The following is a 144179-nucleotide window of genomic DNA, read 5'->3' as shown; positions in this document are numbered from 1 at the left end:
AAGCTGCCTTCTGGAGGCAGAAAGAAATGTAGAATCACATGAGCAATGGAGAAGAAAAATAGATGGTTTATTGCCTATACAACAAAACCGTTGAGCTTATAGGGACAATAAAAGTACCAAGAACAGACTGAGATGGCTGCTGCTTTCTTGAACAATATTGTCTGGGGCTCAGCCCTTATAGAACATTTTTATAATGTTTGCTTACATTGCCTTTCGCACCTCCAGTCTTACACTGTTAAATCTAGAATAATAAATGTTTTGTTTTAAAATCCCTTTCTCCAGATACTTTTATAACTTTGAAACTTATAAAACCAGTCAGTTTTGGTTTTATGCTTCTTAGAAAACCCTTGTTTTGAGAATTTATACATTCAATGAGTAAAAAGGCGCAAGGCTCTATGGAATATATACTGATGAGTTCTACATCAGCAGAACCCCCCAGATTTTACACAGAGGTTGCAAATTTGCATCTCACAGTCATCTTTTGTTTGCTCCAGATTTTTAAGAATACTAAAACTTCAGATTTTACATAATCATCTGGATTTCTGGCTTCACTTGAAAAAATGATTGGCACCACTGGGCTTGCAGTACCAAATGGAAAATGCTCTAGCTGAATGTGCTGCCTTTTATAAACTAGACACAGGCATTCCAGTGCGCCATAGATGCCACTATTCTGCCAACCCCAGAGTCTCAAAACACAGAGCCATTCTTGGCTGTGCTCTATCACTCTTCATACTCATTCAGCAAGTCAGGTTCTCTACAATATTCTTTGCTTCAATTTCCTTCTCTTAATTCTAACTTCAAGAATGATTTCAAGACTTCATTACCTCCTGATGACAATTATAACAATAACAGTTAACATATGTTGAGCAACACTCACTGTGTTAAGCATTTTACATGGACCATCTCTTTTAATCCTCACAACAGCCCTTAGAGATGAATTCTATCATAATCCTCATTATATAGTAGAGAATTGTGAGACCCTAGAAGCTTAACACATCTGCCCAAGATCTCAAATCCTGAAAGTGCTGGAATCTCACTCTGGACACTGAATTTCTGACCGTACAAATCACAGTCTAGGGAGTTTCAAGCTTAGGCACAGGGAGCTTTGGCTCTGGTGCTTTGCAGCCTTTCCAAAGGGGTAGAAAGGAACAGGATGCTTTAAGGACATCATTTCTCCTTCCAGATGCTCAACGTCCATAAATACTTTTTCATGCACCATATTTACCTGCTAACTCAACTGAGGTCTCAGAGCCCGTTTCAGTATGACCCTTCTCTCTCTGCTTATCTCTCACCCATACTGAATCTTACTAGAGTGCATTGGCCAGTGTGTGAAACACTGTAGGCAGTAGATTAAAAAAAATTTTAAGTACTGGTGTAAGTTTTAGAAAAAGTAAATAGCTTTATCAGTTGGGTAACAAATGCTTTGGAGTTTCAATTGAATTTCAAGTTCCACTTCAACCTGGGATGCAGCAAGCTGGAGTGCCACTGTGAACCTAACAGCACCCTAATAATTTGGTTTGTTTCTTTTTTTTGTTTATGGTTTTTGTTTTGCTATTATTGAGAGGTGAAGCCAGCTGGGCTTCTGAGTCAGGTGGGGACTTGGAGAACTTTTCTGTCTAGCTAAAGGATTGTAAATGCACCAGTCAGCGCTGTGGGTCTAGCTAAAGGTTTGTAAACACACCAATCAGCACTCTGTAAAAATGCACCAATCAGTGCTCTGTGTCTAGCTAAAGGTTTGTAAACACACCAATCAGCACTCTGTAAAAACAGACCAATCAGCACTCTGCAAAATGGACCAATCAGCAGTCTGTAAAATGGACCGATCAGTGCTCTGTAAAATGGACCAATCAGTAGGATGTGGGTGGGGCAAAATAAGCGAATAAAGACTGGCCAGCTGAGCCAGCACTGGCAATCCTTTCGGGTCTCCTTCCACCTTGTGGAAAGTTTGTTTTTTCGCTCTTTGCAGTAAATCTTGCTGCTGCTCACTCTTTGGGTCCACACTACCTTTATGAGCTGTAACACCACGAATGTCTGCAGCTTCACTCCCGAAGCCAGCGAGACCCCGAGCCCACCAGGAGGAACAAACAACTCTGGACGTGCCACCTTAAAGGGCTGTAACACTCACTGTGAAGGTCTGCGGCTTTACTCCTGAAGTCAGCGAAACCACGAACCCACCGGAAGGAAGAAACTCTGGACACATCTGAACATCTGAAGGAACAAACTCCGGACACACCATCTTTAAGAACTGTAACACTCACCACGAGGGTCCACAGCTTCATTCTTGAAGTCAGCGAGACCAAGAACCCACTGGAAGGAACCAAATCTGGACACATTATACTATATATATGTAATATTGTATATATATTATTATACATTATGCTAGCTATTATATTATTACCTTCAATGTACCATAGACTTCAAATTCTTTGTTGCCTTGTGCTTAGGGTAGGGGTTGAGTTGTAAGAGGGTTTTTCCTCAGTGTTCCTGCTTCCTGCTGTGCTGTCAGCCATCTCTGTTAGCCAGTATTACCAGGCTCCCCCTCCACCAGCTGCAGCCTGCCGTTTTTACCGTTGTTTCTTGGGGTAGGGCAGGAGAGAGACTGTTTTCCTGGTCCAGACTTTGTCCTTGGCAAGTACCTGGAACTTAGAGAGAGCCTTTCCAGAGTTCCTGCTCCTCCTTCCTCTGGCAACCACACTCTGCCTTGTATCCATGGTTGGTCTTGGGTGGGAGTTGCCTGCTCTACTTACGATGGTAGCAGATTTCTGCTTGATATCAGCATATATCCTGGGTTCAAGACAGCTTCCTGCCCGTTCCCAAGGGGTAGAGGTCTTATTCTTCCACCTCCTCCCTTTGCAGCAGTAGATTTTTTCTCACTTCCTGGGGAAGGAGAACAATACCTGCCCTTCCTCCATTGATGTAAGGCTCTTGCTTAAGGCCAGGGCTTTATGCCCATCCCCTAGCTGCTGCCAATTACTTCCTTCATGCCTGCACCAAATAGGAGTACCCTCTCAATCTTCTGGTCTTCTCTGAGTGTTTCTCATAAATACCAGTGGAGGATCATAGGGAAGAGCTCATGGGTGATTGTGACATCCTCTTTTTTGGTGACCCCAGCTATTCCGAATTAGCACACTAGCTCACATTTGGCCTTTAACGATTCATTTTTATTCTTGCAAGATTCTTCTTTCCTTTTTCTATTGCTCTCCTCTTTTTCCTGTGCTCTGCCAGATGAAATCGTTTGTGTATTTCATCTCTCCCTGAAGGGGCTTGTTCCTCTTTAGAATTCCGGCCATTTGGTCTTCTTGCTACTTGAGCTTTATGATGTATTTGGGAAAGTTACACTTTTGTATGTTATCTGGAAGTTTTTTCTCATTGTTAGGGTGGAAGCAGTGTTTTTGAAGTTTACTACAGTTTATGTAGAAACAGAAATCTTTATTGACCTTTTAAAATATAACTCTACGGGACGCATATTTTACATATAATTCATCCATTTCAAATGTACAAGTGAAGCTTCTTACAAACTGCACGCATTCACCAACCAGCCCTAGAATCCCTGCCTTAGTAAAACATTGTAACTGAAAGGAGTGTCAGAACCCTCAAGTACACATTCGAACATGGGAAATGGTTGGTAAATATTAGCCCAAAAGCAGGAAGTCTATTCTGGAGGCTATTTTGTGAGTCAAAAAAGGCAATTGGTTTCATCACCCTACCAGGCCTTGGACTCCTATGATCATTTCCTCCTACTACCTGTTTCCCCCACCTCCAGTCTTCTTCCAGCTCAACCTACTTTATATTTCATAAGGGTGTATTACCATCTTCATAAGTTAGAAAATTTTCATCATCTCAAGATGATTTTTACCTAGTTGCCCAGGCAACCACTGATGGGCTTTCTGTCTCTATAGCTTTGCCTTTTCTGGCAATTTCAATCAAGTGGAATCACAACATGTGGTCTCTTGTGTCTGGTTTCTTTCACTGAGCATAATAGTTGTGAGGTCCTTCCATAAGCTAACATGTACTAGTAGTTCATTCCTTTTCATTGCTGAATATTACTTCATTGTGTTCATATGCCACATTGTGTCTATCCATTCACCAGTTAAAACATATTAGATTTTCTCTAATTTTTTGCTACTAAGAATAATGCTTCTAAGAACATGTATGTGCAAGTCTTTGTGTGGTTCATTAGTATTACCATGCCCTATGATTTAGGTCCATGGAAAACTAAAATGACCCAAACAAGGCAGGATTAATGGTCCAGACTCTTCAAAAGTAAAGGTTTGGGTCACCCCACCAGTTAAAAAAAAAAAAATGACAAGCTGAGGTGCTTGCTGAAGGCAAAAGGAATATGGAATGGTAGTGGAGGATAAATATCAGTTATAACCATGTGACCAGTTACATAAACAAGAACTGTAATTGTCATGAGTATTTCCTTCTTATTTTTGTATAAAAATATATTTGTATTGTGTGTATAAAAAAGCAAATATTTTTGTTTTCTTTCCTCTTATCCCCTTATCATATAACATAAGATGTATTGACTTCATATCATAGTATTTAAGTACTGTTCACTTTATATTATATCATTTTGACTACGGTATACAAGTTATAAGATATCAAGTATTTAAGTTATGGAATATCAAGAAGAGTAAACATCACTCAAGGACTTTATCTCCTTTTCTAGAGAAGAAGTTAGTAAGTTTTCAGTTGTATGCAGGATAGTTTTATCATATATTAGGTGGAATTACGACCTTGTCATTGTCTTCATTTGGAGATTAAGTATGACTTAAGGAGATGCATATGGCTGCTAACTTGACAAGGGTAGACTTATGATGATTAATTTTATGTATCAACTTGACTGGGTCATGAGGTATACATATTTGATAATCATTACTCTGGGTGTTTCTATGAGAGTGTTTTTTGGTAGATTAACGTTTAAATTAGTAGACTGAGTAAAGCAAATTGTCCTCCCCAATGTACGTGAGCCTCATCCAATTTGTGAAAGCCTGAATAGAACAAAAGTCTGACCCTCCGCTGAGTAAGAGAGAATTCTTCCTGTCTGAATGCCTTCACACTGAGATATGTGTTTTTGTCTTGTTTTCAGAGTAGAACCAAAACATTGGCTCTTCCTGGACCTTCAACCTACCAGCTTTTGAACTGAACCTACACCATTGGCTCTCCTGGTTCTTATGCCTTCACATTCAGACTGGCAATTAGCCCCCATCTTAAGGTAATCTCGGGGCCCCTCCCTGAATCACTTCACTAGCACAAACTCAGATGTGCTCAAAAAGGGCTCATTATAAATAGCCAAAGATACTCCTATCATTAGGAAATTCTAAGGTGTCAGGAACGAGGAGCAAAGACCCAATATATGTTTTATATACCACAGGGAATATTAACAAAACTAAAATCTAGTTCTTAAAAAACGTTAAGTCGGCCGGGCACAGTGGCTCATGCCTGTAATCCCAGAACTTTGGGAGGCCAAGGCAGGTGGATCACGAGGTCAGGAGTTTAAGACGAGACTGGGCAAGATGGTGAAACCTCGTCTCTACTAAAATTACAAAAATTAGCCATGCACAGTATCAGGCACCTGTAATCCTAGCTACTCGGAAGGCTGAGGCAGGAGAATCGCTTGAACCCAGGGGGAGACGTTGCAGTGAGCCCAGATCATGCCACTGCACTCCAGCCTGGGTGACAGAGTGAGATTCTGTCTCAAAAAAAAAAAAAAAAAATTAAGTCTCCCAAATACTGATTGAGAGAAAGAGACAAAATACAGAATGAGAATAAATAACCATATATAATCCAGAAGCAGAAAGAGAGAATATTAAGAAATTTATTAAACAGCAAATGTAAAACCTAGTAGTGATACATTTCCAAAAAATAGAGAATGCCAAAATTGTCTTAAGAAAAAACAGGAAACTTACATAGTTAGTGAGCATTAAGGAAATAAAACATGGTAAAGACTTTGTCCTCCTTTAAATAAGCACTCAATTTAGATGGTTTTACAAGTGACAGCTATCAAATTTTTATGGAAGAACTCATTCTATTTTATATAAGTTGTTCTAGAAAGTAAAGGGAACACCCAAAATTCATTTTATAAAACTTTATACCAAAGCTGATAAACACAGTACAATAAAAAAAAATTACAGGCACATTTAACTTAGGAACATAAACTCAAAATCTTAAGTGAGACATTACTTACCCAAATCTATGAATGTAGAAGGTGAATAATATAATAGTGATAAATACCCATTCAGGTAATGAGAATCAGTGTAATTAGTGGTTTTATTTAATATTACCATTTCAACTTATGAGGGCTCATGTTTGTTTACACGGTTCATTCTGGATTTAGGGCACACTGCAAGCAGGTGTGCTTTAGGAGATGAGGCCCAATCATGGGTCACCTTTGAAGGTGTGCCGTCAGTGTCTCTTCTCCTTTCAGGACACTTGTGCTGGTTTACAGCACTGATAATCTCCGACCTCATGCTTCTTATTTGTCAAACTTCTAGTGAGTATAATATCATTTGCCTTGCTTCTATCAAGTTCCTTTGCTCTGTTTTTTGTTTTTTGGATAAACATTGAGAATCACATATGGTCCTGCTTTGTAACCATAGTCTTAAGCCTAAAGTGTATACTAGCTTAAAAAGAAAACTCTTTAATGAGAAAAGACAAAACTTATTATACTGTGTAATTAATAAAGAGAAACTATCTTGGCAGGTTGTGTCCTCAAAATGATTTTTAATTATTGAGGTAACTGGGTCTATTTTAATGGTATTTGGTGGTGTTCTAGTAAAAATACTTGTTATTTTGATGTTGAGAATATGTAACGTATTTTCCTATTGAAATGAATACCAACTATATTTGACTTATGATAACTCACTTTTATAATTCAGGTTTTTTTAAAAAATTACATTGCTTTAATAAAGTTAAGTGATCTTAACCTCATGATGAAATGAGATTCAACTCAAGAATACAAGAATGTTTTCATAACAGAAAAATTTATAAATGTAATTCACTGAAATACCACCTAGGGACTTAAGGATAAAAATTAACACTTATTTTAATAGATGCAGAAAAGAACTTGATTAAGTTATTTATATTTATTTGTAATATAAATATAAATAATATTTATGAAAAATATTGTTGAAAAACTAGAAGTAGAATAGATCCCTTATATTTTTAAAAAGGTATCTGCTGAAATTCCATAGCAGTGATTGCGCTTAACAGAGAAACTTTAGACATAGTTAGTTTAAGATATAGAAATGACAAAGATACCACTATTACCTCAGACTAGCACTTAAAAATGAGAAAACATATTAAGAAATAAAAGAAGTTGAAGGGAAGTCACAAGTTGTCATTATTTGCAGACCATATCATATCTGCATTTAACCTAGTAAAATCAAGAGATTTTTCTCTGAAGTACAAACCAATAGATATAAATACTGAGTCAAAGGCTGTATACATATTTAATTTTACTAGATGTTGCCAAAATGTTCTCCCAAAATGACTCTCATAGCAGAAGGATAGAAGAGCCCATTACACCAAATACTTACCAATAAATTATAATTTTTATACTCTCAAATTTGGCCTATCTAATGAATATGACATCTGTCACTGTGATTTGAATTTTCACTTATGTTATAATTAGTAACATTGAACATTTTCACATATACGTATTAGTCATTCAAATATCACTTTATATGAGTTGTTTATTCATGTCTTTTCTTCATTTTTCTATTGGGTTTTCTTTCCCTTTACTTTGGAGGAGTTCTTTGCTAACTTTGGACACAAATACATTGTTCATTTTATTAATTGGACATAGCTTATGCCTTGCATTTTTACTTGTTTTAGGGTATCTTTTATTGCACTGAAATTCAAAAATTTAATATAGTTAAATTTATCAACATTTTCTTCTATCATTTATGTTTTTGTTTTTTGTCTTTCAGAAATCCTTTTATTCTCCAGAAAATACATCCTTTTTACATTTTCTCCTGAAATTTTAAAGTTCGCCTGTTCACATTCAGATTAATCTACCTGGAATTTGCAGAGGCATGCATGATGTGGTATAGGGAATCTTTTGGGGATTGGGTTTTTTAATTTTTATTTATTTATTTTTGAGATGGAGTCTCACTCTGTCACCCAGGCTGGAGTGCAGTGGCATGATCTCAGCTCACTGCAGCTTCTGCCTCTCGGATTCAAGTGATTCTCCTGCCTCAGCCTCTATGTAGCTGAGATTATAAGTGCACGCCATCACACCCAGCTAATTTTTGTATTTTTAGTAAAGATGGGTTTCACCATGTTGGCCAGGCTGGTTTTGAACTCCTGACCTCAAGGAATCTGCCTGCCTCAGACTCCCAAAGTGCTGGGATGACAGGCATAAAACACTATGCCGACCCTGTGTTTTTTTAATAGTGTGAATAATCATTTATTGTTTATCCTTTTTCATCAACATGTCATAACAATTTCTGTTATTTATCAAGCTTTTTTAATAGATTGAGTTCTGCGCTTTAATTCTATCTTAGTGATCAATTTGTTTTTAGCTATGCAAATGCTACACTGTCTTAATTACAGTTTTTTTTTTAATTGATATCTGGCAGGGTGGGCTCCATTATTTTCATCCTCTGCAGATTTAGGTATGTATGTTTGGCCCTTTGCTCTTCCATATAACATTTAGAATCAGCTTATAGAGATTTGATAAAATTTGGGGGGAATTACCATCTTTATGATATTAGAACTTCCAGTTCATAAACATAACATAATATTCCATTTATTCATGCCTTCTTTCACGTCCTTCAATATTGTAATGTCCATAAAAATATTTTATATCTTATTTTAATTTTAGATGTTTTACATGCAGTAGCAAATAGGATATTTTTCTATTACATTTTTAATAAGTTATTATTACTGCTTAGAAATGCAATTGATAAAATTCAACACTCTTTTATGCTAAAAATTCTCAATAAACTAGGTATTGATGGAATATATCTCAAAATAATAAGAGCAATTTATGACAAACCCACAGCCAATATCATACTGAATGGGCAAAAGCTGGAAACATTCCCTTTGAAAACCGGCACAAGAAAAGGATGCCCTCTCTTACCACTCCTATTCAACATAGTATTGGAAGTTCTGGCCAGGGGAATCAGGCAAGAGAAAGAAATAAAGGGTATTCGAACAGGAAGAGAGGAAGTCATATTGTCTCTGTTTGCAGATGCCATGACTGTATATTTAGAAAACCCCATCATCTCAGCCCAAAATCTCCTTAAGCTAATAAGCAACTTCAGCAAAGTCTCAGGATACAAAATCAATGTGCAAAAATCACAAGCATTCTTATACACCAATAATAGAGAGCCAAAACATTAGTGAACTCCCATTCACAATTCCTACAAAGAGAATAAAATGCCTAGCAATACAACTTACAAGGGATGTGAAGGACCCCTTCAAGGAGAACTACAAATCACTGCCCAAGGAAATAAGAGAGGACACAAAAAAATGGAAAAACACTCCATGCTCATGAATAGGAAGAATTAATGTCATGAAAACGGCCATTCTGCCCAAAGTAATTTATAGATTCACTGCTATCCCCATCAAGCTACCATAGACTTTCTTCACAGAATTATTTTTTAAAAAACTACTTCAAGTTTCATATGGTACCAAAAAGAGCCCATATAGCCAAGACAATCCTAAGCAAAAAGAACAAAGCTGGAGGCATCATGCTACCTGACTTTAAACTATACTACAAGGCTACAGTAATGAAAATGGCATGGAACTGGTATCCAAAACAGATATATAGACCAATGGAACAGAACACAGGCTTCAGAAATAACGCCACACATCTACAACCATCTGATCTTTAACAAACCTGACAAAAACAAGCAATGGGGAAAGGATTCCCTATTTAATACATGGTGTTGGGAAAACTGGCTAGCTATATACAGAAAACTGAAACTGGACCCCTTCCTTACACCTTATACAAAGAGTAACTCAAGATGGATTAAAGACTTAAACATAAGACCTAAAGCTATAAAAACACTAGAAGAAAACCTAGGCAATACCATTCAGGACATAGGCATGGGCAAAGACTTCATGACTAAAACACCAAAAGCAGTGGCAACAAAAGCCAAAATTGACAAATGGGATCTTATTAAACTAAAGAGCTTCTGCACAGCAAAAGAAACTATCATCAGAGTGAACAGGCAACCTACAGAATGGGAGAAAATTTTTGCAATCTATCTATCTGACAAAGGGCTAATATCCAGAATCTACAAAGAACTTAAATTTACAAGAAAAAAACAAACAACCCCATCAAAAGGTGGGCAAAGGATATGAATGGACACGTCTCAAAAGAAGACATTTATGCAGCCAACAAACATATGAAAAAAATGCTCATCATCACTGGTCATTAGAGCAATGCAAATCAACACCACAATGAGAAACTATCTCATGCCAATTAGAATGGCAATCATTAAAATGTCAGGAAACAACTGATGCTGGAGAGCATGTGGAGAAGTAGGAATGATTTTACACTGTTGGTGGGAGTGTAAATTAATTCAACCATTGTGGAAGACAGTGTGGTGATTCCTCAAGGGTCTAGAACTAGAAATGCCATTTGACCCAGCAAGCCCATTACTGGGTATATACCCAAAGGAATATAAATCATTCTACTATAAAGACACATGCACACGTATGTATATTGCAGTACTATTCACAAGAGCAAAGACTTGGAACCAACCCAAATGTCCACCAATAATAGACTGGATAAAGAAAATGTGGCACATATGCACCATGGAATACTATGCAGCCATAAAAAGGATGAGTTCATGTCCTTTGCAGGGACATAGATGAAGCTGGAAACCATGATTCTCAGCAAGCTAACACAAACCAAATACTGCATGTTCTCACTCATAAGTGGGAGTTGAACAATGAGAACACATGGACACAGTGAGGGGAACATCACACACCAGGGCCTGTTGGGGGCTGGGGGGAGTGCAGAGGGATAGCATTAAGAGAAATACCTACTGTAGATGATGGGATGATGGGTGCAGCAAACCACCATGGTACATCTATATCTATGTAAAAAACCTGCACGTTCTGCACATGTGGAGAACTACAAACCACTGCTCATGGTCAAGTATTTTATAAACAGTATCCCTCAATTGGGAATTATCTGGTGTTTTTCTCATTGTTAGACTGGGTTTTCCGGATTGGCAGAGAAGCACCACAGAAGTAAAATGCCATTTTCATCACATCATATCAAGGGTACACATTACAATTTTCACTGCTAGTGTTGATCTTGATCATCTAGCTGAGGTAGTGTTTGCCAGGCTTTTCCACTTTGGAAGTTACTCTTTCTCCTTTTCCATGCTGTATTCTTTGGAAAGAAATAACTATGCAGAGAATAATTACTTTTTTATTTGGGTTTTTTAAATTTCTCTTCTCATCAATTGTGTTGTTATATACCACAAAAATATGTCCTCTGTGTCAAACTTTGCAAATGTGTTGGCATAAATTTATTCTAGTGTTATTTCATGAGAACACCAGTTCAGATGTGCATCCTGTTTTACTCCCCAAAGAATCTTTAAAAAATCTTCCTGGTATCGGATGTGATATTCCCTTTTTTATTTTGAAAATTAATTGTTTCTGTGTTTTCCCCTTGATCAAATTTACTGGAAAGTTGCCCACTTTCAGTGTGCTCTAAGAGTTAGCTTTTTATTCTGTTGATCATCTCTATTGTTTCTTTGTTTTACCTCCTATTAGTATCTTTTCTATTTGTGATTTCCTGACTTCTGCTTTTTCCAGGTTTACTGTGCTAGTCTCTTCCTATTCTTGACTTGGACACTTAGCACATTTAGTCTTAATTTTCACTGCTATTTAATAGCTTCATGTACAGTTACATATTTCCCTCTCAATATAATTTGGTGGCATTCCCTAATGTTTGATATAAAGTACTTTCATTGTTATTCATTGTCAAATATTTTGCAATTTCTTTGCAATTTACATTTAAATGATGAATTTGAAAGTTGCTGAGATTTCCTTTGTGACTCAGTATGTGGTCTATTTTTGGTTTTCACATGTGCTTGAAAATAACGTATTTCTTCTCTACTTTTCATTGGATTTTTTACCCTACCTTTCTGGAATTCTTAAAATATAGATAGTGATATTATTATTTCTTTCCTCCATATTTTTAAACTTGTCTTTCATATTTTCTCAACTCTATATTCCTTCTTGATGATTTCTGGGAGAGTTCTTCAGCCTCACCTTCCAGCTCACTAATCTGATTTTTGTATACATTCTACTCATGCACCAGACTACTATTTATTTCAGTTATTATACTTTTCAGAGCAAGAATCTTCAAATGGTTCTTCTTTCTGATGTTTTGTTTCTGTTTTGCATTTTACATATTTGTACCTTATCATTCTCCAGTGATGTTGATTACACTTAATTCTAATTCTTGTTCTATGTGTTCTACTGCCTTTTTCCTTTTGCACAGAAAAACAAATAACAGAGAAAACAGGAAACCTACAAAATGAGAGAAAATATTTGTAACCTACACATTTGACAAAGGACTAATATCCAGAATCTACACGGACCTCAAACAAATTAGGAAGAAAACATAAATAGTTCTATTATAAAGTGGGTAAATTACATGGACAGACATTTTTCAAAAGAAGACATACAAACACCAACAAACATATAAAAAATACTCAGTATCACTAATCATCAGGGAAATGGAAATTAAAAGCATAATGAGATACCACCTTACCCCAGTCAGAATGGCCATTATTAAAAGTAAAAAAACAATAGATGTTGGTGAGGATGTGGTGAAAAGGGAACACTTATACATTCTGGGTGGGAGTGTAAATTAGTACAACCTCTGTATAAATAGTATGGAGGTTTCTTAAAGAACTAAAAGTAGATCTACTATTGAATTCAGCAATCCCACTAATTGGTGTCTACCCAAAGAAAAAGAAGTCACATCAAAAGACATCTGCATATGAAACTGTATTTCAGCACAATTCACAACTGACCAACACATGAGAGGATAAACAAACAGTAGCATATATATGCTATATTTATATATAGATATAATATAAATATATAATATATGAATATATATAAATTTAAAATGGAAAAATAATGTATTATATATTATATGTTTCATATATTACATAATTTATATATAAATTATATTTTAAAATAAATAATTTAAAAATAAATTATATATAACATATAAATTATTATATAAACATAATATTAATATAAAATATATGTTATACAACATACAGTATATATTATATGTTATATAATTATATATAATAAAATAATATATGACATTGTATTTATAATTATACTATGCTATATTATTATATTTTATATATAATATTTTAATTAAATTGTAATTATATTTTATATAACAAATTATATTATTATATTATTACATTATAATATTATATAATATAATATCTTATATATAAAATAATATATACTATTATATTATATTGTATTTCATATAATATATAATTATATTGTTATATACTATAGAATATATTATAGAATACATATATTACACATACAATATAATTAAATTATATATAATATATATGTTATATACTATATTATATAGTACATCATATAAAATATAATATATAAAATAATAATTATATATAATACAAAGCAATAATATCCAATAATAATATAATTACATAATATATTATAATTATACAACATAATATATTACATATTATTATACATAATATATATTTTATATATAATATACCATATATTATATATAATATACTATATATTTATATATAATAAAATATAATCATATAAACTATATAAGATATAATATATAATATATAAAATAATATATAAAAACATAAAATAACAATTATATAAAATATATAATATATAAAATAGGTAAAATATATATTATAAAAATATATACAAAATATAATAATATCATTATATATTAAATTATATAACATAATATTCTATAATATTATATAATACAATAATATAATATATTATACACTATAATATATTATATTTAATAATATATAATTATTATATATTACATATTATATTTATATTTATATTATATAATTATTATATATTTATATTATATTTTATAAATTATATATTACATTATACATAATAAATATGATATATAATATATAATATAATAATATATATTATATATCATATAATAAATAATATTTTATTTGTAATAAAATAATAAATTATAATATATATTTTATAATATATAATTTATACATTACATTTCGATATATAAATTATGTATTACAATATAATAATCTTATACATAATTACTATATATTCTATAAGTATTATATATTATACATAAAGTATCATTATTATTTATCAAGTAATACTAGTTGTTACCTATGAGGCAATACCTATTATCCACCGGATAACAGTGGTCACCTATAGGGCAATACTTATTATCCACCAGGTAACAGGGGTCACACATGAGGCAATACTTACTATCCACCGAGTAACAGTGGTCACCTAGGAGGCAATACTTATTATCCACCGCATAAGAGTGATTACCCACGAGACAATACTTATTATCCACTGGGTAATAGTATTTACCCAAGAGGTAATACTTATTATCCAGCAGGTAACAGCATTTACCCATGAGGCAATACTTATCATCCAGCGGGTAACAGTGGTTACCCATGAGGCAATACTTATTATCCAGTGGGTAACAGTGGTTACCCACAAGACAATACTTATTAGCCAGTGGGTAACACTGGTTACCCATGATGCAATACTTATTATCCAGCGGGTAACAGTGGTTACCCATGAGGCAAAACTGATTAAACAGTGCCTACATACAAGGCAATACTTATCATACAGCGGGTAACACTGCTTCCCCATGAGGCAATACTTATTACCCACCGGGAAACAGTGGTTACCCACGAGGCAACACTTATAATCCAGCAGGTAACAGTGGTTACACACGAGGCAATACTTATTTTCCAGTGGGTAACAGTGGTTACCAACGAGGGAACACTTATTATCCACGTGGTAACAGTGGTTACCCACGAGGGAATACTTATTATCCAATGGGTAACAGTGGTTACCAACGAGGCAAAACTTATTATCCAGCAGGTAATGGTGGTTACCCACAAGGCAATACTTATTATCCACTGGGTAACAGTGGATACCTATAAGGCAATACTTATTATCCACCGGGTAACAGTTGTTACCCAGGAGGCAATATTTATTATCCATCGGGTAGAAGTGGTTACCCATCAGGCAATACTTATTACCCACCAGGTAACAGTGATTACCCACGAGGCAATACTTATTACCCACCAGGTTACAGTGGTTACCCGCCAGGCAAGACTTATTACCCACCGGCTAACAGTGGTTACCCATTAGGAAATATTTATTATCCACCAGGTAACTGTGGTTACCCATGAGGCAATACTTTTTATCCAACGGGTACCAGTGGTTACCCATGAGACAAAACTTATTATCCAATGGGTAGCAGTGGTTACCCACGAGGCAATGCTTGTTATCCACCAGGTAACAGTGGTTACCTATGAGACAATACTTATTATCCACCGGGTAACAGTGATTACCCACGAGTCAATATTTATTATCCACCACGTAACATTGGTTACCCCCGAGACAATACTTATTATCCACCAGATAACAGTGGTTACCCATTTGGCAATACTTATTACCCACAGGGTAACAGTGGTTACCCACTAGGCTTTACTTATTACCCACTGGGTAACACTGGTTACCCACAGGGCAATATGTATTACCCTCCGCTAACAGTGGTTACCCATGAGACAATACTTATGCACTTTGTGACTGTGGTTTCCTTTGAGGCAATACTTATTACCCACCGGGTAACAGTCGTTACCCACGAGGCAATACTTATTACCCACAGGGTAACAGTGTTTACCCACGAGGCAATACTTGTACCCACTAGGTAACAGTGGTTACCCATTAGGCAATACTCATTATCCACCGGGTAACAGTGGTTAGCCACTAGGCATTACTTATTACCCACTGGGTAACACCCATTACCCATGAGGCAATACTTATTACCCACCTGGTAACAGTTGTTACCCAAGAGGCAATACTTACTATCCTCCGAGTAACAGTGGTTACCCAAGAGGCAATACTTATTACCCAGTGGGTAACAGCAGTTACCCACTAGGCATTTCTTATTACCAACTGGGTAACAGTGGTTACTCATGGGGCAATACGTTTTACCCTCCACTAACAGTGTTTACCCACGATGCAATACTTATTACATACCAGTTTACAGTAGTTTCCGATGAGGCAATACTTATTACCCACTGGGTAACAATCGTTACTCATGAGGCCATACTTATTACTCACCGGGTAACAGTGGTTATCAACGAGGAAATACTTATACCCACCAGGTAACACTGGTTACCCACAAGGCAATACTGATTATCCACTGGGAAATAGTGGTTACCCACAAGGCAATACTTGTTATCCAGGGGGTTACAGTGGTTACCCACGTGGCAATACTTATTATCCAGCCAGTAACCGTGGTTATCCGTGAGGCAATACTTATTATTCAGCAGGTAACTGTGGTTACCCATGAGGAAATACTTATTATCCAGCGGGTAACACTGGTTACCCAGGAGGCAATAGTTATTATCCAGCATGTAACAGTGGTTATCCATGAGGTAATACCTATTATTCACCAGGTAACCATGGTTACCCACGAGGCAATACTTATTATCCAATGGGAAACAGTGGTTACACACAAGGCAATACTTATTATCCAGTGGGTAACAGTGGTTACCCACGAGGCAATACTTATTATCCAGGGGGTAACAGTGGTTACCCACGAGGCAATAATCAGTATCCAGTGGGTAACAGTGGTTACCCACGAGGCAATACTTATCCAGCAGGTAACACTGGTTACCCAGGAAGCAATACTTATTATGCAGCAGGTAACAGTGGTTATCCATGAGGCAATACTTATTATCCACGGGGAAGCAGTGGTTACCCACGTGGCAATACTTATTATCCACCGGGTAGTAGTGGTTACCCATGAGACAATTCTTATTATCCACCAGGTAACAGTGGTTTCCCACGAGGCAATACATATTATCCAGTGGGTAACAGTGCTAACCCATGAGGCAATAGTTATTATCCACCGTGTAACTGTGGTTACCCATGAGGCAATAGTTATTATCCACTGAGTAACTGTGGTTACCCATGAGGCAATACTTATTATCCAGTGGGTAGCAGTGGTTACTCATGAGGCAATACTTATTATCCACCAGGTAACAGCAGTTACCCAAGAGACAATACTTATTATCAACTGGGTAACAGTTGTTTCCCAGGAGGCAATACTTATTACCCACTGGGTAACAGCGGTTACCCATGAGGCATTACTTATTACCCAATGGTTAACAGTGGTTACCAATGGGGCAATATGTATTACCCTCCGGTAGCAGTGTTTACCCACGAGGCCATATTTATTACCACTTGGTAACGGTGGTTAACAACGAGTCAAAACTTATTACCCATTGGGTAACAGTCGTTACCCATGATGCAATACTTATTACCACCGGGTAACAGTGGTTACCCACGAGGCAATACTTGTACCCACCAGGTAACACTGGTTACTGACGGGGCAATGCTTATTATCCACCGGGTAACATTTTTTCCCAATGAGGCAATACTTATTATCCTCTGGGTAATAGTGGTTACCCATGAGGGAATACTTATTACCCAGTGGGTAACAGTGGTTACCCACGAGGCATTTCTTATTACCCAGTAGGTAACCATGGTTACCCATGGGGCAATACGTATTACCCTCCACTGACAGTGGTTTCCCATGATGCAATACTTATTACGTACTGGTTTACAGTAGTTTCCTATGAGGCAATACTTATTACCCACCAGGTAACAGTTGTTACCTACGAGGCAATACTTATTACCCACTGGGTAACAGTGGTTACCCATGAGGCAATACTTATACCCACCAGGTAACACTGGTTACCAACGAGGCAATACTTATTTGCCACTGGGTAACAGTGGTTTCCCACGAGGCAATACTTATTATCCACTGGATAACAGTGGTTACCCACGAGGCAATAGTTATTATCCAGGGGGTTATAGTGGTTACCAATGAGGCAATACTTATTATCCAACAAGTAACTGTGGTTACCCATGAGGCAATACTTATCCAGCAAGTAACACTGGTTACCCAGGAGGCAACAGTTATTATCCTGCTGGTAACTGTGGTTATCCATGAGGCAATACCTATTATTCACCAGGTAACCATGGTTACCCACGAGGCAATACTTATCATCCACTGGGTAATAGTGGTTACCCACGAGGCAATACTTATTACATGCTGGATAACAGTGGTTACCCACAAGGCAATACTTGTACCCACCAGGTAACACTGGTTACCGATGGGGCAATGCTTATTATCCACCGGGTAACAGTTGTTACCCATGAGGCAATACTTATTATCCTCCGGGTAACAGTGGTTACCCATGAGGCAGTACTTATTACCCAGAGGATAACAGTGATTACCCACTAGGCATTTCTTATTACCCAGTGGGTAACAGTGGTTACCCACGGGGCAATACGTATTAACCTCCGCTAACAGTGGTTACCCACGACGCAATACTTATTACGTACCAGTTTACAGTGGTTTCCTATGAGGCAATACTTATTACCCACCGGGTAACAGTCGTTACCCACGAGGCAATACTTATATCCACCAGGTAACACTGGTTACCAATGAGGTAATACTTATTAGCCACCGGGTAACAGTGGTTAACCACAAGGCAATACTTATTATCAACTGGGTAACAGTGGTTACCCACAAGGCAATAGTTATTATCCAGGGGGTTACAGTGGTTACCTATGAGTCAATACTTATTATCCAGCAAGTAACTGTGGTTACTTATGAGTCAATACTTATTATCCAGCTGGTAACACTGGTTACCCAGGAGGCAATAGTTATTATCCAGTGGGTAACTGTGGTTATCCATGAGGCAATACCTATTATTCACCAAGTAACCGTGGTTACCCATGAGGCAATACTTATTATCCAATGGGTAACAGTGGTTACCCACAAGGCAATACTTATCCACTGGGTAACAGTGGTTACCCATGAGGCAATACTTATTATCCAGGTGTAACACTGGTTACCCAGGAGGCAATACTTATTATCCAGTGGGTAGCAGTTGTTATCCATGAGGCAATACTGATTATCCACTGGGTAACAGTGGTCACCCACAAGTCAATACTTATTATCCACCAGGTAACAGTGGTTACCCAAGAGGCAATACTTATTATCTACCGGGTAACAGTGGTTACCCACAAGGCAATACTTATTATCCACCAGGTAACAGTGGTTATCCATGAGGCAATACTTATTATCTACCGGGTAACAGTGGTTACCCACAAGGCAATACTTATTATCCACCAGGTAACAGTGGTTACCCACGAGGCAATACTTATTATCCACCAGGCATCAGTTGTTACCTATTAGTAAATACTTATTATACACCAGGTAACAGTTGTTACCTATAAGGCAATACTCATTATCCACCAGGTAACAGTCATTACTTACAAGGCAATACTGATTCTCCACCAGGTAATCGTTGTTACCTATGAGGGAATACTTATTATGCACCAGGTAACAGTCATTACCCACGAGGCATTACTTCTTATCCACCAGGTAACAGTTGTTACATGCAAGGCAATTCTTATTATCTACCAGGTAACAGTCATTACCTATGAGGCAATACTTATTATCCACCAGGTAACAGTCGTTATGTATGAGGCAATACTGATTATCCACCAGGTAAGAGTAGTTACCTAGGAGACGAGGCAATACTTATTATCCACCAGGTAATAGGAGTTACCTATGAGACGAGGCAATAATTATTATCCACTAGATAATAATAGTTACCTATGAGATCAGACAATAATTATTATCCACTAGGTAACAGTAGTTACCTATGAATCAATAATTATTGTATATGATTCTGTATTTTATATGATAGAATTATTATATATGATTCTGTAATTATATTTGAGATAATTATATATGATTCTGTTATCATATATGAGATAACTATTACATATGATTCTGTAATTATATATTATATAATTATTATATATGATTCTGTAATTACATGAGATAATTATTATATATGATTCTGTAATTATATATCAGATAATTATTATATGATTCTGTAATTATATATGATTCTGTAATTATAGTGAGATAATTATGTTTCTGTAATTATATGATATAATTATTATATATGATTCTGTAATTATATATGAGATATTTATATGATTCTTTAATTATATAAGAGATAATTATTATATATGATCCTGTAATTACGAGATAATTATTATATATGATTCTGTAATTATTATGTATGAGATTATATGATTCTGTAATTATTATATATGAGATTATTATATACATATCTATAATTTATATATGAGATTATTATATATGAATCTATAATTTATATATGAGATAATTATATATGATATAATCTATAATTTGTATATAATTATATGTGGTATAATCTATAATTTATATATGGGTTAATATACAATATATAATATATAATTTATATATTATATAATTTATATATTATATAATATATATTATATAATTTATATATTATATAATATATATTATATAATTTATATATTATATATTATATATTATATATTATATATTATATAATTTATATATTATATATAATATATTATATATTACAATTACAGCTATTCATATATGTTTAATAATAAATATATATGTAATATAATATTACATTATATATAATGTATAATATAATATATAATGTAATATATTACATATATTATTGTATATTATATATAATACATAAATTATTTAATATGTCTAATTATATTATATATAATTATAATATATAATTTATAATTTATATTATATATAATAAATATTTAATTATTTATATAAATTGTATATTATATATCATATAAATATATATATAAATTTAAAAAGAACAAAATAGCATCTTTTGCAGCAATATGGATGGAACTGGAGGGTATTATCCTAAGTGACATAACTCAGGAATGAAAACCAAATACCACATATTCTCACTTATAAGTGGGATTTAAGCTATGAATACACAAAAACATACAGAGTAGTATAATGGACTTTGAAGTCTCAGAAAGAGGGAGCGTGGGAAGGGAAATGGGATGAAAAATTACTTATTGGGTAAAATGTATGCTATTTGAGTCACAGGTACACCAAAACTCCAGACTTCACTATTATACAATTCATCCACCTAACCAAAAATCACTTGTGCCCCTAAAGTTATTTAAATAAAAATAAGTAAATAGCAAAACAAAAAACAACAGTGTGACATTGATAGAATAAAACATGTGCAGATGGCAACTTGAAATGTTCAAGTGGCAACATCAATCTTTTCGAAATGATGGACTATTTGGCAAATTATTTGGTATATGATATGTGGAGACTGAATCATTTCATGGAGAACTATACTATATTTTCCCATTTGAGAAGGTTTTTAATTCTTTTTACTTTTAATACATTTTTGAATTATAGAAAAGTTTCAAAATAGTATAGAGGATTCTCATATATCCTTCAGCCAACATCAGTAAATAACATCTTGCATAATAATCATCAAATGTTCAGAATTAAGAAATTAACATTGGTACACTAGTAACTATCAATGAAATTACAGACTTTTTTTGGATTTTACTAGTTTTTCCATTAATGTCCTTCTTCTATTTCAGGACCCAATCCAGGATCTCAAATTCCATTTAGTCATCATGTCTCCTTAGCTGGGGACAGTTGCTTAGTCTTACATGGTTTTTCATGATTGTGACACTTCTGAAAAATATTAGTTATTTTGTAGAATGTCACTCAATTTTTTTCTGTCCAAAATTTTCTCATAATTAGATTGAAGTTATACACTGTTGTCAAGAATACCGTAGATGTGATGTGCCCTTCTCAGTACAGCATTTGTGTCTTATTATTAGAAATGATTAACTATTTGGCAGATTATTTGGTAAATGAAGGAATGAGGAAACTGGGTCATTTCATATATAACTATTTTTGTTTCAATTTGAGAAGACTTTTAATTGTTTTGACTTTTAATTGAGTTTTTGAATTATAGGAAAGGCTGGCAGATTATTGCCAACCAAGATATGTCTTATTACTGGTTATGTCAACCCTTCATCACTTGGGTAAGCAGATATTCATTGATTTTCTCCACTCTAATGTTACTATTTTTAACTTTGAAATTATAAATATATTGGTGGAAATAAACTCTTGTTTTTCTTCAAACTTTTCCTCACTGATTTTAGTATTCATTAGCAGATATTGAGTACAGCAATTATTACTGAAGAATTCTAATGCTCACTTTGTATTTCCTTCACTTTTGCCATATTTGTTAGTTGGAATTCTTCTGTGAGGAACAGCTGTTTATTCTACCCCATTTATTTATGCTATTATTTACTTTTATAGATATGAACTCATAGATTTTTTTAATTCTATGGTTTATATTCTGATATGGTTTGGATCTGTGTCCCTGCCCAAATTTCATGTTGAATTGTAATCCCCAGTGTTGGAACTGGGGCCTGGTAGGATGTAATTGGATCACGGGGGCAGAGTTCTTATAAATGGTTTAGCACCATCCCCCAATGGTACTGTATAGTGAGTGAGTTCTCACAAGACCTTGTTGTTTAAAAGTGTGTAGCCCCTCCCGCAAACTCATGATCCTGCTCTGGCCATGTAAGACACCTGCTCCCACTTTGCTTTCTGCCACGAGTAAAAGCTCCCTGAGACCTTCCCAGAAGCAGAAGCTACCATGCTCCCTGTACAGCCTGTGGAACCATAAGCCAATTAAATCTCTTTTCTTTTTAAATTACCCAGTCTCAAATATTTTTATAGCAGTGTGAGAACAGACTAATACAGACAATTAGTACTGGGGAGTGGAGCACTGCCATAAATATACCTGAAAATGTCAAAGCAACTTTAACTGGGTAACAGGAAGAGGGTGGAGGGCCCAGAAGAAGACAAGAATATAAGAGAAACTTTGGAACTTCCTAGAGACTTGTTAAATTGTTGCCACCAAAATACTGGTAGTGATATGGACAATGAAGTCCAGTCTGAGGAAGTCTCAGATGGAGATAAGGAACTTATTGGGATTGGAGTAAAGGTCAGTTTTGCTATGCTTTAGTGAAGAACTTGGAGGCACTGTACCCCTGTCCGAGGGATCTGTAGAACTTTGACCTTGAAAGTGATGATTTAGGGTATCTGGGGGAAGAAATTTCTAAGCAGCAAAGTGTTCAAGAAGCAGCCTGGCTGCTTTAACAACCTATGCTCATATGCATGAGCAAAAAAAAAGATGTAAAACTGGAACTTATACTAAAAAGGAAGCAAAATATAAAAGTTTGGAAAATTTGCAGCCTGGCCATATGGTAGAAAGAAATGGCCATTTTCAGGGGAAGAATTCAGGAAGGCTGCAGAAATTTGCATAAGTAAAAACGAGCCAAATGCAAAAAAAGTGCAAGCCATAAGCCTTGGTGCTTGCACAGGGTGTTAAGCCTGCAGGTGGAGACAATGGGGAGAAGGCCTCAAAGGCATTTGAGAGAACTTTGTGGAATCCTCTCCCATCACAGACCTGCAGGCCTAGAAGGGAAGATTGGTTTTGTGAGCCAGGCCCGGGGCCCTGTCACCCTGCACAGCCTCAAGACACTGGTCCCTGCATCCCAGCTGCTCCAGCTCCAGCCATGGCTCACAGAGGCCCAGGTACAGCTCAAGCCATTGCTTTAGAGAGTGCAAGCCATAAGCCTTGGTGGCTTCCACAGGGCGTTAAGCCTGCAGGTGCACAGAGTGCAAGAGTTGAGGCTTGAGAGACTCTACTTAGATTTCAGAGGATGTATGGAAAAGCCTGGATGTCCAGGCAGAAGTCTGCTGCAGGAGTGGAACCCTCTAGATAACCTCTATCAGGGCAGTGTGGAGGGGAAATGTGGGGCTGGAGCCCACACACAGAGTCCCCACTGGGGCACTGCCTAGTGAAGCTGTGAGAAAAGGGCCACCATCCTCCAGACCCCAGAATGGTAGATACACTCGCAGCTTTCACTCTTCACCTGGAAAAACCAAAAGCACTCAACATCAGCCCTTGAGAGCAGCTGCAGGGACTGAACCCTGCAAAGCCACAGGGGCAGAGCTTCCCAGGTCCTTGGGAGCCTACTCCTTGCATTAGTGTGCCCTGGATGTGAGACATGGGGTCAAAGGAGATTATTTTGGAGCTCTGAAGTTTAGTGACTGCTCTTCTGGGTTTTGAACTTGCATGAAGCCTGTGGCTGCTTTCTTTCTGCCAATTTTTCCCTTTCAGAATGTAAATATTTACCCAATGCCTATAGTCCCATTGTATCTTGGAAGTAACTAACTTGATTTTGATTTTACAGGCTCATAGGTGGAAGGGACTTACCTTGTCTCAAATGAGACTTTGGACTTTGGACTTTTGAGTTAATGCTGAAATTCACTAAGACTTTGGGGGACTGTTGAGAAGGCATGATTGTATTTTGAAATGTGAAAACAATGATTGTATTTTGAAATGTGAGTGTAGATTAATATATATTCCAAAACAATTGTTATTTATTTTGTGGCTCAAATTGTTGCAACTTTGGTCATCAGGAGCTCTTTCAGGTTAGCTTCTAGGCCATTTTGACATGTTCCTCCATTTTTTAAAAGGCATTTCCTAGCACCCCAAGATGCTCCAGGCTCATCTCATATCCCCTGACAAAGTGATGGAATCAACCAGCCACTTCTCCAAGAAACTCTGGCTGCCTTTACTGGAGAATTAAGAAACCAAGGTCTAGGCACTAGGTGTCATTGCTTCTAGGGCTTCTCCATGGATAGAGCTTGAAAATATACGTCTGTGTGCATGAACCCATGTATACATAAAAATGCATATTTACCCATCAAAAAACTCTGAGGGCATACTCATAATTCTAATTCCAATTGAATATCACAAAGTTAATTTTAATATACCCATTACATGTTCTTGTTTATAGTTTCTTTCTCCAAAAATATTTTCTATCTGATTCTTTATAGAAAAAGTTTGTCCACCCCTGGTTAATATCATTCAGATTTCAGATCACTGTTCATATATTTGAATTTAAGAATATATTGACAGAAGTTTTCTATGTTCCACTTCTTTTTCTCCTTCTTTTCCTTCTGTTGGGCAAATCAAACATTTTTTATTATTTCATTTAATCTTCATTGTTGATTTATTATGTATACCACTTTTTAAAATAAATATTTAGTTTAATTAGATCCCATTTGTCAATTTGGCTTTTGTTGCCATTGCTTTTGGTGTTTTAGACATGAAGTCCTTGCCCACGCCTATCTCCTGAATGGTATTGCCTAGGTTTTCTTCTAGGGTTTTTATGGTTTTAGGTCTAACATGTAAGTCTTAAATCCATCTTGACCAGACACCGCATGTTCTCACTCATAGGTGGGAATTGAACAATGAGAACTCATGGACACAGGAAGGGGAACATCACACTCCGGGGACTGTTGTGGGGTGGGGGGAGGGGGGAGGGACAGCATTAGGAGATATACCCAATGCTAAATGACGAGTTAATGGGTGCAGCAAACCAACATGGCACATGGATACATATGTAACAAACCTTCACATTGTGCACATGTACCCTAAAACCTAAAGTATAATAATTTAAAAAAAAGAAAACCAAGAAAAAAATATTTAGTGATTATCATACGGTTACAATATTTTTCTTAATCAGAGTCTACCTTCAAGTAATATTATCCCAATTCACACATGGTATAAAGACTTCAAGATAGTTTTTCCAACTTCCTACTTTTCATTCTTTGTGCTTATGCTGTTATACATATACACTATAAACACACAGTGTTAGAGATCAAAATGACAGGAATCTTAGATTCAGCCCTGTTTCAAAGCTCATCAGATGACTTGCACAAATCATTCAAACTTTCCTTTGTGCTCTTGGTTCTTTAAGTCAAGCATATCTATTATGGCTACCTCATAAAAAGATTCCAGGTTAACATTAGATTTCAAAATCTATGTGACCAAACCAAATTAAAATCTATAAATCTATATGTCTCAGAGTAGACTGTGAACTTGGGTGGTTGCTGGCATCAGTCCTCTAAGAAGCAGCCAAAACAAACCCACTGCAAATACTTTTTTCTCATTACAGGCTCCTCAGTGAAAAATTTAACAATCCTAGACCCAGTTTTATAAGGTTATAACAGCTTTTCCAAAGGTCATCATGTAAAGACATAAAGAAGTACTGTTAAGGAGAATTTGGTAGAACAGGATCAAAGAGGTTGGGAAAATTTCAAGATCTGAAACAAGAAGACCAGTTGTGAAACTGGTCTTGATTCCATCTTTTTAAAAACATAAGACTAGAAAGATTGATGGGCATGCTTAAATATATTTACCCTCCTGTGTAGGGCAGCAGTAACGAACCCATGGAGGGAGCCACAGGGCCAGCAGCTACTGCTTCCTGTGGGCACTGGTGCAGCTGTCTGGGTGCCTGCTCTTTCCAGCACTGTTTTCATCAGATCAAGAATACAAATCCCAGATGGATTCAAACCCATGACTATAAGCTATCACTCTGTTAGTCTCAGATGCAATTAATACTATTGTCTTCCCTATGTTATATTTGAGGTTCTTTTAGTTCAATTCAGCAAATTGTATTGAAACCTACTATGTATGAGATAATATGCACTTGAATCCTGCCAACTGGGTCTTGATGATAACGCTCAGATGGAAACTAGAAAGTTTGACTTTCCATTGATGATTACTCTCAATCATTCAAACTTCTGGCTCTTTTTCTCATCAGTTATTTATTGTAACTATAATATTTATCAAATTGTATTAACTAAATACAATTATTTATCAAACACTCTTTTTCTCATCAGTTATTTATTATAACTAGAATTAGACTCATAAAACTTCAGGAATTTGAAATCATATAACCTACTATGCAGAGCACTTCATTTCTCCTTCCTACCTCTGCTTGAGCTAATAACTACAGTTTGTGATCCAGGCCCCTCCTTAAGGTGGAGCTGACGTGGCTGACACTTCTGTCTTAGCTGAAACAAGCAGAATCCATGCTAAAGGTAAACAAACTGCAACTTATATCTGCAATTTATTTTGGTGTAGAGGAGAGGTATGCCAGTAGCACAGTGGTGGCTTCAGAAGAAATCCTCAACACCTAGCTCACCAGAGAGTCTATGTATGGGATTGAACAATCTGTAAACTAAAGGTAAGAAAATATTTGTAAAATTGGGAAGGTGAGGGAAAAGTGTAACATTTATTTTGGGTGCAGAAACGTCTAATGCCCATGTATAAACTGGGGATCTGGGGTGAAAGGTGCATCTAGGGGAGGGTAAATTTTGAGGGATGGAAAGTTTTAGAAAGGCAGCATTCAAGCAATCTGATGTTAAAGTTTAAAGTTCCAAGTTAAAAGAGAACTTGGAATTCCGGTGCAAAGAGAAATGTTAAGATGAATCATAGAAAAATATTGATAAGGCCTGAAATTTTTTAAGTAAGAAATGTTTTAAAATAATTCTTTTCAAGCTTGAGGGGTGCTAGAAAGCCTGCTAAAACAGAAAAGGAGGACATATTAACAGATTGGCATTAATGAAACAGAAAAACTAATTTACATTCAACAGGCACTGTGATGATGTGGTTCTCAGTGTCAATATTTGCTGGAGTATTTTGTGTCTGCCCTTGAGTTTGAGGGGATAGAACAGGGAACCTGATAGTTAGGTGACAAATAGTCTGGAGACTTCATCTAGACATGAGCAAGCTTGCATCCTTCAGGCCCTTAGCTGCCCAATTTCTTAAAGTTCACAGTGGGCTCCATGAAATATCTGTTCTGTAGAATGTACAAGTACAAGCAGATAGCTAAAAGAGAGCACCTGGGAGATAATAAGTACAGCTGCGGGGTGAAGGTTTACTTCTAGGAGTTATTTATCTGAGGCTAGAAAGTAATCATGAGCCAAAAAAATTTCAAATGTTTCCCATATTTGTTTGCTTTTCTGTTTTGTTGTATGTTTTTGTGCTTGTTTTTGTATTGTCTCTTGTAGGATGAAAAACTGTATGAAAATAAGTATGATAAATTATAAGTCGCTATTGGCACTGTTGTTTATATTAGCCTCCTGGATCACTTTTACAGTTTTCCAGAACTCCACAAAGGTAGGAAATGCTTTATTTATGTGGTTTACAAAAGCTTATTTTTGCTTATTACCTCATCTGTTCTAGGAAAGGCTAAACTACAAGACTTGTAGATTATAGGAAGGGAGTTTCAATAGCTAGATACCAAACAACATGCCTGATAATCATTAAGCAATATGTGAGAGGATAAATACTGTGTGTGTGTGTTCACACACACACATTCTTCCTTTGTCACATATAAATGCATTGCACCTATCTTCTTCAATGCTTAGCTCATCTTTTTACTTTCTTTAAGGGAACATCTGAAGAACAGAATATCTATATTTTTGGTTTTCATTTGTTTTTAATTTTTAATTTTTGTGGGTACAAAGTAGGTGTATGTATTTATGGGGTAGACGAGCTATTTTGATACAAGCATACAATACATAGTAATCACATCAGGGTAAATGGGGTATTCATTGCCTCAAGAATTCATCCTTTCTTGTGATACAAAACAATACAATTATACTCTTTTAGCTATTTTTTAAATGTAAAATAAATTATTGGTGATTGTAGTTACCCTGTTATACTATCAAATACTAGATCTTATTCATTCTGTCTAATCATATTTTTGTACTCATTAACTAACCCGACTTCTCCTCCATGCCCCCGCCACCCTTCCCAGACTCTGGTAGCCAGCATTCTACTCTCTATCTCCATGAGTTCAATTGTTTTAATTATTAACTTCCACAAATAAAAAAGAACATGCAAAGTTTGTCTTCTGTGCCTAGTTATTTCACTTAACATAATGACCTTCAGTTTCATCCATGTTGTTGCAAATGACAGAATCTTGTTCTTTTTATAACTGAATACTACTCCGTTGTGTATATGTACCATATTTTCTTTATGTATTTGTCTGTTGATGGACACTTAGGTTGCTTACAAATCTTGGCTATTGTAATCAGTGCTGCAATAAACATGGGAGTGCAGATAGCTCTTGGATATGCTGATTTCCTTTCTTTTGGGTATATACCTAGCAGTGGGATTGCTGGATCATATGGTAGCCTATTTTTATTTTTTGAGAAACCTCCAAACTGTTCTCTATAGTAGTTGTACTAATTACATTCCCACCAACAGTGTACAAGGGTTCCCTTTTCTCCACATCCTCACTAGCATATGTTACTACCTGTCTTTTGGATAAAAGCCATTTTAACAAAAGTGAGATTATATTACATTGTAGTTTTGATTTGTGTGTCTCTGATGATCAGTGATGTTGAGCACCTTTTCATATACTTGTTTGCCATTTGTATAACTTCCAGTAAGTGTCTATTCAGGTCTTTTGCCCATTTTTTAATTGGATTATTAAATATTTTTGCTATAGAGTTGGTTGAGTTCCTTGTATACTCTGGATAGTAATCCCTTGTCAGATAGATAGTTTGCAAATATTTTCTCCCATTCTGTAGGTTAACTCTTCACTCACTTGATTGCTTTCTTTGCTGTGAAGAAGTTTTTAGTTTTATATAATCCCATTTGTCTATCTTTGCTTTTGCTCTCTGTGTGTTTGAGGTCTTATCCAAAAATCCTCTGGCTAAATCAGTGTCCTGAACAGTATTCCGTATGTTTTCCTCTAGTATTTTCATACTTTGGGTCATGCATATCAGTCTCTAATTCATTTTGTAACTGAGTTTTGTATATGGTGAGAGAAAATGGTCTAATTTCATTCTTTTGCATATGGATATTCAGTTTCTCCAGCACCATCTATTTTAAATACTTTTGTTCCCCCACTGTATGTTCTTGATGACTTTGTCAAAAATCCAGATGGCTGTAAATGTGGATTCATTTCTGTGTTCTCTATTCTGTTCCATTGGTGTATGTGACTATTTTTATGCCAGTACAATGCTGTTTACTATAACTTTGTAGTATATTTTGAAGTCAGGTAATATAATGCCTTCAGCTTTGTTCTTTTTGCTCAGAATTGCTTTGGCTATTCTGGATCTTCTTAGTTTCCATAGAGATTTTAGAATTATTTTTCAATTTTGATGAAGAATATTATTGGTATTTTGATAGGGTTTGCCTTGAATTTGTAGATTGCTTTTAGTAGTCTGAACATTTTAACATTTATTCTTCTAACCCATTAACATGGAATATCTTTCTATTTTGTGTGTGTGTGTGTGTGTGTGTGTGTATGTGTGTGTTCTCCAATTTCTTGCATCAATGTTTTGTAGTTTTCATTGTAGAGATCTTTCACCTCTTTAGATCAATTTATTCCTAGGGTTTTTTGTAGCTACTGTAAATGAAATTGCTTTCTTGATTTTTATCAGGTTGTTTGATATTGGTGTTTAGAAATGTTACTGATCTTTATATGTTGATTTTGTACCCTGCAACTTTATTAAGTTTTTAAAATCAGTTCTGACAGTTTTTCATTGAAGTTTATGGAGTTTTCTAAATATAAGTTTATGTGGTCTGCAAACAGGGACAATTTAATTTCCTTCTTTCCAATTTGTATGCCCTTTATTTATTTCTCTGACTTAATTGCGCTGGCTAGGAATTCCAATACTATGTTGAATAAAACTGGTAAAAGTGGCCAACACTATCTTGTTCCAGATCTCAGAAGGCTTTCGACTTTTCCACATTGAATGTGATGTTAGCTGTGGATTTGTTATACATGGTTTTTATTGTTTTGAGGTACATTTCTTCCATACCTAATTTGTTGAGATATTTTTATCTGAAGCAAAGTTGAATGTTATCAAATGTCTTTTCTATTGAGATGATTATATGATTTTTGTAAAATGAGAAGGGTCCACCTGACAAATGGACTTTCAAAAAATTAGAGACATAATATACCCTGGTCAATATCTCAGATAATCCTTGCATCAAGGGCTGTCAGTCCAGACCTCTCCCGTTCACCCACAGATTTGTAGGCCACTACTTTTAGCAAACATCATACAGGGGTCTGGAATTCCATGAGGGGGCATGGAATTTATTGTTTTGAGGTACATTTGGTGAAGGATATTAAGGACTTTCCATTGGCTGGAGGCTGGAAAGTGGAGCTTGCCATATTCTGACTGTAGTCATCCTGAGGGCTGGAAAGTATACCCTCGAGAAATGGCCCATTCTATTTCTGCAGGGGAGTACTGAGGCTTAATTTCTTTTATGAAGCATTCCCAGGTTAGAGGGACTTCAAGTTGATGCCATGAGGCTTTCTTGCTGCTGACTTGGCTGCCTGATCTGCTAACTTGTTTCCTTCAGCTATTTCATTTGTTCCCTTCTGATGTCCCTTACAATGCATTATTGCTACCTCTCATGGAAGGAAAACTGAGGATAATAACCTGTTAATTTCCTGGTGGTAATTTATAGTAGATTCATTAGTGGTAAGAAAGTGTCTTTCCTTCCGAATGGCAGCATGAACATGGAGAACTAAGAAAGCATACTTGGAGTCAATGTAAATGTTAGCTGCCTTTCCCTTGCTTAACTCAAGTGCTCTTGTAAGAGCTATCAGTTCAGCTAGTTGAGCACTTGTGCCTGGATAGAGAGGTGCACTTTCAATAACATCATTCAGAGTGACTACTGGATATTCTGCCTTATGGACTTCTTGCTCTACAAAGGAACTGCCGTCTGTGAAGATGGTCCAGTCTGGATTTTCTAGAGGAGTTTCCCTGAGACCCTCCCTAGCTTCATAGATCTGTACCACAGCTTGCTCACAGTCATGTTCAGGTTCCCCAGTTTTCTTGGGGAGTAAAGTGGCTGGGTTTTGGCAAGAACAAATTTTTAACCAAACTGCTGACCTCTCTAACAGCAGAGCCTGATATTTAAGGAGCCAACTGACTGTTAGCCAAAGGTTCCCCATAAAAGACAGCAATCCTGCTACATTGTGTGGGGCATAAACAGTTAAGCCATTTCCCAGGGTTAATTTGGTGACCTCCAGTACCAGTAGGGCCAACATGGAAATTGCTCAGAGGCATGCTGGCCATCCTTTACCCACAAATCAAGTTTCTTACTCAGGTAGCCCACTAGTTGTTGAGCTGGTCCTCAGGCCTGAACTAAAATTCCCATGCCCATTCCTTTCCTTTCTGATACATAAAGATTGAGGGCCCTCCCCACAGGAGGGCTGAGGGCTGGTACCTTAAGTAAGGCTTGCTTTAGCTGGCTAAAGGCCTTTTGAGCTTTAGGTTTCCAGGTTAGGAGATGAGTTTTATCCACTTGAGTTTCTTTTATGAAGTGATATAGAAGATGATCTATCTCACCATACCCAGGTATCCATAGCCTGCAAAATCCTGTAATGCCCCCAAATCCTGCCAGTTGCTTGAGGATTTTAGGGAGGGGGAAGGAGGAAATGGGCTTAATTATTTCTTCCCCTAATGCTCTGGTCCTTTCAGAAGCACTAAACCAAGGTACTTTACAAAGGTTTTGCAAAGCTGGGCCTTAGATTTTGAAATCTTATATGCTCTGTCAGCTAAGAAATTAAGAAGAGTTTCAGTGCCTTCCCAAGAGGTTTCCTCAGTTGAGGCACAGATCAGTATATCATCCACATATTGCAAGACCTTGACCTGAGGATGGGAAAACTCAGAGAGGTCCTTTGACAATGCCTGTCCAAATAAATGAGGGATTATCTCAAAATCCCTGAGGCAGCACCATCCGTTTTAACTGGGCAGTTTGGCCAGAAGGATTCTCCAAAGGCAAACAGGTATTGAGAGTCAGGATGTAACAGTATGCAGAAAAAGGCATCCTTTAAATCTAGGACTGTAAACCATTTAGTTCCCTCAGGTATTTGGATTAGCAAGGTATAGGGATTAGGTACTACCAGATGGATTGAGACTATGGCCTCATTAATGACTCTCCATTCTGCATTGGGTTTTTGTGCTCCTAACATTGGGGTGTTGTAGGGACTGTTACAGGGTTTAAGGAGGCCCTCCATCTTCAGGTTATTAATAATGGCTTCTAGCCCTTTCTTAACCTCTGGCTTTAGGGGATATTGTCTCCGATTAGGAAAAAAGTGGGATTATTAGGATAGATCCAGACTGGCATAGTGGTTACAATTCAACCTATTCTTCCTTGAGTTGCCCAGACTTCTGCATTGATATTAGCTTCCACTAGAGGAGAAAAAGAGTTTTTCCTGGGGCAATAAGTATGCTGGCCCACATGCAAGCTAGAATGTCTCTACCTAATAAAGGAGTGGGACTTTCAGGCACGATTTAAAAGGCACATGTAAATAATATGCCCCCCCCAACTGCAACTAAGGGGTTGAGAAAAACATATCAGATTAGAGTTTTTATGAGATACCCCTCACCCCTCATGCTATGGGAAAAGGGGAGGCCTCGATTATAGAGGAGAAAAGAGAGGCTGGCTTTGGTGTCCAGAAGGAGGTCCACCTTCCTTCCTTCAGTTTCCAGAATTACCTGGGCCTCCTGTGCTGTAATGGCAATTTGAGCCACTGGAGCCAGAGCTTGAGCACCAGGACCCATCAGTCCTACTGGACCATCTTTGAGACTGGTTCTGAACCTGTTGACCTCCATCTCTGGGGGCAGTCTGATCACCAGTGGTCCCCGCCACAGGCTAGAGAGGGTCAAGGTGGCTTCTTATTGCTTCCTGGGCATCCTTTTTAAAGTGCTCTGACTTCCTACATCGATAGCAACTCGCAGATGCACCTCAGGGATCCCAGACTTTGCAAGCCTGCAAAGCAGCTACCAGAGCCTCAGTCCTTCTCTTGTGTTTCCTCTCTTTTTCCTGGGTCTCCTCCTGGTCCCTACTATAAAAGACTAAGGTGGCCACCCTCAGGAGGTTCTCCAAAATACTACCTGGCCCTATAGCCTACTTCTGTAGTTTCCTTCTAATATTGGGAGCTGCCTGTGTAATAAACTTGTCATTTAGGATGAGCTGTCCCTCACGTGAATCAGGGAACAAGAAGGTGTGTTTTATTAGACCTTCTTTCAGCTTTCCCATAAAGGCTGTGGGATTCTTATCTGGATTTTGGTCTACCATGGACAGTTTAGAGTAGTTAAGAGGTTTGGCCCTAGTTCTTCATACGCCCCCCGCCCCCATACACACATTAAAAAGTGCTTCCTTTTCTATTCATCTGTGATGTCATTGGGATTGCAAAAAAGGTTGTCAAGAGGTAGTGCCTCTCTTTGTATTGAGAATGACGGTTCCCCTATTTCTTCATTTTCCCTATTTTCTTTTTTCCCTTTTGGCCTACTATAGGAGACATATTGCTCATCTTTGAATTTCTCTCCTGCCTGCAGAGCTGGCTGTTTTTCAGCTGCAGTTAGGGTTTGGCTTAGGAGCAGCATAACATCCCTCCATGAAAGGTTAAACACCTGAGTTAAATTTTGGAAAGCTTTTATATACTTATCAGGGTCACCAGAAAATTGGCGTAAGTCACCCTTTATTTGCCTAAGATCCTGCAATAAGAAGGGAACCCTAGTGACATCACCTCCGCTGAGCATTTCCTGTAAGGGTAAGAGTGAAGCTGGGGGAGTGGGGAGTTTTGGAGATGGTGGAACTGAAGGACCTGATGGCACAGCTGGAGGGGGCCCCAGAGAGGGAGGACAAGAACGGCCTGGACACTCAATAGCTGCCTCAGATACTTCCCTGGAGGTTGCTTCTCTAGTTTTGGGGAATCATTCCCTTTGGGCCCTCCTGATATGACTGCTGAAAGAGCTAAGCTTATTGTGCAATGCTTGCAAAGTTCTGGGTTGTCTCACAGGGCAAAGAAAGCCTGTACATGAGAGACTTCTGACCATTTGCCATCCCATCTACAGAAAACATCTAATTGTTGGATAGTATTAAAATCAAGGCTCCCCTCTGCAGGCCAGGCTGGTTCAAGGTGGTAAGAAGGCCACACCCTTGTGCAAAAGAAAATTAGCCACTTTTTCTTCAGTCTCAGGGTCAAAGGAATCCCAGTGCTTCAGAAAGCACTCCAGAGGAGTGCAGACCAAAGATAGTCTGTTATTCATCTTGAAGGAGAAGCAAGAAAAAAGATGTCCCTTTAGTCACCTTCATTTCCTTTGGAAAGGCCTAGGGTGGAGGGGAAGACAGTGGGGGCAACCCCCAACTGTTTTCCCTCCTTGGCTTCCTGAGCCCTGGCATCTTTTAAGGTGCCATCCATTGATGCAAGCATAACCCTCAGCAATGAAACCAGAGGAACCAATTGATTGGGATCAGTCATGCTCACCCATGTGACTCTAGTCCTCTGCTGTGATTTCCCTTTGACTTTCTAGACTTGTGTGATCTGCATGACTCCCCAACAGATGGATCTTGAGAGAGACTTCGTTACAGTTACATTTGGGCAATGCCCTTTAATGGAGAGAGAATGCAGGTTTGAGCTGTATAATTTGCTATAATGGCCTGTACTAAAGTATTCATTCTTAGGCAGTGGCTCTGGTTAACTTCTGGAATTAAATTCCCCTTACTATTTAAGTACCATTTTAATTGGAGGCAGAATAGGTGCCTTAAAAGAATGTAGGAACCAAATGGTGGTTTTCCTGCTGATGGGACTAAAATGTGGTTTTGGAGGACCTTTTTCTCCTCATTGTTGAAGGCAGAGTTTTCTTGTTCACAGAAGGAGCATAAAGCCTGGTCTCTTGTAGAGGGGCACAAAAAGTGAGAATTAGGAAGCTAAGAGTGTTTCGGCAAAGGGCCAACAACGTGCCTCACGGAATAGGGTTCCTATTCCACTAGGTGGTGCTGTTGACCTTGAAATACCATGTGCTCTCCAGACCAAGGGTAAAGAGAGAGATGTTCACAGGGGGTGTGGGGAGGAAAGGAGGCCCTCTGTGCCTAGAAAATCACAAAAACAGCAATCCCATGAGCTATATTCCCAGGTATTATGGCATTTCCTGATCTTGCCTAACAGAATTACTTCACTGAACTGTAAAAATTTTCAAAGCATTGCATACAGACAGTGGATACTAGACATGGAAGTTGCATACAGGAAAGGAGAAAATTTGCAATAGAAAAAGCTTGGAGATCCTGTTGCCATCATCCATCAGGCTGTTGGAGGCTGGAATTAGTCCAGAAGCCTTCAGGTAACACCAGGGTGTCTCCCTGGCCAGGAACCTTCAGTGCCTCTCAACCTCTTCCAGCCCCACATGACAGCGAGGCTCTCTGTAAAAGGAAAGCAATTAGAAAGCCAACATTCCCAGCTCCCTGAGGACACGCAGGGGGGGGGCGGCGGGGGCAGGGTGGATTAGCTAAATTCTCCCTGGCAAGCCTGTCCCCTGAGTCTTGTAAGGCTGGTAGCCACGCTAACTTTTTAAAGGGCTGATTGGGGGCCCAGTATTTGGTTTGATTTTTAAATGGAGAGCAGAAGGCCTTGAAATAAAAAGAAGGAGTTGGGGTGTACTCCTATACTCACCCTTCTGAGGAATCTTCCTCAGATCCCAGGTGGGCCCCCATAATGAAATGGCATTTTTCATCTGGGATAATACCCGAGGTTCATTGTCTCTCTCCAAGGAAACCAAGGACATGGACATACAAGGAGTGAGTTTAAGAGCAGAAGTTTAATAGGCAAAAGAAAGAGAAAAGCTCTCTTCTGTAGAGAGAGGGGTCTTAAGTGAGTTTTTTGATCCACAGTGAAGTGCAGGAGATTTTATAGATGAGCTTGAGGAGGTAGTGTCTGATTTACATAGGGCAAGAAAGAGTGGTCAGACCAGGTGTAACATTTGCATAGCACACAAAGAACTGGTTAGGACTCGGTGTGCCATTTGCATAGCACGCGAAGAAGCTGGCTGTCCCACTCTAATCTTTCATTATGCAGATGGGTTCTCTACCTGGCCAGCTCCATGTTGCCTGCTTTTTTACTGTACACATGGTGACAAAGAAAAGGGAAGATGGAGCCTCCATGTTGAACATGGCTGGCCCTCAGGTAGCCCTTTTCTATTGACACAGCTGCCAGCATTCACCCATGCAAGCTTTCAGCTTCCTTGTCTATGTTTGCAGCTTGATTTTTCAGGCTGCTCTTTGCTAGGAAAGAAATTATTTGGGGGCTCCTTTTTGTTAAAAAGGGAAGCCTTGCCAAGGATTTATTTACCCTCACTGTCTATATAAATAATTTCTTTCTAGCTCCTGTTTCATTTCCTTTATATATTTAGGTGTTCTAAATGTTGAATGTATATATATATATATATATATATATATATATATATATATATATACACATACATACATACACACACACATATTTATTTTCTCGTGATAAATTGATCCCTTTATTATTACATAATGACCTTGTTTTTCTCTTTTTATAGTTTTTGACTTAAATCCAATTTATCTGATATAAGTATAGTGACTCCTGCTCTCTTTTGGTTTTCATTTGCATAGAATATCTTTTTCCATTACTTCACTTTCAGTCTATGTGTGTCCTTAAAGCTGAAGTGAATCATTTGCAGAAGGATAGAGTTGGGTCCTGTTTTTTTATAATCTATTCAACCATTCTGTCTTTGGGATAGGGAGTATTGAAATATACCACTTTATTACAGAGTCTCACAAAAATAAAAATAGTACCTCAAAACTCCCCCAATTCTGCAGATGGAGGATGGCAGGAGACTAGACTACCATCCTCCACCTGCAGAACTGGGGGAAGACAGATGGCAGGTAGTGTGAGTTTTTTGGCTCACTTGAGGCCAGTGAGAAGGTATGAGAATGGAACCAATCTAAAAATGGCTGATGTTACTTTAGGAGCTGAAAAGAACAGGGCATCCTTGAAGACCCAGACACCCCTTTTAGAAGGGGCAATAAAGCCACTTTTCCAAAGCTACTAAGCAGGCACTTGGCATTTCAGGATTTTGTCTTCTGTTTGCACGAAAGTATTCCTTTCACCCAGACCTGGTACCTTTTATGCTTCTGAGTTAAGACCTGCAGAGGGATGGGTGGCAAGGCATTTCCTAGAAGAGATCATCCAGAACAGCTGCCCTGGGCTCAGGGTCTTGATTTCTGTCTAGTCTCTGGAACTATTTATATTTAATAAATTTTATATGAATACCTGGAGAAACAGAAGACATAAAATCTGAGGGTTTGGGAGAGAAAGATTGGGGACTAGGCAGGAAGGCAAAGTTGGGGAGGTTACCTCAGGCCAGCTTGACCTGCTCCTTGACCACTTTGGCTCCTGGCTTCTCCTCCTTCATTTTTCTTCCTTCTGTGACTTCTTTCTTCATCTCTGAGTCCCTCTTTTTCATCCTGTTTTAACCCTCTTGGCTTTTTTGAAGATGGGAGAGATCTTGCAGCTGCCCTCTCCCTCCTCATCAGAGCCAAAGAACTCTTCCTTATAGGTAATTCATCTGTCAGAGAAACTGATGGAGATGAGCTTGTCAGGGTCTTCTTCATCTCATTGCCACCCTCTCGAGGGACGGCATCCTCAGGAATCACCTGCATTTGGACTGCAGGTGGATGGCGCTGCATTACTAGGTTCTCAAACAGCCATTGTTTAATCTTCTCCAGGTACTCATTAGTGTTCTGGTTAGTCATATTGGAAGGACTGATGTAGGGTTTGAAATATGGTCCAAAGTATTCAAAGTAATCATTGTATGAAGGCTCATTAGGGATCTCCATATCCAGAGCCACAGCTATTTCTTATTTTCAGGGCACTGAGCAACATTATAAATGGTGTAACCACCTTCTGCCATTAATAACATAGGCAGGTTGATGCTCTTGACAGATTCCACAAACTTGGCATGCCCTTTGATGATCAGATTAAAACAACCTAAGTGACCCCTATACAAGGCATCTGAGCCATGCTGTAAGATCACCACACTAGACAGGAACATCTCTATTACTCTGGACATGGCCAGTTTGAAAATGGCCTCATAGGACTCATCATCAATCCCATCTAGAAGCAGATAGTTAATAGCATAATATCTGCCTTTGCCAGCCCCAATAACCCATAAGTCCCCATTTCCTGGGAAGTACTCTCCATATTTATGAAAGGACACAGTCCTGACCTAGCCTGTAATATAGAAGACCTCTTCCATGCCATCATCATGGTGAAGATCAATGTCAACATACGACATCCTCTGGTGATACTTTAGCAATTCCAAGGTGGCCCAGATTGTATCATTAACATAACAGACGCCAAATGCCTTGAACTTCTTTGCATGGTGCAGGCCTCCAGCCCAATTCACAGCAATGTCCATCTGCTGCTCATTAAGTTTCACAGCACTTGCCACAGAGCCACCAGTAAACAACTGACAGACGTCAAACAGGCCATCAAATGCTGGACAGTCCTCACTAACACTGAATCTCTGCATCTGCTTGCTGTGCTCAGACATGTGATCTCAACAGATGGAGCACAATAATTTAATGTAGTCATCACTGTGGTACTTGGTCAACTCCTCAGCATTGGCTGTGTGTGGGTGATGGGTTTCCATTTTTCAGTAGAAACCATAGTTGAGCAGCAAATTATGAGTCATGCAGATTCAGTGAGGCTTCCGTGGGTGGGCTTGTCCATAATAGTAATTTCCAACATCCCTATCGTAGTAGTAACAGACTTTCCTCCTGGTGCCCTGCCTTTGTGCCATCTTGCTCACTTCCTGTCCCTCTGTCCCTCCTGTCAGTCTCCATTCTATGCCTTTTTATTGGAGAATTTAAATAATATTGATAATAGTATGTAAATCAATATTCAAAATCATAATAAGTAAAAATGACTAGGAACAGGTTAATTTCATAGCATGTTACACTTCCTGTCATTTCAGCTCAGGTATGCTCTAAATTTATCCATCTCATGTCACATTTGCTGTCATTTCAGCTTTGGTCTGCTCTAAACTTATCCATCTCCCTCCATTACTGGAACAACTCCACAAAGTCCTTATTCCCTAAAACACCACTGGTATCATTAAAGCCACTAACAGAGACTGAACTCAGAATAAAGGAAATCATAGAGAAACTAGACCAGCAGATCCCACCCAGACCTTTCACCCATGTGAACACCACCACCAGCGCCACACACAGCACAGTCACCATCCTCAACCCTCGAGATATGTACTGCAGGGGAGACCAGCTGCACATCCTGCTGGAGGTGAGGGACCATTTGGGACGCAGGAAGCAATATGGCGGGGATTTCCTGAGGGCCAGGATGTCCTCCCCAGCGTTGATGGCAGGTGCTTCAGGAAAGGTGACTGACTTCAACAACGGCACCTACCTGGTCAGCTTCACTCTGTTCTGGGAGGGCCAGGTTTCTCTGTCTGTGCTGCTCATCCACCCCAGTGAAGGGGTGTCAGCTCTCTGGAGTGCAAGGAACCAAGGCTATGACAGGGTGATCTTCATTGGCCAGTTTGTCAATGGCACTTCCCAAGTCTACTCTGAATGTGGCCTGATCCTAAACACAAATGCTGAATTGTGCCAGTACCTGGACAACAGAGACCAAGAAGCCTTCTACTGTGTGAGGCCTCAACATATGCCCTGTGCTGCACTCACTCACGTGTATTCTAAGAACAAGAAAGTTTCTTATCTTAGCAAACAAGAAAAGAGCCTCTTTGAAAGGTAAAAATAATTACTTCTTGAGACTACCTGTGCAAATACTGTGATTTGGCCTACATACTGATCCAAAGAAAAGTCCTGTGAGTGTATCAAGTTTGGGTGTCTTTAGTAAGAGCCTTTGGGGAAAGGACCTGTGAATTCATTTAGAGACAGTGCCCATTCTCTAGTAATCCACAAACTTTTTGAATATTTAATTCTTATCACTGAGATAAAAATATATACAGAATAAAAACTAAAAGAAAATGAGAAATGCACATGTGTGTATGTGTGTGTGCTCTAATACATTATTTCTGCATCTCAATAAATTCTCTTGCATACCTTCTGCGTAACTGTATCCCATAGCCTAATAGGCAAACAAATGGAAATTTACTAAATGGCCTGAAAGTGTAGGCATAATAATTGACTTATCTCAAAGAAATAACTGAGGCACTGGATAATCTAGTTTCTGTATGTTTCCTGATTTGAGGCCACCTACAGATTAATTTCTGTATTTGTGTCTTTAAGGTCAAATGTGGGTGTAGAGATTATGGAAAAATTCAATACAATTAGTGTCTCCAAATGCAACAGTAAGTACTCCTGTGTTTGGTGGGTGATGCCTAGTTCTAGACCCATTTAAAGGGTTTCTTCTTTCTACTGGATTTGTTCACTGTTTCAGTCCTATCAGCACTCTGTCATCTGGCTTATCTAAGGTTGGCCAAGACACCAGTTACCTAGGTGAGTGAATAATTCAATCACTGGGATATCATAAGCCTATTTTAGTAACTGTAACTCTCATCATCAGTCTATTTGTCAGTCAGTGAATTCCCTGCCCATTTTATACAACAACCTTTAAACATTAACTCTTTCCCAATTCTATACCCAGTTCTTTACCTCACCACAACACCCCTCTTCATACCACTCCCATCACCTCTTCCCATATCACCATTAGCCCATCACCATCTAGAGGATTCCAACCTGCCATCTGGGTGTCAATTTATTATAACCCCTCCCTCTTGATCTTTGCCATCTTTCAAACAATTGTTAGCATACAAAATAGGACTTCCACACTTATATTTACTAATTTCTCTCCAATTTCTTTGAATCAAGATAGCCTAGGAAATTCCTATCTAAAACGATTCAAGGCAAGAGCTTTTATGTCTCTGCAAGTTCAGCATTAAAACCTTGCTAATCACAAAAAAAAGAAAAAAAGCCTTGCTAATCACTAATAAACCTATCTACACTGAAGTGTAAATATGTACCTAGATGTAGAAATGTTATTTTTCACCACACATACATGAGTACACTCATCCCAGTTATTAAAATATTAAACTACTTCTCTCAGTTGATTAATAAGCAAACCTGCCACAGGCTCCTCACCATTGTGGCTACCTCAACCCATGGATTCCCAGACTCTTCCAAACCAGTGACTGAGGGGTTAATCCCTGGCCCATCTTGGACCTCCAAGACACTCTCCAGCCTATAGCCATATTCATTTGGATGGGCCAGTTCCCAAGCCAAACTAGTTGTTAATATTTTTTATATCACCTTTATTTAACTCAAAGGATTTATATTTTGATGGTGGCATTTAAGACACAGTGTGACAAACTTAGGGGTAAAGTGAGCTAAAATGATAGGATAATTGAGCTTCCATTCCTATGCAAGAATTGATTACTTTCACAGAAAAGCTGGAAAATACTTAAATTTTCCTACAGAAAGCCATTTTTTCTGGGAAGAAACATATACTCTTATAACGAACATTAATGAACATTATTTAGGAAATTCACATCAGAGAAAAATTTTTTTAAAAAAAACATCTGTTCCATTAAGAGAATACTTCAATAATACATTTTCCACCATTACCACCACCTTACCCCCTTTTAGGATACTTAGAGGATAGAAGGCTCTTAATACATTCTGATGGGTAATTTGATGTTTTGGAAGATCCTATCTCATTTGATTCTTTGGCAGAAGAAACAGTTGCAATGAAAGAGAAATGCAAGCTTGGAATGACATCCACAATCCCCAGTGGGCATGTCTGGAGAAACACATGGAATCCTGTCTCCTGTAGTTTGGCTACAGTCAAAATGAAGGAATGCCTGAGAGGAAAACTCATATATCTAATGGGAGATTCCACGATTCGCCAGTGGATGGAATACTTCAAAGCCAGTATCGACAGTATGCCTCAGTCTAAGCTATAATTCTTACCCCTTTCAGAAACTTCTTTTCCATTTCAAAGGGGAGAAGGGAATATGGGAAATTCCTCTTTTTTTCATATTCTTCAATCATGATCTCAAACTTAGAAGGAAAGTTGATCCAATAAAAGTGGGAAAATTGGTAGGGCCTTAGTTCTAAGAAAAATTCTCAACAGAAGGGAGAGCTTTAAATTGTGATCTCTGATAAATGACTAAACTCCTAGGGAAACCTCAATTACCTCATCTACAAAATTCAGGATCTAGTAACAGCCTTTAGCATCACATTCTATAACAGTGATTCTCTTGGGTCATATAAAGGACTGAGTTATGGAGTTACCTACCCTCTTCAACTCATCTTTTAATTTGTCATAGAAAAACAACTGTTGTACATTGTGTTAAAAGTTAAATTCTATGGCCAGAGTGTGATTTGGAAAAGAAAACTGAAGTAAGTTGGAAGCAGAGTAAAGAAAATAGCTCTGCCATTTTCTTCCAACTCACCCTACAGCATCTCTGTTTTCCAGCCTCACTGGGTTAAGTCTTCAAATGTAGCCCTTTTCTTCTAAGACAATCCCATGTTACAAAGCATCAATAATCCTCCTCTGAACATTTTCCTCAAAAGTTCTAACTACAAAGCAGTTAGCCCTGATGTTCTGATAAAAGTCTAATTAATATGATGAACATGGAAGAACTTCATTTTATTCTATTCATGTGTCAATTAAATATACATGAGAGGATCCTTGAAGTGAATGGATAGATCAGTCCAAATAAATGCTTTGTATATCGTAAGGGTCCCAAAAATGACTAGTAATAATTATTATTATAGATATGGCACTTAATATTATCCCATGCATATGTGAAGGAAACACAGAAGCACAGAATATAATTTCAGTCTACAGGGAATTTGAACAGTGGCTGGGGAAATAGGGTTTACTCGTTTTTTATGTAAAGACCATCAATTAGTACCTTTCTCTATCCTCAAATGAGCTTAGTCTACAATCAACAAAAAGTACAAAAATAATATCTACAAAACTGACCACATAATCCTCCAAGGAAGTTACCTCACTACCTTTCCATCCCTACTGCATTAGATTCCACATGATTCTATAAGGTGGCATGCACATAATCTTTCACATCTACATAACACTTTTTTAAATTTTTAAGTTTTTCATTTCAATAGGTTTTTGGGGAACCAGTGGTGTTTGGTTACATGGATAAGTTCTTTAGTGGTGATTTCTGAGATTTTGTTGTACCCATCACCGAAGCAGTGTACACTGCCCAGTGCATCATCTTTTTTTTTTTCTATACTTTAGGTTTTAGGGTACAGGTGCACAATGTGCAGGTTTGTTACATATGTATCCAAGTGCCATATTGTTTTGCTGCACCCATTAACTCGTCATTTAGCATTAGGTATATCTCCTAATGCTGTCCCTCCCCCCTTCCCCCACCCCACAACAGTCCCCGGAGTGTGATGTTCCCCTTCCTGTGTCCATGAGTTCTCATTGTTCAATTCCCGCCTATGAGTGAGAACATGCGATATTTGGCTTTTTGTCCTTGCGATAGTTTACTGAGAATCACGATTTCCAGTTTCATCCATGTCCCTACAAAGGACATGAACTCATCATTTTTTATGGCTGCATAGTATTCCACGGTGTATATCTGCCACATTTTCTTAATCCAGTCTATCGTTGTTGGACATTTGGGTTGGTTCCAAGTCTTTGCTACTGTGAATAGTGCCGCAATAAACATACGTGTGCATGTGTCTTTATAGCAGCATGATTTATAGTCCTTTGGGTATATACCCAGTAATGGGATGGCTGGGTCAAATGGTATTTCTAGTTCTAGATCCCTGAGGTATCGCCACACTGACTTCCACAATGGTTGAACTACTTTACAGTCCCACCAACAGTGTAAAAGTGTTCCTATTTCTCCACATCCTCTCCAGCACCTGTTGTTTCCTGACTTTTTAATGATGGCCATTCTAACTGATGTGAGATGGTATCTCACTGTGGTTTTGATTTGCATTTATCGGATGGCCAGTGATGATGAGCATTTTTTCATGTGTTTTTTGGCTGCATAAATGTCTTCTTTTGAGAAGTGTCTGTTCATATCCTTCGCCCACTTTTTGATGGGGTTGTTTTTTTCTTGTAAATTTGTTTGAGTTCATTGTAGATTCTGAATATTAGCCCTTTGTCAGATTAGTAGGTTGCAAAAATGTTCTCCCATTCTGTAGGTTGCCTGTTCACTCTGATGGTAGTTTCTTTTGCTGTGCAGAAGCTCTTGAGTTTAATTAGATCCCATTTGTCAATTTTGGCTTTTGTTGCCATTGCTTTTGGTGTTTTAGACATGAAATCCTTGCCCACGCCTATGTCATGAATGGTATTGCCTAGGTTTTCTTGTAGGATTTTAATGGTTTTAAGTCTAACATTTAAGTCTTTAATCCATCTTGAATTAATTTTTGTATAAAGTGTAAGGAAGGGATCCAGTTTCAGCTTTCTACATATGGCTAGCCAGTTTTCCCAGCACCATTGATTAAATAGGGAATCCTTTCCCCATTTCTTGTTTTTGTCAGGTTTGTCAAAGATCAGATGGTTGTAGATATGCAGCATCATTTCTGAGGGCTCTGTTCTGTTCCATTGATCTATGTCTCTGTTGTGGTACCAGTACCATGCTGTTTTGGTTACTGTAGCCTTGTAGTATAGTTTGAAGTCAGGTAGCGTGATGCCTCCAGCTTTGTTCTTTTGGCTTAGGATTGACTTGGCGATGCGGGCTCTTTTTTGGTTCCATATGAACTTTAAAGTAGTTTTTTCCAATTCTGTAAAGAAAGTCATTGGTAGCTTGATGGGGATGGCACTGAATCTGTAAATTACCTTGGGCAGTATGGCCATTCTCACGATATTGATTCTTCCAACCCATGAGCATGGAATATTCTTCCATTTGTTTGTATTCTCTTTGATTTCATTGAGCAGTGATTTGTAGCTCTCCTTGAAGAGGTCCTTCACATCCCTTGTAAGTTGGATTCCTAGGTATTTTATTCTCTTTGAAGCAATTCTGAATGGGAGTTCACTCATGATTTGGCTCTCTGTTTGTCTGTGATTGGTGTACAAGAAATGCTTGTGATTTTTGTGCATTGATTTTGTATCCTGAGACTTTGCTGAAGTTGCTAATCAGCTTAAGCAGATTTTGGGCTGAGACAATGGGGTTCTCTAGATATACAATCATGTCATCTGCAAACAGGGACAATTTGACTTCCTCTTTTCCTAATTGAATACCCTTTATTTCCTTCTCCTGCCTGATTGCTCTGGCCAGAACTTCCAGCACTATGTTGAATAGGAGTGGTAAGAGATGGCATCCCTGTCTTGTGCCAGTTTTCAAAGGGAATGCTTCCAGTTTTTGCCCATTCAGTATGATATTGGCTGTGGGGTTGTCATAGATAGCTCTTATTATTTTGAGATACGTCCCATCAATACCTAATTTATTCAGAGTTTTTAGCATGAAGCGTTGTTGAATTTTGTCAAAGGCCTTTTCTGCATCTATTGAGATAATCATGTGGTTTTTGTCTTTGGTTCTGTTTATATGCTGGATTACATTTATTGATTTGCGTATGTTGAACCAGCCTTGCATCCCAGGGATGAAGCCCACTTGATCATGGTGGATAAGCTTTTTGATGTGCTGCTGGATTCGGTTTGCCAGTATTTTATTGAGGATTTTTGCATCAATGTTCATCAAGGATATTGGTCTGAAATTCTCTTTTTTGGTTATGTCTCTGCCAGGCTTTGTTATCAGGATGATGCTGGCTTCATAAAATGTGTTAGGGAGGATTCCCTCTTTTTCTATTGATTGGAATAGTTTCAGAAGGAATGGTACCAGTTCCTCCTTGTACCTCTGGTAGAATTCAGCTGTGAATCCATCAGGTCCTGGACTCTTTTTGGTTGGTAAGCTATTGATTATTGCCACAATTTCAGAGCCTGTTATAGGTCTATTCAGAGATTCAGCTTCTTCCTGGTTTAGTCTTGGGAGGGTGTATTTGTCGAGGAATTTATCCATTTCTTCTAGATTTTCTAGTTTATTTGCATAGAGTTGTTTGCAGTATTCTCTGATGGTAGTTTGTATTTCTGTGGGATCGGTGGTAATATCCCCCTTTTCGTTTTTATTCCATCTATTTGATTCTTCTCTTTTCTTCTTTATTAGTCTTGCTAGCGGTCTATCAATTTTGTTGATCTTTTCAAAAAACCAGCTCCTGGATTCATTGATTTTTTGAAGGGTTTTTTGTGTCTCTATTTCCTTCAGTTCTGCTCTGATTTTAGTTATTTCTAGCCTTCTGCTAGCTTTGGAATGTGTTTGCTCTTGCTTTTCTAGTTCTTTTAATTGTGATGTTAGGGTGTCAATTTTGGATCTTTCCTGCTTTCTCTAGTGGGCTTTTAGTGCTATAAATTTCCCTCTACACATTGCTTTGCATGTGTCCCAGAGATTCTGGTATGTTGTGTCTTTGTTGTCGTTGGTTTCAAAGAACATCTTTATTTCTGCCTTCATTTCATTATGTACCCAATAGTCATTCAGGAGCAGGTTGTTCAGTTTCCATGTAGTTGAGCAGTTTTGAGTGAGTTTCTTAATCCTGTGTTCTAGTTTGATTGCACTGTGGTCTGAGAGACAGTTTGTTATAATTTCTGTTCTTTTACATTTGCTGAGGAGAGCTTTACTTCCAACTATGTGGTCAATTTTGGAATAGGTGTGGTGTGGTACTGAAAAAAATGTATATTCTGTTGATTTGAGGTGGAGAGTTCTGTAGATGTCTATTAGGTCCACTTTGTGCAGAGCTGAGTTGAATTCCTGGATATCCTTGTTAACTTTCTGTCTCGTTGATCTGTCTAATGTTGACAGTGGGGTGTTGAAATCTCCCATTATTATTGTGTGGGAGTTTAAGTCCCTTTGTAGGTCACTCAGGACTTGCTTTATGAATCTGGGTGCTCCTGTGTTGGGTGCATATATATTTAGGATAGTTAGCTCTTCTTGTTGAATTGATCCCTTTACCATTATGTAATGGCCTTCTTTGTCTCGTTTGATCTTTGTTGGTTTAAAGTCTATTTTATCAGAGACTAGGATTGCAACCTCTGCCTTTTTTTGTTTTCCATCTGCTTGATAGATCTTCCTCCATCCCTTTATTTTGAGTCTATGTGTGTCTCTGCATGTCAGATGGGTTTCCTGAATACAGCACACTGATGGGTCTTGACTCCTTATCCAGTTTGCCAGTCTGTGTCTTTTAATTGGAGCATTTAGCCCATTTACATTTAAAGTTAATATTGTTATGTGGGAATCTGATCCTGTCATTATGATTTTAGTTGGTGATTTTGCTTGTTAGTTGATGCAGTTTCTTCCTAGCCTCAATGGTCTTTAAAATTTGGCATGTTTTTGCAGTGGCTGGTACCAGTTGTTCCTTTCCATGTTTAGTGCTTCCTTCAGGAGCTCTTTTAGGGCAGGCCTGGTGGTGACAAAATCACTCAGCGTTTGCTTGTCTGTAAAGTATTTTATTTCTCCTTCACTTATGAAGCTTAGTTTGGCTGGATATGAAATTCTGGGTTGAAAATTCTTTTCTTTAAGAATGTTGAATATCGGCCCCCACTCTCTTCTGGCTTGTAGAGTTTCTGCCAAGAGATCAGCTGTTAGTCTGATGGGCTTCCCTTTGTGGGTAACCCGACCTTTCTCTCTGGCTGCCCTTAACATTTTTTCCTTCATTTCAACTTTGGTGAATCTGACAATTATGTGTCTTGGAGTTGCTCTTCTCAAGGAGTATCTTTGTGGCATTCTCTGTATTTTCTGAATCTGAATGTTGGCCTGCCTTGCTAGATTGGGGAAGTTCTCCTGGATAATATCTTGCAGAGTGTTTTCCAACTTGGTTCCATTCTCCCCGTCATTTTCAGGTACACCAATCAGACATAGGTTTGGTCTTTTCACATAGTCCCAAATTTCTTGGAGGCTTTGTTCATTTCTTTTTATTCTTTTTTCTCTAAACTTCCCTTCTCACTTCATTTCATTCATTTCATCTTCCATCAGCGATACTCTTTCTTCCAGTTGATCGCTTCGGCTACTGAGGCTTCTGCAATCTTCACGTAGTTCTTGATACTTGGCTTTCAGCTCCATCAGCTCCTTTAAGCCCTTCTTTGCATTGGTTATTCTAGTTATCCATTCATCTAATTTTTTTTAAAGTTTTTAACTTCTTTGCTATTGTTTTGAATTTCCTCCCATAGCTTGGAGTAGTTTGATTGTCTGAAGCCTTCTTCTGTCAATTCGTCAAAGTCATTCTCAGTCCAGCTTTGTTCCATTGCTGGTGAGGAACTGCATTCCTTTGGAGGTGGAGAGGTGCTCTGTTTTTTAGAGTTTCCAGTTTTTCTGCTCTGTTTTTTCCCCATCTTTGTGGTTTTATCTACTTTTGGTCTTTGATGATGGTGATATACCGATGGGTTTTTGGTGTGGATGTCCTTTCTGTTTGTTAGTTTTCCTTCTTCCAGACAGGACCCTCAGCTGCAGGTCTGTTGGAGTTTGCTAGAGGTCCACTCCAGACCCTGTTTGGCTGGGTGTCAGCAGCGGTGGCTGCAGAACAGCAGATTCTCATGAGACCACAAATTCAGCTGTCTGATAGTTCCTCTGGAAGTTTTGTCTCAGAGGAGTACCCGGCCAAGTGAGGTGTCAGTCTGTCCCTACTGGGGGGTGCCTCCCAGTTAGGCTGCTCAGGGGTCAGGGACGCACTTTAGGAGGCAGTCTGTCCATTCTGACATCTCCAGCTGCGTGCTGGCAGAACCACTACTCTCTTTAAAGCTGTCAGTCAGACAGGGACATTTAAGTCTGCAGAGGTTCCTGCTGACTTTTTGTTTGTCTGTGCCCTGCCCCCAGAGGTGGAGCCTACAGAGGCAGGCAGGCCTCCTTGAGCTGTCGTGGGCTCCACCCAGTTCGAGCTTCCTGGCTGCTTTGTTTACCTAAGCAAGCCTGGGCAATGGCGGGCGCCCCTCCCCCAGCCTTGCTGCCACCTTGCAGCTTGATCTCAGACTGCTGTGCTAGCAATCAGCGAGACTCCGTGGGCATAGGACCCTCTGAGCCAGGTGTGGGAAACAATCTCCTGGTGTGCCGTTTTCCAGGCCCGTTGGAAAAGTGCAGTATTAGGGTGGGAATGACCCGATATTCCAGGTGCCATCTGTTACCCCTTTCTTTGACTAGGAAAGGGAACTCCCTGACCCCTTGCACTTCCCGAGTGAGGCAATGCCTCGCCCTGCTTCGGCTCATGCACAGTGCGCTGCGCCAACTGTCCTGCACCCACTGTTTGGCACTCCCTAGTGAGATGAAACCGGTACCTCAAACAGAAATGCAGAAATCACCCGTCTTCTGTGTCACTCATGCTGGGAGCTGTAGACCGGAGCTGTTCCTATTCGGCCATCTTGGCTCCACCCCCCAATGTATCGTCTTTTATCCCTCACCAACGCTGACCTTTTCCTCAGGGTCCCCAAAGTCCACTGTATCATTCTTAAGGCTTTGTGTCCTCATAGCTTAGTTCCCACATATGAGTGAGAACATACAAGGTTTGGTTTTCCATTCCTGAGTTACTTCACTTAGAATAATAGCCTCCCATTCCATCCAGGTTGCTGCAAATGCCATTCTTTCATTCCTTTTCATAGCTGTGTAGTATTCCATCGTGTGTGTGTATAACATTTTATATATGTGTGTGTGTATATATATATATATATAACACATATATATTTATATATAACATTATATATATAACTTTTATATGTATGTGTAGATATACAAACAACTTCTTTATCCACTCATTGATTAATGGTCATTTGGGCTGGTTCCATATTTTTGCAATTGCAAATTGTGCTGCTAGAAACATGTGTGTACAAGTATTTTTTTTCGTATAATGACTTTTCTTCCTCTGGGTAGATACCAAGAAGTGGGATTGCTGGATCAAATGGTAGATCTACTTTTAGTTATTTAAGGAATCTCCACATTGTTTTTCTTAGTGGTTGCTCTAGTTTACATTCCCACCAACAGTGTAAAAGTGCTCCCTTTTTACTGCATCCACACCAACATTATTGATTTTTTTGAATATGGCCTTTCTTACAGGACTGAGGTGGTATCACACTGTGGTTTTGATTTGCATTTCCCTGATAGTGATATTGAGCATTTTTCCATATGTTTGTTCGGCATCTGTATATCTTCTTTTGAGAATTGTCTATTCACGTCTGTAGCCCACTTTTTGATGGGACTGTTTTTTTTCTTGGTGATTTCTTTGAGTTCTTTGTAGATTCTGGATATAAGTCCTTTGTTGACTGTATAAATTGTGAAGATTTTCTCCCACTCTGTGAGTTGTCTGTTAACTTTGCTGATTATATCTTTAGCTATGCAGAAGTTTTTAGTTTAATTAAGTCCCATCCATTTATCTTTGTTTTTGTTGCATTTGCTTTTGGGTTCTTGGTCATGACGTTTTTGCCTAAGCCAAAGTCTAGAAGAGTAATAAATATTGTGAAAATGACTGTGCTGTCAAAAGCAATCTACAAATTCAATGCAATTTTCTTCAAAATACCACCAGCATTCTTCACAGAACTAGAAAAAACAATTCTAATATTCATAAGGAACCAAAAAAGAGCCTGCATAGCCAAAGTAAGACTAAGCAAAAAGAACGAATCTGGAGGCATCACTTTCACCTGACTTCAAACTATACTATAAGGCCATAGTCACTGAAACAGCAGTGACTAATGTTTTCTAATGTTATCTTCTAGAATCTTCACGGCTTCAGGTCTTAGATTTAAGTCTTTGATCCATCTGGGGTTGATTTTTGTATAAGGTAAGAGATGAGGATCCACTTTCATTCTTCTATATATGGCTTGCCAATTATCCCAGCACCATTTGCTGAACAGGGTGTTCTTCTCCCACTTTATGTTTTTGTTTGCTTTGTCAAAGATCAGTTGGCTGTAAGTATTGGGCTTTATTTCTGGGTTCTGTATTCTGTTCGATTGGTCTGTGTGCCTATTTTTATGCCAGTACAATGCTGTTTCAGTGACTATGGCCTTATAGTATAGTTTGAAGTCAGGTGAATGTGATGCCTCCAGATTCGTTCTTTTTGCTTAGTCTTACTTTGGCTATGTGGGCTCTTTTTTGGTTCCTTATGAATTTTAGAATTGTTTTTTCTAGTTCTGTGAAGAATGATGGTGGTATTTTGAAGAAAATTGTATTGAATTTGTAGATTGCTTTTGACAGTACAGTCATTTTCACAATATTTATTCTACCCATCCATGAGCATGTGATGTGTTTCCATTTATTCATGTCATCTATAATTTCTTTGGGTGGTGTTTTGTAGTTTTCCTTGTAGAGGTCTTTCGCATCCTTGGCTAGGTATTCCTAAGGTTTTTATTTTACTTTATTTTATTTTACAGCTATTGTGAAAGTAGTTCTTGATTTGATTCTCAGCTTGATTGCTGTTGGTGTATAGCAGAGCTACTGATTTGTGTGTATTAATTTTGTATCCTAAAACTTTGCTAAATTCAGTTACCAGTTCTGGGAGCTTTTTGGTTAAGTCTTTAGGGTTTTCTAGGTATGCTATCATATTATGAGCAACAGCAACAGTTTGACTTCCTGTTTACCAATTTGGATGTCCTTTATTTCTTCCTTTTGTCCGATTGCTCTAGCTAGGACTTCCAGTACTACGTTGAAGATAGGTGGTGACAATGGGCATTCTTGTCTTGTTCCAGTTCTCAGAGGGAATGCTTTCAACTTTTTCCCATTCAGTATTATGTTGGCTAGGGGTTTGTTGTAGATGGCTTCTATTACCTTAAGGTATGTCACTTCTATGTTGATTTTGCTGAGGGTTTTAATCCTAACGGATGCTGGATTTTCTCAAATGCTTTTTCTGTGTCTACTGAGATGATCATGTGATTTTTGTTTTTAATTCTGTTTATATGGTGTATCACATTTATTGACTTACGTATGTTAAACCATCCCTGCATCCCTGGTATGAAACCCACTTGATCATGGTGGATTATCTTTTTTGATAAGCATGTGATGTTGGATTTGGTTAGCCAGTATTTTGATGAGGATTTTAGCATCTATGTTCTTCAGGGATGTTACTGGTCTGTAGTTTTCTTTTTTGTTGTGTCCTTCCCTGGCTGACGTATTAGGATGATACTGGCTTTATAGAATTATTTAGGGAGGATTCCCTCTTTCTCTGTCTTTTGGAATAGTGTGAATAGGATTTGTATCAATTTTTCTTTGAATGTCTGACAGAAATCAGCTGTGAATCTATCCTAAATTTTTTGTGTTGGCAGTTTTTTAATTATCATTTCAATCTCACTGTTTGTTACTGGTCTGTTCAGAGATTCTATATCTTCCTTGTTTAATCTAATAGGGCTGTACATTTCCAGGAATTAATCCCCTCTAGGTTTTCTAGTTTATGTGCTTAAAGGTGTTCATAGTAGCCTTGAATAATCTTTCATATTTCTGTGGTATCAGTTGTAATATCTCCCGTTTTATTTCTAATTGAGCTTATTTGGATCTTCTCTCTTCTTAGTTAATCTTGCTAATGGTTTATCCATTTTATTTATCTTTTCAAAGAACCAGCTTTTTGTTTCATTTATTTTTGTATTACTTTTGTTTCAGTTTCATTTACTTCTGCTCTGATCTTCATTATTTCTTTTTTTCTGCCAGGTTTGGGTTTGGATTATTCTTGTTTCTCCAGTTCCATGAGGTATGACATTAGTTTATCTATTTGTGCTCTCTCAGACTTTTTGATGTAGGCATTTAAGTCTATGAACTTTCCTCTTAACATCACTTTTGCTGTATCCCAGAGGTTTTGATAGTTTGTATCACTATTATGATTCAGTTCAAAGAATTTTTTTATTTCCATCTTGATTTTATTGTTGACTCAATGATCATTCAAGAGCAGGTTATTTAATTTCCATGTATTTGCATGGTTTTGAGGGTTCCTTTTGGAGCTGATTTCCAATTTTATTCCACTGTGGTCTGAGAGAGTACTTGATATAATTTTGATTTTCTTAAATTTACTGAGACTTGTTTTGTGGCCTATCATATGCTCTACCTTGGAGAATGTTCCATGTGCTGACGAATAGAATGTATATTCTTCACTTGTTGGGTAGAATGTTCTGTAAATATCTGTTAAGTTCATTTGTTGTAGGGTATAGTTTAAATCCATTATTTCTTTGTTGACTTTCTGTCTTGATGACCAGTCTAGTGCTGTCAGTGGAGTCTTAAAGTTCCCCACTATTGCTGTATTGCCATCTCTCTCATTTTTTTGGTCTACTAGTAACTTTTGTAAATTTGGGAGCTCCAGTGTTAGATGCATATATATTTAGAATTGTGGTATTTTCCTGTTGAATTAGTTATTTTATCATTATATAATGTCCTCCTTTGTCTTTTTAAACTGCTGTTGCTTTAAGGTTTGTTTTGTCTGATATAAGAATTGCTACTCCTGCTTGCTTTTGGTGCCCATTTGCATGGAATATCTTTTTCCACCCCTTTACCTTAAGTTTATGTGAGTTCTTATATGTTATTAATAGGTGACTTTCCTGAAGACAGCAGAAACTTGGCTGTTGAATTCTTCCTATTCTTCTATTCTGTATGTTTTAAGTAGAGCATTCAGGTCATTTACATTCAATATTAGTATTGAGATATAAGATGCTATTCTATTCATTGTGCTACTTGTTGCCTAAATACCTTGTTTTTCTTTTCATTGCGTTATTTCATGTAGGTCCTTTGAGAATTATGCTTTAAGGAGGTTCTATTTTGGTGTGTTTTGATAACTTGCTTCAAGATTTAGAGCTCCTTTTAGTAGTTATTGTAATGCTTGCTGGTAGTGGCAAATTCTGTCAGCATTTGTCTGGAAAAGACTATCTTTTCTTCATTTATGAAGCTTAGTTTTGCTGGATACAAAATTCTTGACAGGTAATTTTTTTGTTTAAGGAGGCTAAAATAGAACCCCAATCCCTTCTAGCTTGTAGGGTTTCTGCTGAGAAATCAGCTGTTAATCTGATAAGTTTTCTTTTATAGGTTACCTGATGCCTTTGCCTCACAGCTCTTAAGATTTTTTCCTTCATCTTGACTTTAGATAATCCAATTACTATGTGCCTAGGCAATGATCTTTCAGTGATGAATTTCCCAGGTGTTCTTTGAGCTTCTTAGATTTGGATGTCTAGATCTCTAGCAAGGCCAGGGAAATATTCCTCAATTAGTCCCTCAAATATGTTTTCCAGACTTAAATTTCTCTTCTTCCTTGGGAATACCAATTATTTTTAGGTTTGGGCATTTAGCATAGTCCCAAACTTCTTGGTGGCTTTGTTCATTTTTTAAAATCCTTTTTGTCTTTGATGGATTGGGTTAATTCTAAAGCCTTGTCTTCTAGCTCTGAGGTTCTTTTTTCTGCTTGTTCAGTTCTATTGCTGAGACTTTCCAGTGCATTTTGCATTTCTCTAAGTGCATCCTTGATTTCCAGAAGTTGTGATTTTTATTTATACTATCTATTTCACTGAAGAATTTTCCTTTCATATTCTGTATCATGTTTTTAATTTAAGTTGGACTTCACCTTTCTCTGGTACCTCCTTGATTAGCTTAATAATCAACCTTCTAAATTATTTTTCCTACAATTCATAGATTTATTCTTGGTTTAGATCCGTTGTCGGTGAACTGGTATGGTCTTTTGCGGGAGTTAAACAATCTTGTTTTGTCATATTACCAGAATTGGTTTTTAGGTTTCTTCTCATTTTTGTAGACATGTCAGAGGGAAGATCTGGGATTCAAGGGCTGCTATTCAGATTCTTTTGTCCCACAGGGTGCTCCCTTGATGTGGTTTAATCCCCCTTCCCCTAGGAATGGGGCTTCCTGAGAGCCAAACTGTAGTGATTGTTTTTGCTCTTCTGAGTCTCGCTACCCAGTGGAGCTACTGGGCTCTGGGCTGGTACTGGAGAGTGTCTGCAAAGAATCCTGTGATGTGACCCATCTTCAGGTCTTGCAGCCTTGAATACCAGCCCCTGCTCCACTGGAGTTAGCAGGGGAGTGAAGTGGACTCTGTGAGGGTCTTTGGTTGTGTTTTTGTTTAGTGTGCTGGTTGGCCTCCAGCCAGCAGGTGGCACTTTCAAGAGCACATCAGCTGCTGTCCTATAGGCAGGATGCAAACTTGCCCTAGGGACACAGTTTTTCAGCATCTCAGAGAGCCTGCAGTGGTGATCATGTTCCTTCAAAGGGTCTATGGATTCTTCTGACTTTCCTGGTATGTTCCTGTGGCAGTTCTTGGAGCAGAAGTTCATGGTGTGAGTCTCCACACGCTGCTCTGTTTGTCCGAGTGAGAGCTGCAAGCTAGTCCTGCCTCCTATCCACCATCTTAATCTAAGAAGCTACATAACACTTTTGACGTTCAAATAATTTTCAAAAACATCCCCTCATCTAAACCTATAATAAATTAGACATGATTAGCTTATTTAATTATACCGATCAAATCTCTTCTATCTTTATATCTACTCAATCTTGGTAACTATATCCTCCTTTTATTTTGGGATTGCATATTTGTTATCAGCGCTGAAGTCAGTAGATCTGCACGAATCTGGAAAATTGCAACACCAGCTTGCTGTGGATTTGGATAGGAACATCAACATCCAGTGGCAAAAACATTCTTATCCCTTGATAGCATCAATGACCTATTCAGTCAAAGAGATGGAGTACCTCACTCGGGCCATTGACAGAACCGGAGGAGAAAAAAATACTGTCATTGTTATTTCCCTGGGCCAGCATTTCAGGCCCTTTCCCATTGATGTTTTTATCCGAAGGGCCCTCAATGTCCACAAAGCCATTCAGCATCTTCTTCTGAGAAGCCCAGACACTGTGGTTATCATCAAAACAGAAAACATTAGGGAGATGTACAATGATGCAGAAAGATTTAGTGACTTTCATGGTTACATTCAATATCTCATCATAAAGGACATTTTCCAGGATCTCCGTGTGAGTATCATTGATGCCTGGGATATAACAATTGCATATGGCACAAATAATGTACACCCACCTCAACATGTAGTCGGAAATCAGATTAATATATTGTTAAACTATATTTGTTAAATAACACAAAAGTCTGAAATTCATTCACTTAAGTAAAAAAATTTATTGACTGTCTACTAGCAGGCCAGATGCTATGTTTGGCTCTGAATTCCCAACTAGCAAGAGCAGAGAATCTACAATATGGCTGATCCATAAGCCACCAATTCAGCTAAATGAGATGTTTCTAATCTGGGCTTGCACTTAAAAATAAATCTAAAAATACTCATGTAAACAGCCTACCCTTCATGATCAGAGCCATACCACTCTTCACCAATGGGAAGTCAAGATACCTATGGGTAAAAGTTCTCTCTGATGCATGAAAATTCAGAGTGATAAAGTAATTTTAAAGTAATTTTAAAATAAATATTTGGAGAAAGCAGTCCTGTTTGTTTATTTCTACCACTAAAGACAAGCTCTAGATGAATTTCCAAGTCAGAAGAGAAGTCTTGTGAGGCAATTCTCCCATAGTCACAGAGAGAATTCTAAGCAAGGACATGTGGGTCCTGAAAACCTCTAAATTTTCTCTCTCTGTAGGAACTCCTGATACTAGCCTCTAATCTGATTCTATAGTATTTTTCATCCAGGTTTATAGGATAACACAGGTAAAAGCATGGGCCACTAGAATTCAGGAAGTTTGTCTTTAGTCTTGTTGCTGTTGATCATTTTAAGACTTTGGAGGGTTGGGTGCAGTGGCTCACACCTGTAATCCTAGCACTTTGTGTTGCAAGACAATCAAAGACTGGAGAGACCAGGAAAGATTCAGGAGAGTTTACTAAATTAAGGTGATCACTGGCTCAGCTGGACATAGGTCCAGAAAGTCTGAGCCCCGAACAAAGGGCTTTTCCTACTTTTAAACATCTTAAGGCGGGAACCATGTGAGGCAGGAAGCGAGTCACAGAAGCAAGAAACAAATACAGCATTACAACATTTCTTACATCTTGAGAGAAACAGGTCTTACAACCTAAACTTATCAGTCTTGTGACCCTGCAGCCCTGCAGGAAGGTAAGCAGGAACTCTCTGGGCCTGTAATAAACTTTGAGGAATGTGGAGTTGGGGAGTATAGATAAGGTCCACTGTCCACAGAGAGAAGACAGGCTGTTAATATTCCCTTTTAACTTGAGTGTGGGGGTGAGGGGTCACAATTTGCAGCAGCTTTAAGAGAATTTTAAAATATCTATTACTACTACTATTAGGTTATAGTTGATTTCGTTAATTCCTTCTTCATTTGGAGGCTGATGTGGAAGGGTCACTTGAGTCCAGGGGTTTGACGCTGCAGTGACACACCACTACACTACAGCCAGAGTGACAGCGCAAGACCTAGCCTCAAACAACAACAACAACAAAAGACTGGATAAGTAACTTCAGCTCTCTGGGCCTCATGTGCTACTTTGGGCACTACCTTGAGGGGCAGGAGTCAGGAGAGGTGCCCCATGGGGCAGAGTACCAGTTCCGATACCACTGCTTCAGCCAGAATATCAGTCATTCTTACCCATATGTATATGGAATCCTGGGTGAGCTTTTTGTTTGAAAAAATTCCATGGCTTAAAACATGTTTGTGAGCCACTATTGTCTGAAAGCTATTAAGTAGATAATCAATAACAATGGTTCCTATAATCTACACATGTAGGTTAACATTTTAATCACTCTCATTTGCATTTTAATAGGCCTTCCCAAGACTTGATCAAAAAAGAGTGTTGGATATGAGAATTTCAGTTGAATAGAGCAATGTGACTATTGTCAAGCAGTTTGGTACCATATTCTTCCTGCATTTTGTACCCTTCATCATGCCCCAGATACCACCAGGCCCCTGACCCAATAGTACGAATGGCAAGACTACCTGCATCTGGAAAAAAAAATTACAATAGGGCACCTTAAATATGTTTATCCAGTTTTTTGGGGATGGCAGGAGATAATACATTTTCTATTTATTTGCCAATAATCACAGTTCATAGTTCAATGCCCCATATATACGCAGGTGGTCAACATTTTTTTTTAAATCCCTACCATGTGCCAGGAACTATTCTAGTCTTTAGGTATATAGTCATCAAAAAGACAAATCATATTTCTGCCATCGAAGATTTTATATTCTAATAAAGGAAAAAGATAATAAACAAAACAGACATAAAATGATTCCATAATTCATGATAAAGTCATATGAACAAAGCATATCACATCAGTGATAGGGTAATGGCATAGTGGTGATGGAGGTGACTAGGTATTTAGAAAAGCATCTCAGAAGAGAAGCACTGAAAGTGGGATAAAAAAGATAAAAAGGAGGCAGCCATGAGACAAAACGGAGGAAGACAGAGGCTTGAGAAGTTAGAGAAACAAGCAGCAGCTAGATCTTATGTGGCCTTATTACATGTGGCCTTATTACCTATGGCAAGGAGTTTAAATTTTATCCTAATTATAATGGGTGGGTAGTTGAGGGAGGAAGGAAGGGAGAGGGAAAATAAGAAAGAGGGAATGAAAGAGAGTAAGAGAGTGAAGAAGAGAGGGGGAAATAAAGGGAGGGGGGAGCAGTACCTTAACTCAAGCATCACCATGGACTACTATAGCTGCTAAGGTAAGAATGAATAAGGGTTGTGAGGCTCCAGGAATGGTAGAACAGCATCTGCTTTCTTCTATTAATAGAGTGACTTTCCACTACCCCTCTCTACTTGAAGTAAGGATGGATAAAAGGCATTGAAGATCTTGCCAAAGGGGCAGAATATTTAAAGGGAACACAGAGCACTATAATTTTAGCACAGAAACTAAAATTTGAATGTGACCCAGAGATTTTTTTTAAGAAAAGAAAAAGAAGATATATGTTTGTAATATGTGAACTCTAAGAGGGAATGTAAGCTCAGATAGAAAGACACATTCAGAATGATAATTCTCAGAAGTTAGCACTTCCTAGGGGCAATCCATGAAGGCTTAATGGTTCTTCTGAAAACCAAATCAATATACACACAGAGTTAGCTGTGGCAATGTCTGTGTGATGTTTCATATGTTTATTTCCTGTCTGAGATGATTGGCCAGTATGTATGTATATGTATATATTATATATATATATATATAGCAAGTATAAGTTGTTCTTCCAATAGAGGGAAAAAGTAAAAATGACTGACATATAGCCCTTGGAGCTGAATGGATTCTTAAACATTTTGGAAAAATACTCCACAAAGAAAAAAACTTGTAAAAATGTCCAAGGGAAACTAACAAGAGGCAAGCATATTAAAGAATATACTGAAAAGAAACTGACAAGGTGAGGTATTTTTTTCAAGAGAGGGTATTTAAAAAAAAATAAAAAGTGTATTCTAAGTACCAGTTTGTGCTGAATCCTTGCAATTATAATCTTTCTCATCATTGTAACTAACCGTCTGGGTCCAATGAGGAGGTAGAAACCACCCAGTGGGCCAAACGGGGAAAGTTTGATATAAAGAATTACTAAACTATGATAAATGAGTGACTATAAGATAAAAGGAATCTCTATGTGGTATGCCTAAGGCTGAGGGATGGCGTCCAAAAAAAACTTGGAAGAAGGTCCCTCCCCACGGCTGTGGTTCAGCCTTATTGGAAAATGTATAGTCCATTTCACTGGAAAGCAGAGATCATTGGTTTTCCCAGGCTAGAGCTGGTCTGCAGTTGCTGGACAAGCAGAAGGGAATCCTCTGTAGTCCAGGCAGGGTTCAGGCAACCAGGAACCAGGGGTGTGGACAAGTGGGTGAGGGCCCAGGACAAAGATGAGCTGTGCAGGGGGCCTGCATGGGGAATGGAGTGCCCATGCAAGCAGTAGGCCTTCACAGACAGGGAGTGCTGGGGTGCTGTAGCTAATGTGGAAGGCCAGGAAAGGTTATCACCAGGCCAGGATGAGGCTGCAAGTTTGGCAAAAGATTGCTTATTCTGGGAACATGGCTGGGGAAGAGCCCCACTGGATGTCCCCATACCAAAAACACTAGCCTACTGCACAGCCACCAGAAACAGCAGGAGAGTTCCTTCTTTCTGCAATGCCCCTCCAAAGCCCTCTGCTGAGAAAGCTTAGCAATGTGCTCACTATACAGGAGGGTGCTTAAGGCAATTCTGTCCATGATTGAAGAGAATGTATACAAGGGCAAATTTGGAGTCAAGAGGTAATAAATCAATAACTGCCACAGTCATCAACCCAATCCTTTCAACTGGGTCATTTCTTTAGGAAATAAATAGACTACTCTATAATAGTTTGTATCTTAAAAAAGAAAACATAAATTTAAATACATATATATGTGTGTATATAGAATATAAATATTCTCCATATGTGTGCAAATATTCTATACATACAGAGAGAGAGAGAGAGAGAGAGATCCCTTAATATATGTTTCTCTTGAGGTATGGTCACATATCTTCTCCCCTTTTCATAAAACCTTCTTGAAAACATATATTTTTTTGTCCTTGCTACCTCCTTTTCTGTTACAACACATTCCAGTTGGTCTTATGTTCTAAATCGCTCCTGCCAAGGGTACTAATGGCCTTTGTGTTGTTAAATCCAATGGCTACTTCTTTGTCTTCATCCAACTCAGCCTCTCAGTAGTGTTTGACCCAATTGACTGTGCCTTCTTTATTCACTCACTCACTCACTTTCCTTCGTTTCTGTGCCACAAATTTCTCTGTGTTTTCCTCCTGCTTCCTTGGTCACTCCTTCCCATTTTCCTTTGCCAATCCCCACTCAGCTGCTTGGCCTCTAAAGTTGGAGAACCCTGGGGTTCATTCCTATGCATCTACTTTGCTCTATCTATATGCTAATTTGGGGTGATACCCACTACCTGGCTTAAACACCACCGATGATTTCCATAACTTCCAGTTATTCGTCTCCAGCTCTGATTTCTCCACTGTGCTTAGGGCTTGCATATCTAATTGCCTACTTAATTTCCCATTTACCTGTCTAGGAGACATCTCAAACTCGATATGATCAAAGTAGAATTCTTGATTTATATTCCAAAATGCATTTGTCCCTAGTTTTCTCCAGTTCAGAAATGTTTCTAAGATTCACACAGGTAGCCATAAATTGTCCTTGATTCATCTACTTCTCTTATTCCTCTCAAAGTTCTGCCATTTTTTTTTTTACAATATATGTGGAGAATCTTTCCCCTCTTCTCTATCTCCATTGCTACCATCTTAGTCTAAACAGTATCACCTCTTTCCTGGACTCAGGCAATGACTGATCTTTTGCTCATAATCTTGAAACTTCTACAACCCATTCTTCACCCAGTAGCCAGACTGAGCTTTTTAAACTGTAAATGAGATCCATTTGACATCCCTGGATAAAACCCTGTAATGGCTTCCAAACTCCTTTCCATGATCCATAATGATGAGTCTTTCCTGTCATTCCAATCTCAGATAAGTTTTCCTGACCACACAATGTAAAACTAGATCACTCCAACTTCCTATTACTCTTAATTACTTCCCTGTTTCCTTTTCATAAGTGTATGTATCACTATCCAAAATAATCTCATTAATTTAGTTGTATATATTATTTTTACCTGTTCTACTCACAGTAAACTCTAGGTTCTCTAACAGTAAGGACCATGTATTTGTTCACTAGGTGCCTTGTTCACAGCACCAGGAACTATGTCTAGCATATGTTAAAGATTCAGTCTATACCTGTTAAATAAAATACAATGATTCATTTTACATTTGCCAGGGAGTAAGTGGAATGTAACAGCAACCTATTTAAACAGATGGTTTTGTGTAAAAAGGGCATGGCCTACAATGAAGACATATTCTCTGTTAGGAGAATATATCCAAAGTATGACAGAGAGGCCCCAAAATTCATCAAGCCTGCAAAAGCCCATGTGAAGTATATCACAAATATTTTTGATGTTCTGACTCAAAAATGAAGAATTTAAGGACAAATTATGTTTTTCAGTATTTTCCACTGATGGCTCAAGCTTTAAAATAGGAGAATCCTGACATCTGTTATTTGCTGTACTGTTTCTGTTGCCAGGAAAGACTTGCTCTTCTGGAATGTAGACAATGATATCAATATAAATGGTTCCTGGAAAAGGCTTAGCGTGCTTGGAAAAACAAAGATGAATAAGATTTTTTCGTGCCTGGAAAGTACTCATTATCCAACTAGGGAGATAATCTTTTATAGAGTATAGAAATAACTTACAAGTAAAACAAGAGGTCTTCTGGAATAGCTCAAACTCCTATATCCCACAATAAATTAGGCTCTAAAAGTGGCCCTTTAATGGATTTCCCATTTCCAGAATTAGGTAAAGATCATATGAAACATATTCTTGCATTCAACCCATTGTCCTGGCTGTTCCTTTTTTATGGAAAGAATATCCCTCTTGGCTTTCTCCAACCAATGAGATTTCAGTCACCCTTCAAGTCGCAGATCCCAGGTGGGATCTGGGTCAGTCAAGTCCCAGGTGGTGTAGGCATACTCGAACACCCCCTCTCTGTGCACTCCTGCACTATTTTCATATGGTTATTCTGTATTGTGGTAGAAAGTTATTTATGTGTCTGCATTTAGACACATATAACACTACAATTAAATCATACATTTCATGAGGGCAGGGAATATATCTTACTCATATATAAATAATCCCCAAACTTTACTTTTTTAGGATGATTATTTTTGATTAATGGTGATTTATGAGATTTTGGTGCATTGATCACCTGAGCAGTGTACACTGTACCCAATCTGTAATCTTTTATCCCTCACCTCGCTACCAACCTTTCCCCCAAGTCCCCAAAGTTCACTGGATCATTTTTTATGCCTTTATGTCCTCATAGCTTAGCTCCCACTTATGAGTGAGAACATATGATATATTTGGTTTTCCATTCCTGAGTTACTTCATTTAGAATAATAGGCTTTGACTCTATCCAGGTTGCTGTGAATGCCATTATTTCCTTCCTTTTTATGGCTGAGTAGTATTCCATGGTATATATATATATATACCACATTTTCTTTATCCACTCATTGATTGATGGGCATTTGGGCTGGTTCCATATTTTTGCAATTGCTAATTGTGCTTCCATAAACGTGTGTACCAGCGTCTTTTTTCATATAATGACTTCTTTTCCTCTGGGTAGATACCCAGTAGTGGTAGATCTATTTTTAGTTCTTTAAGGAATCTCCATACTGTTTTCCACAATGATTGTACTAGTTTACATTCCCACCAGCAGTGTAAAAGTGTTCCCTTTTCACTACATCCACACCAACATCTATTATTTTTTTATTTTTTAAATTATGGCCATTCTTTCAGGGGTAAGGTGGTTTGCACTGTGGTTTCGATTTGTATTTCCCTGATAATTAGTGATGTTGAGCATTTTTCAATATGTTTGTTGGCCATTTCTAAATCTTCTTTTGAGAATTTTCTATTCATGTCCTTAGCCCACTTTTTGATAAGACTGTTTGTTTTTTTCTTGCCGATTTGTTTGAGTTCCTTGTAGATTCTGGATATTAGTCCTTTGCCGGATGCATAGTTAGTGAAAATTTTCTCCCACTCTGTGGGTTGTCTGTTAACTCTGCTGATTATTTCCTTTGCTGTGCAGAAGCTTTTTAGTAGTTAATTAAAATAATCCCAAACTTTAGAGATAAGCATCCACACGTGGGATCCCAGTTATTTTCAAGTTTGCAACTGCAGGCATGTAATAAATGACTGGAAGTAAATAAGAAAATGAATGAGTCAATAAGTAAGTTCCCTATATGATCCATAAGAGGAGAAAGTAAAATTTCAGAAGAGCTTCCTGAGAGATAAAAAAAGAGATGAGGGATTAGTGACAGAAAATATGACTTACCCTCATATTTGCCCTCATCTTTATTGCCTCTTGTACTGAAAATCTCTTGTTTAATTGTGACTAATATTCCTACTTCCAGAAAGAAAGCCCCTCTTTTCCTGGAGAACTGTACCTTCTCCACTTTTTCGCATGCTACTGAGACTCTCAATCATGTGATTTTTGCCTATTTTTGGTGCCTACTGGTTCATCACAACACTCTTCCCCCAAATCCTTCATAAGTGATTGGTACTAGCACAGTTGATTAGAGTTGTTGGGGTTTTTCTGCGACTTAATATAAATTCTGAAAAGAAATGGGTCTCTCTCATTCTGAGATCTTGAACACCAACGACCATGTATGGCTTAAGCATGTTAGGACTATCTTGCTGCATTATCTTGAGAGCAAGCATCTCTAAGAAAATAGGACAGGAGAGCCTACAGGCTTAGAGAGAAGTTTGATTACATTGTTTGAACCACAGATCGAGTCTTATCTGAAGCTAGATTAATTCCTAAGACTTCCCACTCATATGAGTCATTAAGTATACTTTTTCCTTTAGCTTGTGTGATTGGATACAACAACTGAAAGAGATAATTTACTTCTGTAAAGTCAACTTGACTCTGGATAGTAATAAATAAGAGAGATTACAGATGCAGTTGTGAAAGTTGTTACAGAGTCTAGGAAATGTTGGATATCAAACAGAACTTGTTGGATATCCTGATGAGAAATATGTAAAATGATAGTATTTCTATCTTTTCCTGTGATTCCTACTGAAATCAGTAAAGGTGGACACAGAGTTTGACAGAGACAGCCATGAGGTATGACCTCTCCACATATCATATGGAAGCACTGAGAATGTGTGCAAGGGTTGGGAAGACAGACCAGTGCTGTGCATAATCCCCAAGGGGGAAGAAGAGAGCATGGACTCTCAGAAGACTGGATATTGGCACTCAGCACCAGGAAATATTTCTAACCACTCTCCCAGAAGAAAATGCAATAAATAAACCCAACATTTACAGGGAGGCTAGCAGAAAATTTCAAATGCAAAGATGAACACATAACCAAAAATTACCAATCATTTGAAAGAGACTAATACTTGAAAGAGAGGCAAAAAGCACAATAATCAGAAGAAAATGACATGCCAAGAAAACAAAGTTAAAAGGACAGTTGATACAAGAATTTAGAATAAGTGTGTTTAATTACCAGAGTGATGTGACAGGATATTGCAGCCATACTTAGAGTTAACTAGATATTTGTTAAATTTAAAATATGACACGTGAAATAAAGAAAAAATTGAAGGACACACTAAAGATCAAAATGAAAACAATAAACTGGAGAGATAAAATGTTAACTCAAGAATTCTTGCAGAATACAGAATAAAAGGAAAGTGTGATCAAAATTATGAAAGAAAAGTTAACAGATATTAGATCTCAGGTCTAATGGGCCATTAAAAGTGCCAAACATGATGAAGATAAACAGATCTGCATAAAATTTCATAATACCAAGGATGAAGAGAAAAACGCTACAAAGATCCACAATTATACTAACTTTGACGTCAGACATTTCATAAATGACATTGGATGCATGAAGAGAATGAAACAGTATCCTCAAGGCTAAGAAGAAAAATATTTTTCACCTAACCCTATAGCAAGTAAATTTATCATCTAGGAAGAAAAAATATATACTCAGTCTAATATTGGTCCCCTCTGAAAGGGCTACCAAAGACTTTACAAGATAAGAAACAAATTGAGTAGTGAGGAGTAGGTTTTAGAAACAATATTGGTTAAAGAAACCAAGGTAACAAACAATATTGCCTAATGGTGAGTGAGGCAATATGTCGATATGAACTGTTGACACATACAATAACTTGGATGGACATCATGGACATTACGCTGAGTGGGAGAAAAAAGCCAATCTCAAAATTTACTCCCATGCATAAATAGTAGTAGCTGGGGTGGTGATAGTAGTAGTTGCTAATTATTTAGTGCTTGAACTAAGTGCCAGAAACTGTTTTTAAATGTTGTACATGTATTAATTCATTTAATCCTATGAGTACTTAGCACGGTACTAATAATACTTGTGATCTTCAAAACTGAATCTTACAAATTGGCACAGGGTCTGGGCATCCAGGCTTAGAAAGAGAGATGAAGTTAGATTTATGTTTCAGAGCTGAAGTAACAGTCACATGACAAATATGAAGGTTCCAGAGGGAAGGGTATGAGGCATGAGAGAAAGGTCTCCAATATGTAGTCAGTAAAATATTATTCAGCACTAAAGAAATAAGCTATCAAGCCACAAAAAGACGGAGAAACTTAAATCCATATCACTAAGAGAAAAGCCAATCTGGGACAGCTACACACTGTATGATTTCAACTATATGACATTCTTTCAAGTCAAAACCATGGAGACAGTAAGAAAACCAGTGGTGACCAGGGGTTAGAGGGGAAAGAAGGATTAATAGGCCTAATTATTCATATACATCCATATATTCCCTTTCATGTTACAGGCATTTGGCACAGCAGAAGTTACAGCAACATTTACTGTATTGGTGAATTAAATAATGTTTATGATAATGAAGAGTTAATGAACTATATCCCCTTTCCCTAACTCAGAGCAAATAATCCTTCCCCATTTATTAGATATCCTTTTCAAACTGATAAAAGATCCAGCTGGGAAAAGTGGCTCATGCCTGTAAGCCCAGCACTTTGGGTGGCTGAGGAAGACAGATCACTTGAGCCCAGGAGTTCAAGACCAGCCTGGGCAACATGGTAAGACCCCATCTCTACAAAATATAAATTAAAAATATTAGCCAGGTGTGGCAGCATGCACCTGTAGCCCCTAGGCCCAAGGCAGAAGGATGGCTTGGGCCCAGGAGCTCGAGGTTGCAGTGAGCTTTGATCACGCCACTGCACTCCAGCCTGAGCAACAGAGCAAAACCTTGTCCAAAAAAAAAATAATAATTCTCAATCACCCACCAGTTCTCTGCATGGTGTCCGCTGACAATTTGTTCTCTTGTTTGGAGTTGTTGTGAGACTTCAGATTTTCTGAGGAAAGCCTATCCATAGAGTCACTTGAGGTATTTTTACACTATGACTTCAAGGACCACAGCAGTTTCAGAACTAAGAGGTTTTCCATTCCCAAGGGTCACCAGTAACAGAGAGAGAAGGAATCTCAAAGAATACCGGAGAAACACCCAGTTAAAAGAGGCTGTGGAATTATCTAATCGTCATTTAATTGTACTACTCTTTATTGCCTCTTCAAATCTACACCCCAAGATAAGCCAATTTACAAGGAAAACAGACTGATGAAAATAAATGTGTTCAAAGACAAGAAACAAAAAAGTTTTACACAGCCACAAGAGCCAGTTAAGAACTCACAGGTACTTTTCCAGCCACCCAGATAGAAGAGATCATTAAAACAGGTGAGTAAGCAAAACTATGGAGACTGCCTTTCTCTATCTCTAATCTTGCCAGTGGTCAGTGAAGGGCAGAGAAGAACAAAGCAAAAGAAATTAGAAAGACTGTGTCTGCTGAGGGGTTCTCTCAAGTCAGAGAAAGAGAAGAAAAGAGAGAAAGCTCAGAAGAAAGTGCGGGAAACAAAAAAAAACTGATAGTGAGAGCCTCTCTTACTGACAAGGATAGGCTGGTTTTGATGGTGAGGCAGCATCAAGATAAAATATTTCTCTAATAACCAACCAGCAAAAGTCCCCAGTGCTTTGTGGGAAGCAAGCATGGATATAGTCACTCAACCTAACATCTAGTTGGAGAGAGGAAGAAGGACATCAAAAATACCTGTTTACAGCTGATATTTTTTTGCCTTGTTTTATGTATGACATTGTTTGAGTGGAAAATGTATGAATATGTCACAGGAATTCAAAATATGGGGGAGATCATTGTGGTCTAGAGTTATGCTGGGAAGTTTCCTGTAGAGATTGCCCCTGAGCTGGGGATTCACTGACTATATATAGAGTCTAGATTGGTGCAGGGGCAGGCCATCCCAGGTGGGCAGCAGGATGAGTCATAAACAAAGCCAGAAAAGCAGGAAGAATTCTTTTTTAATTTTTTCTTTGAATATGTGTGTATCCATGTATTGTGCTTTGTATGTATATTTTTAATTTACATAAAAATGTGATAAAGATTTATAATGTTTATTTCTTTCTTCACTTAGAGCTGTTTTTAAGAGCTCTTCATGTTACAGGTAAATCTAGTGAGTTGCATCTAACTGTTGGATAGTGTCCCACAATACACATCCACTACATGTTTCTTAACCATTTCATAGTAATACATATTAAAGTCTATTCAATTCCCTACAGCTACACCTATACATATAATCAACTGAAAACAAACTTTGTATGTGATTCTTTATGGACCTGACTGACAAGTCCTCTGTGATGTATCCAGATTGAATTGCTTGGACATAGGGCATAGATAAACACAAACTAACAAAAATATTGCCATTCTGCTTTCAAAACGATCATGTTAATTTGTACTCTTACACAGCACAACAGAGTTATGTATAAAGATCCAATCTATATTGTGACCTAGTTCACCTTAAGTCCGTAACAGGAGGATTGTTTAGCTTTAGAAAATATACTAATGTAATATATCACATTTAAACATAAAAGTTTAAAAATTCATATAATTACCTCAATGAATCAGAAAAGGCCTTTGTCAATAACTCAACTTCCGTTAGTAATAGAAACACTTCACAAACTCATTCTTAAAAGAGAACTTCCTCAATCTATTAGGCATTAAGAGAAGCAAATATCATAAATCCAGCATCATATATTTAATCACACATAGTAAAATGTTGAAACTAACAACGAAAACAAGGCAAAGGTATCCAGTATGGCCACTTCTAATCATCTTTGTTCTCTATGTGTGCCTATTAAAAGCACTATTAAAATAAAGCACTTGAATTTCTACATATCAGCCACAGACATTTGTTTGGAAAATGAAATAAAAATAGAAACATACAGAATGTGCATATATATGGATATATAGATATACACACACACATAAACACATATACATAGATGTGTGCATAGTTTATATTTATAATTATAAACACAATTTATGTTTCCCAAAATAGTAGACTTGCTTATAGTCTCCTTTTGAGAGCAGCTGGAAAAGCTGGAGAATGTTATATTTGATCTGTGAAGCATCAGAGAGCAACTGGGGCAGTGAGGGGTTGAGAGATCTAGATTCTAGAGAGAAAGCAAGAGAGGAACAAAGGGCAGTTAGGGAAATAGAAGGAAAATGAGGTAACATATTCAAAGTGCTGATGCTCTTAACCACCAAAAACAAAAATAAATAAATAACACTTGTCAATCTAGAATTGTACAGCCAGCAAAAGTAACCCTCAAAATGAAAGCAAAATAAGATTTTTTAAAATGTAACCTTGAGAATTTGTCACTAGAAGATGTCTTACAGAATATTAAAGATAGTTCTTAAAGCAGAAGATAAATTCTCCCAAATGACAGTAGAGAATGGCAAAGAAGAATGAAAAAGAAGGAAACTAAATGCACAAATCTAAATGAACAAGGATTTTATATATATATATAATATATATATTATTATATATACATATATTGTGGTGTTTTAAATATTCCTAGAGTTAAACCAGTCAGTGGTGAGTGCCTATAGTCCCAGCTACATGGGAAGCTAAGGTAGGAGGATCACTTGAGCCCAGGAGTTCCAGTCCAACCTAGGCAGCATATTTCTCTTCCATCTCTAAAAAAAATAAATAGTTCTAGAACTAAAATGCCTGACTATAGCAAGAAAATGTGAAAGAGTTAAATGTAAATGGAGTATAGTTTTCTAAGGTCCCTCATTTCCTAATAATTAGTAAAAGTACCAATTTATATTAGACTTCATTAAGTCAAAGATGCATATTGAAATTTCCAAAATAGAGTAGAAATTATTAAAGTAGTTTGTATAACAAGCTAAATGAGAATGGAAATAGAGTAATTTTAGAATTTTTGATTAATACACAAGAAGTCAAAAAGGGGGCTGGGCACGGTAGCTCACGCCTGTAATCCCAGAATTTTGGGAGGCCGAGGCACGCAGATTACTTGAGGTCAGGAGTTCGAGACCAGCCTGGCCAACATGGTGAAACCCCGTCTCTACTAAAACTACAAAAAATTGGCCAGGTGTGGTAGCTCACGCCTGTAATCCTAGCTACTCAGGAGGCTGAGGCACTATAATTGCTTGAACCCGGGAGACAGAGGTTGCAGTGAGCCAAGATACTGCCACCGCACTCCAACTTGGGCAACAGAGTGAGACTCTGACTCAAAAAAAAAAAAAAAAAAGTCAAAAAGGGAGAAAATGGAATAGAAATACAGAAGGTAGGACAAATAAAAACCAAATAGTAAGATAAAATTACATAGACATATCAATGATAATATGAAATATAAATGGACTAGGAAATTCCAGCTGCAAAAAATGGCAGAGTGGCTTAGATGAGACTAATATTTCTCATAGAACAGTATTAAACACTGGAAAAAAATATATTTTAAAAAATGATATGAAAGCACTAGAAAAAGACCAAAAACTGGCAGAAACTGGAGGAAATTTGACACTTAAAAGCAGGGAATCATGCTGTGTGGGAGCCAGCTTTAAGGGCTCTTATCCTGACAATATACCTCAGTGTGTATTGTGCAAAGCAACTTGAATTCAAGCAGAAAACTGCAGACTTGCAGCCTGGAGATGTCATCGGATGGAGTTCAAGGCAATTGACCAGGGAAATTCCAGGAGAAAGGGCTTAGAAGAAAAAGCCCCAAAATCTACTCTCAAATCTTTGACTGATCCCTGAGCTCTGTGTACCCAAGGGAGACTCCACAAAGTGTAGCACAGAACAGCTGGATGAGTAGAGATTTAATCTGTTGCTCACTGAAGGAGGAAACAAAGTTTGTAGGTTTTGGGTTCCAGGAAAAGGGAGGAGCATGGTATAAAAAGCCCAGGCTTTTCAAGACCCACCTTAAAGTAAATAAAACCAACTCTCCATAAATTCAAACTGTTCAAACTGAGAGGTAAAAACTGTTTTCACGAATTGGAAAACTCAATATTGTTACTAGAGCAATTCTCCCCAAATTAAGAGCAATAAATTCCAGTAGGCTTTTTGTAGATTTGTCAAAAGTTAAACATTTACTTACCATATGGCCCTGTTATTCCACCCTTGGGTATTTACCAAAAAGAAATTAAAACATTTGTCCATATAGAGAACCATACATTAATATTCAGAGCAGCTCTATTCACAATAGCCCCAATCTTGAAACTACCCAAATATTTATCGAATGAGGAATAGATATTATGAGATATTGCTCAATAATGAAAAGGAACAAACTACTGATAAATGCAACATCGATGAATCTTCAAAAACATAATCCTGTCCCAGAAGACAGACATCAAAGAATACGTTCTACATTATTCTATTTATGTGAAACTCTAGAAAAACAAATCTCATCTGTAGTGCCAAAAACTAAATCTGTGATTATCCAGGGCCAGAAACAAGTTAGGCATGGGCAGTGGGGCATTCACAGGAGGAGGACAAAATTGACAAGGAAATGGAACTTTGGGGTGGTGGTAATATTCTACTTACTGATTGTGGTGGGTACACAGGTGTCTACATTTGCCAACATTCATAAAACAGTGCACTTAAAACGCATGTATTCTTGGCCGGGCGTGGTGGCTTACGCCTGTAATCCCAACACTTTGGGAGGCCAAGGCGGATGGATCACAAGGTCAGGAAATCGAGACCATCCTGGCCAACATGGTGAGACTCCGTCTCTACTAAAATATAAAAAATTAGCCGGACATGGTGGCACATACCTGTTGTAGTCCCAGCTACTCAGGAGGCTGAGGCAGGGGAATCGCTTGAACCCAGGAGGTGGAGGTTGCAGTGAGCCGCGATCTTACCACTGTACTCCAGCCTGGGCAACAGAGCAAGACTCCATCTCAAAAAAAAAAAAAATTCATGTATTCTTATTGAATGTAAATTATACCTCAGTAACAGTGTAAAAACAAAGCTGAAACAATTCCCAGTTAATGCCCCAGCAATACCTATACCAGACAGCAACAGTAATGACAAAAAAAAGAACCACAAATTGAAGAGATACTTAATAGGTAGATGTAGACAGGCTGGACTGCCATGAAAATAAAAAAGACTCCCAAAATGCAATGACTTAAACAAAAAAACAAGATAGGATTTTTATGTTTCGTGTAACTATCTAGTTAGGGTGTATACCTTGAGGTCATCCAGGAAGGCAGACATCAAGCTCTGCTATCCCGTCAGTGGTCTTAGTCTAGGGTTGGCAGGTCCACAAATGGGCCCATGCACAGAATTTAGGAGGCCTGTGAACCTGAATAGGAAAAAAATTACATCTTTATTTTCACTAGCTTCTAAATAAAGTTTAGCAATCTCTTCAATTATGAATTATGACAACAAATGACGGTAGTATTAGCAATGCCTGTGGCTTAGCAACTTGAAGTCACAGATAATTTTCATATCACAGTACTGTTAAAAAAAATCTTGAAATATCACTCATAATTATTATTGCTTTGAAATTACTGTAAATATAAGACCTGGCTGCTAAATTTTGTTACTGAGTGTGTTAATTTAAAAAATGCTATATGACTATATAACAAATTAGGTTATTTAAAATGTTGATAACTGTACCTCAGTATAATTGGCTTTTGTTATAAGTCTATACATTTTATTTTATGTATTTGGAAAAGAGGTCATAGGACTGACTATCAAAGGGCCCATGTCACAAAGAATGTTCAAGAACCTCCTGTTCTGGGATATTGTCATCACTTCTGTGGTCTAAGCTAGGCTGCTGCCCCTTCTCGTTTACACGAGTAGGAAGAGGAAAGAGAACCTGGAGGAGGTATGGCACACATGGCCTCTGCTTACATATCAGAGAACTCAGTGTCCTGGCCAGAGTCAAATACAACAGAGGCCAGGAAAGGCTGTGTATCTCGGCTAACATATGTCCAGCTACAAGTTTCTATTACAGCTGATGAAAGAGACAACTAGCGGACTCCATACATTGATTCAATCCTGTCTGAGGATGACCATATAAAAGCATGAGGAGAGGAGACAAGTGAGTCAGACAGTGGCCAAGTTTCTGATTTGGGATACCATTCACAAAGATGGGAAGAAGAAAAAGTAGAAGACACTTGGAAGAAGAAAAAACATTGCAGTTGGACAAGTTGACTTTGAGATTCCTATGAGCAGGGGTATACTGACAAACCTGCTCTCCCAGAAAACAAAAACAAAAATCCTGTTTACAGCCTTTGATGATTTCCACAATCCAAATGTACTCATCATGGCCTATTTCAAGCTACCAAGATGCTGTCACTGAATGAGCAGTTGGAAAGAAATGTGCATGAATAGGCTTTCATAAGCCAGCAAAGGCTGGGTTCAGCTCACCTCTACCAGTGAGGATTTCCAAGTGGAGACATCTTAAAGACACTGGGATATGCAGAGCTCAAGCTAAGGAGTAGAATCTAGGTGAGACATTGATTTCGGAATAAATGAGATTATCTGGCCGTAGGATTCTAAGAAGAAGTCTGATTTGCAGTTACTTATGGCTTAGACAAATGTGATCTTGATTAAGAGTTCCAAGTAGAAAATAGATGCAAAAATAAGCATGGTATAGAGGACGGGGTTAATAAATTTCCAAAACTCTACCATCAGTAAAATGCCTTCTGACAAAGAAGCTCTCTGGCCACTCTCAAAGGAGCCAACTCTAACCAAAGTTGGTAGTGCATCAGTGGAAACGTCAGACCAGGGATATGAACCACAGAACTGCTTGGTTGTCAGGACTGGGATCTTGTGACATATCAGCAATCCAAGATAGGTAGATTCAGCCTGAGGTGATTCTCCTCTCGAATGAGGGACTCTCCAAGGGAATCTCCTCTAGAATGTCCATCAGTCTAATGAAGGCACATTCACATAAGGATATACAACAGTATAGCACATATTATTACAAAGGTACGCATACGAGACTATAAGAGCACAAAGGAATAAATTATCAATGAAAACGATTGAGGAAAGAACAGTTGGCATTAAAGCTCAAACCCAAACAATGAAAAGGAATTTTCCAAGTTTACCAGGAAGCATGGTGGAGATTGAGCAGTGTTGGTGCAGTGAGGGAGGAGGTAATAAGAATTTCAGGCAGCACAGCTTGGGCAAAGACTCAGGAGCTTAGAATAACAAGGTTTCTTCAGAGATCAACAAGAATTTGGTATTTCTACTACTGTATTCTAATCCAACATAAATGTTTATTTCATTCATTTTGCTGCTTCTCCTTATTTTCAGTGCATTCTGTGCTACCTGACACCTATTGGGTAAGTACCCAGTATTTTACAGAATAAGTTTAAAGATCTATGAAAAGGAGATTGAGAATCTAAGATTTATAAAAGTGCAATAGCAATCATACTTTTCTTTCAGGGCTGCTGAAACATATCCATACGCACTACTTTCTAGGCAAGGAAAAATGAATCAGATGAGACATTATAACTCATACTTTACAAAATTCACTTAAAAGTCAGAAAACCTGGATCAGTCTTGTGGGCAGGAGGGGTCAGAGTAGCCCCTTGACTGATTTTTTTTTCTTTGCCCTATTGGACATGCTTTTTGTACATTCTGAGAAAATATGAAATTTCAGTGGATAGAAGCTGAAGTTTGTCTAAAAATCGGGATTCTGTTTTGAAATTATTTATTCAACAAATATTGTGCTTGTCAGGCACCATGCTAGGCACTGGACATACAATGCTGCGATAGACATTATTCCAATTCTTCAGAAATTGACAGTCTTTTGGAAATTAAAAAGTAAACAATCTATTGCAATATAGTGTGTGACACAAATTAGAGCTGCCCCTTGTCTTCTCTTCTGCATTCATTCATTTGGTCTCAACACTCAACACCTCTACAAGTTCTCCCACACCACGCTTCAGTAATCGGGAAGTCATAGATCAATCAGAAGGTAGTGATTCAATATGAGTTGCAACTGTGTACTACATCTTGTTTAAAATAATTACATCTTGGACTTCCCAAAGGTTAACCAGCTCTAAACTGATCCTTTGTTCTCTCGCTTCCATTTTGCCTGTGAAGTATCTAATTTTGCTCTGCGCATCCAGATTCAAAACATAGAACTTTTTGGATTCCACAAAATGAATCCACTCGCACAAAAGCTTTCACACAATTGAGACTTCACTGAGGATTTGGTAAGAGACAAAGAGGCAAGGCTGTACATTTTTGTTTCCTAAAATAAGCTACTTAAATCATATAATTTTATTTCTGTTCTCCATGACAGTGCTAACACGGGCATGGTATGGAGGAGCTTCTTTCTCTCTCTCTCCATCTCTCTCCATCTCTCTCCCTCATCGTCTCTTTCCATCTCCTTTTTCCCCTTCCTCACGCAGTGCCCAGCCTTGTTGGATCATCTCTCCTTTATTACACAGAGTAATTCATTCCTGAAGGAGTTTCTATTTCCAAATTTCAGACTTGGCATTCAACAAAACAAAAACTACCCATCCCACTTCCCTGCCCAGTTAACAGGACTGGCTTTCTTTAAAGGCATTTTACAGATTATGTTTTGTAATACGAGCATATTCCGGTGGTTCCATCCACTATCCCTAGTCTTCCCCCAAAAGACATGCTGATGAATTAATTTTTCTGCTTTTCATCGTAATTGCTATGTCTCGTAACTAAGAAAATACACAGTGAAACCCCGTCTCTACTAAAAATACAAAAAAAAAATTAGCCAGGTATGGTGGCGGGCACCTGTAGTCCCAGCTACTCGGAGAGGCTGAGGCAGGAGAATGGCGTGAACCCAGGAGGCGGAGCTTGCAGTGAGCCGAGATTGCACCACTGCACTCCAGCCTGGGCGACAGAGCAAGACTCCGTCTCAAAAAAAAAAAAAAAAAAAAAAAAAAAAAGAAAAGAAAGAAAATACAGAAGGCATTAAGAGAACCTATAAAGTAACTTTGACTTCCATTTCAGGGTCCTGGAAGGAGGAAGCAACAATCCTAAGTGAAACCTGGACAAAAAGTATCCAATAGGTAGACAAAGGGATTGGGGGTATGAGTTGTTAGTTAGGAGAGGGAAAGAAGAGAGTGACTCACAAAAGGAGAACAAAATTTTGGAGGCAAATTACAAGTTATAAATAAAATAATGAGTGAGTACAGAGAGATTCACTTCTCACGACTCCTCTCTTGTGTCATCTCTCCTAGGACATTTGCCATGTCCTCAAATACGATGCTTCAAAAAATGCTGCTGATCTTGATCTCTTTTTTAGTAGTAACCTGGATGATTTTTATAATTTCTCAAAACTTCACAAAGGTAGGAGCAAATCACCTTTGACGCAGATCACACAGTAAGCCCTCACCTGTGCGACCTGCCTCAAGTCAGTTCCACTCCATTAGTCCTGCCCCTCCTCCCCCACTTCAACTCTGCCCTATCTTCTCCCCTCTACCTAACTTCTTAGAGGCATTGTGGACACCAACAACCTCTATTTCCTCATTTCCCATTCATCCTCAGTCCATTCTAATTAGGATTTGACCTTGCACATGCTCCCAAGATGGCCCTTGTTAAGGCTACCAACTTCCTCATCAGTAAATAACTTATTTAAACACTCAATCTGGCCATGTAAATCCAGCTTGTCATTTTATCTTTTTATTGTGTCTATGATTTCCTTTTCCATGCAAAAGTTATTTTTTTAGCAGTACTGTTTCCCTTATAACATGTTTCTGGGTGTTAAGTCATAGTTAGAAAGTTTTTCCCACTCAAAGATTATACAGGTATTCATCCATGTTTTATTTTTTTACTTGTATAGTTACATTGTCTATAAATATCTGATCCACTTGGAATTTATGCTGTTGAAAGGTATAAAATATCAATCTCATTTAACTTTTTCCATATGACTCTCCAATTATCCTAATCCTCTTATTAAAAATTCCATTCTATATCCTCACTGATTTTGAGTGCGGCCTCCATAGCATACTAAATTTGTATATATAATGAGGTCTATTTCTGATTTTCAGTTCTGTTACATTGTCTTTTTATTCATGCATCAATACCGTTCTACTTTAATTATAAAGATTTTTACAAGTAAGTTTTAGTATCTAGTAGAGCTAATCCTACCCACACCCAACACTTTTGGCTTTTCTGTTCCCCATATGTTTTGTAACTATTCTCTCTCATTTATCCTTTCAGGTGAACTTTCTAAGTGGCCTTTCTGGCCCAGAAGATATTTAGGACATTGTTATTGTGATTTTATTAAATATCTAAGTTAACCTTGGAAGACTAAACAACATCCTTATGATGTTAAGTTTTTCTGCCCAAGGACATGGTTCCCTTTACATTTGTTCAATTTTGTTTTCTTCAGTAGTGTTTTGTGAGTTTTCCTCATATAAATCTTGGACACTTATGCTAAATGTACACTTAAGTATTTTATTATCATTTTGCTGCCATATATTGGATTGTCCCTTCCATTTTAGCTTCTCTCTGCTTTTTGTCTGTATACCCAAAAGTTATTTTTATATATTAATTTTATTTTTTATTTATTTATTTTTTATTTTTATTTTTTTTTTTTTTTATTATTATACTTTAGGGTTTTAGGGTACATGTGCACAATGTGCAGGTTTGTTACATATGTATCCATGTGCCATGTTGATTTCCTGCACCCATTAACTCGTCATTTAGCATTAGGTGTATCTCCTAATGCTGTCCCTCCCCCCTCCCCCCACCCCACAACAGTCCCTATTTTACTAAATTCTTTTATTATTTGTAGTCATTTCTCCATTGATACTTTGGGGTTTTTCAGATAAATAACAATTGCATCTGAAAATAAAGATTATTTTTATTTCCTTTTCAATTCCAATGTCTCGAATTGCTTTCTCTTCTCTAACTGCATTAGCTAACACCTCCATCCCAATGTTGAATGTAATGAGATAGTAGGCATCCTTGTCTTGTTCCTGATTTTGGTGACAAAGCCTTTAGTGTTTCCCTTAAGTAAAATGCAAGCTTTTGAGTTAAAGTATATATGTTATGTGTAGAGGAAATCTATTAATTTCTTTTTGTTGTGTTTTTCAACATGAATCAGTACTAATTTTGTCAAAGTCCTTTTGTGCATTTATGAAGATAATCATGTAATTCTTCACAATAGCTGTATTAATGTGATGAATTACATTAAAAATGGAACAAAATGTGTATTCTTGGAATAAAACTCTGAATTATGATGTATTATTTTTGTCTAATGTTCATTTGGATTGCTTGCCAATATTTTATTTAAGATGTATATCTCAATATTCATAAATCTAAAGTTCTTGGTACAATATCAGGTTTTGTAAAATACATTACACTTATTTCATAAGAATCGATTTGGAAGCTTTTTGTTTTTATTTGTTTCTAGTGCTCTGAACTTATTTAAGTAATATTGGTATTGACTGATCTTCAAAGTTTGGTAGAATTCCACCAGCCTGGCTTGGTGCATTCAGTAGCAGTGCTCTGCTACTTTTTTCACTATTCTCTATTTTTTTAATGTCACTCAGGTCAATTTTGATAGGTTGTATTTTCTGAGTTATCCATTTTATCTAGATTCTCATATGTATTTGCTTAAAATTGTGAAAATCATCTTGTGACTTTTAAACTTTTCCTCCTTTTCAGATTTTCCCCCAAAGATGTCTAATTTTGCATGTTTGTGTTTTCTTCCTTTTGAATTGATTAGATTCACTAGTGGCTTGTCTATTTCTTTTATTTTTTATTTTTTCAAAATAAAACCCAGGTTTTTGTTTCTTCTACTATTTTTCTGTATTTTAATGCATTACTTTTGCTTTTACCTTCCTATCAGTTCCTACCTTTTGCTTTCTTTTGATTTACTCTGTTTTCCTTTTTCTAACTTTTTAACTGGGTGTTTAATTCATTTAGTTTTATCTCCTCAATTACATACGTACTTAATGCTATAAACTTGACTGATAATTCTTTTAGCTGTATCTCACAGATTCTAACATAATTTGCATTAATCATAGTTACTTTCACAATACCCAACTGATTTTATTTGATATTTTTCTTTGAGTCACGAGTTGTTTAGAAACATTTTTAACTTCAGAGTGGAATGGTATTTGGGGTTTTTATTTTATAAATTTCTGTTAAATACCTGCATTATAAGAATGCTGCCTTTATTATTATTTCTACCAATTAGCATTTATTGAGGTTTTCTTCATGACGTAAGATATAGAGAATATTTGTAAAGGTTTCAGATGTTCCTCTAAAGTTATATTCTCTATTATTAGAATTCAGAGTTCAATATATATCTACATGATCTGTCTTTACTGTTATTAGTTCTTTTATAGCCTCACTAACTTTGTTCAATTGGTATGCCATAAATAAGTCACATATTAGATGTGGCTATCCTTAAAGTGAATTTCTCTAGATATTCTTGAATCTCTTACATTTTCTGCTTTAAGCATGTATCTCTGTACTCAGTGCATAAATATTCATTGCTTGTGTTTTAATTATCCTTTTGCATATATGGTGTCCTGCTTCATCTCTTAATACTTTTTTGGTGATGAATGTTACTTTATCAGATACCAAGATTTCCTTTCCCTTTTTTTTAACGTGGTATTTAATTGTTCAATCTCTGATTTTCTTAAGATTTAATAAACTTTTTACTTTGGGATAGCTTTGGGTGTACAGAAAAATTGTAAGAATATTGCAGGAAGTTCTTCTATACCTTGTACCCAATATCCTCCATTTCAACATTATTGTAGCATAATTTGCCACAACCAATAAAACCATACTGATACTTATAATTTGAAGTCCATACGTTATTCAGATTTCCTTAATTTCTACCTAATATGCTTTTTCTCCTCCACAATCCCATCCAGGGTGCCACGTTACATCATTTCTTTTCCTTTTCGAGACAGTCTTGCTCTGACACCCAGGCTGGAGTGCAGTAGTGCCATCAAGGCTCACTGCAACCTCTGCCTCCCAGGTTCAAGTGATCCTCCTGCCTCAGCCTCCCAAGTAGCTGGGATTACAGACATGCACCAGCACACCCAGCTAATTTTTATATTTTTGGGGAGAGATGGGGTTTCACCATGTTGGCCAGGCTGGTCTCAAACTCCTAACCTCAAGTGATCCACCTGCCTCAGCCTCCCAAAGTGCTGGGATTACAGGCATGAGCCACCACACCCAGCCAACATTACATTTCATTGTCACTTCTCTTTAGACTTTCCTTGTTTTTGATGACATTGACAGTTTTAAGGAACAGTGGTCTGGTATTTTGTAGACTGTCCCTCCATGTTAGTCTGTTATTTTTCTCATGGTTAAACAGAATTCATGGGTTTAGAGAAGGAAGATCACAGAGCTAAGTGGTATTCCACTCATCACATCACATCAAGGATGCATGCTGTCAATATGACATCACTGATGATGTTAATCTTGATCACCTGGCTGAGCTGATATTCATCAGGTTTCTCCACAGTACGATTACTCTTCCTTCTGCCCCACCCTGCTCTTTACTGTACTCTTTCGAAAGAGGTCACTAGGTCAATTCCACACTTAAGGATTGGGCAGTTCTGTTCTAGCTCCTTGAGTGGGGAGAATCTGCATACATTATCTGGAATTCTTCTGTACAAGAGATTTGTCTATTATCCCTCACATATTTGTTTATTCAATCATTCATTTACATCAGTGTGAATTCATAGACATTTATTTCATACTTTGGGACATAATCCAACAGTACATTATTTTGTTACTCAAATTGTTCTACTTTGGCCATTGAGAGCTCTTCCCACTGGTTCCTGTGTTCCTTTGTTTGTTTGCTTCTTTTGAGCATTTCTTGCTTTCCTACACTACAAGATGCTTTAGGCTCATCTTGTATATTCCCTCCCCCAGCCCTAGAATCAGCCATTTATCCAAGGAGCCCTGATTCCTTTTATTGGAGAATGGTATTGGAAACAAAGATCTAGACACTGGCTCTGTTTGTTACTATTGGGGTGTCTTTGCTTCTAGGCCCTCTCAGAAGACAGCACTCAGAAATATTGGCCAGGCATGGTGCCCCATGCCTGTAATCCTAGCACTTTGGAAAGGTGAGATGGGAGGATCATTTGAGGCCAGGAATTCGAGACCAGTCTGGTCAACATAGCAAGACCCCATCTCTAAAAAAAAAAAAAGAAAAATAAAAAAAATATATGTATGATACTAGCCAGTAATACATGCATATCTATAATTATACATAAAATCTCCGTTTCAATCTATATTAAGCTAAACATGGGCTCATAATGATATTTCTCTCATCTATCACTACATGGTTCACACACTAGCCTTCACCTACCACATCAATCATGAGGAATCTGGCTCCCACCATCTGTCATCTATTTATTTACTTATTTGTTCACCTCCCAGCATACACATACAATGGTTTCAGAATTGTTAACTGAGAGCACAGGGCTTATATGCAGTTCTTTTTGTCTTTCTTTTTTTTTTTTTATTTTATTATTATACTTTAGGTTTTAGGGTACATGTGCACAATGTGCAGGTTTGTTACATATGTATCCATGTGCCGTGCTGGTTTGCTGCACCCATTAACTTGTCATTTAGCATTAGGTATATCTCCTAATGCTGTTTCTCCCTCCTCCCCCCACCCCACAACAGCCCCCGGAGTGTGATGTTGGTTCCCCTTCCTGTGTCCATGAGTTCTCATTGTTCAATTCCCACCTACGAGTGAGAACATGTGGTGTTTGGTTTTTTGTCCTTGCGATAGTTTACTGAGAATGATGGTTTCCAGTTTCATCCATGTCCCTACAAAGGACATGAACTCATCATTTTTTATGACTGCATAGTATTCCATGGTGTATATGTGCCACATTTTCTTAATCCAGTCTATCGTTGTTGGACATTTGGGTTGGTTCCAAGTCTTTGCTATTGTGAATAGTGCCACAATAAACATACGTGTGCATGTGTCTTTATGGCAGCATGATTTATAGTCCTTTGGGTATATACCCAGTAACGGGATGGCTGGGTCAAATGGTATTTCTAGTTCTAGATCCCTGAGGAATCGCCACACTGACTTCCACAATGGTTGAACTACTTTACAGTCCCACCAACAGTGTAAAAGTGTTGCTATTTCTCCACATCCTCTCCAGCACCTGTTGTTTCCTGACTTTTTAATGATGGCCATTCTAACTGGGGTGAGATGGTATCTCACTGTGGTTTTGATTTGCATTTCTCTGATGGCCAGTGATGATGAGCATTTTTGCACGTGTTTTTTGGCTGCATAAATGTCTTCTTTTGAGAAGTGTCTGTTCATGTCCTTTGCCCACTTTTTGATGGGGTTGTTTTTTTCTTGTAAATTTGTTTGAGTTCATTTTAGATTCTGGATATTAGCCCTTTGTCAGATGAGTAAGTTGCAAAAATTTTCTCCGATTCTGTAGGTTGCCTGTTCACTCTGATGGTAGTTTCTTTTGCTGTGCAGAAGCTCTTTAGTTTAATTAGATCCCATTTGTCAATTTTGGCTTTTGTTGCCATTGCTTTTGGTGTTTTAGACATGAAGTCCTTGCCCACGCCTATATCCTGAATGGTATTGCCTAGGTTTTCTTCTAGGGTTTTTATGGTTTTAGGTCTAATATGTAAGTCTTTAATCCATCTTGAATTAATTTTTGTATAAGGTGTAAGGAAGGGATCCAGTTTCAGCTTTCTACATATGGCTAGCCAGTTTTCCCAGCACCATTTATTAAATAGGGAATCCTTTCCCCATTGCTTGTTTTTGTCAGGTTTGTCAAAGATCAGATAGTTGTAGATATGCAGCATTATTTCTGAGGGCTCTGTTCTGTTCCATTGATCTATGTCTCTGTTGTGGTAGCAGTACCATGCTGTTTTTTTTTTTTTATTATTATACTTTAGGTTTTAGGGTACATGTGCACAATGTGCAGGTTTGTTACATATGTATCCACGTGCCTGTGTTGATTTCCTGCACCCATTAACTCGTCATTTAGCATTAGGTAGCCTTGTAGTATAGTTTGAAGTCAGGTAGCGTGATGCCTCCAGCTTTGTTCTTTTGGCTTAGGATTGACTTGGCGATGCGGGCTCTTTTTTGGTTCTATATGAACTTTAAAGTAGTTTTTTCCAATTCTGTGAAGAAAGTCATTGGTAGCTTGATGGGGATGGCATTGAATCTATAAATTACCTTGGGCAGTATGGCCATTTTCACGATATTGATTCTTCCTACCCATGAGCATGGAATGTTCTTCCATTTGTTTGTATCCTCTTTGATTTCATTGAGCAGTGGTTTGTAGTTCTCTTTGAAGAGGTCCTTCACATCCCTTGTAAGTTGGATTCCTAGATATTTTATTCTCTTTGAAGCAATTGTGAATGGGAGTTCACTCATGGTTTGGCTCTCTGTTTGTCTGTGATTGGTGTACAAGAATGCTTGTGATTTTTGTACATTGATTTTGTATCCTGAGACTTTGCTGAAGTTGCTAATCAGCTTAAGGAGATTTTGGGCTGAGACAATGGGGTTTTCTAGATATACAATCATGTCATCTGCAAACAGGGACAATCTGACTTCCTCTTTTCTAATTGAATACCCTTTATTTCCTTCTCCTGCCTGATTGTCCTGACCAGAGCTTCCAGCACTATGTTGAATAGGAGTGGGGAGAGAGGGCATCCCTGTCTTGTGCCAGTTTTCAGAGGGAATGCTTCCAGTGTTTGCCCATTCAGTATGATATTGGCTGTGGGTTTGTCATAGATAGCTCTTATTATTTTGAGATACGTCCCATCAATACCTAATTTATTGAGAGTTTTTAGCATGAAGGATTGTTGAATTTTGTCAAAGGCCTTTTCTGCATCTATTGAGATAATCATGTGGTTTTTGTCTCTGGTTCTGTTTATATGCTGGATTACATTTATTGATTTTCATATGTTGAACCAGCCTTGCATCCCAGGGATGAAGCCCACTTGATCATGGTGGATAAGCTTTTTGATGTGCTGCTGGATTCGGTTTGCCAGTATTTTATTGAGGATTTTTGCATCAATGTTCATCAAGGATATTGGTCTGAAATTCTCTTTTTTGGTTATGTTTCTGCCAGGCTTTGGTATCAGGACGATGCTGGCCTCGTAAAATGTGTTAGGGAGGATTCCCTCTTTTCTTATCAATTGGAATAGTTTTAGAAGGAATGGTACCAGTTCCTCCTTGTACCTCTGGTAGAATTCAGCTGTGAATCCATCAGGTCCTGGACTCTTTTTGGTTGGTAAGCTATTGATTATTGCCACAATTTCAGAACCTGTTATTGGTCTATTCAGAGATTCAACTTCTTCCTGGTTTAGTCTTGGGAGGGTGCATTTGTCGAGGAATTTATCCATTTCTTCTAGATTTTCTAGTTTATTTGCATAGAGGTGTTTGTAGTATTCTCTGATGGTAGATTGTATTTCTGTGAGATCGGTGGTGATATCCCCTTTTTCGTTTTTTATTGCATCTATTTGATTCTTCTCTCTTTTCTTCTTTATTTGTCTTGCTAGCGGTCTATCAATTTTGTTGATCTTTTCAAAAAACCAGCTCCTTGATTCATTAATTTTTTGAAGGGTTTTTTGTGTCTCTATTTCCTTCCGTTCTGCTCTGATTTTAGTTATTTCTAGCCTTCTGCTAGCTTTTGAATGTGTTTGCTCTTGCTTTCTAGTTCTTTTAATTGTGACCTTACAGACTGTATTAATTTCCAAAGCAGCTTAGGTCAGCACTTTTCTCCAGCAAGGTTATGTCATACATTTGTAAAACAGTTAAATTTATAATACAGTGAAAACACTGTGTTCTACCCTTTAGTCCCTCAATATCCTAATTGATTTTTTTATTTTGCATACATTAAGATTCACTCAGCCAGGCGCAGTGGCTCATGCCTGTAATCCCAGCACTTTGGGAGGCCGAGGCGGGTGGATCACAAAGTCAAGCTATTGAGACCATCCTGGCCAACATGGTGAAATTCCATCTCTATTAAAAAAATACAAAAATTAGCTGGGCATGGTGGTGTGCCCCTGTAGTCCCAGCTACTTGGGAGGCTGAGGCAGGAAAATCACTTGAACCCAGAAGGCAGAGGTTACAGTGAGCCGAGATCACGCCACTGCACCTCCAGCCTGGCGACAGAGCAAGGCTCTGTCACAAAAAAAAAAAAAAAAAAAAAGATTCACTCTTTGTGCTTTAAGATTCAATGAGCTTTTACAGTTTCATGTATACACAACAGTATCATGCACAGTAATTTCACTGACCTAAAAAGTCCCCCTCTGCTTCACCTATTCAACTCTTTCCCCTCCCCAAATCTCTGGCAACCATTGATTGGTTTTTGATCTGTATAGAACTATCTTTTTCCAGAATGTCATAGTAACGCAATCATACAGTGCATAGCCTTTTCAGATGGGCTTCTTTCTCTTAACATTAGGCATTTAAGATTCACCTATGTTGTTGCATGGATTGATAGCTCATTTTTCTTATTGCTAAATATTGTCCCACTGTATCAATGTACTACAATTTGTTTATCTATATCCACCTACTGAAGATCTCTTGGTTACTTCCAGTTTTGGGCAACTATGATCAAAGCTGCTATAAACATGCATGTGCAGGTATTTGTGTGGACATAAGCATTCAAATCAACTGGATATGTATACAGGAGAAAAACTGCTATATTGAATGGTAAGACTATGTTTAGCTTTATAAGATATTATCAAAGTGTCTTTCAAAGTAGCTGTGCCATTTTGGATTCCCACCAGCAATGAGTGAGAATCCTACTGCTCTACATTCTCACCAGCAACTGGTATTGTCAGGGTTTGTTTTTTTTTTTAATTTTAGCCATTCTAATTGATATGTATTAGTATTTCATTGCTGTTTTGTTTCCCTGACAAATAAAATTGAGTGTCTTTTTTACATATTTGGTTGTAATGTGTGTATCTTCTTTGATGAGGTGTCCATTCAGATCTTTTGCACATTTTAAAATTGTTTTCTCTTATTATTGAGTTTTGAGAGTTCTTTGTATATTCTAGATGAAGTCCTTTACCAGAGAAGTGTTTTGAAAATATATTCTCATACTCTACGGCTTATCTCTGCATCCTCTTAACAGTGTCTTTCACAGGGCAGAAGCTTTAATTTTTAATAAAATCTAACATCAGTTTTTCTTTCATGGATTGTGCTTTTTATATTATTTCTAAAACTTCATCAATAGCTCAAGTTCACACAGATTTTCCTGTGTGTTTTCTTCCAGAAATTTTAGATTTTATATTTAGGTCTGTGATCCATTTAGAGTTAACTTTTCTGTCAATTGTGAGGTCTGTGTCTAGGCTCATTTTTTTATGTATGAATGTCTAATTGTTCCAGCACTATTTGTTGAAAAGACTCATTTTTCCATCAAACTGCCTTTGTGCCTATGTCAAAAATCAGTTGACATATTTATTTATTGGCTCTCTATTATGTTCCCTTGATTAATGTGTTCATTCCTTCACCAATACTGCATTGTCTTGATAACAGCAGCTTTGTTGTAAGCCTTGAAGTGGGACAATGAGATTCTTCCAATTTTTTTCTTCTTTCTCAGAATTGGGTTAGTTATTTTGGTTCCTTTAACTTTCCACATAAAATTTCAGTCAGTTTGTTGATTGCTACAAAAAAACTGCTGGGATTTTTATTGAAATGGTATTGAATCAATAAATCAAGTTGGGAAGAACTGACATCTTAACAATGTTTAGTCTGTCCAATCCATGAACATGGAATATCTCTCCATTTATTTAGATTTTTTAAAATTTCTTCCATTAATGTTTCATAGCTTTCTATATACAGATCCTGTGTATATTTTGTTAGATTTATACTTAAGTACTTCACTTTTTTGGTGCTATTGTAAATGGTTTTCTTTTTTGTAATTTCAAATTCCAATTGTTCACTGCTAGTATATAGGAAAACAATTAAATTTTGTATATTGACCTTGTTTCCTGAAACCTTGTTATATTTACTTAGTAGTTCCAAGAATTTTCTACAGATTCTTTGGATAGATTCTACATAGAGAGTCATGTAATTTGTTAATAAAAACAGCTTTACTTTTTCCTTTCCAATATGTATGTCTCTTATTTTTCCTTCTTGTTTTATTGCACTAGCTAGGACTTCCACTACATTGTTGAATAGGAGTGGTGAAAGAGGACATTCTTGACTGGTCCCAATCTTGGGGAAGTGTTTAATCTCTCACTGTTAAGTACCATTCTTCTTTTTTAAAAAATCTTTCTGAATCTGTGTTGTAAGTATGTCTCTTATGTAAGCCACAGTGTTGGATTTGGCTTTGTTAACCAATCTGAGAAGACTTTTTTTTTTTGAAACCGGGTCTCACTCTGTACCCCAGGCTGGAGTGCAGTGGCACAAACATGGCTCCCTGGGCTCAAGTCATCTTCCTGCCTCAGCCTCCTGAGTGGCTGGGGCTACAGACACACACCACCACATCTGGCTAATATATAATATACACAATTATATATAATTAGAGTCTTGCTCTGTTGCCCGGGCTGGAGTGCATGGAATGCAATGGCGCAATCCTGGCTCACTGCAACCTCTGCCTCCCAGGTTCAAGCAATTCTCCTGCCTCAGCCTCCCGAGTAGCTGGGATTACAGCTGCCCGCCACCATGCCCAACTAATTTTTGTATTTTTAGTAAAGACACAGTTTCACCATGTTGGCCAGGCTGGTCTCAAACTCCTGACTTCAAGTGATCCGCCTGCCTCAGCCTCCCAAAGTGAGTTCTTTATGTATTTTGTAGAGACAGAGTCTTGCCTTATTGCCCAGGCTGGTCTCAAACTCCTGGCCTCAAGTGATCCTCCTGCCTCAACCTCCCAAAGTGCTGGGATTATAGGCATAAGCCACTGTACCTGACCTGAAAATATACTTTAATTGGTGAGATGAGCTAATTTATATTTATTGATGTGGTAAATATGTTTGGTGTCAGTATGACACATTGTTTTATGTTATAATCATATATATTCATATCTTTATAGGGTCTAGTTTATTTGCTTGATTTTTTACTGTTATTTAATGAAGTTTATATTTTTGTTCTAATGATTATGTTTATTTTAATCCATTTATATAACCCTTCTTTACTTTTTGTTAATGACTATTGCTTCCCTCTAATGAGCAATACTGAAAGTAAGTATAAACCTCTTTTGCCCCAACTCTCCCTTTTCCTCAACATCTGATTTGAAGTAATGTCCTTTTACTTCAGTTAATAACTATAAGGCAAACGACAAGCTAATTCTACTTTTCATAGCTCTCCCCACTCCCCCACCAATTTTTTATAGTTGTACTGTATCTACACTGTTAGAGCACACAACCATTGCATACTATTCTCTATTCCTTGTAAGCATAATTTAGACTTATTTCTGTAAATAAATATATGATTCATCCTTACCATAAATCCTCATATCAAATTTTTCAATTATGTTGGTTGTTTAATGTTCATGCTGTTTAGTAGATTCCTTAGGAACGATCTGGGCAAAATAGTCCCTGAATTCTAATGTTTTCATTAGAACTTGCCTGTGACTCTTATAATTAAAGGTCAGTTTGTCTTCTTATAAAATTTCTGGCTCACATTTTCTTTCCTTGATTTTCTTAAATATTTTACTCTACTAAATTTTGACAAAATATTGATGTTAAAAAGTGAAGAAAATAGAATTTAAGACATAAATAAGGATAAAGTGAGATGCTACATAAGGAACAATTTACAAAGAAGATATAATAATCATAAATGTGAATGGCCCTAGCAAAAAATCTCAACATACAAAAGTGGGAACAGTCAGAATTACAAGCTAAAATTGATATAGCCACAGCCATAGTGGGAATTTTTATTATGCCTCTTTCAGAAACTTATAAATCAAAAAGACCTTAACTTAGTAAATGGAGATAAGGTCTAAACACAATTGATAAACATAAACTTGATCTAACAGACAAACATTGAGAAGCAGGGAGGCAGTTTAGCATAGTGAATTAAGAGATATATTTTTATCTCAGATATTGTTTGGATCTTTTGTAAAATTCGTTTGGTTCTTTCTGAGGACTAAGGTCTGATTTTTTTTATCTTGCTCAAATTCTTCTGTTAATCTCAGGTCTTTATACAAACTCAACCAATTGTCAACCAGAAAATGATTAAATTTACCTATAGCCTGGAAGCACCATCCTCCCCACTTCAAATCGTCTTGCCTTTATGGAACAAACCAATGCATTTTTCAAATGTATTCGATTGATGTCTCATGCCTCCCCAAAATGTATATAACCAAGCTGAACCCCAACCACCTTGGGCACATGTTCTCAGGACCTCTTGACGGCTGTGTCATGTGCCATGGTTGCTCATATTTGGCTCAGAATAAATCTCTTCAAATATTTTACAGAGTTTGACTCTTTTCATCGACATTTCTAAGTATTTCTCCATCCTTGCTGAGATTTCTTATCTTTCCATTCATTGCAACATATTTTCTTTTACCTCATTGAGCATAGTTATAATAGCTGTTTCAAAGTCCTTGTCTGATCAGGCCAACATCTATGTTATCTCAGGGTTGGCTTCCATTAATTGTCTTATCTTTTGCAAAGGACTGCCTTTTTCTGGTTCCTCCTATGCTGAGTAATTTTGAATAGTGACTGTTATGTTGCGGAAGCCACGGATTCCGTTTTACTCCTCAGAATAGTGTCAATGTTTTTGCTGTGGCAGGCAATCGATTAACTTGGTTCAACTCAAACTGCAAACTGACCCAGTCTGTGGTTATAAGTAACTCACATCTCAGTTGAGTTCTGACTAGCTGCAGATTGCTTTGTGTCTGCCCCATAGGTGTGCCTCAGAGGTCAGCTAGAGATCTAAGCAAAGTTCATACTCAGAAATTGGGGCATGACCTTCTCTGTCTCTGTTCTGGGATTTCCCCCTCCTTCCAGTGACTGTGTTGCTGCAGACTCTGTTCTCAGGTTGTTCAAGCCAAAAAAAAAAAAATGATGGCTTTCTATTGTGTTTTAGCTACTCTGTTAGTGGACTGTCCTCAGGCTAACACATCAAAAACAGGAAACTTACCTCCTCTTCATGGCACCTTCTTCCAAGTTTCATCTTCCCACCAAAACTTGCCTGCTTTTGTTTACTGTCTTTAGCCTTCAGGTACTTGTTTTTGGCATTTCGTTCAGAGTTGAACATTGCTATCTGAAAGAGAGTCACAAGTTACTTGGTCATATTGAAACAGAACTCTTTTGTTACACTTAAAAAAAATTATTTCCCACCCACACTCTCCTTCCTCTTTTCCCATACGCACCCATTCCATACTAGTTATTTCTCAGAGTGTTTCAATTCTTATTCAATACATGTATTTATGTATATATGTGGACTAGGAAGATACATAGTTACGAGTTAGTGTTTGTATTTATTTTAATTTACATACTTTCTTAATTTTTTCACTCAAAATTGCTTTTTGAAATCTAATCATGTTGCTATATGTAAATGTAGTTCATGATGTCTGAGAACTGCATGTATTTCAATCTATGAATATACAAAGTTTAACTTATCCAGTCTCCTAAACAAATTGGATTTATCGGCCGGGCATGGTGGCTCACACCTGTAATCCTAGCACTTTGGGAGGCCGAGGCAGGCAGATCACTTGAGGTCAGGAGTTTGAAGCCAGCCTGGCCAACATGGTGAAACCCCATCTCTACTAAAAATACAAAAAATTAGTCGGGCATGATGGCAGGCATCTGTAATCCCAGCTATTGAGGAGGCTGAGGCAGGAGAATCACTTTGGAGATCTTATTTAAGAAATACTTCCTGATGTGAGGTCATAAGGAAATTATAAATTTCTTTACATTGAACTTTTAGTTACAATATTCGTAACTAGGTCTTTAATTCATTTGGACCTTTAGTACATAGTGTGTGACAGGAATCTTTGGGCTTTTTTCAATATAGTGAAACCATTTTCTTGATACAATTTACTAAATATAATTTTCTGATTTCTGATGTTACCTTTAACCTATAATAAACTTCAAGCCTGCTTCTAAGGTATCTACTTCTTTTGATTGGTTTATTTGATTGATATTGCACTTTACAATTCTATTTTATTTCAATAATTTACACTAGGGCTAGTACTTTTTAAATAGTTCCTATTTATAGATGATTATATTCCCTAAAATTTTAGAATTAGTTAATCAGATTCTATCTCCCACCTTAAGAATTTAATTAGAAATACAGAAAATTTTTAAATTTTTTTGAGAGAGAAATAACAACTTTATCATATTAAGCCTTACTACATTTCAAAGTGCTACATCTTTCCATTCATTCAGACCTTTAAAAAATATCCTTAAAAGAGTTTTCAAAATACCTCCATTAAGGACAGAGCTTCTTCAATTGTATTTTCTTTTTTTTTACTATTACTATTACACTTTAAGTTTTATGGTACATGTACACAACCTGCAGGTTTGTTACATATGAATACATGTGCCATGTTGGTGTGCTGCACCCATTAACTCGTCATTTAGCATTAGGTATATCTCCTAATACTATCCCTCCCTCCTACCCCCACCCCACAACAGTCCTGGTGTGTGATGTTCCCCTTCCTGTGTCCATGTGTTCTCATTGTTCAATTCCCACCTATGAGTGAGAACATGCGGTGTTTGGTTTTTTGTCCTTGCGATAGTTTGCTGAGAATGATGGTTTCCAGCTTCATCCATGTCCCTATAAAGTACATGAACTCATCATTTTTTATGGCTGCATAGTATTCCATGGTGTATATGTGCCACATTTTCTTAATTCAGTCTATTATTGTTGGACATTTGGGTAGGTTCCAAGTCTTTGCTATTGTGAATAGTGCCGCAATAAACATACGTGTACATGTGTCTTTATAGCAGCATGATTTATAATCCTTTGGGTATATACCCAGTAATGGGATGGCTGGGTCAAATGGTATTTCTAGTTCTAGATCCCTGAGGAATTGCCACACCGACTTCCACAATGGTTGAACTAGTTTACAGTCTCACCAACAGTGTAAAAGTGTTCCTATTTCTCCACATCCTCTCCAGCACCTGTTGTTTCTTGACTTTTTAATGATCGCCATTCTAACTGATGTGAGATGGTATCTCATTGTGGTTTTGATTTGCATTTCTCTGATGGCCAGTGATGATGAGCATTTTTCATGTGTTTTTTGACTGCATAAATGTCTTCTTTTGAGAAGACAATGACTTTTGACTTGGTGATGAGGGCTCTTTTTTGGTTCCATATGAACTTTAAAGTAGTTTTTTTCCAAATCTGTGAAGAAAGTCATTGGTAGCTTCATGGGATGGCATTGAATCTATAAATTACCTTGGGCAGTATGGCCATTTTCACGATATTGATTCTTTCTACCCAAGAGCATGGAATGTTCTTCCATTTGATTGTGTCCTCTTTTATTTCATTGAGCAGTGGTTTGTAGTTCTCCTTGAAGAGGTCCTTCACGTCCCTTGTAAGTTGGATTCCTAGGTATTTTATTCTCTCTGAAGCAATTGTGAATGGGAGTTCACTCAAGATTTGGCTCTCTTATTGTCTGTTATTGGTGTATAAGAATGCTTGTGATTTTTGCACATTGATTTTGTATCCTGAGACTTTGCTGAAGTTGCTTATCAGCTTAAGGAGATTTTGGGCTGAGACGATGGGGTTTTCTAGATATACAATCATGTCATCTGCAAACAGGGACAATTTGACTTCCTCTTTTCCTAATTGAATGCCCTTTATTCCCTTCTCCTGCCTGATTGCCCTGGCCAGAAATTCCAACACTATGTTGAATAGGAGTGGTGAGAGAGGGCATCCCTGTTTTGTGCCAGTTTTCAAAGGGAATGCTTCCAGTTTTTGCCCATTCGGTATGATATTGGCTGTGGGTTTGTCATAGATAGCTCTTATTATTTTGAGATACGTCCCATCAATATCTAATTTGTTGAGAGTTTTTAGCATGAAGGGTTGTTGAATTTTGTCAAAGGCCTTTTCTGCATCTATTGAGATAATCATGTGGTTTCTGTCTTTGGTTCTGTTTATATGCTGGATTACATTTATTGATTTTCATATGTTGAACCAGTCTTGCATCCCAGGGATGAAGCCCACTTGATTATGGTGGATAAGCTTTTTGATGTGTTGCTGGATTCGGTTTGCCAGTATTTTATTGAGGATTTTTGCATCAATGTTCATCAAGGATATTGGTCTAAAATTCTTTTTTTGTTGTGTCTCTGCCAGGCTTTGGTATTAGGATGATGCTGGCCTCATAAAATGAGTTAGGGAGGATTCCCTTTTTCTATTCATTGGAATAGTTTCAGAAGGAATGGTACCAGTTCCTCCTTGTACCTCTGGTAGAATTCAGCTGTGAATCCATCTGGTCCTGGACTTTTTTGGGTTGGTAATCTATTAATTATTGCCTCAATTTCAGAGCCTGTTATTGGTCTATTCAGAGATTCAACGTCTTCCTGGTTTAGTCTTGGGAGAGTGTATGTGTCAAGGACTTTATCCACTTCTTCTAGATTTTCTAGTTTATTTGCATAGAGGTGTTTATGGTATTCTCTGATGGTAGTTTGTATTTCTGTGGGATCGGTGGTGATAGCCCCTTTTTCATTTTTTCTTGCATCTATTTGATTCTTCTCTCTTTTCTTCTTTATTAGTCTGGCTAGCAGTCTATCAATTTTGTTGATCTTTCCAAAAAACCAGCTCCTGGATTCATTGATTTTTTGAAGGGTTTTTTGTGTCTCTATTTCCTTCAGTTCTGCTTTGATCTTAGTTATTTCTTGCCTTCTGCTAGCTTTTGAATGTGTTTGCTCTTGCTTTTCTAGTTCTTTTAATTCTGATGTTAGCGTGTCAATTTTAGATCTTTCTTGCTTTCTCTTGTGGGCATTTAGTGCTATAAATTTCCCTCTACACACTGCTATGAATGTGTCCCAGAAATTCTGGTATGTTGTGTCTTTGTTCTCATTGGTTTCAAAGAACATCTTTATTTCTGCCTTCATTTCGTTATGTACCCAGTAGTCATTCAGGAGCACGTTGTTCAGTTTCCATGTAGTTGAGCGGTTTTGAGTGAGTTTCTTAATCCTGAGTTCTAGTTTGATTGCACTGTGGTCTGAGAGACAGTTTGTTATAATTTCTGTTCTTTTACATTTTCTGAGGAGTGCTTTACTTCCAACTATGTGGTCAGTTTTGGAATAGGTGTGGTGTGGTGCTGAAAAAAATGTATATTCTGTTGATTTGGGGTGGAGAATTCCGTAGATATCTATTAGGTCTGCTTGGTGCAGAGCTGATTCAATTCCTGGATATCCTTATTAACTTTCTGTCTTGTTGATCTGTCTAATGTTGACAGTGGGGTGTTAAAGTCTCCCATTATTATTGTGTGGGAGTCTAAGTCTCTTTGTAGGTCACTAAGGACTTGCTTTATGAATCTGGGTGCTCCTGTGTTGGGTGCATATATATTTAGGATAGTTAGCTCTTCTTGTTGAATTGATCCCTTTACCATTATGTAATGGCCTTCTTTGTCTCTTTTCATCTTTGTTGATTTAAAGTTTGTTTTATCCGAGACTATGATTGCAACTGCTGCCTTTTTTTGTTTTCCATTTGCTTGATAGATCTTCCTCCATCCCTTTATTTTAAGCCTATGTGTGTCTCTGCACGTGAGATGGGTTTCCTGAATACAGCACACTGATGGGTCTTGACTCTTTTTCCAATTTGCCAGTCTGTGCCTTTTAATTGGAGCATTTAGTCCATTTACATTTAAGGTTAGTATTATTATGTGTGAATTTGATCCTGTCATTATGATGTTAGCTGGTTATTTTGCTCGTTAGTTGATGTAGTTTCTTCCTAGCCTCGATGGTCTTTACAATTTGGCATGTTTTTGCAGGGGCTGGTACCGGTTGTTCCTTTCCATGTTTAGTGTTTCCTTCAGGAGCTCTTTTAGGGCAGGCCTGGTAGTGACAAAATCTCTCAGCATTTGCTTGTCTGTAAAGTATTTTATTTCTCCTTCACTTATGAACCTTAGTTTGGCTGGATATGAAATTCTGGGTTGAAAATTCTTTTCTTTAAGAATGTTGAATATTGGCCCCCACTCTCTTCTGGCTTGTAGAGTTTCTGCTGAGACATCTGCTGTTAGTTTGATGGGCTTCCCTTTGTGGGTAACCCGGCCTTTCTCTCTGGCTGCCGTTAACATTTTTTCCTTCATTTCAACTTTGGTGAATCTGATAATTATGTGTCTTGGAGTTGCTCTTCTCGAGGCTTATCTTTGTGGCATTCTCTGTATTTCCTGAATTTGAATGTTGGCCTGCCTTGCTAGATTGGTGAAGTTCTCCTGGATAATATCCTGCAGAGTGTTTTCCAACTTGGTTCCATTCTCCCCGTCACTTTAAGGTACACCAATTAGACGTAGATTTGGTCTTTTCACATAGTCCCATATTTCTTGGAGGTTTTGTTCGTTTCTTTTTATTCTTTTTTCTCTAAACTTCTCTTCATGCTTCATTTCATTCGTTTCATCTTCCATCGCTGATACCCTTTCTTCCAGTTGATCGCATTGGTTACTGAGGCTTGTGCATTCGTCACACAGCTCTCGTGCTGTGGTTTTCAGCTCCATCAGGTCCTTTAAGGACTTCTCTGCATTGATTATTCTAGTTATCCATTCATCTAATTTTTTTTCAGTTGTTAACTTCTTTGCCATTGGTTTGAACTTCCTCCTTTAGCTCGGAGTAGTTTGAACGTCTGAAGCCTTCCTCTCTCAACTCGTCAAAGTCATTCTCCATCTAGCTTTGTTCCATTGCTGGTGAGGAGCTGCGTTCCTTTGGAGGAGGAGAGGCGCTCTGATTTTTAGAGTTTCCGGTTTTTCTGCTCTGTTTTTTCCCCATCTTTGTGGTTTTATCTACCTTTGGTCTTCGATGATGGTGATGTACAGATAGGTTTTGGGTATGGATGTCCTTTCTGTTTGTTAGTTTTCCTTCTAACAGTCAGGACCCTCAGCTGCAGGTCTGTTGGAGTTTACTGGAGGTAAACTCCAGACGCTGTTTGCCTGGGTATCAGCAGCAGTGGCTGCAGAACGGCGGATATTGGTGAACCGCAAATGCTGCTGCCTGATCGTTCCTCTGGAAGTTTTGTCTCAGAGGAGTACCTGGCCCTGTGAGGTGTCAGTCTGCCTCTACTGGGGGCTGCCTCCCAGTTAGGCTACTTGGGGGTCAGGGACCCACTTGAGGAGGCAGTCTGCCCATTCTCAGATCTCAAGCTGCATGCTGGGAGAACCACTATTGTCTTCAAAGCTGTCAGACAGGGACATTTAAGTCTGCAGAGGTTATTGCTGTCTTTTGTTTGTCTGTGCCCTGCCCCCAGAGGTGGAGCCTAGAGAGGCAGGCAGGCCTCCTTGAGCTGTGGTGGGCTCCACCCAGTTCGAGCTTCCCAGCCGCTTTGTTTACCTACTCAAGCCTGAGCAATGGCAGGCACCCCTCCCCCAGCCTCGCTGCTGCCTTGCAGTTTGATCTCAGACTGCTGTGCTAGCAATGAGTGACGGTCCGTGGGCATAGGATCCTCCGAGCCAGGTGCCGGATACAATCTCCTGGTGTGCTGTTTGTGAAGCCTGTTGGAAAAGTGCAGTATTAGGGTGGGAGTGACCTGATTTTCCAGATGCCATCTGACACCGCTTTCTCTGACTAGGAAAGGAAATTCCCTCACCCCTTGCACTTCCTGGGTGAGGCGATGCCTTGCTCTGCTTTGGCTCCCGCATGGTGCACTGCACCCACTGTCCTGCACCCACTGTCTGGCACTCCCCTGTGAGATGAACACAGTACCTCAGTTGTAAATGCAGAAATCACCCGTCTTCTGCGTCACTCACACTGGGAACTGTAGACTGGAGCTCTTCCTATTCGGCCATCTTGGCTCCACCGGTCTCAATTGTATTTTCTATAATTTAAATGCTTTTGAGTTTGTGAGTTTGTTTTGTATTCGGCTCCTTGCTCTCTTAATACTAATAATTTGCTAACTCTGGTTTCTTTGTAGACAGTCACAACACCTACAAAAAATAAAGAAAAGAAGGGGAAAAAATGTCTGTTTCTCCCCCATCATTCTCATACCTTGGATTTTTGTTTGTTTGTTTTATTTTATTGTTCAGGACTACTAACATTATGTTGAACATTAATTCAGTTAATGGTGGCTAACATCCTTGTCCCCTTGACTTTTGAAATGTTTAAGGTTTCCTATTACTGAATTGTAATGCTAAGTAAATGTTGAAATACATGAAATCCTTTTATTGCAACTGCAATCCAATCAGATAAGTCTGAGAGCAGTGAAAATCATGAGATTTTGTCTTTAATCCATTAATATATAAATTATACTACAAGATTTTTCACTCTAGAACCATTTTTACAACCCTGAATTCACCCATAATCAACCATGACAAATGCACACACACCTGTATATATTTATCTAATCTACCTATATACTTTTACATCTATATGCATATATGCACATACACACAGAGAGAAAGAATTTAAAAGTCATCTCCATGAATAAAATGGGCCTGTACTTTTCTTGTATCATACTTACCTAGTTTTAGTATAAAATATATACCATTCTCATAAAATTAATTGGTTTTTCCTTGTTATATAAGTTAGGGATGTCTGTACTCACCAATAAAAGCATCTCAGCCTGTGACTTGTGGAGGTGGGAAAAATAGAAAAAGGTTTATCATCATGATGATTATATTCTTATTCTTACTGTTATATATTACATGATTATTTTCTATTCTATTTTTATATTGTATTTTTATCTATTTTATAATGTAAGTTTTTTATATTTGCCAGATATATATTGTCCAGAGAACCAAAAGGTTCTTTTGGGGGAATTTCATTTATTTGCATCTCTATTTCTTGGTTGTCATTGCCAATGATTTGTCTCTTGGCTTTGCCAAGGTTTTTTCAAAACTTCAACTTGGGTTCTGTTCATCTTTTTTAAATGATATCTCATTGTCTTGTTTCTCCTCTCCTTTGGCTTACTCTGCCACTTTGTTACCAATCACAAGGGTTTTATTGCCTGATGCTGGGGTGCAGTGCAGCCAGGCCTGAATTTTTTTCAAAACTTTATATGTGTTCTAAAGTGTGAGAGGGATTGACAACTACTGGTCTATAATCATTCTTCTCAAATCTATCTGATCCTAAGATTGCTTTCGAGGCTTTTGGCAAACATACTCCTGGACAACATAATGTAGTGATTATGACTCAGTTGATCTAGACTGAAGCCTAAGAGTGCATATTTTTAAAAAAACTTGTCAGGTGTATCTGACTACCAGGAAGATTGGAAAATCACTGAATTTGAGCACTTATAAAATACCGTATAGTGCCAAAAGCGTAAGTGACCTCTGAGGTTGTAGTGATTTCTAAGGTAGAAGTTAAGAGAGGTTTAGGTGGTTTGGGGGAATTCGGGGGATACTCAGCAATCCAGGAAGTGGAGAAAGTATTAGTAAAGAGCAAGAGCTGAAAGACAGGAAGGTCAGCTCCTAAAAATAAAAGAAGTCTTATCAAGACATCAAAAGCAAGGAAGAGAGTAGCAAGAACTAGAGTTAAAAATAGGCCACAGAAAAGGCCATATTACAAATGGACTTTTACCCAAGAAATTCAAGAAGCCATTGAAGGGGGTTAAGTAGGGAGATGACAAAAACAGAGTTTTGCTTTAAAAACGACTGGTTTAGCTACAGAAGAGGAAATTAAATGGAGAGAAAGCAGGACTGTCTTCCTTGAAGCCTGAAGACTGTCATCATCCTTGAGGTGGCCACTATAATCCAGGAGATAAATGATGGTGGCTTGAACTATGATACAGTTGGAGAGAAAAAGACTACTAAGCATGACTAAAAGGTACAGATGTTACTGGATGTAAGGCATATATGAAAAGAAAGAGTAAACTTATCATCACCAGTTTATTGCTCATAATTATTCTCTGAGCTATATATTTTAGATTGAATATATCTACAACTGTTCAGACATTCTCTAAAATATTGAGGTAAAAGTGTAAATGTTTACATTTTATACAAAATTGTCACAATTTAAATAATATTGATAATAATATATAATAATATTATCATCATATCTCATTTCCTTATTTCTCTTCTCTTTTGGTTTATTCTGCCACTTTGTTACCAAATATTCAATTTGGTAATAAATTTAATTCAATTATACAAATATTCACTGTAAACAAATATTCAAATGCATAATAAGTAAAAATGACTAGACAGGTTAATTTCATAGTATATCACAATCCTTGTCATTTCAGCTTTGGTCTGCTCTAAACTTATCCATCTCCGTCCATTACTGGAACAACTCCGCAAAGTCCTTATTCCCTAAAACATCACTGATACCATTAAAGCCACTAACAGAGACTGAACTCAGAATAAAGGAAATCATAGAGAAACTAGATCAGCAGATCCCACCCAGGCCTTTCACCCACGTGAACACCACCACCAGCGCCACACACAGCACAGCCACCATCCTCAACCCTCGAGATATGTACTGCAGGGGGGATCAGCTGGACATCCTGCTGGAGGTGAGGGACCACTTGGGACGCAGGAAGCAATATGGCGGGGATTTCCTGAGGGCCAGGATGTCCTCCCCAGCGCTGATGGCAGGTGCTTCAGGAAAGGTGACTGACTTCAACAACGGCACCTACCTGGTCAGCTTCACTCTGTTCTGGGAGGGCCAGATCTCCCTGTCTCTGCTGCTCATCCACCCCAGTGAAGGGGCGTCAGCTCTCTGGAGGGCAAGGAACCAAGGCTATAATAAAATTATTTTCAAAGGCAAATTTGTTAATGGTACCTCTCATGTCTTCACTGAATGTGGCCTGACCCTAAACTCAAGTGCTGAACTCTGTGAATATCTGGATGACAGAGACCAAGAAGCCTTCTATTGTATGAAGCCTCAACACATGCCCTGTGAGGCTCTGACCTACATGACCACCCGGAATAGAGAGGTATCTTATCTTACAGACAAGGAAAACAGCCTTTTCCACAGGTGAGTATACTTTTCATGTAAACTGAGAAGTGTCCCCTGAGAAGTGTACCAGTCAGAGCTACATTGCCCATTGCAACAATGAGCATGACTCAGAGGCCTCCTCTACTCAAGGTAAAACATGTGGTGTCTTCATGGGGCCTCTACTTACCACTCTAGGCCAAAGTTTGCATTTTCACTATATTGTCCCATTCAGTCATGTGTTTTGCTATAACTGTTCTTCTAGGTGTTCATAGATGTTCCACTGAAAAAAGGATTCCTTGATAAGTGTATGATAACATCTATGCTCCTTCACCTCCCATATCGCATTTTGTTGACTTTGCCCCTTAAATATCTTGGCATTGATCCATTTCTCCCCATGCACAGTGCTGCTATTCAAGTTCAGACCATCATCATCTCATCTAGATTACCCGTACCAGCTTCCCAACTGGTCTCTCTCCCGGCAGTCATACCCTCTCTAATCCATTCTCTACACTGAGTGATATTTCTAAAAAGCCAATTCCTACTGGTTTTCTCCAGTTGATCCCATGATCAGATATTCCTCAATATATACCTCTCAGGGTGGAGGAGTCCTTCTTACTCCTCATGTTGTGACCTAGTGATTCCTGCAAACCCCTAGTTCAACAGGCCTCCACAAACCAGGGTGGAAGCATGTTTCCTCTATCAATCATGGCTGTGGCAATGCCATGCTTTTCTCCTCCAACTCACAGAGGCTCCCTTCCTGGCTTCCCTGTTATCCACTAACCTGAAAACCACTTTGTTGATTAGAATAAACCATCAAGGTCACTTCATGGGCCACTTTGAGGATTTGCAAAGGGTAACTATCTGTTATCACAAATCCCAGAACTGTGAGCCAAGGCCTAAGACATCTATCAGTTCCAGAGACTTTTGCTCATTTGCTAACTTTCCATAAGTCTCAGAGGGTGAGTCCATTTCCTTTTCTCTTTCAATTCTGCCAGTACCCTTTTATTTCCCCCATGAAGATTTATTTTTCCTCAGCTTGGCGATAGAGTAGAATGCTAGGTTCACAGCAATCCCTTTCTAGCAGTTTTCAAAGTCAAGTTTAGAGTCTTTTTTCCATAAGCTTTCAAAAAAAATATGCTAAGAGTAGGCACCAAACATAACAAAATAACATGTATTCCAGAATCTTACCTCATTATCCAAGTTTTGGTCCCTGGCTCCCTTCTGAAAAGTAAAAGCACAGTTAAGTTTCTGTTCCCTCCCTTTTATCTCTGATGGTACATCTCATCAAATCTCTTCCTACCCATCAACCATCCTTATGCCTAAATCCTAGTAAGGATGAAAACATGCTGATCCTTTCTCTTCTCAGGATGGCACCTGGAGAGACATCCATAGCAGGGAATCACGTACCACTTATAACTGTTATATTTGGCACCTGGTTCCCCATTCTCCCCTTAATCCCTTTCTTCCTTTCTCCACTTACATGGCCATATATAGAGGTTTGAAACAAAGTGTGAGTAAGAGCTTTCAAGCAGGAAGAGTCATCTTTCATCAGTTGGAAGAAAGAAATGTAAGGTACATTTATTACACATCAGATTCAACACTACTTTCTGCCAGCCACTTTGATAGATATTAAGGATACAGCAGTGGACCAGACACACACATTACCTTCCTTCATAAAGCTTATGATCTTCAGAAAGCAAGTTTGTCAGAAAAGTCAAAGGTAATCATAGCAGGAAATGTGGATTAAAATAAAGCAGAGGCCCTCTGATAAAAGGTCTACCTGCCATCCAAAAAGGCTGGATTCCTTGGGTACATGATGGGGAGACAATAAAGGGATGTAAGCAGTAGTGCAGTTGGATTTGCAATGAGAAAGGGTGCTCTGGCAGTAGGATTGAAAAATTTAGGTGGGATAAAACTGAGACTTGCAAGACCAATTAGAGGCTCACAGTAATCCAAGGAAACTATTCTGCAAACTTGAATAGGAGATGTGGAAGCAGAAAGAGAAAACTTGTAAATTTGATAAATATTTTGAATCTAAAATTCCAGGACACACAGATTACATGTGGCAGATCGGTAGAGCTGCTTTGGACTTCAGGTGCTCTCAGCAGGGTAGAAAGTCTTCCAAAATCCTCACTCATTTACAATACCCAATATATCTAAAATTTACAACAATAATAATAGCTTCCAGTTATAGAAAATTAAAAATTTTCCTTCACTCACAAGCAGATGATTCACCTGTGTTACGTGGGCAGAGAGCAGGCTAATTTATTGTTCTATTTTTTTTTTTGAAGGTCCAAAGTGGGAGTTGAAATGATGAAGGATCATAAACAGATTGATGTCACTAATTGTAACAGTAAGTTGGCTCCGTCCTGAGTTAGGTGATGCTCAGAGGAAACTTTATCAGCATTAACCTAAGTAATTGTAGTTCTCCTGGAGCACAATTCCTAGCAGATGTCTATGATGTCAATCATGCTGGACTTTCAAGGGAGAAATTAACTCAAGGAAATGATTTCAAAATGTTTATAGGAGATTACATCTTGACATATCCAAAAGGAGAAAGTATTAGTATCCTACATTCGTGTTTAAACCTGAGAGTTCATCTCCTAGAGTCTAAGGCACTGTGCACATGTCTTTGAAGGATGGATATCTACAGCTTCAGAGTAGGAACACTTTCGGTTTTGGTTTCCTAACCCTCTGTTGGCATAACCCCCTAACATTTAGTTGATGCAATTACCAATTTTATATGGAGCTTTCATCTGATTATATGTTTTAAAGACAAACACAAAGCCATGTTACTTGTGAAAGAATACTTATACTACCTTAGCTTTAAAACAACTTTTTATAAAGTCTATCTTAGTTTACCGATAACATCCATCATGATACTTACTTCAACTCATAATAATTTATTGCCGCCATTTATTAATTTATTCTGCAAATGTTTACTTATTTTTCCTCACATCATACGAGTAATGTGCTGATGTCATAACAAGGTTTAAAGGAGGCACATCTCACACATGAGCATGAAAACCCAATCATCATGCTTCTGTACTACAAAAGGATCAGCAAACATTTACTGAGCACTGAATAGATATCAGGCATTATGGACAAATGGAGAAAAATAAATGCTCAGCTTGCAATGTGAAAGACATTCAACCTACAAACTCTATGTAGACAGTAAAGAGGCAAAAGAGCTTATATTAAAGTTGGTATTTGACTGAGTCCTGAAGGATATGTGTAGTCAGAGAATGAAGAAGAGAAACCTCATAAAGATCATGGGTAGTGTTGCTGGATTTAAGCAAATAATAATACAGAGAATCAAATGAATATGAGTAATTTATAATTGCCTGTCATATATACATTGAGAAAAGGGGAAAATATTGCATGGGCCATACTTACACTAAAAAATTATTCCTTGTTAGAAGTAATACAAATTTAATATGGTGTCCTGTATTTTTTATCTAACTCTTTTTATCTGATAATTCCAGTCATGAGCAAAGTCATCATGGACTTGTTCAATAGGCCAATGGGGTGAGCATATTGTGGAATGTAGCAGAGGATAAGGATAAGCCTAGAAAGAGAGGAAGAACCTAATCATGAAGGTTCTCAAGTGCCATGCTGAGGATTTCAGTGATTATTCAGTAGATTTGAAAGCCACAGAAACCAACTGAGGAAGACAGTGGTATGATCCACTTTGTGCTTTAAAATGCAAATTCACAATTTAACAAAATGCATGATCTGCAGAAAGGCAATTTAAAATGTCACTAAGGAATATAAAATAAAATTCATATAAATAGAAGGAAAAAACACTGTCTCTAGATGGGATGACTTTATATTTAAAAGAATGTCAGTTGTCTATGTATCATTTTCTTATTGCTGCTATAATAAAATGGCTTTAAAAAACAAAAATATATCATCTTATAGTCTGTAGTCCAGATGTCCAATGCTGGTCTCATTGAGCTAATCCCAAGGTAGAGCAGGAGCATGTTCCTTCCTGGAGGCTCTAGGGGAGAATCTGTTCCTTTGCTTATTCCAGGTTTTTAAGGCTGCCCACATTCCTCGTAGCCCTTTTCCTCTATCTTCAAAGCCACAGCCAAGGGTCAAGTTTTCCTGTCACATCTTTGACCCACTCTTCTGCCTCCCTCTTCCACTTTTGAGGACCAGTGACATTAGATTGGGCCTACCCATGTAATCCAGGATAGTCTCTCCATCTCAAAGGCCATACCCTAGTCATATCTGGAAAAGGCAACATTGTTGTGGGAATTAAGGGACAGGAGAGACCAATGGATGGAACATGAGGATTTTATTTAGGTAGCTACCTGCCCAGCGGATTAACTTACAAAGGCTGAGCCCCGAACAAAGACAGGGCTTGACTCTTATACATGTACCTGAAAGGGTATTGGCTAGCTTGAATATACACTTCACTAAACAGTGCAAAACCTACAGGGTGGGCAAGCAAGCTTACAGAAGCAGAACAAAGGCAGTTTATCAAACAGTGACAGGTTTTATAACTCATGCCAGGTGTTGCAACTCAGGCATATGTTGTGACCTTTGCTGTGCTGCACAGAAGGGAAAAACAGGAACTTACAAAACTTGCAAAGATAATTGTGAGAATAGTAAGGAGGGAAGGGGGAAGCTGAATGAGAAAAACTTGTTTTTCCCAACCTTGCTTCAGGACAGGAGGGAGAGACTCTGGAGCCCATCCCTTCTGGAACCCAGCTCTGCAGACAATGCAACCAAAGCCTTGACAGAGCCCTGCCCTTCCCTGGGTCTTAGAGTGGGGTCAGCCTAGTACAGGAAAACTTGTTTTTTCTTTTTCTATCTTCTGCTTCAACATATTCACAGGTTTTAAGAATTAGGATGTGGATATCTTTGGGGGACTATTAGTCTCCCTAACTAATCAAAAATATAATGGAATCTATTTCTCAGTGGGCAGGTCTATGCAAACCTACTCCCAAAGTTTGAGGAAGCTGAGAGGCCAGAGAAGAATCTGAGACATACACATCCAGTTTTTCAGAAAGAAATATTTAGTGGAGACTTACAAGCAGAAGCCATGTTCATGTCTCCATTGTTGAGACAAGATGGTGGATCTCCACACCATTACCCCCAGACCCAGGGCTTACAGAGCATAAGGGAAGGGTGGTTCAGATGGGATGTACAGGACAATTGAAATACAATACCACCAAGGCTGTTTGACCTAAGGGCAAGATTTACCATCAGTATCTGCTGTTATAGAAGAAACAATAGATAAACTGGGGTTAATCAGGAGCCAACATAGCAGATTAGCATCTAAAATGGAATTGCTTTTGCCTGATATACAGAATCCTGATATTATTACCCACATACTGTTCAAAATGCTCAAGCCTATTCTAAAATTATTAAGTAAAATAAACATGTAAGAGTAATCATAAGCAAATTTGTTGTAAGTTTGAGACGTGGCAAAATGAATACCTGACACACAAAGATTACACAACGTAGGGTTTACAACAATACACTTACAGGCTATGTTCTCAGCAAAGTGTGCCAGTACATGATTAGGATACAGAATACTTAATAACTATGAATCTCAAGTTTCCAGGGTCATGGTATTCAATCATCTAGGGTGCAATGCTATCAAGCCTCATAGAAACCCATCAATATCACACTGTAATTCCAACATAATTATAGGATTATACAAACTCACTTTAGTAAGCCACATCACCAGGACTTAAGAGCTATTCCAGGTGCACTTTCCAATTCTGTCACCAGCACCGTTTTGCCACTTTGTCCATAGGTTACAAATACAATACAACCATGTAATGATGCACTATTCTGTGGACATAGGCAGCCAGAGACTGCAAGGTCTCTGAGGAACTAAGCAAGGAGGGTAAAGCAGAAACTGCTGATGGTTCCCCAATATTCACTGCCTCCTCCTTCTTTAGTAATAGAAACTAGTTTGTGGCTAGACCCATGGCCATCCTTTCTTATATCTAGTTGTGGCCATGACTAAGTTTTTTCCAGGAGTGTGAGAGGGAAACTTCTAGGTCATACTTTAAAAGCAAAACAACTGGCCCTCCCTATCCATTTCTTCCCTTACTACTAGCCAAACTTCAGATATAATGTGAGAACGGCAAGAGCCAAGTTAGACCATGAGATTAAAGCCACATGGTAAGAATGTCATAGCCACAACATAGAAGGAACAAGAGTCCCTGACACCATGCAATGGCATGTTAGCCCTGGCTTTCTCACTCCAGGCCTGTTATGTGAGACAGAAATAATCTTTTATTTTTAAGTCATTATTATCTTGGCCTTTCTTACAGCATTGAAACTGGTTTCCTATCTCATACAGAACGTAGTATCAGTACAGAAGTCCTGATATAACAAATCCTAAAATACAAGGCATTGGCTCAGTGATGGGACGGCAGCATAGAGAGTGACAAGGAAACATGACAGGAGAAATTGGATGCCCTTTTTTATGCCATAACAAAACATTTGTTGCACTGCTACCTACCTGTAATAGAAGGCAGACCATGTGCAAACAGAGCCTGAAACTCTAGTGAAACCTCCTGGAATATCTCAGAATATTGGTTTGTATTGGATGTTGCATGCTGCTTTTAGCAAAGTCGGTTTTAAAAAAATTTGTCAAGCTAGGTGACTATTATACTATTTGAGGTTTTTATTTTTAATGTACATATTTCAAGCCATTTTTTGAACATGGAAAAATTAAGATTATTCATTCCTTCATTAATGAAACAAAGGTAAATAATTTTATACAACAGCACCAACTGGCAGACCACTAACATCATTCGGGTAAGAGACAAAGACAGAAGTCAACACAGAATCAGGAAAAAAGGATAGAACGTCAAAGAAAGGATAGAACGTCAAGATTTAGCTAATGACCAAATTTAGGAGAAAAGGAATTACACAGGAGGCAAGATGACTGAAAATCTCTTAAAGGAATAAGCAGAAGTGCCTGAAGCAAAGCTAACGATCAAAGAATAGGACTAGAAAGGGGAAACAGGCATTACAGGAAGGCGGAAAGACAGCAAGAAAATGAAGCACCAGGAAAGAAGGCTAGATGTCTAACTTATGCCAATAAAATCATTTACAAGTGTCTTTGTTACCAGAGAGTGAAAAAATAGAAGAGAAATGCCAAGTTGGAATGAAGCCTCCTGTCCCTGGTGGTTATACTTTACGAGGAAAATGGATAACAACATTTTGCAACCAGGTTCAGTTAGACACAATTAAGATAAATGGCTGTTTGAAAGGCAAACTCATTTACCTCCTGGGAGACTCTACGCTACGTCAGTGGATCTACTATTTACCCAAAGTTGTAAAAAGTAGGTACTTACTTTATATTCTCTTAGAAATTCAGGCTGGTTTTAAAGTACTTTTAATGAGGTCTCTATTCTCTCATTTGAGCTATTTTGTTTTTTACTTCATTTAGCTTTTTGGATTTGAACCTTTAAATTTAAAATGTATTTTATTCCTTCTTTCATAAGAAATGTTGGTCCTCTTTTAAAATTCCAGTGAAAACTTTACATTTTTGATTGACATTTTACATGTATGAACTGGGGGTACTGTACCCTAGAAAGTAGAAAGGCTCCAGTGAGCAATTATCTAGATGGGGTGGGTATTTTAAATGATAAGACATTCTTTTTCATGAATATTAACCATTATCTTCTATTTAAAACATCTATTTATTTTTTTATCAGCACTAAAGTTTTTTGATCTTCATGAAACTGGACTTTTTAAGAAACATTTGCTTCTGGATGCAGAAAGACACACTCAGATTCAATGGAAAAAACATAGCTATCCCTTCGTCACTTTCCAGCTCTACTCTCTGATAGATCATGATTATATCCCTCGGGAAATTGACCGGCTATCAGGTGACAAAAACACAGCCATCGTCATCACCTTTGGCCAGCACTTTAGACCATTTCCCATTGACATTTTTATTCGCAGGGCCATCGGTGTCCGAAAGGCTATTGAAAGACTGTTCCTAAGAAGCCCAACCACTAAAGTGATTATTAAGACGGAAAACATCAGGGAGATGCACATAGAGACAGAGAGGTTTGGAGACTTCCATGGTTATATTCATTATCTTATCATGAAGGATATTTTCAAAGACCTCAACGTGGGCATCATTGATGCCTGGGACATGACCATTGCATATGGCACTGATACTGTCCACCCACCTGATCACGTGATTGGAAATCAGATTAACATGTTCTTAAACTACATTTGCTAAGGGATAAATACTATACAGAATCACTAGGAACCAATCTCTGCACATAATCGCACGTGTATTGTAAAGTAAGTTTTATTCATTTTAGGAACTAAGGAAAATAAATTTAAAAGAATCTGTTTGGGGAGGAAGGCTATGTAGGGACAATGACAACTGATATGGGATGCAAAACCAAGAGAATCAGACATGAAGAATGACTATACCATGCCTGGTTCTGATGCTTGTTTACAATATTAAAGAAGTTTTTTAAAAGCCATGTTATTAAGCTGATTTGAAAATATCTATACAAATTCATGATGCTTTCTATTTCCAATAGAGATATTTCCTAGCTCTGTCTATTTAAAAGGCCTAGAAGCAATGATAACCCATTAGCAATAATCACTCCTAGCACCCTGACTGTGATCTCTAAGAACTCTTCCTCAATAAAAGAAAAGAGGCAGCCTTGAAGGGAAGGCTGATTCCAGGACTGGAACAGAAAATATATATACCATGAGCCTGGACATCTTGTTATGCCAGAAAGCAAATAATCAAAGACAAATGGAATCATATCATGGAACAGAGGAGGTAACCCAAAGGAGTCTCTTCATTGGTCATAGATAGATTAGTTTTAGCATCAAAAAGACTAATGACTGCAGTTAATTGAAATACATAATATATAAAATCCATAAGGTCATAACAATACAAAAAGAGACATGCAAGAATAAAAGCAAAACCTCTCATGTGTCGTAAGTGGAGTTGGGTAAACCCTTATTTTGAAAATTGGCAACAAAAGGGAAATATATGAACATTTATCCTCTTTCTTGTTAAAGAGAAAATCAATAACCCTAATAGATAAGGGAAATTTCTTCTTTTTGGAAGAATTACAGCTAATAGTACAGAAAGAATGACAGAATTTGGAAAGCACCATTTAAAAACTTCTACTCAAATAAGTAAGTAATGCAGAGATCATCAGTGAATGAACTTTTTTAAAAGGTTTGATTGGAACTTTACTATGGATATAGCAGGCTGTCACTTCTGAATCCACTGCTCAAACTTAGCTTTATTAACTTTAAAGCTTTATTAACAGCAGGACAACTGGTCATTATGTCCTACATGATTGGATGCAATGTAAAGTATACAACACCACCTATGAAGGAGCGAGGTCTGTAAGAAAGATGCTCAATTTGGAAGTCATCAGTATATATAGGTGCCTGCTAAAAATGAGGAGATGGTAATATTTTCTCACACACAAAGGGAATTCTCACACACTCTTGGTGGGAATTTAAGTTGGTACAGCCATTGTGGAAAACAGTATGGCAGTTCCTCTAAAAACAGAACTACCATATGACCCAGCAATCTCTCTGCTGAGTATCCCAAAGGAAATGAAATCAGCACTTCATAGAGATATCTGCATTCTCATGCTCATTGCAGCATTATTCACAATAGCCAAGACAGAGAAACAACCTAAGTGCCCATCAATAGATGAACAGATAAATAATTTGCAGTATATATGTACAATGGAATATCATTCAGCCTTACAAAAGGAGACGCTGCTATATTTGCAACAACATGGGTGAACCTGGAGGACGTTATGCTAAGTAAAATAACAATATTGAAGGAAAGAAATAATACTGAAAGAAAAATATTGCTTGATCTCACTTATATATGGAACTTAAAAACTACACATAGAAACAGGGTAGAATGGTAGTTATCCAGGCTGGGAGGAAGAGAAAACGGGGAGATGTAGGTCAAAGGGTACAAACTTGCAGTTCTATTGGATGAATGTCTAGAGAGCTAATGTACAGCATGAGAACTACAGTTAATATTGTATATGGAAAATTTGCTGAGAGACTAGATTTTAGGTATTCTACCTCGATTAAAAAGGTAATTGTGGCCAGGAGCGGTGGCTCACGCCTGTAATGCCAGCACTTTGGGAGGCCAAAGCAGGCGGATCACGAGGTCAGGAGATTGAAACCACAGTGAAACCCCGTCTCTACTAAAAATACAAAAAAAATTAGCCAGGCATGGTGGCAGGCACCTGTAGTCCCAGCTACTCGGGAGGCTGAGGCAGGAGAATAGCATGAACCGGGAGGCGGAGCTTGCAGTGAGCCGAGATCACGCCACTGCACTCCAGCCTAGGCTACAGAGCGAGACTCCATCTCAAAAAACAAACAAACAAACAAAAGGTAATTGTGCAGTGATTAATATGTTAATACATTGACTATAGTAATCATTTCACTATGCATATGTATATCAAAACATCACACTGTATACCTTAAATGTATGCAATAAAAAATAAGATACATATATACAATTTTTTAAATGTCCCACACATAAGACAAATACGTGTTCAAATACATCAGTCTCTGAAGCCTCTGCACCACTCTACATACACGCTGCTCCTTCTGACTAGAATGCCCTCCTGCCCCTCCTTCCACCTGTCAAACTCCCAATCACCCTTTAAAACCAGTTCGAATTATTTTCTTCTGTGAAGCTTTCCCTGACACCCCGAGAAAGAATAATGTTTCCACAGTGTTTTGTCATTTACTCCATAAAAGAAACAAAAACATGTATTTTTAAAAGTATCTGTTATCTCTAATAGCTTGTAAACATCTTGAGGAAAGAGACTAAGTTTTGCTTCTTTTTCCCCCAAAGAGAACTTTATTAAAACATTTACCATCTCTTTAGAAAGAGGTTTTACCAACTGTTTAGAAAGCTCCAGAATCTACAACCAAGAATAAGTGTTAATGGGATAAGAACCAATGAGAGGACAGCATATGATGCTGAAATGAAACTTTATTATTAATACGAATTCAATGGGCTCACAGAATGAACCCTTTTGCCAAACTGGGGGGAAAGCATTTTCTGTAAAGTATCTTTAGAAAAATATGTATAATTTGAAAAATGGTTATCCAAATTTAACATTTGTCATATAAAAGTCCCATAAAATGTGTGTGGCTGTGTTTCTCAAGATTGTGGGGTCAATTCTGTCACGCTGTCGGCAACCTTGGTCACATTATGCCTGGACATTCTGGTTTTGTTCTTGGGGTTAATAATGGTTGTGGTCTTATAAGAAAAGGAAATCTGGAAATCTTGTCCCTGTTATTAATACGCATGTCATTACTAATAAAAGTGATTTGTTGATATGCTAAACAGGTTGAAAAAGCTGTCACTTTGCATGAAATTAACTAGGGAAATACTTCTTTATAGCATGAATATGTAAATGTTCAAAATTTCACAGTAAACTCAAGAAATTAATTTCTAGTTCTCTCACCTTGCATCCAATATAAGTACAAATTAACTTACATTTAACCTTCCTGGGCTGAGGTAAGTAAATTTGCAAACACAGAGTTAAAAGCTTCCTTTTTATTCCCCAAAAACATTTCTGTTGATTCACAGCCCTTCCCTGGATGAGTCAAGATTTTTGACACTCTGAGGGGTCACCACGGAGCAAAGGACACCTCAGAGCAAAGTGATGGTCCTCCCAATTCTCAATTCCCCCTTCTATCTATTCAATTTCCAACAATTAAGATTTCAATTTCCAAATATATCCAAAAGATCTTCAGACATCCGGACAAGAACCCCATTCACAAAAACAAGGTGCTCTTACATACAGTAAAAACATTCCCTTTTTGTCAAGGTTTATTTTTCCAGTCTTCACCTAAGGCTGGTAGCTGGCAGCATCTTCTTTAAAGATAGGATTTTCCTTCATTGAAATATTCCATGTGGCCCTTTGGCTATCTAGGCATGTTTTACAGCCTAAAGGTATAACACTTAGAGCACAGTGCAATGGCTGTGGGGCTGAATGTGCTGAGCTAATCCTAAAGTTTTCTGTACCTCTCAGCAGATCTCGGAGACGCAAGGCAGATGTTGCTGAGCACAGTGATTCCCGCCACTGCTTCTGGTCTCAAAGCCTGAATTGTGTTAATTGCAGCTCTTGGTAAGGAAAAAGGAGTGCTGGTGTGACGATAAGCACCAAATAGCAGTGGGCCACATTCAACCCAAAATTTATACCCAGAGTGTGGGAACACTTGGGTTCCATCATCGCATACTACAGAGCCTGCTCCAACCTCACAGGAAGCCAAGCCATCCAGGCACCTATGCACCTCATGAACTTGTTCCCAGCATTCCTAAGGGTCACGTTGTAATCCATGGCATGTGCCTCTCCCTGGTACTTTTGTGGCTATAACAAAGAGGAGGACTAGCAGATGCAAAGCTGTGGGAGCAGAGCCACCAGGGGTGCAGCTGGGGCCTCCGTCAGAGCATGGTTTACGAAGGCCCCTAAGTGGTCTGTGTGCCACTTTGATGTCAGTTTCCCAGCAAGCCTCCTTCTCCCCTTACTTCCTGACCCCCAACCTGTGGTTTCTCTATTCTCCTCCAACTCACCAGAGTGGAGGAAGCATCTTCCATGGAGATGCACAGCTGTGATCCCAGCTCCATGCTGGGAACCATTTTATTCATCTTTAGTCCTTAGAACTGGGCCCAGCACGTAGTAGCAAGCAATAAATATTTGTCAAATAAGTGATGCTGTATCTCTGTGTATCTAGAACATGACATAAAACAGAAGATAAATGGTAGTGTACATAAAAAAGGGACACAGCACATTTCAGAAATTAATCAAAAATAAATTTTCTGTGAACTGAGAGAAGAAAGAATCAAAATAAAACAGAGTAGCACCATGATCATCTACGAACAAGAGACCAAAATGCTGTGTTTATAGTGAGAATAATCATGGCAACTTCTTTCCACCTCCTGATTTCTGGGTAAGGGAGGAGGGATATGGAGCTGACATTATTGTGTAGGGAAGGGACAAATAATGTAAGAAGCAGGAAACCTGGGTCTTCCAAAACATTTACATACAGCCACTAATTGCCTTGTCTTCAAGTTCCCTCCTTTTTGATTATGCTAATGATATATACTGAGAACCTGAAAGATCCCAACAGAGAAGACATTGAAGCAGCTGTAAGGAAGAACAAGGTTCTGGTCTGAGAATCATTTATTCAATAAACATGGATTTACTCATCAACTATTACACGGTAGGCCTCGAGATGAGGACACAGTGCTGAACAGGACAGGTGTGGTCCCTGTCCTCATTAACGATGATATAGAGAGAATACCAGTAAGTATCAGGCTATTACAATACTGCATGATGCCCGCTATGGAAGGGGCCCAGGGTGAACACATGGGTCACCCACCCCAGGGATGGGGGCTTGGGGAAAGCATCCCAGATGAAGTGATATCTAAGCCAAGACTAGAAGAAGAAGTAGGGCTCAGAGAGGCAGAAGAGAAGGGACAGAGAAAGTAACCCAGAGGGAAAGGTGGGAAAGCATTCCAGAAGGAACGGCATGTACAAAAGGGACAATCTTTTCATGTGGCTTTGTGTCCAGTTCCTCTCCTTGTGTGTGCTCTTATTTTCAGATAAGATGATTTGTAAAATAATGCGGCACTTCTGTTAAGGCTCATTATATAGATCATTGTTACAACTGTCGGAATTCCAAAAAAGTTTTTCAATAATAATAATAATAATAAGGCTTACTTTCTCCACTTATGGAATAAAATCTATCTCAGAATTCAATCTATCCCAGGTCAGACCAAGAGCATAGCATTAAATTGTCTGGTGATGAATTATGGACATGTAGGTTTTTATTAATTGGGAAAGATTTGATACTCCGTCACTGTATCTGTAATTTTGTAACCTGAGAGACCAAGGTAAGCAAGATGGATAGAGTTAAATCTGTTTTCTCTTAACTTGTGACTCCTACTAAATTTTGAATTGCTCTTGAGTAGGCTCTTGAGTGTCCTACCCTTGCCTGAATGTCCCTACGACACCTAGTTTAAGACAGAGTCCAGGAGCTTTTGTGTGCTCCTCAGTCTCTCCACCAACCCCAGGATTGCATTCAAGTAAAATTAACAGCAACAGCGCACCCCCACCCCAAACACAACTGGGAGCAGAAACGTTAGATCACAGGCTTAGCAACAGACTGCTGGATTTGAATTTTGAGTCTGGTAGTTATTAACTGTGTGGCTATAGGCAAACTACTTAACATCTTGCTTAATTACCTAATCTGTAAAAGCAACATAAGATAGGACTGACCTCACAGCATCTATTGTTTGCCTCATATTCACTGAATGATCAGGTATCTGGCTAAATCTTCATCTTTTCCCAAAACCGTTCCATTTGGCCCCCTCTAAATCAACTCAAAATTGAAGCTTTATGGTGATTTTTCCTTTGAAATACCAGTACCTGCAAATCTAATGTGTTTTGACAACCCACTTTGAGAGCCACACCTTGAACCTTGTTATCACCTGAATTGCTCTACTTCAGAAAGACTGCCCTTTCATACTTACTTTCTAACCACAGCCTCTCACTCTTCTTTATTTCCTATAAGCTCATTCTCATTGCACCTCCCAGAAACTCTGAATTCAGTCACAGATTCAGTAAACAAAAATAGATCAAATGCCAGGCACTGTTTCCTTGTTTCTTCCCTTTTCTTTGATCTTATCAGATCCCTTCTGGTTCCAATTTCCTTTTCTTCCCAACCAGGGCCCTACAGTTAATTATTTGAACTATTTTCTCTGCTACACCCTCAAATTCTCTGAACATATGTTTTTCTGTTTGAAGTCTCAGTTTTCTCTCAGTTTCCTCAAAGGAAAGCATATATTAATTCTTAATTTGTCTCTTGGATAGTTTCATCTTTCTGAAGGTTAAAGAAGTAATAAGCAAAATTGTTTCTCTAGATCTTGTACATTACTGGAGGTTACAAGTTAATTTGTATTCTCACCTCATACCACATATCAAATAGATCCCAGGTTATTTATAGATTCAACTTTTTAAAAAATCCAACTATTACAACAAACTCAGGAGATATAGTTCTCATATGCTCTTCTTTAAAAACATAAAAGACTAGCTTCAGCTAAACAAGAGATAAATGATAAAGACTCTTAAAAACAGAATAATGACAAGTACCGAATCCACTTAATTATAGTACTAACCAAAGAACAAAATAAAACAAAACTATGGATATTATAAAGGAAAAACAATGTAAATATTATATACTATGACAATACAGAAATGTTGCAAATAAAAAAAGTTGGTGAAGGACAGGTGGAGATACTTCCTTAACATTTTTAGCCTCATTTTAAAAGATATTACTTAATATATTAACGAGATACATAGATATAGTTTATTAAAACATGTTTTTAAGAAAATAGATGTGAACACAAAGATAAATAAGCAAAAAATATAGCCACAGAGAGGAAAAAGTTGGAGCAAGGAAGTATAAATAAATATTTTAGTCACTGTTTATGCTAGGGAGTCAACAAACACTGCTGAATAAAGAAAAGATTAAGTATTTTATGTGTATATATATATATTTGTATGTTATGTAAAGAAAATCAGAGCTGGACATGGTGCTTCATGCCTCTAATCCCAATACTTTGGGAGGCTGAGGTGAGGGGATCACTTCAGCCCAGGAGTTTGAGACCAGCTTGGGCAAAACAGTGAGACCTCATTCCTACAAAATATCAAAAAATTAGCTGGGTGTGGTGGTGCATGCTGATGGTCCCAGCTACCTGGGAGGCTAAGGCAGGAGGATCACTTGAGCCCAGGAGATGGAGGCTGCAGTGAGCCATGATTGTGTCACTGCACTCCAGCCTGGGCGATAGAGTGGCCCTGTCTCAAAAAAGAAAGAAAGAAAGATGATAAAGATAATCACCAGAACAAAAACACAAACCTTTCTATTTTTCAGAACAGGGCATGCTTTTAAACTTCAATATAGTAATTCCATTTCCAGGATGCAGATACAAGATTATACTTTCAATACTGTAATAGCAAAAGACTGAGAAAATCTAGACGTCCTGCAATGAGAGACCGCTTAAATAATCCATACAGTAGAATGCTGCACATCCATCTTAATGGATGACTGAGGGAGTTCAACATGTACTGAAATGAAAAGACATTCAAAATACATCGTTACATAAAAAAGCAAGGCACAGAACAATGCATTTTACTTAAAAAAGAAAATACATGTTATGTATGCATGTACACATACCTATGTACACATAGATTCTAAACAGGTATTTATAAGGAGGATAAGAGTGATTAATTTGGGGGGTAAAACTATGTGGCAAGAGACAAGAATGAAAGAGAAATTTATTTCCACACTTCATTCCTTTTTGTGTCTTTTGAGTTTTGTACCATGCTCACATGATACCCATTCAAAATTAAATGAATTTTTACAAAAAAGTCTTTGCATTTCACTGTTGAAAATGTTAATTTTTTCATTATGATTTTTCCTTTCATTCTATTAAGACTCAGAAGCATTGCAATATTTCTTAATAATTACTTCTTTCAATTTGCTATTGTAACCATTTTTTAATCAAATGATTTTTTCTTAGCCATATATTTTTAGGTTCAGTGGGTTTTTTAAACGGGTTTTTAACATCCTATGGAATAAGTGGTTAAAGTACAAATGGAACAACTGACTCGTGTGATTTACTCAAAACTTTCAGCACTTTAATTACGGCCAATTTCTAGATTGAACACTTCAGTAGTTATATATGAATAAAGATATAAATCCATTATTAAGGTTAATGAAATAAGGACAGGTTCAGCTTCATACACATAATAAGTCACATTCTTTGCCATTTCAGTTTTGGTGAGGACAAGAGATGCCTATCTTTCTTCATTACAGGGATACCTTCCTAATATTCTCTCCTACCATGAAGCACCACTGTTGTCCAGAAGTTTCAGCAGCAGAGACTAAGCTAAGAATAAAGGAAATCATGGAGAAACTAGACCAGCTGATCCCACCCAGACCTTTCACCCACATGAACACGACCAGCAGTGCTGCACACAGCACAGCCACCATCCTCAACCCTCGAGACACGCACTACAGGGGGGACCAGCTGGACATCCTGCTGGAGGTGAGAGACCACTTGGGACATAGGAAGCAATACGGCAGGGATTTCCTGAGGGCCAGGATGTCCTCCCCAGCCCTGATGGCAGGTGCTTCAGGAAAGGTGATCAACTTCAACAATGGCACCTAACTGATCAGATTTACTTTGTTCTGGGGGGCGTCAGATACCCCTGTGTCTGCTGCTCACCCACCCCAGTGAAGGAGCATTGACTCTCTGGAGGGCGAGACACCAAGACTGTGACAGGATCATCTTCACGGGCCAGTTTTCCAGTGGTGCCTCTCAGGTCAATACTGATTGCGCTCTGGTTTAAACTCAAGTGCTGAATTGTGCCAGTACCTGCATACCCAAGAAGCCTTCTACTGCATGAGGCCTCGACGTGTTCCCTGAGAGGCCGTGGCCCATGTGACTACCTGTGTCGCCTTTCACACAAGATTAAACAATCCTTCCAACACAATGTTCAAGTAGACAGGATGTTTTCCTATAACAACTGCCCCAATCACTTTAATTAACAGTGAACATGGCAATCTTTGTGTCCAAATACACATTGGGTACCAGCCTTGTTCTTCCAAAGGCCACAGTCCTATCAGGTGACGTTCCCCACACAGCTGCTCTCTTTAGTCCTTCAAGCCTGAGGATGGATGGCTCCCGACTGTCGCGAGCCCCAGAGTGCTGCATCACCTCTTGTTGGTGTCCTTCAACTCCACCCTTTATTAAACTTAGGTGGCACCAAGTTTGATGCTAACATCCATTTCCTGCTGGGACCCTGACTGACCCAGAGGAAGCTTCACGTGACATGTACTGAAAGTGTTCACAAAACTGACAGAAGACAACATGGCTGGGAATTAAATGGGTGGGGGGAAGTGACAAAAGATGAGGCAGGAAGGTGTCCAGGGCCAGCCGGATCATGGAAAATCTATTAAAGGAGTTTGGAATTTATTTCAAGTAAAACAGGAAGCTATCCAAGCATCTCATTCAGAAACATTTTTCTTTTTTCTTATTAACTTGTATTTCATTAAACTTATACATACACATTATCCAAAACATCAAATTGAGCTAACTATAGCATCAACTATACCAAAAAAATCCCGGCACTTTCTACCACGCTCTCCCCTCCCCCAGATGCAACCACTTTGAATTATATAACTGTTTTAAACTATGATACGAGTTTGTTTTGCATTGCTATAAAGGAATACCTGAGAGTGGGTAATTTATAAAGGAAAGAGGTTCATTTGGCTCATGGTCCCACAGGCTGTATAAACATGGCACCAGCATCTACTTCTGACGAGGCCTCAGGAAACTTCCACTCATGGAAAGCAAAGGAGGACCCAGCATGTCACATGGCAGGAGAGAGAGCAGGAGAGACAGGAGGTGCCAGCCTCCCTTAAACAACCTGCTGTCACCTGAACTCAGTACCACTCAAAGCCACAGGGAGGGCACCAAGCCATTTGTGAGGGATCAGCCCTCATGAGCCAAACACCTTTCGCCAGGCCCCACCTCCAATATTGGGGATCACATTTCAACATGAGATTTGGAGGGGATAAATATCCAAACCATACCAACTATTTACCACCACACTTTCTAAATATCGTGCTTATGTATCTTCTTCAGCTACATGAATCTCAGTTTTCTGAACAAATGATGAGTTGATTTTTTTTTAGGTGAAGGAAGCCCAGAGGCAATCCAGGGCCGAGACAGCAGCTAGCTCCCCATTACGCCATCAAGGACCTCTCTGAGACCCCTCTTTCTGCTCAGCCTCCCTGACATGTGACTTTCTTTCTCATGCTTATGGCCTCGGAGTCTCAAGAGAGATGTGCTCCCTCTGGCTATGCAACTGTGTTCCAGGCAAGAAGAGGAAGGGAAAAGAGTGAGAGACAAAGGCACGTTCCAGACACATCTGCCCACTTCTAACAAGGCTTCCTAGAAGCCCCACCCAGTGACTTCTGATCATGCAGAACTGGCCAGAATGTGTAACACAACCACTCTTAGTGGCAATAAAAGCAGGAAAATTCATATTTTTCCAGTAAGCATATTGCCACCCTACATTGTTAGTAGGAAGGATTCTGAGTAGGTCGCCAACAATGCTTACGACACTGTTATTTCTTGGTTTATCCATCTTGGTATTTTCTATTAATTTCCTCAGTTGGTAGTAGAAGACTTCATTCTCTTCACGCAGTTTATTTTCCTTCACTACATTTTCTCATTATAATTATGCACAGTGTTTAAATCAAGTTAGTGTTTACATTACTAATTAAACTTTAATATCTGCTGAGCCAAGTAGTACACCTTCTCTTCTCTGCCCAAAAATTTGTAATTTTTTTTTTTTTTTTTTGAGACAGAGTCTTGCTCTGTTGCCCAGGCTGGAGTGCAGTGGCATGATCTAGGCTCACTGCAAGCTCCGCCTCCCGGGTTCACACCATTCTTCTGCCTCAACCTCCCAAGTAGCTGGGACTACAGGTGCCCGCCACCGCAGCTGGTTAATTTTTTGTATTTTTAGTAGAGACGGGGTTTCACCGTGTTAGCCAAGATAGTCTCGATCTCGTGACCTCGTGATCCACCTGCCTCGGCCTCCCAAAGTGCTGGGATTACAGGCATGAGCCACTGTGCCCAGCAATTTTTTGTTTTACTAAAATTAATAATTGTCTTTTTTATTTGCTTGGTTTTCTATGTATTTATCTCTAATTTGTCGACATCCTGTATCATATCTGCCAAATGTCTCCAAATTTTATTTTCCAAAATACCAGCACTATCAGATAATGTGCCAAGTGTCTCTTTATGCCTGCAGAAATCTTTCCCAGAGTCCTTTATTCATCTATTCCTGTTGGCAATGACTGCTTTCTAACCATGGCTCAGCTATCAACATGGGACTCCTTCACCACTACTCTTGGAAACATCTATTGTTTTCTGAGTTCACTGCTCACTTGGCCCAAGCATATCTTCTAAAAACTTTCTAAGAAAGGGAAAAAAGGCTGGGTGTGGTGGCTCACACCTGTAATCCTAGCATTTGGAAGCCTAAGGCAGGAGGATCACTGAGACCAGCTTGGGCAACAAAGGGAGACCCATCACTACAAAAAAGTAAAAATTAGCTGGGCATGGTGGTGTGCACCTGTAGTCCCAGCTACTTGGGAAGCTAAAGGGGGAGGATCACATAAGCCTAGGAGTTCGAGGCTGCAGTGAGCTCTGACTATGATCACACCACTGCACTCCAGCCTGGGTGACAGAGCAAGACCCTGTCTCAAATAAATACATAAAATGGAAAAGAAAATTTTATTTTTACTTCTTGCATATCTAAAAATATCTTCATTCTACCTTTACATTTGTTGGATTATTTGGCTGGGTTTAGAATTTTAGATTTATAATAATTTTCCACCAGAACTTTAAAGTCTATTACTTGCTGGCTTTTTGTAACTACAGAGTTCAGTGCCATTATAATTCATAATACATGCTATGTTATCTGTTTTTCTCTCTCGCTCCTTTTTTCTCTTAAAATCATCTCTTTATAATGGTGTTATAACATGACTTTGGGTAGGTAGGATTAGGGACTCTTACTCTTTTTTAACTTTTATTTTAAGTTCAGGGGTACATGTACAGGTTTGTTACATAGGTAAGCTTGTGTCGTGGGAGTTTGTTGTACAGATTATTTAATCATCCAGGTATTAAGTCTAGTACCCAAAAGTTGTTTTTCCTCATCCTCTTCTTCTCCTCCTACCCCCAACCCTCCAATAGGCCCCTGTGTGTGTTGTTCCCCTCTATGTGTCCATGTGTCTTCGTCATTTAGCTTCCACTTATAAGTGAGAACATGTGGTATCTGGTTTTCTGTTTCTGTGTTAGTTTGCTAAGGATAATGGCCTCCAGCTCTATCCAAGTCCCTGCAAAGGACATGATCTCATTCTTTTTATGGCTGCATAGTATTCCATGGTGTATAGGTACCACATTTTATTTAGCCAGTCTATCACTGATGGACATTTGGGTTGATTCCATGTCTTTGCTACCGTGAGTACTGTCGCAACGAGCATATGCATGCATGTGTCTTTATAACAGAATGATTTATATTCCTTTGGGTATATACCCAGCAATGGGACTGCTGGGTCGACTGGTATTTCTATGTTTAGGTCTATAAGGAATTGTCACACTGTCTTCCACAATGGCTGAACTAATTTACACTCCCACTAACAGTGTAAAAACATTCCTTTTTCTCCACAATCTTGCTGGCATCTGTTGTTGTTTTTTGTTTGTTTTGACTTTTTGTAATAGCCATATTGACTGGGGTGAGATGGTATCTCACTGTGGTTTTGATTTGCATTTCTCTAATAATCAGTGATGTTGAGCTTTGTTTTCATGTTTGTTGGCCATGTGTGTCTTCTTTTGAAAAGTGTCTCTTCATGTCCTTTGCCCACTTTTTAATGGGGTTGATTTTTTCTTGTAAATTTGTTTAAGTCCCTTATAAATGCTGGATATTAAGCCTTTGTCAGATGCATTATTTGCAAAAATTGCCTCTCATTCTGTAGGTTGTCTTCTTACTCTGTTGATAGGGTTTGTTTTTGTTTTTTGCTGTGCTATTTAGTTTAGTTAGATCCCATTTGTCAATTTTTTGCTTTTGTTGCAATTGCTTTTGGAATCTTCATCATGAAATCTTTGCCTGTGCCTATGTTGTGAATGGTATTGCCTAGATTTTCTTCTAACGTTTTTATAGTTTGGGGTTTTACATTTAAAGACGGTCTTTAATCCATCTTGAGACAATTTTTGTATAAGGTGTAAGGAAGGAATCCAGTTTCAATCTTCTGCATATGGCTAGCCAGCTATCCCAGCACCATTTATTGAATAGGGAATCCTTTCTCCATTACTTGTTTCTGTCAGACTTGTCAAAGATCAGATGGTTGTAGGTATGCAGTCTTATTCCTGAGTTCTCTATTCTGTGCCATTGGTCTGTGTGTATGTTCTTATACCAATACCCTGCTGTTTTAGTTATTGTAGCCCTGTAGTATAGTTTGCAGTCAGGTAGCATGATGCCTCCAGTTTGTTCTTTTTGCTTAGGATTGCCTTGGCTATTCAGGCTCACTTTTGGTTTCACACAAATTTTAAAATAGTTTTTCCTAGTTCTGTGAAGAATTTCAATGGTAGTTGAATAGGAATAGTATTGAATCTACAAATTGCTTTGGGCAGTATGGCCATTTAACAATATTGACTCTCCCTATACATGAGCATGAAATGTTTTCCCATTTGTTTGTGTCAGCTCTGATTTCTTTGAGCAGCGTTTTGTAGTTCTCCTTGTAGAGATATTTCACCTCCTTAGTTAGGTGTATTCCTAGGTATTTTATTCTTTTTGTGGCAATGCTGAGTTCAGTTCCTGAATACCTCTGTTAATTTTCTGTCTCAATGATCTGTCTAATATTGTCAGTGGGGCATTAAAGTCTCCCACAGTTATTGCATGAGAGTCTAAGTTTCTTTGAAGGTCTCTAAGAACTTGCTTTATGAATCTGGCTGCTCCTGTGTTGGGTGTGTATGTATTTAAGTTGGCTAGATCTTCTTGTTGAATTGAACTCTTTATCATTTGAACTTTTTAACTTCTTTGTCTATTTTGTTTGTTTGTTTTATCTTTCTTGGTTTAAAGTCTGTTTTGTTAGAAACTAGGATTGCAACCCCTGCTTTTTTTCTGTTTTCCATTTGCTTGGTAGATTTTTCTCCATTTCTTTATTTTGGGCCTAAGTGTATCATTGCATGTGAGATGGATCTCTTGAAGACACAATACCAAGAAATCTTTGTTCTCTATCCAGCTTGCCACTCTGTGTCTTTTAAATGGGGCATTTAGCCCATTTACATTCAAGGTTATTATTGGTATATGGGGATGTAATTCTGTCATCATGATGTTGGCTGGTTATTTTGCAGACTTGTTTATGTGGTTGCTTTATAGTGTCACTGGTCTGTGTACTTCAGTGTGTTTTTGTAGTGGCTGGTAACAGTCTTTCCTTTCCATATTGCTTCCTTCAGGAGCTCTTGTAAGGCAGATCTGGTGGTAAGAAATTCCCTTGGCATTTGCTTGTCTGAAAAGGATCTCATTTCTCCTTCAGTTATGAAGCTTAGTTTGGCTAGATATGAAATTCTAGGTTGGAATTTCTTTTCTTTAAGAAATTTTGAATGTTGACCCTCAATCTCTTCTGGCTCGTAGGGTTTCAGCTGAGAGGTCTGCTGTTAGCCTGATGGGCTTCCCTTTGTATGTGACCTGGCCTTTCTCTCTGGCTGCCTTTAACATTTTTTTCTTTCATTTTGACCTTGGAGAATCTGATAATCATGTGTCTTGGGGATAGTCTTTTTGTGAAGCATTTTACTGGGGTTCTCTGCATTTCCTGAATTTGAATGTTGGCCTCTCTAGCTAGGTTGGGAAAGTTCTCATGGCTGATATCCTGAAATGTCTTCCACATGGGTTCCATTCTCCCCATTTCTTTCAGGTACACCAATCAGTTGTAGATTCAGTCTCTTTACATAATCCCATATTTCTCAGAGGTTTTGTTCATTCCTTTTTTTTTTTTTTTCTCTCTATTCTTGTCTGCCTGTCTTATTTCAGAAAGCCAGTCTTCAAGCTCTGAGAGTCTTTCCTCTGCTTGGTCTATTGTGCTATTAATACTTGCATTATGAAAGTCTTATAGTGTGTTTTTCACTTCTATCAGGACAACTACATTCTTCTCTATACTGGCTATTTTGTGTGTCAGTTCCTGCAATGCTTTATCCTAATTTTTAGCTTCCTTGTATTGGGTTACAATGTACTCCTGTAGTTCACTGAACTTCACACCTGTCCATATTCTAAATTCTACTTCTGTCATTTCAGCCATCACAGCCTCATCTGGGTTTCAAACTCGTGCTGGAGAGATGATGAGATCCTTTGGAGGAAAGAAGGCACTCGAGCTTGTTGAGTTTTCAGCATTCCTTGAGCCGATTATTTCTCATCTTTGTGGGATTATCTACCTTCAATCTTTGAGGTTATTGACCTTTGGATTTTTTTCCTTTGTCCTATTTGATGACTTTGAGGGTCTGATTGTGGAATAAGGCATATTAAGCCAGCTGTCTTCATTTCTGGGAGATTTAGGAGGCCAACACTCAGCTCCCAACTCCTGGAGTGCATGCTGTAACTGTAGGGGACTTGTATTGGGCCTGACTTTGCTCTCTGGCTCCTCAAGGTTTGGAGTCCACTTTGCTGGGGTGCCAGGGTGCGGCAGCAACAGCATAGTGCTAGAAAATGTGGGGGTGCCTGCCTCCTTGGTGGGCATTCACCGCAGCGGTAGAGGCAAGGCAGTTGGTGAGGGTGTGGGGGGCGCCCTGCTGGAGACTGTGTGTGCTGTTGCACTGGGGGTGGTATTGGCTTGGGGTGGCACAGGTTTGGGTGCCTTCTCTGTACCCCATAAGAGGAGTGATCATTCAGGGTGTGGGAGGATCCCCTGTTTTCTGTACAGGATTAGTGCAAGGGTGGGGCACTGGCTAGGTGGGGCTTCCTGGCTCTGTGCCAGCCAAGGATTTGTCTGCAACAGCCATCACTGGGAGTTAGGGGGGATTCATACTGCACTGCTACTAGCAGGGCAAATGAAGCAAAACCCACACCAGCAAACACACATCAACAAAGTGATGTGGGGAGTTGCCATGGGCTCAGGGGAAGCTGCAGTATGGGGGGAAACTTGCAGGCTGATGTGTGGCCATAGAGGCGACCTCTCTGGAGCTTTCCACTGGTCAGGCACAGTCCACAGGCACAGAAGTTATGGTGTGGGCCTCCAGAGCCCCCCAAGACTGCCCTGTAAGCAGGCAAGGCCAGGCTGGGGCCCTGGGAGAGGCGAGTAGACCAAAGAGTGCTCAGGTTGGACCAGCCCTGTCTAATGTGCAAGACTACCCTGCAGAGATCAGGTCTGACGGTAGGGACTTTTTCATTTATTGTGTTGGATACACTATGGATCTTTTCAAACTAGAGACCAGTGTTCTTAATTTTGATATTGTATTATTATTTCTTTGATAATGTATTATTATTATTATTTATTTGATAATGGCCTCCCTGCCAATTTCTCTATTCTCTTCTTCTGTAATTCCTGATACTTCAATATCGTATCTCTTGGATTTATCTTCTAAGCTTCTTAATTTTTAAACTTTATACCTCTTTATAATTTTGCTATATTTTCTGCAAAATTATCTTGACATATCTTCTGGCACTTCTATTGATGGTTTTTTTTAGTCATCAATTTTTTTTCATCTTAAAAAGATTCTATTTGTTCTCTGAATGTTCTTTTTCACAGAATTCAGTTGTTTCCTGGATACAACATTTTCCCTGATTTCTATGAACATATTCATTTTATTACTAATACACATTTTATTTAAAGTTTTATTTTATTCTTGAAATTGTCTCTGTCTCTTCCAGGTTCCTTTTATCTGTGTGACTATTTGGTTTCTCTTTCACACAGGAAATGTTCATCAAATACCTGAAATCCTTGGCCATCTCTTCAAACCATTATGATATCCACTTAAAAAGCCACCTGGATGCTCTGTGTATATGGATGGGACTGATTAATAGGGCAATCTCACTGTGCAGTGATGAGGTGGCAAACAGGTCTATTCATCAGGACTTATACCCCCAAATACCAGCATCTGAAGCTTTTTTCTTGGCCTGCTCAACTTCTTATGGAAAAAAAAGTATCTAATCTCTGAGGAGTCCAGCTCGTAGCTGAAATCCTATGTGTGATCTTTCAGGCCCAATCATAGGTGCCAAGAACACTTTATCTGGGAGCCTTGAAGATACATTTCTCCACTGTGACTCAGTATTCATTGCTTTTCCACTCCTAGCCACTCCCAGTGGCTAAAAAAGTAAATAAATAAGTAAGCAAGCTGGGGATAATAATTCTCCCAGGGAAACTTAAAAGAAACAAATCAAACTCTTTCTGAATTCACACACAAAAGCCAAACCACATAGGTTTTCATAGGCAATGTCCTACCAATCATAAGACCATAATCTAGAATTACACAAGAAAACCATCTACCGTAAGCAAAAATAGAAGGATTTCACGGAATTACATCTCCAAGAAATTCATATGAGAGTCATCACTGAAGACTACAAGCATTTAAAATTACAAAATAGAATCAAATACATATGAAAGAAGAAACTAGGAAAAACATCGCACACGTTGGCAAAAGTACTAAACAATACTTCCAGATATGAAAAATATAGTCATTAAAATAGCAAATAACAGTAATATTATAAAGCCCCATAATCTTAGAAAGTCCCTAATCTTATAAATTCTGCGGCTGGGTCAAACAGCATATTAGACGAAGATGAAGATAGAAATAGTGAAACTGAAGATAGACCTGAATAAATTACTCAGAATATGGTACAAAGAAGATGGAAATATAAAATAGAAGGCTAGAGACTTAAAGTATGTAATGAGAAAGTCTAGAATGAGCCTTTTTTGTGCGGAGTGGAAAAGATAATTAAGAATTTTCTAGAAGAAATATGTGAATCTTTAGATTAAGATTCCCAGTGAGCCCCAAGCAGTATAAAGAGAAGTAAATCTACACCTAGGCACAGTACAGAACACCCAAGAGATATAAAAGGAGTCACACATTTCTTGTATTCACAATAGAATGAATGCTGGTACTTTTTCCTGAGATAGAGAAGAATAAAAGAAGTCTAGGGTTTGGCTGGAAAGAACATGAACTTGATATGGGACATATTGCTTTGGGAAATCTCTGGGCTGTCAAAAGTAGCTGCCAAGTAGTCCCTTGTGGAAAAATCTTCTTTCACATTATTTGCTTAAGACAGCGTTTCCTAACCATTGCACTATTGACATTTTGGGCTGAATAATTCTTTGTTGTGGGAAGCTGTCTTGTGCATTGTAAGATGTTTAGCAGCATCTCTGGTCTCTACCCACTAAATGCCAGTTAGCACGCCTCCTAATTGTGAAAAACAAAAACTAGATATCCCCTAGAATACAAAATCACCTCTAGTTAAGAACCACTGGTCTAAGAGAAGATGGTGATTTAATATATATAATATCTACTGAGAGGCTACAGGTTTTTTTTTTTTTTTTAATGTTCTCACTGATACATTGAGATACTAGGTCTCTTCCAAAGCCCTTCTTACCTCCAAAGCCCTTCTCTCTGATCTTGAGCTATAGTGCACTTCATTTGACAGATCTCTTGGCCTTCTTGGAGCTTTCCTGATCCATTAGCCCTGGAATAAATAAGACACTGACTTTCATAGTCCCAAAGATTCCTCCCTGAATCTTTAAGTCACTAGATTTGAACAGCAGAACAGTCACTCAGAATTCAATGGTTTTTGTAACTTGTAGAATACCTTAAATGTACTACAATAACCATAAATATTATATTCTCTCAAGTTAAAAGGTCATTCAAAGATAACCTGAGATTTGTGGTGATTTCAATGCTCGAGGGAAAAACAGGCTAATTGTCTCTTCCTCTTTCTTGAGGGTTGATTCTGTACATTGAAATAATGAAAAGCTTTGAATCCACTGAGGGCTTAGAGAGTAACCCTAAGTCTGCTTTTTGCTGTAAGGGGTAGTGCTTAGAACAATGGCTTCCAAATTGACTGGATGTCTCAGAATCACCTGGAAGAGCTTTCTAAAAACAGAAACTCTCCAGTTTCTACAGTGAAAATTAGGTCTAGGGTGGGGTTCCAAAATCTGTATCGTTTTAAAAAACTCCCCATGTATACTGCTGGTTTCAGAATTCTTTTAAAGGATGGACATTCCTACTCAGGTGAATAACTATTCAGTGTCATTACTGACATGGCCCTAAAATAATGGTTTTCTGTGTCATAAGTTAGAGTTGTCGTTAAAGGTGTCAGCATATCCCTAAATAATTGAATAATTCATGGGTCGGAGTATCAAATATAGAAACTTCAAACTGCAAGTATAGAAACAGAATAGAAAGTCCAGAAAAAGACCCACGAAATACACTCAACCGATTGAACAAAGGCACCAAAATAATTCCATAGGGAATGGACAGTCTTTTCTACAAATGGTGTTGGAACAACTGGATATCTAAATGTGAAAAAAAAATAATGAACCCTTACCTCTCCTTCATACCAATTAATGCTACTTCATACCAAATATAAAAATTAATTTGGAATCAATGACGGGATCAAGGACAAAACTATAAAGCTGTAAGAAGAAAACAAATTTACGATATTTAGGTAAGTAAGGATTTCTTAAGTAAAACACAAAAAGCAATAACCATAGAAGAAAAAGTGATAAAAATGAACTGCATTAAAACTAAGGTCTTCTACTCTTCAAGACACTGTAAAAAAGGTAAATCACAGACTAGAAGAAAATATTTACAATACATAAATCTGACAAACAACTTATATCCAGAATATGTGGAGAACGCTTACAACTCAAATAACAAAGAAAACATACAACCCATTTTTTTAACGGAAAAAAGGACTGAACTAAACTTTCACCCTACAAAAGTATATGAATGGCCAATAAGCACGCAAAAAGATGTTCAATATCATTATCCATCAAGAAAATACAAATTAAAAACACATGATATGCTACTTTGTACCAAATAAAGTTGCTAAAACTTAAAAGACTGACAATACCAATTATTAATACCGATGTGGAATAACTGGAAGTCTCATGCATTTCTGTATGGAATATATATGGTACAAACACTAGAAAACAGTTTGTCAGTTTCTGATAAAATTAACCATACCCCTTGGCCCAGAAATTCCACTAAATATGCACCCTCAAAAAATGAAAACATGTCCACAGAAAGATTTTTAAAGGAATTCCTATATCAACTTTATGCGTAATAGCCAAAAAACTTGAAACAACCCAAAAGTTCATCTAGAGACAGGACAACAAATTGTGGTATAGTCATACCATGGAATGCTACTCAGCAATTAAAAAAAAAAAAAAAAAGAATGAACTGCTGATATAAGCAACACTATGGATTAACCTCAAAATCACTTTGCTGAGGGAAAGAAGCCAGACACAAAAGAGCACATACTGTAAGATTTCATATACACAAAGCCCAATAATCAATGAAATGAATCAGTAGGGACAGAAATCAGCAGCAGTTGTCCATGAGGAGTTGGAACTGACTGGAAGGTAACATGAGAGAACATTTGAGGTAGTGAAAGTACTCTGTGTCTTGGGTGGTGTGTTGGTTACACAGACATATGTATTTGTCAAAACTCACCAAACTGCACAATTAACGTATGTGCGTTTCACTCTGTATAAATTTTACTTCATTAAAAAACTCATCTAATTGTACCCTTAAGATATGTGTATTTTATTGCTTGTAAATTATACTTATTTGTTACAAAGGTTACAAATGCAGTTACAGGCTATTAAATCTATAAATACAGCAAAATCTACAAATCAAAATTGATATGAGAACATATTCAGAAGAAATTTTATAGCCTTAAATATATTCATTTTTAAAAATAGTGAAAATGAATTTGAAAAATGACAAAAAAACAAGATGAGAAAAACCTAAGAGATCAAGAGAAATTATTAGAAAATAAAAATAGATTTGATAAATATATCCAAGAGCTAATGTCCTTCCAAATATCAATAAAATGGACAAACCTCTTGCAGATTTAAACAACAGAAAACACATTCAAAATATTAAAAGCAAGAATTAGGCTTTATTCACAGATATAGAAGTATGTTATAATGGTGTAAGAAATTTAAACACAGTAATCTAAGCTAAAAATCCTGAAAATAAGGATGAGACACGTGATTTTCTAAAAACACATAAACTTACAGAAATGACTTGAGAAAATAGTTCATCTGGATATCAGTAACCATGGGAGAAGTTGAAATTTTTGCCAAAGAAATAACTCCAAAAGCTGTATCATGTTCAGACAATTTTACAAGTGAGTCCTATTGAAGCTTCAAGGAAAGATAATTAACATGCAATTTAAGTTGTTCCAGAGCACAGAAAAAGATGGCACACTTCCAATTCATTTTCCCAAACCACCAATACTCTAATACCAAAGCCCACACATAAATACAGCACAAAAAAGGAAATCACAAACTAATCTCACTATTAATATAAATAACATGCTAATCCATCAGCATGTTAAAAACACCAGTCAATTAATTAGTCACATCAATACCTCTGAAGATTAAAAATAATTATTTCAATAATTGCAAAGATTAAAAATAATTAAAATGAAAGGAATATTAAAATAAATACAAAAGCCGCCTGAAAACAGAAGAAAACTTCCTTAATCTAATAGAGAATAGTTATTGCATATTGATAGCCAATATCATGGTTAATGATAAAATACAGAGTGCATTCTCATTAAATTTAGGAAGAAGAGCAGTGTGCTCATTACTCTTTTGCATTTTTCTGTAAGTTATGGCCAATGTAATAAAGGACAATAATTTTTTAATTGTTGATTTATTAATTATTATGGATACATAATAGTTACACACATTTATGTAGTACATGTGATATACTGATACAAACATACGATGTCTAATGATCAAATCAGGATAATTGGGATATCTGTCACCTCAAGTATTTATCATTTCTTTGTGTTAGAAACATTCCAACTCCACTCGTTCAGTTATTTTAAAATATACAATAAATTATTGTTAAATGGGGACAAATGTCTCTCTATTTTCAAGTGATTCTTCTCTATACGGAAAAACCTGAGTAAATAAAATGAAAATGTAGAAGGCAGTACGATAACTAGTTTAAAAAGATACAAAACCCAGCAATATACAGATATTGGCATCGATACAGATAATAGATATAGACACAGATCTCAACAGTAATCACTTAAGAAATTTAACAGGAGAAAAGTTCCATCTTTAACAATAATCAGAAACATGCAATACGTAAGAAACATCCTAACAAGAAATGCAAAACATCTTATATAATGAAAACTACCAAACTTCACTGAGGCCCAAAAAAGAAAACCTGTTTATTAGTATGTTTAATAACATAAACATAAGGCAATTTAAATGAAGATACCAATGAAATGCTTAAGAAGTAAACTCCATGATTTCAATGTTCATGTGAAAGAATAAACAAGTTATAATTGACATAAATTATTTTAAAAGATGCTTAATAGCATAATAAAATATGTGGAATATCTTTGTGTTTTACCAAATACAGTTATGCATTGCTTAATAACAAGGATATATTCTGAGAAATGCATCATCAAGCAACGTTGTTGTTGTGCAAGAGTGTACTTACACAAACCTAGATGGCATAGCCTACCACATACCTAGGCTATATGGTATTGCCCATTGCTCCTAGGCTACAAACCTGTACAGCATTTATTGTATTGAATACTGCAGGCAACTGTAACACAATGATAAATATTTGTGTATGTAAACATATCTAAATATAGAAAAAGTACAGTAAAAATATAGTATAAAAGATAAACAATGGTACACCTGTATAGGGTACTTACCATAAATGGAGCTTGCAGGACTGGAAGTTGCTCTGACTGAGTCAGTGGTGATGAGTAAATGCAAAGGCCTAGGACATTATATACACTATTATGGAGTTTATAAACATTTGCACTTGCTGTACAAAAACACTTTTTTCTTTACGTCTTTATAAGCTTTCTTCTAATTTTAAATTATTTTTCTTTTTAAATTTTGCTAGAAATTAAGACACAAACACACACATTACTCTAGGTCTACACAGGGTCAGGATCATCAATATCACTGTCTTCCACCTTCACATACTGACAGTGAGGTGCACAGCAGCAGTAACATGGGGGGTCATCTCCTATAATAACAATGCCCTCTTCTGGAATACCTCCTGCAGGACCTGCCTGAGGCTGTTTTAATAAGTAGAAAAAGTATACTCTGAAATAACGATAAAAAGTATCATATAGTAAATACATAAACCAGTAACATAATCGTTTATCATTATCAATTATGTACCATACATAATTGTATATGTTATACTTTTATATGACTGGTAGCACAGGTTTGTTTACACCAGCATCAGCACAGAGACATAAGTAACATTACACTACAATGTTATGACAGCTACTACATCACTAGGCAATAGGAATTTTTCAGCTCCATTATAATCTTAAGAGACTGCCATCATATATGTGGTCTGTTGTTCATCAAAACATTACACAGCAGGTGACTATCAAAATGTACTATAAAGACACACATACTAGAGTAATTGGGTATTGTAACAGGGATAGAAAATCAAGAATCAGAACCAATTATATATAACTACTTCTATAATTAAAAAAAAAAATAAAACAAAAAAAAAGTTGAGGAGGTGGAACAAAATGGCCAAATGGAAGCCTCCTGTGATCCTCCCCACTGCAGAAACAACAAATTGAACAACTATCCATACAATAAAGAACCTAAAGAACCAAAAATCAGGTGAGGGATATCACAGTACCTGGTTTTTTTTTTTTTTGAGACAGAGTCTCGCTCTGTCGCCCAGGCTGGAGTGCAGTGGCGCAATCTCGGCTCACTGCAACCTCCTCCTCCCGGGTTCACGCCATTCTCCTGCCTCAGCCTCTCCGAGTAGCTGGGACTACAGGCGCCCGCCACCACGCCCAGCTAATTTTTTGTATTTTTAGTAGAGACGGGGTTTCACCGTGGTCTCGATCTCCTGACCTCGTGATCCGCCCGCCTCGGCCTCCCAAAGTGCTGGGATTACAAGCGTGAGCCACCACGCCCGGCAGTACCTGGTTTTAACATCATATTAAGGAAAGAGAAACTGAAGAGGGTAGGAAAGACAGTCTTGAATTGCCTATGCCACCCGTTCCCCAGCAGCAGTGGCATGGCATAGAGGGAAAATCTGTGCACTTAGGGAGGGAGAGCACAGTGATTGTGGGACATGGCATTGAAACTAAGTCCTGCCCTGGAAAGCAACATGGGACAGAACTCAGCTGGCACCCACAGAGGGAGCATTTAGACCAGCCGTAATGAGAGACAAGTTGTCCATCCCAGAAGTAAGGACCTGAGTTCCAGCAAGACCCACCACCATGGGCTAAAAAGCTCTGGGGTGGGGTCCCAAATTAATCTGAAAGGCAATCTAGGCCACAGGGATTGCAACTCCTGGGCAAGTGCTGGTGCTATGCTGGGCTTGGAGTCAGCTGACTTGGGGTGCACATGACCAAGTGAGATACCAGCTGCTGTGGCCAGGAGAGTGCTTGTGTCATGTGTCTCCCAACCCCAAGCAGTGCAGCTTGCGGCTCCAGGAGAGACTTCTTTCCTGTGCTCAAGGAGAGGAGAGAGACGAGTAAAGAGGACTTTGTCTTGCAACTTGGAAACCAGATGAGGCACAGTAGGATAGGGCACCAGGCAGGATCCTACAGCCCCCATTCCAGGTCCTAGCTCCCAGACATTTCTAAACATACCCTGGGGAATAAGGAAACCCCTTGCGTTAAAGTGAAAGACCTAGTCCTGGTGAAATTCATCGCCTGCTAACTAAAGAGCCCTTGGGCCCTGAATAAGCTAATAGTAGCCAGGGAGTACTCACTTCAAGCCTTGGGTGAGACTCAGAGCCATGCTGGCTGCAGGTGTGACCCAGCACATTCTCAGCTGTGGTGGCTATAGGAAGAGACTGCTTCTGCTTGAGGAAAGAAGGAAGAGTAAAGGGGACTTTGTTTTGCAGCCTGGGTACCAACTTGGTTACAGTGGGGCAGAGCACCAAGTGGGCTCCTGGGGTAGGGGCGGCCATGAGGAAAGACCCTTCTGCTTGAGGAAAGAGTGGAGAAAACTTTTGTCTTGTGGTTTGGGTCCAGTTCAGCCACAGTAGAATAGAGCACTAAGGTTCTCAACTATAGGCCCTGGCCCCTGAATGGCATCTCTGGACCCACCAGCAGCCAGAGAGAACTCTCACTGCCCTGTGAGGAAGGACGTAAGCCTAGCTGGATTTCCCACCTGCTGATTGTAGAGGCTCTTGAGCCTTGAGTGAACATAGGCAGTAGCCAGGCAGTGGTCACTGCAGGCCTTGGGTGAGACCCAGTGCTGTGCTGGTTTCAGGTCTGATCCAGCACTGTCCCACTGGTGGTGGCCACAGGGGTGCTTGTGTCACTCCTCCCCCAGCTCCAAGCAACTCAGCATAAAGACAGAGACTTTTTGTTCACTTGGGTGAAAGTAAAGGAAGAGAACAAAAATGTCTGCCTGGCAATCCAGAGAATTCTCCCAGATCTCACCCAAAACCACCAATGTGGTACCTCTGAGTCTACAAGAGCCACAGTATTACTGGGTTTAGGATGTGCCCTACAGCCAATATGGCTGCAGTGACCAAAGACTTACATCACAACACGCAAGTCCCTCCAAGCACCTGGAAAGCCTTCCCAAGAAGGACAGGTGCACACAAGCCCAGACCATGAAGACTACAATAAATACCTAACTCTTCAATGCCCAGACACTGAAGAACACCCACATGCATCAAGAACATTCAGGAAAACATTAACTTACTAAATGAACTAAATACACCAGTAATAAATCCCAGAGAGGAAGAGATACGCGACCTTTCAGACAGAGAATTCAAAATAGCTGTTTTAAGGAAGCTCAACAAAATCCAGGATAACAGAGAAGAAAGTCAGAATCATATCAGATACATTGAACAAAGAGATTGAAATAATTAGAAAGAATCTAGCAGAAATTCTGAAGCTGAAAAAGGCAATTGGTCTATTGAAGAATGCATCATAGTCTCTTAGCAGCAAAATGATCAAGCAGAAGAAAGAATTAGTAAGTTTGAATACAGGCTATTTGAAAATATACAGACGGGGAGACAAAAGAAAAAAAGAATAAAAAAGAAAAAAGTATGCCTACAACATCTAGAGTCTCAAAAGAGCAAATCTAAGAGGTATTAGCCTTAAAGAGGAGGTAAATAAAGAGATAGGGGTAGAAAGTTTATTCAAAGGGATAATAACAAAGAACTTCCCAAACTTAGGGAATATATCAATATTCAAGTACAAGAAGGTTATAGGATATCAGATTTAATCCAAAGAAGATTACCTCAAGGCATTTAATAATCAAACCCCCAAAGGTCAAGGATTTAAAAATGATCCTAAAAGCAGCAAGAGAAAAGAAACAAATAACATATTATGGAGCTCTAATATGTCTGGCAGCAGACTTCTCAGTGGAAACCTTACAGGCCAAGAGTGAGTGGCATAACATATTCAAAGTGCTGAAGGAAAAAACTTTTACCACAGTATAGTATATCCAGCAAAAAAATCCTTCAAATATGAAGGAGAAACTAAGACTTTCCCAAACAAAAGCTGAAGGATTTCATCAATAGCAGACCTTTTCTATAAGAAATGATAAAGGGAGTTCTTCAGTCTGGAAAAAAAAGGATGCAAATGAGCAATATAAAATCATGTGAAGGTATTCATTAATAATAGTAAAAACACAGAAAAATACAGAATATTATAACACCATAATTGTAGTGTATAAACTATATCATGAGTAGAAAGACTAAATGATGAACAAATAAAAAATAATAACTACAACTTTTCAAGACATAGGCAGTATACAATATAAATAAAAACAATAAAAAGTTAAAAAGCAAGAAGATAAAGTGTAGTGTGCACATTAGTTTACTCTTGGCTTGTTATTTTGTTGTTTGCACAATCAGTGTTAAGTTGTCATCAGTTCAAAATGATGGGTTATATTATTTGAAAACCTCACAGTAACAAATCAAAAAACATACAACAGTTACACAAAATAAAAAGCAAGAAGTTAAAACATACCACCTGAGAAAATCACCTTCACTAAAAGGAAGACATGAAGAAGGAAAAGAAGGAAGAGAAGACCAGAAAGCAAACAGAAAACAAATAACAAAATGGCAGGAGTAAGCCCTTGTTCATCAATAATAACATTGAATATAAATGAACTAAACTCTTCAATCAAAAGTAACAGAGTGGCTGAAAGGAGACCAAATAATCTGTTGCCTATAAGAAATATACTTCACCATAAGACGTACATAGACTGTAAATAAAGGGATGGAAAAGGACATTTCATGCTAATGGAAACCAAAAAAGTTTTTAAGTATAGCAGGAGTAGCTATACTTATATTAAATAAAATAGATTTCAAGACAAAAACTATAAAAAGAGACAAAGAAGGGCATTATATAATAATAAAATGGTCAATTCAGAAAGAGGATATAACAATTGTGAATATATAAGTACTCAACATTGGAGCACCCAGATATGTAAAACAGATACTATTAGAGCTAAAGAGAACAAAAATCCCAATACGATAATAGTTGGAAAATTTAGACAGATCATCCAGACAGAAAATCAACAAAGAAACACTGGACTTAGGCCAGGCGCGGTGGTGCATGCCTGTAATCCCAGCACTTTGGGAGGCCGAGGCAGGCAGATCACGAGGTCAGGAGATTGAGACGATCCTGGCTAACACCATGAAACCCTATCTCTACTAAAAATACAAAAAAATTAGCTGGGCATGGTGGTGGATGCCTGTAGTCCCAGCTACTTGGGAGGCTGAGGCAGGAGAATGGCGTGAACCCAGGATGCGGAGCTTGCAGTGAGCCGAGATCATGCCACTAGCACTCCAGCCTGGGTGATGGAGCGAGAGTCCATGTCAAAAAAAAAAAGAAAAAGAAAAATTGGACTTAATCTGCACTACAGATCAAGTTGACCTAACAGATATTTAGAGAACATTCCATCCAATGCCTGCAGAATACACATTCTTCTCAGCACATGGATAATTCTCAAGGATGGACCATATGTTAGGCCACAAAAAAGCCTTTAAAGATTTTTTTAAAACTGAAATTATATCAAGTATCTTTCTGAAAACAATGGAATAAAACTACAAATTGATAACAAGAGGGATTTTTGGAAACTATACAAATACATGAAAATTAAACAATATGCTCTTATATAATAAAGATCAGAGCAGAAATAAAATTCAAACAAAAAATATAAAGTATCAACAAAATGGAAAGTTGACGTTTCTATTTTTTATTTTTATTATTATTATACTTTAAGTTTTAGGGTACATGTGCACAACATACAGGTTTCTTACTTATGTATACATGTGCCATGTTGGTGTGCTGCACCCTGGTGTGCTGCACCCATTAACTCGTCATTTAGCATTAGGTATATCTCCTAATGCTATCCCTCCCCTCTTCCCCTACCCCACAACAGGCCCCAGTGTGTGATGTTCCCCTTCCTGTGTCCATGTGTTCTCATTGTTCAATTCCCACCTATGAGTGAGAACATGTGGTGTTTGGTTTTTTGTCCTTGCGATAGTTTGCTGAGAATGATGGTTTCCAGCTTCATCCATGTCCCTACAAAGGACATGAACTCATCATTTTTTATGGCTGCATAGTATTCCATGGTGTATATGTGCCACATTTTCTTAATCCAGTCTATCATTGTTGGACATTTGGGTTGGTTCCAAGTCTTTGCTATTGTGAATAGTGCCACAATAAACATACGTGTGCATGTGTCTTTATAGCAGCATGATTTATAATGCTTTGGGTATATACCCAGCAATGGGATGGCTGGGTCAAATGGTATTTCTAGTTCTAGATCCCTGAGGAATCGCCACACTGACTTCCACAATGGTTGAACAAGTTTACAGTCCCACCAACAGTGTAAAAGTGTTCCTATTTCTCCACATCCTCTCCAGCACTTGTTTCCTGACTTTTTAATGGTCTCCATTCTAACTGGTGTGAGATGCTATCTCATTATGGTTTTGATTTGCATTTCTCTGATGGCCAGTGATGATGAACATTTTTTCATGTGTTTTTTGGCTGCATAAATGTCTTCGTTTGAGAAGTGTCTGTTCATATCCTTCGTCCACTTTTTGATGAGGTTTTTTTTTCGTGTAAATTTGTTTGAGTTCATTGTAGATTCTGGATATTAGCCCTTTGTCAGATGAGCAGATTGCAAAAATTTTCTCCCATTCTGTAGGTTGCCTGTTCACTCTGATGGTAGTTTCTTTTGCTGTGCAGAAGCTCTTGAGTTTAATTAGATCCCATTTGTCAATTTTGGCTTTTGTTGCTATTACTTTTGGTGTTTTAGACATAAAGTCCTTGCCCACGCCTATGTCCTGAATGGTATTGCCTAGGTTTTCTTCTAGGGTTTTTATGGTTTTAGGTCTAACATATAAGTCTTTAATCCATCTTGAATTAATTTTTGTATAAGGTGTAAGGAAGGGATCCAGTTTCAGCTTTCTACATGTGGCTAGCCAGTTTTCCCAGCACCATTTATTAAATAGGGAATCCTTTCCCCATTGCTTGTTTTTGTCAGATTTGTCAAAGATCAGATAGTTGTAGATATGTGGCATTATTTCTGAGGGCTCTGTTCTGTTCTATTCATCTATATCTCTGTTTTGGTACCAGTACCATGCTGTTTTGGTTACTGTAGCCTTGTAGTATAGTTTGAAGTCAGGTAGCGTGATGCCTCCAGCTTTGTTCTTTTGGCTTAGGATTGACTTGGCGATGCGGGCTCTTTTTTGGTTCCATATGAACTTTAAAGTAGTTTTTTCCAAATCTGTGAAGAAAGTCATTGGTAGTTTGATGGGGATAGCATTGAATCTATAAATTACCTTGGGCAGTATGGTCATTTTCACGATATTGATTCTTCCTACCCATGAGCATGGAATGTTCTTCCATTTGTTTGTATCCTCTTTGATTTCATTGAGCAGTGGTTTGTAGTTCTCCTTGAAGAGGTCCTTCACATCCCTTGTAAGTTGGATTCCTAGGTATTTTATTCTCTTTGATGCAATTGTGAATGGGAGTTCACTCAAGATTTGGCTCTCTTATTGTCTGTTATTGGTGTATAAGAATGCTTATGATTTTTGCACATTGATTTGTATCCTGAGACTTTGCTGAAGTTGCTTATCAGCTTGAGGAGATTTTAGGCTGAGAGAATGGGGTTTTCTAGATATACAATCATGTCATCTGCAAACAGGGACAATTTGACTTCCTCTTTTCCTAATTGAATGCCCTTTATTCCCTTCTCCTGCCTGATTGCCCTGGCCAGAACTTCCAACACTATGTTGAATAGGAGTGGTGAGAGAGGGCATCCCTGTCTTGTGCCAGTTTTCAAAGGGAATGCTTCCAGTTTTTGCCCATTCAGTATGATATTGGCTGTGCGTTTGTCATAGATAGCTCTTATTATTTTGAGATACATCCCATCAATACCTAATGTATTGAGAGTTTTTAGCATGAAGGGTTGTTGAATTTTGTCCAAGGACTTTTCTGCATCTATTGAGATAATCATGTGGTTTTTGGTTCTGTTTATATGCTGGATTACGTTTATTCATTTTCATATGTTGAGCCAGCCTTGCGTCCCAGGGATGAAGCCCACTTGATCATGGTGGATAAGCTTTTTGATGTGCTGCTGGATTTGGTTTGCCAGTATTTTATTGAGGATTTTTGCATCAATGTTCATCAAGGATATTGGTCTAAAATTCTCTTTTTTGGTTATGTCTCTGCCAGACCTTGGTATCAGGATGATGATGGCCTCATAAAATGAGTTAGGGAGGATTCCCTCTTTTTCTATTGACTGGAATAGTTTCAGAAGGAATGGTACCAGCTCCTCTTTGTGCCTCTGGTAGAATTCGGCTGTGAATCCATCTGGTTCTGGACTTTTTTTGGTTGGTAAGCTATTAATTATTGCCTCAATTTCAGAGCCTGTTATTGGTCTATTCAGAGATTCAACTTCTTCCTGGTTTAGGCTTGGGAGGGTGTATGTGTCAAGGAATTTATCAATTTCTTCTAGATTTTCTAGTTTATTTGCATAAAAGTGTTTATAGTATTCTCTGATGGTAGTTTGTATTTCTGTGGGATCGGTGGCGATATCCCCTTTGTCATTTTTTATTGCATCTATTTGATTCTTCTCTCTTTTCTTCTTTATTAGTCTTGCTAGTGGTCTATCTATTTTTTTGATCTTGTCAAAAAACCAGCTCTTGGATTCATTGATTTTTTGAAGGGTTTTTTGTGTCTCTATCTCCTTCAGTTCTGCTCTGATCTTAGTTATTTCTTGCCTTCTGCTAGCTTTTGAATGTGTTTGCTCTTGCTTCTCTAGTTCTTTTAATTGTGATGTTAGGGTGTCAATTTTTGATCTTTCCTGCTTTCTCTTGTGGGCATTTAGTCTTATAAATTTCCCTCTACACACTGCTTTGAATGTGTCCCAGAGATTCTGGTATGTTGTGTCTTTGTTCTCGTTGGTTTCAAAGAACATCTTTATTTCTGCCTTCATTTCGTTATGTACCCAGTAGTCATTCAGGAGCAGGTTGTTCAGTTTCCATGTAGTTGAGCAGTTTCGAGTGAGTTTCTTAATCCTGTGTTCTAGTTTGATTGCACTGTAGTCTGAGAGAGCAGTTTGTTATAATTTCTGTTCTTTTACATTTGCTGAGGAGTGCTTTACTTCCAACTAGGAAAGTTGATGTTTTTAAAAGATAAAAAATTGACAAACCTTTAGCTCAACTAAGAAAAAAAGAGAGAAGATCCAAATAAATAAAGAAGAAAAAGGAGACATTAAAACCGAAACTACATGAATTCAAACGATCATTAGAGGCTACTATGAGCAACCACATGCCAATAAATTGGAAAACCTAGAAGTAATTGATAAATTCCTAGGCACATAAAATCTCCCAACATTAAGCCATGAATAAATCCAAAACCTAAACAGGCCAATCACAAGTAATAACGTTGAAGCCATAATAAAAAGTCTCCCAGCAAAGAAAAGCCCAGGACCTGAAGGCTTCATTGCTGAATTCTCCCAAGTGTTTAAAGAATGAATAGCAATCTTACTTATACTATTCCAAAAAATAAAGGAGGTTAGAATACTTCCAAACTCATTCTATGAAGGCTGTTTGACACCAAAACCAGATAATAATGTATCAAAAAGGGAAAACAAAAGGTCAATATCACTGATAAACACTGATGCAAAAATCCTCAACAAAATACTAGCAAACCAAATTCAACAACACATTAAAATGATCATTCATCATAACCAAGTGGGATTTATCCCAGGGATGCAAGGATGGCTCAACATATGCAAATCAATGTGATACATCATATCCCATACAAAAACTATACAATCACTTCAATTAATGCTGAAAAAGCATTTCATAAAATTCAACATCCTTTCATGATAAAAACCCTTAATAAAACTGGGTATAGAAGGAACAGACCTCAACACAATAAAAGTAATGTGCCACAGACCCATAGCTAGTATCATACTGAATGGAGAAAATCTTGAAGCCTTTTGTCTAAGGTCTGGAACAAGACAAGTATGCCCAGTTTTACAACTGTTGTCCAACATAGGATGGGAAGTCCTAGCTAGAGCAATCAGACAAGAGAAACAAATAAAAGCATCCAAAATGGAAAGGAAATTTTATAGCAATTAGGAAGAAGTCAAATTATCCTTGTTTGCAGATGATGTGAGCTTGTATTTGGAAAAACCTAAAGATTCCACCAAATAACTATTAGAACTGATACGAAAATTCAGTAAACTTGCAGGATACAAAATCAACATACAAAAATCAGTAGCATCTCTGTATACCAATAGTGAACAATCTGAAAAAGAAATCAAGGAAGTAATTCAATTTACAATAGTTATAAATAAAATTAAATACCTGGGAATAAATTTAACCAAAGAAGTGAAAGCTCTCTATAATGAAAACTATAAAACACTGATGCAAGAAATTTTTTTATACAAAAAGGAAAGATATTCCAACTTCATTGATTGGTAGAATCAATATTGTTAAAATGTGCATACTGCCCAAAGCAATCTTCAGATTCAATGCAATTTCTATCAAAATACCAATAATATTCTTCACAGAAATAGAAAAAAAAATCCTAAAATGTACATAGAACCACAAAGAAGACCCAGAGTAGCCAAAGCTATCATGAGCAAAAAGAACAGAACTGGAGAAATCCCATTGCCTGACTTCAAGCTATACTACAGACGTATTATAAACAAGACAGCATAGTACTGGCATAACAAGAAACACACAGACCAATAGAACAGAATAGAGAACCCAGAAACAAATCCATACATCTACAATGAACTCATTTTTGACAAAGGTACCAAGAATATACATTGGGGAAAGGACAGTCTGTTCAATAAATGATGCTGGGAAAACTGGATATCCATATGCAGAAAAATGAAACAATCCCTATCTCTCACCATAAACAAGCATCAAATCAAAATGGATTAAACATTTAAATCTAATACCTCAAACTATGAAACTACTAGAAGAAAACATTGGGGAAACTCTCCAGGACACTGGAGTAGTCAAGGATTTCTTGACTATAATACATAATCACAGGCAACCAAAGCAAAAATGGACAAATGGGATCACATCAAATTACAAAGCCTCTGTACAGCAAAGGAAACAATCCACAAAGTGAAGAGACAACCCACAGAATGGGAGAAAATATTTGCAACCTACTCACCTGACAAGGCATTAATAACATGAATATATAAGGAGCTCAAATGACTCTATAGGAAAATATCTAATAATCCAATTTAAAAATGGGCAAAAGATATGAACAGACATTTCTACAAAGAAGACATAGGAATGGCAAACAGGTATATGAAAACATGCTCAACCTTATTGACCATCAGAGAAATGCAAACCAAAACTACAATGAGATATCACCTTGCCCCAGTTATAATAAAATGGCTTTTATCCAAAGCACAGGCAATAACAAATGCTGGTGAGAATGTGGAGAAAAATGAACCCTTGTACACTGTTGGTGGGAATGTAAATTAGTACAACCACTATGAAGAACAGTTTGGTAGTTCCTCAAAAAAACAAAAATAGAACTATCATATAATCCAGCAATTCCACTGCTAAGTATATACCCCCAAAAAAGGAAATCAGTATATTAAAGAAATATCTACACTCTCATGTTTATCACAGCACAATAGCCAAAAGTTAGGATCAACCTAAGTGTCCATCAACAGATGAATGAATAAAGAAAATGTAGTACATATACACAATAGAGTACTATTTAGCCACAAAAAAGAATGAGGTCCTGTCATTTGCAACATCATGGATGGAACTCGAGGTCATTATGTTAAGTGAAATAAGCCAGGCACAGAAAGAAAAACTTCACATGTTCTCGCTTATTTGGGGGAGCTAAAAACTTAAAACAGTTGAACTCATGGAGATAGAGAGAAGGATGGTTACCAGACACTGGGAAGGGTAGTGTGTTTGGGGAGTGGGGATGATTAATGGGTACAAAAATATAGTGGATAAATAAGATTTCTTATTTGACAGCACAACAGGGTGACTATAGTCAACAACAATGTACATTTAAAAACTAGAATGGCCAGGCGTGGTGGTTCACACCTGTAATCCCAACACTTTGGGAGGCCGAGATGGGAGGATCACTTGAGGTCAGGAGTTCGAGACCAGCCTGGCCAACATGGTGAAACCCCATCTCTACTTAAAAAAAGACAAAA

General features: G+C 38.0%; 2 protein-coding genes, 1 long non-coding RNA gene, 1 other non-coding gene and 2 pseudogenes across 5 annotated transcripts; 3 read left to right on the top strand and 3 right to left on the bottom strand.

Annotated features, from left to right (window-relative positions):
• The first annotated feature begins 27153 nt into the window (after nucleotides 1-27153).
• Nucleotides 27154-57332, top strand: LOC129479686 (NXPE family member 4). Of its 2 annotated transcripts, XM_055273216.1 has the most exons (6): nucleotides 27154-27339; nucleotides 28166-28274; nucleotides 39970-40703; nucleotides 41205-41266; nucleotides 42648-42854; nucleotides 56439-57332. In XM_055273216.1, exons 2-6 carry the CDS (start codon nucleotides 28167-28169, stop codon nucleotides 56972-56974), a joined length of 1647 nt encoding a protein of 548 aa, XP_055129191.1. In that variant the 5' UTR covers nucleotides 27154-27339; nucleotide 28166; the 3' UTR covers nucleotides 56975-57332. The 2 variants fall into 2 exon arrangements, with proteins under 2 accessions (XP_055129191.1, XP_063491458.1); XM_063635388.1 differs by lacking the exons at nucleotides 27154-27339; nucleotides 28166-28274 and having other exon boundaries at nucleotides 39908-40703; nucleotides 42651-42854; nucleotides 56439-56974.
• LOC129479687 (histone deacetylase 1-like) lies at nucleotides 38297-39756 on the bottom strand (annotated as a pseudogene).
• Nucleotides 57333-68422: 11090 nt separating the features above from the next.
• On the bottom strand, nucleotides 68423-98318 carry LOC129479685 (uncharacterized). The gene is made up of 5 exons (XR_008656751.2): nucleotides 97488-98318; nucleotides 90760-90882; nucleotides 72939-73053; nucleotides 72524-72648; nucleotides 68423-69900 (listed from the first exon to the last, which is right to left on the bottom strand). It is a non-coding gene; the product is annotated as an uncharacterized lncRNA (long non-coding RNA).
• LOC129479683 (NXPE family member 1) lies at nucleotides 76944-108882 on the top strand. Its single transcript, XM_055273214.1, has 5 exons — nucleotides 76944-77042; nucleotides 99961-100694; nucleotides 102947-103008; nucleotides 107759-107971; nucleotides 108347-108882. Exons 1-5 carry the CDS (start codon nucleotides 76944-76946, stop codon nucleotides 108880-108882), a joined length of 1644 nt encoding a protein of 547 aa, XP_055129189.1.
• Nucleotides 103612-103715, bottom strand: LOC129479982 (small nucleolar RNA U13). The gene has a single exon (XR_008656896.1). It is a non-coding gene; the product is annotated as a small nucleolar RNA U13 (small nucleolar RNA).
• An 8697-nt stretch (nucleotides 108883-117579) lies between the features above and the next one.
• On the top strand, nucleotides 117580-118242 carry LOC129478575 (NXPE family member 2-like; annotated as a pseudogene).
• The last annotated feature ends 25937 nt before the right edge of the window (nucleotides 118243-144179 follow it).

The sequence above is a fragment of the Symphalangus syndactylus genome, chromosome 3 (genome assembly GCF_028878055.3).
Source record: "Symphalangus syndactylus isolate Jambi chromosome 3, NHGRI_mSymSyn1-v2.1_pri, whole genome shotgun sequence".
Taxonomy (NCBI): Eukaryota; Metazoa; Chordata; class Mammalia; order Primates; family Hylobatidae; genus Symphalangus; species Symphalangus syndactylus.
This window is presented reverse-complemented; position numbering and strand designations above follow the sequence as displayed.

What these genes read in the sequence shown, in the direction of transcription:
- LOC129479686 (XM_055273216.1), top strand. Translation starts at nt 28,167, where the DNA reads ATGAAAAACTGTATGAAAATAAGTATGATAAATTATAAGTCGCTATTG. An exon ending in GAAAAGAGCCTCTTTGAAAG is followed by an intron (nt 40,704 to 41,204) that starts GTAAAAATAATT and finishes TGTGTCTTTAAG; the next exon opens with GTCAAATGTGGGTGTAGAGA. An exon ending in TAGTGTCTCCAAATGCAACA is followed by an intron (nt 41,267 to 42,647) that starts GTAAGTACTCCT and finishes ATTCTTTGGCAG; the next exon opens with AAGAAACAGTTGCAATGAAA.
- LOC129479683 (XM_055273214.1), top strand. Translation starts at nt 76,944, where the DNA reads ATGTCCTCAAATACGATGCTTCAAAAAATGCTGCTGATCTTGATCTCT. An exon ending in GAAAACAGCCTTTTCCACAG is followed by an intron (nt 100,695 to 102,946) that starts GTGAGTATACTT and finishes TTTTTTTTGAAG; the next exon opens with GTCCAAAGTGGGAGTTGAAA. An exon ending in TGATGTCACTAATTGTAACA is followed by an intron (nt 103,009 to 107,758) that starts GTAAGTTGGCTC and finishes CTTTGTTACCAG; the next exon opens with AGAGTGAAAAAATAGAAGAG.